Source organism: Choloepus didactylus, chromosome 2 (genome assembly GCF_015220235.1).
Source record: "Choloepus didactylus isolate mChoDid1 chromosome 2, mChoDid1.pri, whole genome shotgun sequence".
NCBI lineage: Eukaryota > Metazoa > Chordata > Mammalia > Pilosa > Megalonychidae > Choloepus > Choloepus didactylus.
The window spans coordinates 228053075-228197253 of NC_051308.1; the positions used below are offsets into that span (position 1 = coordinate 228053075).

Here is a 144179-nt window from a genome sequence, read left to right on the forward strand (position 1 = left end):
GAACAGTCTCCTTATTTACCCGTTCTGGCCAGTTAGGCTCAGAGCTGTAAGAGAATGTGGAAGTCATCTGGTCTAATGGTCCCATTGTGTGCCCTTAAAGGGGACTCTCTGTTTGCAAACATTCCAAGTAAAACAAACAATTCTCTATAGCCTTGAAATAAACCAATTCTTCCCAAGCCCCAGACCATACATTAGCTATGTCACTATTCCCCAACAGCCCAAATATGATGCTGCTGCTTGCAGGGACAGAACATATCTGTCTATAACAGATGAGCTGTCTTGGTCTACAAGCTCCTAAAGACAGAGTCTGCACCAAGGCTTGGTTCATGACCGAAAGGCAAAAAAAAGGGGGGGTGGGGGGTGGATGAAGACTAATGCTTGGCTAAAGGTTAACTGAAAGGCAGGCAATCCCCTGAGAATCAAGCAGACTAGAGTCTAGGGAATTAGCAATTATTTGGGAAATGGAAAACACGATCATTGGCTTTGCTGGGTAGCAGCAGTTCTCAGAATTGGAAGTGCAGGCTGCAGTTATGGGTGAGGGAGTCACCATGGGCAGTGGGCTCTTTACCCGGTAACTTGGGAGTTACTACTCTCCTCCCAGGGGCAATGAGAAATGCAAGAAACCTTGCTAAGTCCCAGGTGCGCAACCAGTGAGGCTTTTCCTGGTGTTTCTCTGCCATCTAGTGGATACTCTGGATGATTACAAGTCTACCTCAGGGCCATTTTCCTTGGCCCCTCCAGTATCTTCCTAAATAATGGAACCACTTAGACAGTCAGGCATTTATTCTGGGTGCTTTACCTATATTATTGCTAATCAGCACAATACTGAAAGATCAGTATTAATCCCATTTTTCAAATGGGATAAACAAAGCTTAAGTCACTTGTGTTCATTAAAGTTACATAGGGTCAGAAGAAAACAAATACCTAAGTCCATCCTCATGCCATTGTATCACTCCTCCAGAAGGAACAGGGGGTCCCAAAACTAAAGGTAATGACAATTCTTCCATAAATCCCTACATGCTCCTAGTTCTAGTGGATTGTGGCCCCACAATCCACTGGAAACAGCACAGTGAATCAGGCAAACCACCCTCTTCAATTTCTCCATCTGAAAAGAGATAGGCTACACAAAAATTTGTACACCAATGTTCACAGCAGCACTATTCCTGATAGCCAAATGGTGGAAACAACCCAAGTGTCCATCAACTGATGAATGGATAAACAAAATGTGGTATATCCATACAATGGAGTATTATTCAGCCATAAAGGAATGAAGTGCTGATACAAGTTATAGTATGGACGAACCTTGAAAACCATGCTAAGTTAAAGAAGCCAGTCACAAAAGACCAGATATTATACAATTCCATTTATATGAAGTGTCCAGAAAAGGCAAACCCATAGAGACACAAAGTGATCAGAAGTTGGAAGGAGCTGGGGGAAGTGGGGAGATTGGGAGGACGATAGCTAAAGGGTATTAGGTTTCTTTCTGAAGTGATGAAAATGTTCAAAAATTGATTACAGTGATGGTTTCACAACCCTGTGAATATACTAAAAACCAGTGAATTGTTTACCATTAAGTGGGTGAATTGCATGAATTGTATAGTATGTGAACTGCATTTCAATAAAGCTGTTACCACAACCACCAAAACAAAAATAAAAACAAAGTGAGGAAATTGGTCCAGTAACTTTTAAAAGATCCCTCTAGCTGTGTGTTTACTGACTGCAGTTGTCGTCTAGCGTTGTCATTCCCAGCACTAACAACTTGGCTTGAACTAACTCAAACTGGTATTAAGACCTGTCCCATCAAAGGCCATCGTTTGAATAACCTTGCCACATGCCCTCCCTCCAAGCCCTGAGCAACTTATCTGCATGCAAGAGGTGGATGCCCTCTCTCCCTACCTTAAAGAACCCAAACTTCAGACCTTCTCCTAGAGCATGGATCCAGCTTGAGCTCAATCCTGCCATATTCATTCATACTTTGGGAGGCAGCACATATTGTGGGAAACAGACTGACTTCAGAATCAGAAAGATCTGGATTTGAACCATGGTTTCACCATTTAGAAGCTGCATCTTGGGCAGGGTACTTAGCTACTGTGGGCCTAAATTTCCTGTAAAATGGTTATGAATAGCTCCCACTACTGGAAATACCATATATCATTTGGGGATAACATTGAACAAGACAGGCTCACTGTGCAAGGCATCAGGAACACATCCTCTCCTTTAAGCCCTGGCTGGAAGAATTTCTGTTCTCTGAGAAGTCCTACCTGACAGTTCTACCTCAATGATTATGCCCTCACTTCCAGTCTTCTCAGCAATTCAACAGTCTGATCGCCCACGACATCTGGGGGAAAAGTCCCCCATGTCTGTAGATTTCCTGTTTTTTTTCCTATAATTTATTAAATACTAAGTTTTGCTACCCTTCACTAGCAAGAAATTCGCTAGTCTTTTAAAAAGGGAGTAGCTTCTGCTGTGTAACAGTGACAACACCCTAGATCCAGGTCAGTTCAGCCATGAAATGTGACTTTAAGCAACTACCTTCCCTTTTCCATGTCTCAAATAAGAGACTGAAGATAATTTTAGACCTCTTCTAGGTGTAAAAGACCCTCCCTAAAATCTGGAGCTTCTAATATTGATTTGTTTAAACATACACACACTTAAGGTGAGGCAAAAAAGATACCTATAAAGGGAGAACAGGGATATACTATTTGGGCCAGATTAGCCACTTGCTAAATTTTTAACTTTACCACTAGTGCCATGCTACCAGACCCTCTCCAACTGTGTGCTCTAACTTTTCACTTTCTATAGGATTGGGCAGAGATTTGTTATCCTAGTTTTTTAAAACCCCTGAAGGTCTTAAATATCTAAGAATATATCGTCAAGACAATTAAAATCCAGTGGGGAGGTACGTCGACGTGTAACGGCGGTTGCGTGTGAGGTCATCGCGCGGGAGGGCGAGCGGGGTCGGACGGTTTGAACGAGACGGAGACGGAACCGGAGCCGGGCAGAGGTAGTGGACGCGGTCCCGCCGAGAGCCGAAGATGGCAGTGAATGTATACTCGACATCAGTGACCAGTGATAACTTAAGTCGACATGACATGCTGGCTTGGATCAACGAGTCTCTGCAGTTGAATTTGACAAAAATCGAACAGTTGTGCTCAGCTCCTGGCACTGAAGGAAATCTCTGTTGTATCACTAGCTGGGTACAGATTTAAGGAACAGATAGTGCGGGGACTAAATCCCAGAGCCAACGCATTAAAATATTAAAATGTGCAGTGTGCAGCAAAAGGTTACAAGACAAAAGATGAAACAAGAAATGATGGCCCATCCAAAGGAGCAAAATAAAGATTCAGAAACCATCAACAAAGACGACCAGACTTTGGACATATCAGATGAGGACTTAAAAAAATTGCTCGTCAATATGCTCAAAGTGATTAAGGGAAACAGGGAAAGAACTAAAGGTTATCAGGAAAATGGTGAACAATGTGAGAATCCAAATAGAAATTTTTAAAAGGAACCAAACTTGAAAATCACAATAACTGAAAGGAAAATTTCCCTGGAGGTTTTATTCAGCAGATTAGAGCTGGCAGAAGAAACAGTGAACTCCAAGACAAGGCAATTGAGATGATTCAGGCTGAGGAGCAGAAAGAAAAAGGAATGAAAAATAGTCAACAGAGCCTAAGAGGTTTGTGGGACACAGTCGTGTACTAGTATATACATTATGGGAGACCCAGAAGGAGAAGAAAGAGAGAAAGGGGCAGAAGGAGTAGTCAAAGAAATAATGGCAGAAAATATCCCAAATTTAGTGGAAGATGTGAATATATACATTTAGGAAGCCCACTGAGCCCCAAACAGGAAAAACCCAGAGAACCATGCCCAGACACTTGTAGTCAAACTGTTGTATGCTGAGGTTAAAAAAAAAAATCTCAAATCAGAGACCTAACCTCACAACTGGAGAAACTAGAAAAACAAGAGCAAAATAAACCCAAAGCAAGAAAATAAAGATTAGAGCAAAGATAACTGAAATAACGAATAATAAGAAAACAATAGAATCAATGAAACTAAAAGCGGATTCTTTGAAAAAATCAACAAATTGACAAATCTTTAGCTAAACTGAGAAAGAAAAAAAGAGAGGACACAAATAACTAAAATCAGACCCACAGAAATAAAAAAGATTACAAGAGGATACTATGAACAGCTGTTTGCCAGCAAATTAGATAACCTAAATGAAATGAACAAATTTCTGGAAACACAAAAAATACCTACACTGACTCAAGAAGAACTAGATCTCACCAGACCAATACCAAGAGAGTGGATCAGTAACCAAAAACCTCCCAATAAAGAAAAGTCTAGGACCAGATAGCTTCATAGGTGAATTTTACCAAACGTTCCAAGAAGAATTAACACCAGTCTTATTCAAACTCTTGCCAAAAATTAGAGAAGGGAACACTCTCTAATTCGTTCTGGGAGGCCAGCATCACCCTTAATACAAAGCCAGATAAGGACATCACAAGAAAACTACAGACCAGTATCCCTTGTGAATATAAATGCAAATATCCTCCACAAAGTCCAAGCAAAGTGAATCCAGCAGTACGTTAAGACAGTTATGCACCATGATCAAGTAGGATTTATCCCAGGTCTGCAAAGGTAGTTCAGCGTAAGAAAATCACGTTAATAAAATGAAGGAAAAAAACACAACAGTCACCACAATTGATGCCGAAAAGACATTTGATGAAATCCAGCATCCCTTGATAAAAACACTTGGAAAACTAAGAATGGAAGGAGTCTTCTTCAAAATGATAAAGGGCATCTATGAAAAACTTAGAGCTGATGTCATACTCAATGATACAAGACTGAGTCTTCCTTCTCAGATCAGGAACAAGACAAGGATGCCACCACTTTTATTCAACATTGTACTCAAAGTTCTAGCCAGAACAGTTAGGCAAGAAAAAGAAATAAAAGGCATCTCTGATGGTTTGGAACTGTATGTACCCCAGAAAATCATGTTGTTGAAGCTGATCCATTCCTATGAATGTGAACCTGTTGTGAGTGAGATGATGAGGTTGCTTCGGTTGGGGCATGGCCCAGGGTGGGTGTTAATTCTCTTACTGGAGTTCTTCATAAATGGTATGAATACAGAGAGAGAGAAAGCCACGAAAGCAAGAAACTGAAAGCGAGACCCAGAGGAAAAGGGAGAGACCAGCAGACACCACCACGTGCTTTGCCATGTGGTAGAGGACCCAAGGATCACCAGCAGCATGTCTTTAGAAAGAAAGCATTGCCATGATTTGGACATTCTTGGATTTTTTTCTCAGCCTAATAAATTCCCATTGTTAAACCAAAAAAAAAAAAAAAAAAAAAAAAAAAAAAAAAAAAAATCCAGTGGGGAAATAAACATGTTTTCCTCTAGCTCTTTAAAATGCTTCTAGTTCCATGACACATATAAAACTTAGATTTTTGAGAAGCAATTTGTTTCTCTTTAGGGCCTTTAAGACCTTCAAGGAACTCCTTTTAAAAACTCCAGAAGTCTAAGGAATTAGATTTGGTGGGACTGTGACATTCCTTACTTTATTCTTCTCCAGAGCACTTCAAACAATCTCCAGCATGCCGGATATTTTACTTATTTGTTTACCTCCCTCTACTAGAATGTTAGAATTTTGTCTTGATCACCTTGCATGTGGTAGGCACTAAAAGTAAGCATTTGTTAAACGAACAGATGCACTGCAGTTAAGTCAGTATTAAGCAGGCAAAGGGACTGTACAATATACTTACACTGGCACCAAAATGTACAGGCATGCCACAAAGAAACACATAACGGTAAGAAAGGTAGCTGGAAATCACTGCAGGCAGTGACTAAACATGGTTGAATAAGAATATATCTGTACTGACAAACGATTGGATGTGTTCCCAAAGTCACCTTCAGCCACTTTCAATCATGTAAACCACACTTCGCTGCTTCTTCCTACTATTACCATTATTGTTCACAGAAGGGCACGAGACCCACCACTGGACCCCGTGGGCAAGCACCATCAGCTCCTCTGGCAGCTCAAAGAGCTGGAAAGGCACTGGTCACCACCACTCTCCCACCCCACAGTAATGATCCCTACCCTTTTCCCCAGCCCCCATTGAAGTAGAATAGGACAAGGTTGGCATAGATAACACTGGCCTAAAAACCAAGAATCCTGGATTTTAGTCACCAACTAGTTGTCTAAATAGTAAGCAAAACATTTCCCTTCCTGGAGCCTCTTCTTTTATTTTAAAATGTAATAAATTACCATTCTTGGCCTGTCTATCCCACAGAGACAGTGGGAATAAAGCAGAAGAATGTAGAACACTGTGCAAATGTAAAATACTGATCATTATTTCACAGGAACTCAGAACATTTCACCACTAGCTGCATTCTTACCCAGGGGGACTTGGTGTAGTCCATTATAAGCATGCTGGGATTAACTTAACAGATTTCTGAAAAGTGTTCCCAGCTCATCTGAACAGGAAATGCTTGATTTCAACATATCTGCAATTCAGGGTATCTTCATACATCTCAGTTTCTCTAAGCAGCAAGCTCCCCTCAAGATAATCATACAACAGCTAACCATTAACAATAGCCAAACACAGTGCTAAATAATTTACACATATTAACTCATCTAATCCTCACAGCAACCCTATGAAGTAGGTATTATCATCACCTCCACAAGATGAACACCAAAGCAAAGTAACTTGTCCAAGTTCATACAACCGGTAAACAGTGGAACCAAGATCTGGCTCTAGAGTCCATGTTCTTAATCACTACTCTATATTCTCTTGCAAAGTGGATAAGAAAGAGACAAGTCCACCCTGAAATGAACAAGAGTAAATCACAGTAGGTGATTTACTGTTTTGTATCTACTAATGTTATATAACTAGATAGTCTTCTATGAGAAGAATTCCCTAATGGATAAATCCTTGCCCTTTTGTCTTACTGAGGGCTTAGTGGGGGAAATGAGGAAGAGAGAATGTATTATCCTTAATCCTCATGACAATTCTGTAAAAGGTTAGCGGGTATTGTTGGCTCAGTTTTACAAATATGAAATCAAGACTCAAAAACTACAGCGATTTGCTACAACACCGCTACTTATTGGCAAAGCCAGATTCAAATTTAGGTCTCTCTGCTCCAAAGGACCTTGAATCCTGGTAAATATACTGTGGTTAATTGAGTCCTGCTTTTGCTTTTAGTTTGCCTTGTGGTTTTTTATGTTATCTCTTCATTTCTCCCATGGTAGCGATATTACTACTGGTAAAAGCTCTGGACTGGAGCTGGAGAAGTAGGCTCTAATTGGGGTATCAGAGTTTCCTTGGGCAAGTTTCTATACATCTCTGGGCCTCAGTTTCCTCAAAAAATGGTTTTCTATTTCTTTGTGTGATGTGAATATGTGTCTTTTTGCATTAAGTCTCTTTTCCAAACAAAATCTTACATTGAGCCCCATTATATAAATAGAGAAGGTATTATATGAAACAGAGTTGCTGCGGTTGAAGCAGGCCCAGCAGTTCTGCTCACCCCATTCCCTCCTTGGTGTACTCCTGTGGGACCTCTATGTCTCTGCCAAGGCTGATCATCACTAGGTGAGGATCATCTCTACAACCTCCTACAGCTCTAAGAGTCTGTTTGCTAGCTCTCGATAGGTAGTTAATAAAAATCTGTAAAACCCGTAAACCAAAATATACAAGTAGACTGTTGAGTCTTTAAGACTTTGTGATTATTTTTCATTTAGGGATCTTCTTTGATGAGTTTAGATGTTCACTGACATATTTGAGAGGTTCTAAAGCTTGGTTCAATCTATAGTGTTTTGTACATTTGCGGTGTTCAGTAAAGACTGACTTGGTTTTTGTTTGCGTATAAATAAGTTTTCTGAACAGTGACAGACACAAAATTTCCCTATATGTATCCTAGCATTCTCCATTACAGTTTATATAAAATAGCACATTTGCTGTTGTTATTCATGCTTCAAGAATCATTCTAATGCCAGTTCTATGCAGAACTTTTTATTTTAAAGAGAAATGGCATTGAATAGGATGAAAAGCTATATTCTCTCTATATTTTAATATGTATCTCCCTCTATTTTGATCAGGCTTAGGAGACTTCATACCTAAATACAGGGTTCCTTTCTCATGATCAGGCCCATACTGGATAAATGGAAAACAACGGTGCTGTTCTAACGCTCATTCTATAGGGTAGTAAAGAGAAAAGAGAAAGGGAGCCAGGTTTCAGAGGTAGCACATCCACCATCCACCAAGCCTTGGGATACTCTCTAAGGCCCAGCTTTCTTGCCAAAGGCACTGCTCTGCCCAATTCACAGGGCTGCTATAATGAAAAAAGTAAAGGTCAGACTCTAGGGCAGACCACCCAAATTCAAATCCTAGTTCCCTCACTTACTAGCTCTGAAACCTCAGAAAACTTACTTAACCTATCTACATCTGAAAAATGGGAAATGCTATCAGGACTAAATGAGTTAATTCACATAAGGGCTTAGAAGAATACCTAGTACAGAAAAAACACTCAAATGTTTAAAAAGGAAGGGAGGGAGGAAAAAGACCAAATGACACAATGGGCAAAGACACCTCAAGATCCCCTAGAAGTATACAAAGAAAAGGACATCATTCTGGCATGCTATGATTGATCCTAAATCCACCATCCCCCGAAAGCTCCTCCCCAATAAACCTACCATTATAGATGATGCCTTTACATTGCTAGGCTTGTCCTGGGCATTATATGATGCTCAAACTACAATTTTCTACTGGTCACATTTTTTCACAAGATACATAATGGTTAAGCACACAGGTTCCAGAATCAGACAGACCTGAGTTCCAACCCTGGCTGCACATATTATGTCATTATGGAGTCTTGGAGACTCAAGCCCTTATCTATAAAATGAAGACTCCTGTTCAACCTCACAGTGGTGTTTTGAGGATTAAATGTAATAATATGTGTGTTTAGCACAGTGCAAAGCACACAGTGTCAAGGAATTTAACTATTATTTCACCCAAGAAACGCATATTCCATTTCTTTTATGATCCTCAGTTCCTAGGCAGAGCCCTCCCTGAGTGTGATCAGTATTTCCTCTTCAACTCATTTGTTTATGGGGGCTTTGAAAGCTAGCTTTCCTCCCACTACACCTACCTTATGCTGTGGCTAAATAGAGCCTCTGGCAACTCCCCAAACATGTCAGGGCTATTCCATCTTTCTTCATATTCCTTCTACCCAGAAAATCCACATTCATCCCCGACACTACCCGGCCCCCCAACCCCTACATACCACTGCATGTTCAAATCATACCCATCTTTCAAGGTACAACTAAAATGTCACCTCCTTCAAGCAGTCTTTTCTGATTTCACCCCTCTTGCTCTCACCCTACACGGATATTCACACACAACTAAATGTGACCTCTCTTCCTCCTGATGTATTCAGTTACCCCCCACACACACACTGTTTCATTCTTACTAGAACCATCCTCACCCAATTGCTATCTAACACAGGGCCTTGTATGGTTTCAATAAGAAACATCTAGTAAGTAGCCATTGTACAAAACAAAATATTGGGGAGTTTTTTGGTTCTTAATATAATAATGTATTCCGGACATTTGTTTTGCCTTGATGTTCATCAGCAACTGGCTGGGACCAGCAGGATCTCCATGCTGGCTTCAGATATTTGGCCAACCTAAGACAACCAGTTCTGGTAATTCTGGCACACAGGAAACTACACAGCTGAACTATTCTTCAGAGGTTTCTTGTTTCTCTGCCTCCCAGGGGTCCTAAAAAGACACAAGCAATTTAGGAGGTGGAGTATCTAAAGCTCTTTAGAAACAATGTACTGTACATATGAAATTAAAGCACTTGGGAGAAACCCCTTCATTGCTTCTTAAAGAAAGTACTGAACTACCTTGAGTGCTAACATCTCAGTTCTGTAAAAACTGAATCTGTAGTCTGTAATCACTAAAACACAAAATCTCACACCAGGTACATGTCACAGCGTATCAGTAAATACTTCCTCATTCATTATCTGAATTCTTCCCATTGTAATATAAATCTGGTAACTTCTAACATTTGCTTAACACTTGTATTTATAAAAAGTTTCTCATCTGTAATCTCATTTAATCCTCATACTCACCCCTGAGATGTAGACATTATCATTACTCCTAATTTACAGATGAAGCAAATGGATCTTAGGGACATTCATAGACATCCAACATTACACAGCTAGTAAGGACAGAGTTGAGGCTCTGGGCAACTATTTCCCTATAGTAGGCAAAATTTGATTTAACTATGAATTCTCAGACCGACTCTTAGCAACTTCTCCTAAATAATTCAGAAGTCTCCCCAGCCCACCAAGATGTTGCCTCTATTCCCTTCTGCCTCACCACCTTCTGCTCACACTTCTGGCATCCATCAAGATTCTGTCTAGATGTTTGGTCAAGTGCACCCTGGATGCAACTTCCAGAGTTTCAAACTCACCACTAGGAGGCGCTAATCTAAACAATCCAAGAAGCACATAGGCGACCTCACTGGTCAAGAGAGCACACAGGGGCCAGAGTCCAAAGTAGCTCAAATAGTTTAAAGAAGCAGGAAAATAGATGGCATGGCACTAACACAAGCTTCTCCACCATCGTGTGGCTATGCCCCAATGGGCCATGATTAGGGAGTTAAAAGAAAGCTGCTTTCAGTTCAAGTCTTGTGGCTCAAAAGCACTGCATATTTGTAAACCCTCCCAAGTACTCTTCTCCAAAGTCATGTGACTTTGCACCAACTTACAGCTAAAGCACAAACCAAAACACAGGAACTAAAACCTTATCCAAGCAAATATTAATTCATCAGTAGAGACTAATACACAAAGGAACAAGTTACATGTTTAAATCACTCAGACTTAATACAATCCACCTTGAACTATACAGGCACAACACTGGCCTAAATGAACATCCTATCCAAAGGTCTAGCAAATCATAAAATCAAATGGGGGGGGAGGGGGGAGTTGCAGCAGTTTTTAAGTTAGCAAGAGAAGTCCCATTTAGTCTTCTGGAATAGCTTCAATTTCATATTCATTTCTAGCACTAATTTACACCATTTGGAATGTGATCCTGTCTGTGTTCCCTCTGCAGAGGAATCAGAATATTCCTAAGAGGAGTGGAAAGGAGATCTCTAGTGAAAGATGCGTGGTACACTTGGCTCAAAGTTATCAGGGAAACACATCCTTCATCGACATTCTAGCTTTGACTTAGAAAACCTTAACCAATCTCTGCAATTCAAAAAAAACTATCCTCTCTCAAATTGCTGCCTAAGTGACTTAATTACTTAGGAGTCTGCTCAAACTGTCAGTATTGATTCACCAAAAAGATTATCTGACTATGAACTTTATATACCCTCTTTCCAATTAAAGAGTCAAGAACCAAATGCTGGTTTGGGACCACAAGTTAAGAAAACTTTTTTCTCAAAGAAAATAAAGCTGTAAAGACCTGTAGCCTAGAACTACTCAAAAATTCATGTTAGATTTAAATGAAGCTTTAACAGGTCATCTAGAGTCGAGGTACCTCTTGCTGGCTCGCTCGCCCGCCCTTAGTCAGACCAGCCACCCCAAAAGAGTCTGAACCCATGCCCCTGCCTTGCAGGGGAAAGGGACCCCGCCTGGATGGCAGCCAAGCGGTGAGCAATAGCCTCCCGCGGCGAGAGCCCGCTCCCCAAGACATGCTGGACGCAGGACCCGTCATCAAGCCATGCGCAACACCTCACCCAGCGGCGCCATTCCTCCGAGCAGTTCCCACCAGGGCCTGAGCTGCAGGCTGACTTCCGCTAGGAAAAGTGGCTCCAAGAGCACGCCAGAGGAGACGTCAGGGACTAGCGGCACACATGCCGGGATGGGATCTAGGCATAGGATCTGTGGTTAGGAAGTAGTGACCCCTTATGCATCTGACAATGACTCAGGAAGTGTGGATTTGCAGCTGAGCAACTTAGAGGCTATTAAAAAAGGCCCAAGTAGTCTTGAACTTACAGACTCGCACATCTCTGACATCCCTGGACTCCCTCAGGAATCCCTCACAGATAGCTTCAGACACCCGACCTACCAGGGGCCCCTCAGCGAGGTCATCACTGAGAGGTTGATCAAATCCATCCAGGAGTTTTTTAACGGTGATATAAAGGGTGAATTTAAGAAGATGACATTCCTAAGATCTTTGTCTTCTCTCAGCCAAACTTTACCTTATGATGAAACCACAGAATCATTTGTTCACAGCCACATAGCAGATGTTGTGCATATCCTAAATCCACACTCTGCCATCAGCTCATCCATTCATTTCCTTATTAAGTGTCTGACCATTCCAGGCACTGCCCTAGGAGTTGGAACTACAAAGACAAAGAAGACACAGTCTCTGTTCCTGTAGCCAAGTAAGAGTATTCGGCAGTGATGGAATGCTACGCTGCAAAGAACATGAAAACACTTTGGCTACATCCAACAACATAATATCTGCAACATACTGTCAAAAAGAAAAAGCAAGTTGCATAATGGTAAATAAAATGTTATGTCCATTGAAGTTTTCAAAAAAAATAAAAATGAACTATTGTTACACATTACAACTTAGATGGATCTCAAAGTAATTATGCTAAGTGAAAGAAGCCAGGCGAAAAAGAGGATATACTTTGTGATTTCATTTATATAAAATTCTAAAAAATTAATCTCTAGTGGTAGCAGATAAACGGTTGCCTAGAGATAGGAGTGGTACAAGGTAGAGAAAGGCGGGAGGGAGAAATTACAAAGGGACACAAGGAAACTTGGGGATGACAGATATGTTCATTATCTCGATTGTGGTGATGTTTTCATGGATGTATACGTATGTCAAAAGTCAAACTCTACACTTTATGTACAGTTCATTTTGTGTCTGTTATGCAAGTTATAAAAAATATGTTGAGAACTTTTAATAAAACAGAATAAAGCTTAAAGAAAAATGAATGTCAATGGCAATTGGGATAGAGAGGCCAGTAATGACAGGATTGGGGTGAAATTACCCTAATCCTCTCCTGATCTATGCCTCGAAGGATGTGATGGCTAGGGTTGACAGAAGAGATCACTGGGTGGAGATCTTGAATGGTACGCAGGATATTCCTTCCTGGCTATGCCAAGGCCAGGATTCTGTGTCCTGCAATATGGCGCCATAGCCAGGGGGATGGTTTTTAGTGACTTAACAGCAGACATGAGCACCAAGACCCGCTGTAAGAGAATGTTAATGAAACCAGACTTGTACTTAGTGCCTCCTAACTCTCCTCTTCCAGCTTAAAGCTTGTGCTGGTTTGTATATATTGTGTACCCCAGAAAAAGCCATATTCTTTAATGCAATCTTGTGGGGGCAGATGTATTAGAGTTGATTAGATTGTAATTCTTTGAGTGTTTCCATGGAGATGTGACCCACCCAACTGTAGGTGATTACTAGGATTAGATAATTTCCATGAAGGTGTGGACCTGCCCATTCAGCATGGGCCTTGATTAGTTTACTAGAGCACTTCATAAGCTCAGACAGAAGGAACAAGCTTGCTACAGCCAAGAGGGACAATTTGAAGAATGCACAGGAGCTGAGAGAAGAGCTGCAGCTTACAGAGACATTTTGGAGACAGTCTTTAAAAGCAGACTCTTGCTCCAGAGATACTAAGAGAGGACAAACGCCCCAAGAGCAACTGAGATGACATTTTGGAGAGAAGCTGAAGACTAGAGAGGAACGTCTCGGGAGAAAGCCATTTTGAAACCAGAACTCTAGAGCAGACGCCAGCCACGTGCCTTCCCAGCTAACAGAGGTTTTCTGGACGCCATTGGCCATCCTCCAGTGAAGGTACCCTATTGTTGATGCATTACCTTGGACACTTTATGGCCTTAAGACTGTAACTGTGTACCAAATAAACCCCCTTTATAAAAGCCAAAAAAAAAATAAAAGGCTCATCTAGTACCATGGTTCTCAAACCTGGTAGCACATTAAAATAAATTGGTGAAGAAGGAAAGTTGAGGTTAAAACATGGTAATGAATAAAACAGTGAATCTTGTGGTGGACAGTGCCTGTGATTAACTTTATAAATATTAAAAAAGCTCTTCCATGAACTAGAACAAATGTACTATTCGCTCTATTACAAGGAGTTAATAATAGAGGGATTGTGGGGGGAAATGTACCTACTGCAAACTACGGACTACAGTTAACAGTAATATGTTAATATTCTTTCATCAACAGTAACAAATGTACCACACCAATACTATGGGTCAATAATGGGGGAGGGGGGGCAAGAATTTGGTTTGGGTTTTATTTCTTATTTTTCTTTCTTTTCTGGAGTAATGAAAATGTTTTAAAATTGATCATGAGGATATATGCACAACTGTGTGACAATACTGTGAGTCAGTGATTGTATACTTCAGATGGGTTATAAGGTGTGTGAATATATCTCAGTAAAATTGCATTAAAAAATAATAATCTGGTGTGCTTTAAAAAAAGTAATGCCCCTCAAAGAATAATTTAAAAACACACACAAACATTTTTAAGATACCCCAACCCTATTTCCAGAGACATTTTTAAGAGATACCCCAACCCTATTTCCAGAGACTGATTAAAACGGCCTCACTTTTTCTTTTTTAATAAGCTCCCTGGTGACACTCTGGTGTCACTAGGTGACAACCAGAGAGCTAAGAACCACTGAGGAGTGCACTGGTCCCTGAACATGGTTAATCAAAGTTATAACTGGAAACCTTTTTAAATCTAGATTTTCTGGTCCTACCCTATACCAACAGATTCAGAATCTTCGGTAGGTTTTTTGTTTTGTTTTGTTTTGTTTTTTCAAACATTTCCCAGTAATTTAATTGTTGCCTAACCAGGCATCTGACTTGAATTTTGAGACCTCAATGATGACTAAGTACACAATTATTTTACAGATAGAGAGGCCAGGAAAGTAGAAGCTACCCCAAAGGTATGTTGACTTAGAGGCAGCACAGCAAGAATTCCTGGCAGTGGGTCCCAAACTTCATCACAATAAAGAGACATTTCTTTTAAATAAAAGCAGCTGGACTCAACCCCCAGAGGTTCAAATTCAATGAGTCCTGTGGGGCCAAGGAATTTCAGTGACTGAGGCAGGTGGTCTGTAGCTCACACTGAGAAAAGCACTGCCCTGCAGGATGCCTCAGAGCAAACAGAGCTGGTTGTGATCCTGTATTCTACGTTAATAGGACTAAGAAAATGTTATGCTTACTTTAGATTTGAAAGCCTGTCACTCCTATCTTAGAAGAGAACGCAATGATGAACCCAAAGTCCAGTGAGTATATGCTTTTTGTGAAGTCGCCTATACAACTACGGCAAAGTGTTTTTAAACGTCCCACTTAACTCATTCTACCCTTTATTAAACATACTTTACATTTTTCTGCAACTCAGGGCTTTAATGACTCAGTGGATATGCCTCAATAGGCAAGGCTCTAATTTCACAAAACTTTAAGGTTTCTGTCACAAGCTAATTCTAATGCCCAAATTACCAGAAGACAGCAAGACAAGTATGGACACATTCTGGGAGAAACTAACTAGGACAGGAAGGGAGCCCTCAGCTATGAGAGGGAGATCAAGGTGTCTTTGGAAGGGCCTCTTCTAAACCATGCAAAAGGCTCCATGTGGGATAGTAGAGGTCTAGATATCCACAATCGGTTCCAGCTGACCCTCAGCACAGTAGCACATGTACACAGAACAGAGTGGACTGAACACAGAACACTCAGTGGAAGCTCTTAACTGTACCTGCTTACATTTGCACTGCCTGGGATTGTCATTTCTGAGTCGTCAGTGCCCAGCATGGAACAGGTAATCAATAAGCATTGGCAAATGAGTATGTGCCATGGGCATGCATACACAGACAAGACATTTACTCTCGAGAGCAATTCAAAGTGGGAGAACCTGCGGGTTACTGAGCATATACCTCGACTTACCAGGTCTGGGCTAGGGGACCTGCGCAACCCCTAGGGAGGGTAGTGGGTACGGGCGGTCAGTGTCCTCCACAGCCCCCCGGACCTAAGGAAGCGAGGTCGAAGGCAGGCCCCATTTCCTCACCCAAAATACCACCGGTGGGGGAGGCTTGCCGGAGGAAACCGCCCTTCCCCCAACCGCCCTTTCCCCCACTTCCTTATCTTGCCCGTACACTCCCCGTTGCCAATGCAACTCCCATCACCACCAGTGCGCATACATTGTTGCCAGACACCGTTGCCAGAGCAACTCCTGCACCTTTTAGAACAACCTCCGTGCCCTCTTAGAACCAATCCTAACCTCCGCACTCTCTCAGAACCAATCCTAGCCTTTATCCCCTCAGCATTGGCTTGTAACAACCCCCGCCCTCTATGCCAGCCCATATAACCTGTGCTCACCCCGGAATAAAGGTCCTTTTGTTCTACCCTTACTGGAGGAAGAGTGTCTTATCTTTCCCTTCTCGCCGCCCTCCACACCTTGCACGCCTCCCGCCGGGGACCTGGCCAAGTCCCCCGCCTCGCCCTCGCCTCCGGGAAAGAGCCCCCGCCGCCGGTACCCTCCAAGCAACGCCGATAGCCGAGGGTTCAGCAACCGGCCGCCCCCCCCCCCTCAGACGAATCAACTGCGACCGCAAGAACCCACGGTTATTCAAGAGTAGGCAGCTATCAAAATTATAAGGGAAAAACCATATTCATTTACTCCTCTGCTATATCCTTAGTGTCTCGGGTGCTAAATTAAAAACAGATGAATGAATGACTTGGCCATATGGTATGCTCAGGTTAATGAAATCTGAGAAGTTTTAAATGTGCTTAACCTTGCATCCCCTGTGGCTCACCAGGCTCACCCTGAGAAGTCAATTCTCACATAGCCACTGCTCTCTGGAGCTGGGCTACAGAATGAGAAACTTGGAGCCCACCTGGTAGCCTAGAGGCAAGCCCAACTGACCAAGCAGTGAGAAAAGTAAATGCTTATTATCGCAAGCCACTGGGTTTCAACATGGTTGATAATGCAACATCAATGTGACAATAGCTAAAACAATGATGGAAAAAAAAAGGGTTGGGGCACCTCGGAAAAAAACTAAAAACAGTGTATAAATTTAGGTATTCAAGTAGCCCTTGAAAGAAAATAACATGGTTAGGTTTTCTGTTCTGTGTAGTTAAACTGTCATGCTCTGAGAAACTGGGTGAACCTAGGGTAAGGCATACAGAGAACAAGGAAAGCTAATAAAGCAGTGTGATCTAAAGCCACTTCTCTCATATATCATTCCCATGAAGAGCTGAGCCCTTCCTAAAAGATAAGGCAGTTGCTACTTCTGGGTGAAATGCTGTCCCTTCCCCACAGTTATATAACAAATTTCCAATATATGTTAGCTTTACCCAGAAGGGACTGAATCCTAATCCTTCTTGAGCAGAGCCCTTTAACCCCAAACAACCACTACTAACCTCAAAATGGAAAGAGAAAAAAAGAAAATAGTCCAAACTAAATAATGAAGAAAAAGAAATGTCATTCTATAAAGGTAACAATTATGACATCCTTGATTCAACGAAGGCTTTTCAGACCAAAAAAGGAATAAGTAGTACTACATTAAATGTACACAAATTTTAACATGTATCCTGACTGTAGTACTAAAATGTGAGGAAAAATACACATTTTTATACCAAAAAAAATAAAGGGAATATCGCCAACTGTTCCTTTCATACCACGATTGTCTTCCCCTTAGAATAAACTCCCCTACCGGCATAAAACCCAGCATTTAGGATTCAGCTTTAAACTACAGAACCGATTTCCAAAACCTTCAGTGAAACACTGATATTTTAGAATACAAGGGATGTATCAGTGTCCTATTAGACTAAATATTGTAAACTTTGCTATAAATCAAAAGTCTGCTATGGACTGTTTTTGGTAAACCTTTTCCAACCTCCCTGGGTAGTATCACTCACTAAGTCAAGATGATAAAAAAAAGTGTGTTAAGTCAAACAGAAAACAAAATTTAAATTAAAAATGTTAGCTTCATCCATCTGCCATCATGTATGTTCTAATGTGCAGAAATCAAACTGGAAATATTTAACAGAAAACAGTGTCAGCTTCAGTGAACCCCCTTGTTCTTCTGACGTGTAGATAACTGACAGGCAACCATGTGACCTTTATTTCATTTTTTTTTTCTTGGAATCACGTATCCATCCAACGACTCTCTTTAGAGGTATCTTTTCTGTGCCAAGTACTGCTTTAGGCCTGGGATACAGCAATAAACCAGATGGACAAACCTACTCTCACAAGGCTTATATTCTACAGGATAAGGCAGACATACAAACAAAGCTGCTCAGACTGTTGTCCCCTCATCCACGCATAAGGATCTACAGCAACACCCAACGTCCCCCTTATGTCAGAAGTCTCTAATCAATGACTGGTCATCTACAGGCAAAAGTAATCATACCTGCCACATCACTAAGTAACTAGTGTGGCCACATCCCCTACCAATTCTGGGTTTCCCAGCATTCTCGGTGGGAGAACTGGCACAGCAGTTATTTCCTCACAAAAAGACTGAGGGCCTCTTACCTACTTGCTCACTACTGCCTAACTTTTCCTAACCTCCTTATCTTCCCTCTCATACTGCACTCATCAAACTTCACATTTTTTACGTGGTCCCCCCATATTCTCTAAATGTCCAATTTTATCCCCATTTCACCTCCTGGTACTTTTTTGCCTCCTTTCTGCAAAACCCTGTGTCTCTTAGGATGGAGGACAGTATCTAGAACACACAGTCCTTTTCCTCCCATATAAAGGCAATAGCTGCATCATGTAGAAATATGATGAAAGTAGAATTCACACCCAAACACAACTATTTGTATCCTTACTGAAGAAATCTTCATCTCTTCTGAAACCAGAGCTTGAATAATGTATATGTTCTAAGACATGAATATCTACCTAAACATGTATAAATATGTTAAACATGTACAAACAAGAGTACTGATCCTATCCCATAGAATGTGCAGGAAAGTAAAACGTGTCACTATCAGATGAGGGCTAGAAAAAGTTAGTCAGTAGATCACTGTTGATGACTGACAATTCTGCTTCAACTGCTGAAAAGGGTTAAGTTCTTTCTTTGCACTTCCAGCTACCAGACATAGGTGGAAATATGAAAACACAGTATAAAAACAAATGAATGGGACATTCTATGTTGTGTATGTGTTACCACAGTAAAAATTAGAATTAAAAAAAACCCACAATAACACTAAAGAATCATACATGACCAAGAATAAACTCTAATGTAAACTATGGACTTTAGTTAATAAAAATTCTAATAATATTGGTTCATCAATTGTAACAAATGTACCACACTAAAGCAAAATGTTAACAACAGGAAAAATGGGGGAGGGGGAGCGGCTCTGTATTTTCTGCATAATTTTTCTGTAAAACTACAACTCACAACTGTTCTAAAAAAATAAAATCTATGGGGAGTTAATGCTTAAACTGTACAGAGTGTCTATTTGGGGTGATGGGAAAGTTTTGGTAGTGGAGAGTGGTGATATATGTAGAGCACAACATTGTGAATGTAATTAACAGCACTGAATTATATATTTGAAAGTAAAAGGGGAAATTTTAGGTCACATATGTGTTACTAGAATAAAAAAAAGACAGGACTATACTACACAAACAGGGAACTCTAATGTAAACTATGGACTAGAGTTAATAGTAGAGTAGTATGATAATAGTATAACAGCACAAATAGTCTTTCATCCTTTGCAACAAATGTACTATATTAAAGCAAACTATTAATAATAGGGGTTATATGGGACTCTATTTTCTGCATACTATATCTGCAAACCTCCAACTTCTCTAATAAAAAAAAATTTTTTAAGTCAAGTGGTGGTAAAAGATTTCAAACAACAAAAATGCTGTTTCTAAGGTAGTACATACTTATAAATACGATTACTCTCTTATCTTGATTACCAATGTTAAACATTATCAATTAAAAATAAAGTCTATTAAAAAATAAGTAGGTAAAAGCTAAGTTCAGTCTTGATTCATATTTTAACAATTAGAAATTCCTTTAGGAAGAAGGAAAATGAGGGACTAGCTCTATATTGCTATATAAGGATCCTACAGTGCACATCAGCACTTGAAAAGTAAGTCTTCAAAAAATGCCACATACAATGGCACAAAAATTTTCATGACAAATAAGACTATTTATAATGTACTCATTTTAGACTAAAGATGATTTAACTTCAACTAAGCAATCACTCTTCACTAAGGAGAGAATTGAATCTTTCTATATCTATCACATCCAAATACTCATGACAAAATAAATTTCTACTGGTTGTTTCTTGCCTCCTTATCAAAAGGACTTGCCATCTTCTTAGATATTCAAGAATTCCTTCATTTCTCAGAAATTACAATGGTTCTGTACCTTCCCTGACCAATACTACCTCCCCCACCCAGTATGCATTATGAAGTAGGGAGGCTGTTAAAAATTACTTCAAATATGCTAACTAAGAGATTATAGAAAAGTTAACACTGGAGAGATAAGGAGCAAAATGTACACGGGTACTGATTTTATTGTTGGCAGATCATCTTCAACTACAGCAAGTATATAATGCAAAAATACAACTGATAAAGGCCAATACTGTTAAATGTGAAAACGTATACCATCAACACCCACCCCCACCCCGGAATTACACTGCTTGGCAAGTCACTAAAGTCTCTAATTGCACCTCTTTCTACCCACACCCATGTCCAGAAAAATGTTCCTACAAGGGAAAGAAATACACTGTTGTGAAATTCTGAAAACAGAATCAAGATGGCACTTAAAGGTTCAAATGTACAATCAAGTGCTATATAAATTGGGCAGCAGTAAGACTTACTTATTACTTACCCCAAATTCTCTGCTAGTTTGGTTATTCAACCTCATCCAAAAGAATCATGGTGTGCTATCAGGAATTACATACACGATTTTAAAATAAGAAAAGTGAAGCCATGTAGTCTCAACAGGGACAATATCATGCCTCCAAAGGGACAAGAACTAGTTCCTAGGGGCAAAAATATTCCCATATATATATTACAATGGTTTGCGGCCCTCCAAAGCTCAACCCTACCTGACAAAATCTTATTCCTTAGATTTAATTTCATGGGGAGAAGAGAATGGTGATTAAGGAGAAAAAATGTCTTAAAAAGGATCCTTATGGGGCAACAATGAAAAAAGGATGGGAAACACTAAGCTAAGCTATTACTTTCCATTTGTTTTACCTACTCATTTAGTCAATGTCTTGCATCTTTAGGAAGCTTCCTTTAAGAAATCACTGGTGTTAATTTTTTAAATTGCAAACTTTAAGTAGTACATAAAATAGATTAAATTTTATTACTAGCAAGCTTCCTGCAATTTCTGAAATTTTAATTAAGATGACAAAAATTTTATAGAGCATTTATGAACTCTACACAAGGATTAGCCTGAAAATAAATATTTCAGAAAGGAGGAGAAAACAGAATAGCAAACCTTCTACTAGAAAGAAGCAAATGAGAATACATACGTATATAAAAAAGCAAATTTAGAAGTGGAATGTGGTCAGTAAGCATGGAAAAAATGGCCAGTGTTTATTGAAACATATATTAAGGATCCATATGCCACTGTGCTAAGTATTAGGGATACACAATCTCTGCTTTCAAGGATTTCACAGCATGAGCCAGCTATCTCTCTCCAGTATGGTCAACAAGGAACATATAAAACAGATCAGGTAAAGCTCAGATCTTCCTTCACTTCTTCTCAACCCAGCTTAATTCTAGCAAACAGTAGGGAATCCAGCCAAGCTTGACTCCTTGTAGACAACTATCAAAACAAGGCTATACTGTATCAACTTGACTGGAATAATGGTCTTCAGTTTCTAAGATTCTCATACTGAATAGTGTAATGCCCTTCAGCTAAATAGATCAATCTTGCCACCTAAAGAAAATGCATCCCATATTCAGAGTCACACACAGAATCTGGAAGCTGATGGAAATAGTTTAGGATAACAACCTCAGAGCAGTAGTTTCCAAACATGGCTGCATTTTGAAAGCACCTGGAAAACTTTTAAAAATCCTGTTGCCCAGGCTGCACTCCAGTAAGGAGCCAAGTTTGAGAATCACTGATATAGAAATCTTGGGGGGGGGGGGGGGGGGGGGGGACTGGCTGTTTTCCAACTAATCTATGGATTAGAGGTCTGCTGATATTTCCTTCCAACATGAACAGAGAGCTTCCTAAACATTTCTTCACTAAAACCTGCCCACTTAGTATTTAAGAAAAGGCGTTTCTGCGCTGCCTGCCAAACTTAGGAGAAAAGGCGCAAACCTGAAGATCCAGAGAGAAAAGTGTTATCTCAAACTGAATCCCAAAAAGGAAATAAATAAAAATAATAAAGCTTTAAAGTTTTACCCCCAAATTTGCTGGAAATTCATGTTAACAGTCAAGTTCCCACTCCTAAATACCTGAAAATAGGAGGCGGAGGGAAAATAACAACCCTCAGGCTGGCTTGTGAAGGGTTTTTGTTTGTTTGTTTAATACATCTGGAAAGAATGCATATACAAAGAATTGAGACATGAGAAAGCATTGGTTCAAGACTAATGAATCTACAAGAATTAGGATTTAGGAAAGGTGGAAAAGATTACCTAAACATTAAAAAAAAAAAAAAAAGAAAAGAAAAACTGCAACCAAAATAAGCTGATATTATCCCTATTAACACTTATGAAGAGTCTTCTTAAGACTCTCTCCGTGATTTTTTTACACTAGAGTGCCTCAACTGGCTGCTCTAGGGTTCCTCAGATGCAAAACAGAAATAAGGGGATCCCCCTGACTGGTCCCCATGTTGTTAAATATTCTCCCCACCCCCACTCCCACCCCAGCTTCTTAATGAAGCCGGCCTCCATCCCCAACACTTGCACGAGGATGTGAATCATTCCATGGCCATCTGTCTTGTAGCACCACTCCCCATATTTCCTCCATAGACCAGGCTTTCAGTTGTGTTCTAGGAACACCTTATCATATACTATTAAGCTGCACATCTATGCTAAGCATATAAGACAATGACTGACAGGGAAAATTTTTTTTTAAATTATGAACTCAATCCATTTGGTGTATTTCAAAAGGTGCAATACTTTGCTTCATTTATCAGTAAAAGTTGTTAGAAATTAACTTCAAAAAAAAAAAAATCAGCAAATGGCAAACAAATTTCCTTGAAAGTCACAGTCACATATATAGTGCATCCCAGAAAAGAGGAGGGGCAAGACAGGTTCCACCCACTTTCATGAGTTTTATCAAATACTGAACCTACTCAAGGGTGGAGAGAAAAGGCAACTTTCAAAAAGGAGTATGTTATTAAATGAGGCATCTATTATACTCCTTTCTAAGAGCACCAGGTGGGGAACATGTTTTCTAAACTAGATCTAGGAAGTGGAACGTGGAATCAATCCATCCTCCTCCCCTCCAGGGCTATCCACCACTAGTTAATGAATTAAAAAACAAGACTAAATAAAAACAAAACCCCCGCAAACTCCCCCCTCCCCCCCCCCAAAAAAAGGGAAAGAAGGAAAACAAAACAAAACAAAACACTAGGATGTCCCAGATTACTCTCCAGAGTGGAACCAGGGAGCAGCTTCCGCAATACAAATTAGTCTGTTACAGAGTCATCACAAGCATGCCTTGCTTTTAACCAAAAAAGAAAAATTTTTTTGAAACAACAAAACAAAAACTAGTACTGATCACTTTTCTGACAATACACAATTATTCAAAATTAACTAGTATTGGGAGGGGGCAGGAGGGCCATACCTATGGGCCTTGTCTCACACGAGTGCATGTGGGTAGGTGCAGGGCATTTGTCATTATTGCAAAAACGAATTTTAATTTTTAATCTTTAGTTTGATTTAAACATTGCTTTTAGTATGAGGCCGACACCAGTTGTGCAGAAAGGGCTCTGGAGAGATGTTCATAGCAGCACACACCTGCGGCTCTTCTTCGGTTCTGGAGGCTCCAGGGCAGCCAATATTGCTTCATCAAATACATTCTTCAGGCCTTTCTGAAAAGGGGTAGAAAGAAAAAATGGGCAGTCTGATTTTCAGTATAATCAAGTTGAAGATCAAAAAAAAACATTCAAATCCCCAAGAGATGGCAAACAATCAAACATTAAAAACAACTCTGAATCTCAACACAGTAATCTCACTTCACCAAGTTCTGTCCAGACAAGGTACTGGAAGGATCCAGGAGCAGAGAAGCAGATATTCATGAGTGTGACAGTGGTCCTTTTGAGAAAGCTTTTTGCAGACCAATGTATGTCACAAGAAGCAAACAAGCACGTGTCATTTGCCCATTCATTATGAGTTTTGTAATGTGCTGCTGAAACATTTCACATAAAAACAAGTGAAGCAGCTCTGAATTCAAATGAAACAGCTGGATATGGAGCACGACTGAAGACAGGCACGGATCAGTGGCATCCTTATTATGTGGGAGGCGCAGGCAAAGATGGAGAGAGCAATCATGGTGGCTATATCAAAGATATTCACTTTGAACTCCCTTTATCCCACCAATGAGACAGAGTCAAGGGGATTCAAGGAAGCAAAAATGTGGGTACATATGTAAAACTAGAGCCAGTTAAGTACAACAGGAATAAAGCTTCATCAGGCATTTATATAAACAATTGTAGTTTTTTAATTTCAAAACCTTAAGATTACCACAGTTGTATGCAGTTGTATATTTCCCCCACAACATTAAATCAGAAGCAGGAAAATATAAAGGTGGCAGCTTTACATCTCAACATTAACAAACCTTAAGTCAACTGTTTAAAATGGATGCTAATCTTAAAAGATAATGTAACAAATGATCTCATAAAGCAGTAGCAAATACATCAATATCTTCCCACCCCAGACTGACAAATACTGCACTACAGTACAGACAGCCAAAGCAATAGCAACACAAAGTTTCACTGCACAAAGGAAAATCAGAAATGAATCCTCCCTTCCCCGTTACAGCTCTACTAGAAGGTCATCTTTTTCCATGAAGGTTTGTCATGCAATTACAATTAACAATTGATCTTAAGAGTAAAATGATGTTGGTGTTATTTTCTCCATCTAGAACTAAGATCTAGAAGTGTTAAAAAAAAACAAACAAAACAAAACTCTTCTTATTTTCTCCAAAAGGACATTCTTAACGCCAGATCAAATTCCCTTTTGCAATAGTAACCCAAACCAAAAGCTCTGAGCATCAGGCAACTCAAGCAGCAGAAAGTTAAGTAAGTCCAATTTGACTAATGATCACAAAAAATATTCTATAAGATACTGCATTCTTGACCAAAAACTAATACAGTGATTATTCTAAGATGTTGAGTAAAAAGACGCAGAGGCTTTCAAACAGGATGGTTTTATTCCTTTGTTTTTTAACGAACTTTCTACAGTAGTGGGACAGGAAGCAGCAGCAAAGAGGGAAAGGAGAAAACAGTTTAGAATATACAGCACTTCCTTTTGGGTTGAGTTTCCGGAGGCTCGAGGGCAGCTAGGATAGCCTCATCAAACACATTCTTCAGACCTCTCTACAAGACAGAGGGGAAGAGAGAGAATAGCAGCCAGGTTAGAGGATTAGAAAGACTAGCAGATACAAATAGCAATTCGGATTAAATGGGCTGAATTCACAGAAGGAACATGCCTTAAGAAAAATAAATGCCAAGAGAGCTGGATCTTAAACCTATTACTGGGAAGTAAATTGAACAGAAACTTCCTACTCAAAACAGGTTAACTGATCAAGAAAGCACTTTCTACAAAAATGCAGTATGTTGACTTCTGAAATAATCACACATTGAAATTTAATATTATAACAATTTAATGAAAATAATGCCATGATATACAAACAAAATTGCATTGAATAATTTAAATCTTGTGGAATTCGCCAATATTTCTCCTATGAACAGCATATACATTCTGGAAATAAATCTATTACAATTTCAGGCTTATGTGAATTCAGCCCCTGAATAACTGAAGGACACAAATAGCGGACTAACAGGCATGCTACATGTTTCTAGGTTCAATGACATATCTGGATGGGATTAAATCAGGATTTCAGAGTAAACTATGCCCAGAACAAAAAAGTTCCAACATTTAGAAAGAGTGTTAATTGTTCAACAATATCAACTGAGAGGAGTTTAAAGAAAAGACTCTAGAAACAGCATATGCTTCAGTTATTCAGTAATGTTATTAGAGCAAGTAACTACCACCCAAATCATGGGAAAACAAAGAATGGGGTCCTAGAATGAATTTTAGCAAGCAGTCCAATGCTTTAAGATGTCCACATGGGTATCAGAGCATAAAGCATGGAGAGAAAACAAAGAATACTCTCAGATCTACAGGAGTTAAGATGCAGAAATACACTTACACCTCAGCCAGAAACTCCACTGTGACAATGTGACTCAGTAGTAGTGGTATCTTGGGCCCACGTCTACAGACTCACCTACACTCACCTAATCTGAAACCAGAGGTTTACCACCCAAAGAAGTTCTACATATTCTTTAGGTCAATTTGATCCCAAGTAAAAAATTTCCTGGAAGTCCCAGAACACAGCTCCAGTAACAAGTGCCAGGCCTACGTTACCCAGGTGTTCCCAACCCCACCCTATCCCCACAAGGATATCCCAGAGGATCAGTACCCACACATTCCATTAGGTACAAAATGAATGAGAAATAACAATAAGTACTTATAACAAACCAAAGGGGTCAAAAAGTTTTCTTCTTTCTATATCATTTACAAAGTAGAAAAGCTTATAAACAAAAGAATTTCCTCTGAGGATTCTTTCTTCACATCTAGCAACAAACTCTGGTAGCCAAATATAAAAGGAAGGTGGAAGGATACAAAGTGAAATATATTTTCTAAGAAAAAAAGAGAGGGAAGACCATTAGAAAGTAGTGTATCTCTTACCAAGAAGCAAATTCTTTCTTGCTTATTGTGGACAAAGGTCAACAAATACTTCACAAAACAAAACTAATCTTTGCTTTATCCACTTTCTATTTATATAGAGTTTGGTTTTACAGAAGCCAACAAACAGAATCTGGAGTCCTAAAAGTTTAGCTCCCAAACACAACTACAAACCCTGTTTTTTATCTTCTCCTCTTTTGCCTTCTCCAAACTTCAAAATCTGGTAAGAAAATTATGCCTGCCAAGAACTTTTAAACTTCTTATTCTCTGTAAAGTGTCTGTAAAAATATTACATAGAAGCATGCAATTATTTAAAATAACTTTCACCAGTGACCTTAAATTGAGTCTCCATGGCCTACTTGCCTCCATTTCCTGAAAGGCACTCAACATTTAGAGAACAGGGGTATTCAACAGTACATACAATATCCTATTCTGGCATGTTGCTCCACACATTTCCTTCTCCCCTCCCTCAGCACACACACTTTTCTGGGGATGGTACCAAAACACCAAAGAGAAGCACCAGGAATTATTTTCAAAACTTCAGTCAGTGTTGTGCGTAAGAAAATATAAATTCTCTTGAACTTTTAAATATCTGTTTTTACAATGGCATTAAACTGCCAAGAAAATCTGGGTTTGAGAAGAATGTGTTTAAATCATCGGCTATTAGGCCTTGAAGTTATCCTGTGGCTAAGTTTTTATCTTTAAATATCCAACAAAACACTAAGTTGGAAGTTATTAAATTATGTACTGTCCTATATACTAAATACCTAATGCATACATAATAGTAGTTATATATGCCATTTGCCCTAGTATACACATAATCAAGAATCCAATAATATACCAAAAAATGATTTTTAAAAAACATGATAAACATGGGTGGATTTAATATAATTATTATAAACCTCTACCCACCAGTCCTGTCCTATTCTAATTAAGTATATTTGCTCATTGTTAAAGCACCAGTAGCATGTAAGAGATCTATGTTAATAATTTCCATATGTTTTTTCTTTGCCCAGAGAACAGGACTCAAAGGAAGGAATCAGTAATACCATGAAGGTAAAGAAGATTAAACACACAAGTCAGTCACAACACTCACTTTAAATACTCTAAACATTACTCCCCTGTCCTCACAATGTGGTATTTCCAATCACACTAAGAGAGGAGTTCCACTTAAATCATTCAGAAATGATTTAAGAGAAAAGAGGGGACACATATGAAGGAATACCTCCAAAAACATAGGAATACAGACACCATACAAATAATGCTTGATAACTGTGACAGGAACAGCCAAGACAGCCTTTCCTTGACATAAAAGTCTCAATTATTATGACTAATTCCCTGTCCCAGCTGAATTACCCCCAAAACAGTATAGTATCAATTGTCAGAACTGGCAAGAAAAGATCACATATATTTGTACAAAAATTTAAGTTTCTCAGGGAGGGGAAAAAAACCACACACATCCTCTCTTGCAACCTTGCACTGATCTAGACTCCCCTCATGAATATTTGTTACCCAATCCCTAATCCCTACAAATCATTCAGACCAACATGGGGCGCTTATAAACCAAGGGCTTTACTTAGAGACTAATAATTCTCTCCATAAATACACTACAAAAGAATATACAATATGAAACTGGTCATATTCCTCTTGGGTATCTTTTTGAGCACTACTGACCACTCTTAGAAATAATCTTCTACCCTAATGTTCTAAGAAACTATTAAACAATAAAAAACAAATGGAGTTTCAAAGTCCTCACCTGTGTGAGAGCAGAACACTCCACATATTTGACAGCCTTCAGGTCACGGGCCAGCTTTTCAGCAGTCTCCGGAGTGATAGGCTTCTGTTTGTTCTTGGCAAGTTTCTCAATAGTAGAGGGGTCATCTCTGAGATCAATTTGGGTCCCAACAAGCAAGAAAGGAGTCTTTGGACAGTGGTGAGTTATCTCAGGTACCCACTAAAGAAAAGGTATTTAAAAATACATTTTTGTTAATCCACATCTTTAAAGCATTTTATAATGGTCAATAAAAGTTCTATGACAACCTTTGTCCAGGTAAGAACATCTGATTAACTCACCTTTTCTTTCACATTTTCAAATGAGGATGGAGATACCACTGAAAAACAGACTAGAAATACATCTGTTTGTGGATAACTCAGCGGTCGTAATCTGTCATAATCCTCTTGCCCTAGAAAAATAATTTGGAAAGAAGTCAGCAACCGAATCTTGTCCTCATAGCATTGAAGGTACAAGTCAGTCAACAGATTAAGCATATAGCTTAACAGCACACTGATAATTAACCAGAATGAAAGCAACTTAGCTATCTAATAAAATGTACAGCTTTGTAATATACAATTAAAGCAATAATCTTACCCAGCTAATTCTATTTAATATGTCAAGCATTTAGAAAAGCAATGACTTTGCTATTACATTATTTGCTTTTAATGCCAGTTTGTGTCCATTAGCAGAATAATTTAATAAAAATTAACTTGCTATAGAAATTATTGATCTATAATCAATCCTAGTCAGATATTGTTAAGAAACAATCACAATGAACATAATTTGTGTATACTACTGAAGTTAAGTTGTATCACAGCAAACAAGATAGTTACAAATTTAGGTTGTTAAATTCACACCCCAAGGTAACTACAAAGAAAATATCAGAGGATACATAAGTTCACAGAGAAAGAAATTAGAGGACAGGTTGCCAGAGGTGGGAGTAGGAGGAGTGGGGAATTAATACCTAATAGGCATAGGGTTTCTGTTTGGGGAAACGGGAAAGTTTTAGTAACGAAGGTAGTGAGATACCACCATATAGTGAATGTGATTGAGATGGTTGAGATGGGAAAGTTTATGTAATATATATGTTTCCCCCCCCCCAAAAAAAAAAAAAATTAAAAGAAAGGGAAAGGGAGGGAGGGGGAGAAACGGAGAGGGAGAGGGAGCCATAACATGCAACTAAAGAGACAATGACAATTAAAGGCAATACATGAAATGAACAGGATCTAACAAGGGAGGACAGAAGATTCAAGAGGACAGTATTGGGACTGTAAGAAGATGGCAGAGATAGAGTGCTCCAGGATTCAGTCTTTCCACCACAACATTTATTAAATAGGCAGGAACTGTGTGAACAACTATTTTGAAACACCAGAGGCCAACAGACCACTGCACGGCATCCAGGAAAGAGTGACAGGAAGAACCTGGCAAATCAGTAAGACTAGTCAATTGCTTTCCCCTATGCAGCAGTTACCAGAGCCCATTCACCACTCTCATGGAAGGCCCCTCCTTGGTTAGCATGCTGGTAACAGAAAGGGAAATAGAAGTCCTCTTCCCCTATGGAGAAATTGGAACTCTTCATTGTTGGTGGGACTGTATAATGGTTCAGCCACTTTGGAAGTCAGTCTGGCAGTTCCTTAGAAAACTAGATATAGTGTTACCCTTTGATCCAGTGATTGCACTTCTCAGTATATATCCGGAAGATCAGAAAGTAGTGACACGAACAGATATCTCCATGCCAATGTTCACAGCAGCATTATTCACAATTGCCAAGAGACGGAAACAACCCAATGTCCTTCAACAGATGAGTGGATAAATAAAATTTGGTATAGACACACGATGGAATACTATGCAGCAGTAAGAAGGAACGATGTCATGAAACATATGACAACATGGATGAACCTTGAAGACATAATGCTGAGCGAAATAAGCCAGGCACAAAAAGAGAAATACTATATGCTACCACTAATGTGAACTTTGAAAAATATAAAACAAATGGTTTATAATGTAGAATGTAGGGGAACTAGCGATAGAGAGCAATTAAGGAAGGGGGAACGATAATTCAGTAAGAACAGATAAGCTATCGTGGGTAAATTTAACGTTCTGGGAATGCCCAGGAATGACTATGGTCTGTTAATGTCTGATGGGTATAGCAGGAACAAGTTCACAGAAATGTTGCTATATTAGGTTACTTTCTTGGGGTAGAGTAGGAACATGTTGGAAGTAAAGTAGTTATCCTAGGTTAGTTGTCTTTTTCTTACTCCCTTGTTATGGTCTCTTTGAAATGTTCTTTTATTGTATGTTTTTTTAATTTTTTTTATTTTTTATACAGTTGATTTAAAAAAAACAATTAAAAAAAAAAAAGGAAAAAAATATGCAGAGCCCCCTTGAGGAGCTAGTGGAGAATGCAGGGGTATTGGCCTGCCCCACCTCAATGGTTGCTAATGCACTCACAGACATAGGGGACTGGTGGTTGGATGGATTGAGTCCTCTACCACAGGATTTACCCTTGAGAAGACTGTTGCTGCAAAGGAGAGGCTAGGCCTCCCTATAATTGTGCCTAAGAGCCTCCTCCCGAATGCCTCTTTGTTGCTCAGATGTGGCCCTCTCTCTCTAGCTAAGCCAACTTGAAAGGTGAAATCACTGCCCTCCCCCCGCAACGTGGGATCAGACACCCAGGGGAGTGAATCTCCCTGGCCACATGGAATATGACTCCCGGGGAGGAATGCAGACCTGGCATCGTGGGATGAAGAACATCTTCTTGACCAAAAGGGGCAAATGAAAGGAAATGAAATAAGCTTCAGTGGCAGAGAGATTCCAAAAGGAGCCGAGAGGTCACTGTGTGGGCACTCTTACGCACAATATAGACAACCCTTTTTAGGTTCTAATGAATTGGGGTAGCTGGCGGTAGATACCTGAAACTATCAACCTATAACCCAGAACCAATGAATCTGGAAGACAATTGTATAAAAATGTAGCTTATGAGGGGTGACAATGGGATTGGGAAAGCCATAAGGACCACACTTCCCTTTGTCTCGTTTATGGATGGATAAGTAGAAAAATGGTGGAAGGAAACAAACAAACAAACACAGTGTTCTTTTTTACTTTAATTGCTTTTTTTTTCACTTTAATTATTATTCTTGTTGTTTTGTCTGTGTGGTAATCAAGGTGTCAGGGATTGATTTTGGTAATGAATGTACAACTATGTAATGGTACTGTGAACAATCAAATGTACGATTTGTTTTGTATGACTGCATGGTATGTGAATATATCTCAATAAAATGAATATTAAAAAAAAAAAAAGGCCTCTTCCCCAAGACAAGGGGGTGGGTATAAGCAATCAGTGATCACAGCTTCTGATTAGCGTCTTTGGATCAACTGGGGCCCAGTTCTGAGGGTGGCCACTATTCCAACCAACCCCAGACAAAGGATGGAAAAGAATGACTCAGAAAACTCCTCTCCAGTGTGCCCCCTCCCAGAATTTGCCCTCCAGGCAAAAGCAGCTTGAGACAACATAGTATAAGAAACTATGGAGGCAGACAGTCTAGGAGAAAGACTTGAGTGCTTTAAACTCCCAGAAGAGGGAGATCTGTCTCCTGGAAAAAAGAAGGGGCATTCAAACTCCTATAAACAGGCGAACTCCAAAACAATTTTCAAGCTAAGCCCAGGGAAAGACATAGGCCCGGAAAAGACAGGGAGGACCCTGCACACTGCATTCACCTTGGGAAGACCTTCCTGACAGGAGGGCTGAAGCTCAAGAAAATCTCTGTCTTGTCACCAGCTGGTTTCAAAATCAAGAAACAGAAACCACAGGGAATAAATCCCAGAGTTAACATTTTAAATATTAAAATGTACAGTGTACAACAAAAGAGTACAAGACAAACAAACAGGAAATGATGGTCCATCCAAAGGAAGAAAATAAAAATCCAAAAAACACCAATGAAGAAGACAAGAATGTAGACATACCAAAGACTTTTAAAAATGGTCTTAAAAATGTTCAAGGAGAGGAAGGAAAATACAGAGAAAGAACTAAAGCATATCAGGAAAACAAAGAATGAGCAATATGAGAACTTCAGTAAAGAGAAATTTTAAAAGGCAACCGAGAGGCGGGGCAAGATGGCAGACTGGTGAGCTGTATGTTTCAGTTACTCCTCCAGGAAAGTAGGTAGAAAGCCAGGAACTGCATGGACTGGACACCACAGAGCAATCTGATTTTGGGCATACTTCATACAACACTCATGAAAACGTGGAACTGCTGAGACCAGCGAAATCTGTAAGCTTTTGCGGCCAGGGGACCCGCGCCCCTCCCTGCCAGGCTCAGTCCCGGGGGAGGAGGGGCTGTCAGCTCCGGGAAGGAGAAGGGAGAACTGCAGTGGCAGCCCTTATCGGAAACTCATTCTGCTGATCCAAACTCCTACAAATAGATAGACGGAGACCAGACACCAGAGAATCTGAGAGCAGCCAGCCCAGCAGAGAGGAGACAGGCATAGAAAAAAAAACAACACGAAAAACTCCAAAATAAAAGAGGAGGATTTTTGGAGTTCTGGTGAACATAGAAGGGGGAAGGGCAGAGCTCAGGCCGGAGCCCAGGCCCTGAGGCACATATGCAAATCCCGAAGAAAAGCTGATCTCTCTGCCCTGTGGACCTTTCCTTAATGGCCCTGGTTGCTTTGTCTCTTAGCATTTCAATAACCCATTAGATCTCTGAGGAGGGCCCTTTTATTTTTTTTTTTTTTAATCCTTTTTTCTTTTTCTAAAACAATTACTCTAAGAAGCCCAATACAGAAAGCTTCAAAGACCTGCAATTTGGGCAGGTCAAGTCAAGAGCAGAACTAGGAGAGCTCTGAGACAAAACGCAATAATCCAGTGGCTGAGAAAATTCACTAAACACCACAACTTCCCAACAAAAGGGGGGTGTCCGCTCACACCCATCATCCTGGTGGACAGGAAACACTCCTGCCCGTCGCCAGCCCCATAGCCCAGAGCTGCCCCAGACAACCCAGTGTGACGGAAGTGCTTCAAATAACAGGCACACACCACAAAACTGGGCGTGGACATTAGCCTTCCCTGCAACCTCAGCTGATTGTCCCAGAGTTGGGAAGGCGGAGCAGTGTGAATTAACAAAGCCCCATTCAGCCATCATTTCAGCAGACTGGGAGCCTCCCTACACAGCCCAGCAGCCCAGAACCGCTCTGGGGGGACGGCACTCACCTGTGACATAGCACAGTCATCCCTCAACAGAGGACCAGGGGGTGCACAGCCTGGAAGAGGGGCCCACTTGCAAGTCTCAGGAGCCATACGCCAATACCAAGGACTTGTGGGTCAGTGGCAGAGACAAACTGTGGCAGGACTGAACTGAAGGATTAGACTATTGCAGCAGCCTTAAAATTCTAGGATCACCAGGGAGATTTGATTGTTAGAGCCACCCCCCATCCCTGACTGCCCAGAAACACGCCCCATATACAGGGCAGGCAACACCAACTACACACGCAAGCTTGGTACACCAATTGGCCCCACAAGACTCACTCCCCCACTCACCAAAAAGGCTAAGCAGGGGAGAACTGGCTTGTGGAGAACAGGTGGCTCATGGACACCACCTGCTGGTTAGTTAGAGAAAGTGTACTCCACGAAGCTGTAGATCTGATAAATTAGAGATAAGGACTTCAATTGGTCTACAAATCCTAAAAGAACCCTATCAAGTTCAGCAAATGCCACGAGGCCAAAAACAACAGAAAATTATAAAGCATATGAAAAAACCAGACAATATGGATAACCCAAGCCCAAGCACCCAAATAAAAAGACCAGAAGAGACACAGCATCTAGAGCAGCTACTCAAAGAACTAAAGATGAACAATGAGACCATAGTACGGGAGATAAAGGAAATCAAGAAGACCCTAGAAGAGCATAAAGAAGACATTGCAAGACCAAATAAAAAAATGGATGATCTTATGGAAATTAAAGAAACTGTTGACCAAATTAAAAAGATTCTGGACACTCATAGTACAAGACTAGAGGAAGTTGAACAACGAATCAGTGACCTCGAAGATGACAGAATGGAAAATGAAAGCATAAAAGAAAGAATGGGGAAAAAAATTGAAAAAATCGAAATGGACCTCAGGGATATGATAGATAACATGAAACATCCAAATATAAGACTCATTGGTGTCCCAGAAGGGGAAGAAAAGGGTAAAGGTCTAGGAAGAGTATTCAAAGAAATTGTTGGGGAAAACTTCCCAAATCTTCTAAACAACATAAATACACAAATCATAAATGCTCAGCGAACCCCAAATAGAATAAATCCAAATAAACCCACTCCGAGACATATACTGATCACACTGTCAAACACAGAAGAGAAGGAGCAAGTTCTGAAAGCAGCAAGAGAAAAGCAATTCACCACATACAAAGGAAACAGCATAAGACTAAGTAGTGACTACTCAGCAGCCACCATGGAGGCCAGAAGGCAGTGGCACGATATATTTAAAATTCTGAGTGAGAAAAATTTCCAGCCAAGAATACTTTATCCAGCAAAGCTCTCCTTCAAATTTGAGGGAGAGCTTAAATTTTTCACAGACAAACAAATGCTGAGAGAATTTGCTAACAAGAGACCTGCCCTACTGGAGATACTAAAGGGAGCCCTACAGACAGAGAAACAAAGAAAGGACAGAGAGACTTGGAGAAAGGTTCAGTACTAAAGAGATTCGGTATGGGTACAATAAAGGATATTAATAGAGAGAGGGAAAAATATGACAAACATAAACCAAAGGATAAGATGGCTGATTCAAGAAATGCATTCACGGTTATAACGTTGAATGTAAATGGATTAAACTCCCCAATTAAAAGATATAGATTCGCAGAATGGATCAAAAAAAAATGAACCATCAATATGTTGCATACAAGACACTCATCTTAGACACAGGGACACAAAGAAACTGAAAGTGAAAGGATGGAAAAAAATATTTCATGCAAGCTACAGCCAAAAGAAAGCAGGTGTAGCAATATTAATCTCAGATAAAATAGACTTCAAATGCAGGGATGTTTTCAGAGACAAAGAAGGCCACTACATACTAATAAAAGGGGCAATTCAGCAAGAAGAAATAACAATCGTAAATGTCTATGCACCCAATCAAGGTGCCACAAAATACATGAGAGAAACACTGGCAAAACTAAAGGAAGCAACTGATGTTTCCACAATAATTGTGGGAGACTTCAACACATCACTCTCTCCTATAGATAGATCAACCAGACAGAAGACCAATAAGGAAATTGAAAACCTAAACAATCTGATAAATGAATTAGATTTAACAGACATATACAGGACATTACATCCCAAATCACCAGGATACACATACTTTTCTAGTGCTCATGGAACTTTCTCCAGAATAGATCATATGCTGGGACATAAAACAAGCCTCAATAAATTTAAAAAGATCGAAATTATTCAAAGCACATTCTCTGACCACAATGGAATACAATTAGAAGTCAATAACCATCAGAGACTTAGAAAATTCACAAATACCTGGAGGTTAAACAACACACTCCTAAACAATCAGTGGGTTAAAGAAGAAATAGCAAGAGAAATTGCTAAATATATAGAGACAAATGAAAATGAGAACACAACATACCAAAACCTATGGGATGCAGCAAAAGCAGTGCTGAGGGGGAAATTTATAGCACTAAATGCATATATTAAAAAGGAAGAGAGAGCCAAAATCAAAGAACTAATGGATCAACTGAAGAAGCTAGAAAATGAACAGCAAACCAATCCTAAACCAAGTAGAAGGAAAGAAATAACAAGGATTAAAGCAGAAATAAATGACATAGAGAACAAAAAAACAATAGAGAGGATAAATATCACCAAAAGTTGGTTCTTTGAGAAGATCAACAAGATTGACAAGCCCCTAGCTAGACTGACAAAATCAAAAAGAGAGAAGACCCATATAAACAAAATAATGAATGAAAAAGGTGACATAACTGCAGATCCTGAAGAAATTAAATAAATTATAAGAGGATACTATGAACAACTGTATGGCAACAAACTGGATAATGTAGAGGAAATGGACAATTTCCTGGAAACATATGAACAACCTAGACTGACCAGAGAAGAAATAGAAGACCTCAACCAACCTATCACAAGCAAAGAGATCCAATCAGTCATCAAAAATCTTCCCACAAATAAATGCCCAGGGCCAGATGGCTTCACAGGGGAATTCTACCAAACTTTCCAGAAAGAACTGACACCAATCTTACTCAAACTCTTTCAAAACATCGAAGAAAATGGGACACTACCTAACTCATTTTATGAAGTTAACATCAATCTAATACCAAAACCAGGCAAAGATGCTACAAAAAAGGAAAACTACCGGCCAATCTCCCTAATGAATATAGATGCAAAAATCCTCAACAAAATACTTGCAAATCGAATCCAAAGACACATTAAAAAAATCATACACCATGACCAAGTGGGGTTTATTCCAGGCATGCAAGGATGGTTCAACATAAGAAAATCAATCAATGTATTACAACACATTAACAAGTCAAAAGGGAAAAATCAATTGATCATCTCAATAGATGCTGAAAAAGCATTTGACAAAATCCAACATCCGTTTTTGATAAAAACACTTCAAAAGGTAGGAATTGAAGGAAATTTCCTCAACATGATAAAGAGCATATATGAAAAACCCACAGCCAGCATAGTACTCAATGGTGAGAGACTGAAAGCCTTCCCTCTAAGATCGGGAACAAGACAAGGATGCCCGCTGTCACCACTGTTATTCAACATTGTGCTGGAAGTGCTAGCCAGGGCAATCCGGCAAGACAAAGAAATAAAAGGCATGCAAATTGGAAAAGAAGAAGTAAAACTGTCATTGTTTGCAGATGATATGATCTTATATCTAGAAAACCCTGAGAAATCAACGATACACCTACTAGAGCTAATAAACAAATTTAGCAAAGTAGCGGGATACAAGGTTAATGCACATAAGTCAGTAATGTTTCTATATGCTAGAAATGAACAAACTGAAGAGACACTCAAGAAAAAGATACCATTCTAAATAGCAACTAAAAAAATCAAGTACCTAGGAATAAACTTAACCAAAGATGTAAAAGACCTATACAAAGAAAACTACATAACTCTACTAAAAGAAATAGAAGGGGACCTTAAAAGATGGAAAAATATTCCATGTTCATGGATAGGAAGGCTAAATGTCATTAAGATGTCAATTCTACCCAAACTCATCTACAGATTCAATGCAATCCCAATCAAAATGCCAACAACCTACTTTGCAGACTTGGAAAAGCTAGTTATCAAATTTATTTGGAAAGGGAAGATGCCTCGAATTGCTAAAGACACTCTAAAAAAGAAAAACGAAGTGGGAGGACTTACACTCCCTGACTTTGAAGCTTATTATAAAGCCACAGTTGCCAAAACAGCATGGTACTGGCACAAAGATAGACATATAGATCAATGGAATCGAATTGAGAATTCGGAGATAGACCCTCAGATCTATGGCCGACTGATCTTTGATAAGGCCCCCAAAGTCACTGAACTGAGCCATAATGGTCTTTTCAACAAATGGGGCTGGGAGAGTTGGATATCCATATCCAAAAGAATGAAAGAGGACCCCTACCTCACCCCCTACACAAAAATTAACTCAAAATGGACCAAAGATCTCAATATAAAAGAAAGTACCATAAAACTCCTAGAAGATAATGTAGGAAAACATCTTCAAGACCTTGTATTAGGCGGCCACTTCCTAGACTTTACACCCAAAGCACAAGCAACAAAAGAGAAAATAGATAAATGGGAACTCCTCAAGCTTAGAAGTTTCTGCACCTCAAAGGAATTTCTCAAAAAGGTAAAGAGGCAGCCAACTCAATGGGAAAAAATTTTTGGAAACCATGTATCTGACAAAAGACTGATATCTTGCATATACAAAGAAATCCTACAACTCAATGACAATAGTACAGACAGCCCAATTATAAAATGGGCAAAAGATATGAAAAGACAGTTCTCTGAAGAGGAAATACAAATGGCCAAGAAACACATGAAAAAATGTTCAGCTTCACTAGCTATTAGAGAGATGCAAATTAAGACCACAATGAGATACCATCTAACACCGGTTAGAATGGCTGCCATTAAAAAAACAGGAAACTACAAATGCTGGAGGGGATGTGGAGAAATTGGAACTCTTATTCATTGTTGGTGGGACTGTATAATGGTTCAGCCACTCTGGAAGTCAGTCTGGCAGTTCCTTAGAAAACTAGATATAGAGTTACCATTCGATCCAGCGATTGCACTTCTCGGTATATACCCGGAAGATCGGAAAGCAGTGACACGAACAGATATCTGCACGCCAATGTTCATAGCAGCATTATTCACAATTGCCAAGAGATGGAAACAACCCAAATGTCCTAAAACAGATGAGTGGATAAATAAAATGTGGTATATACACACGATGGAATACTACGCGGCAGTAAGAAGGAACGATCTGGTGAAACATATGACAACATGGATGAACCTTGAAGACATAATGCTGAGCGAAATAAGCCAGGCACAAAAAGAGAAATACTATATGCTACCACTAATGTGAACTTTGAAAAATGTAAAACAAATGGTTTATAATGTAGAATGTAGGGGAATTAGCAATAGAGAGCAATTAAGGAAGGGGGAACAATAATGCAAGAAGAACAGATAAGCTATTTAACGTTCTGGGGATGCCCAGGAATGACTATGGTCTGTTAATTTCTGATGGATATAGTAGGAGCAAGTTCACAGAAATGTTGCTATATTAGGTAACTTTCTTGGGGTAAAGTAGGAACATGTTGGAAGTTAAGCAGTTATCTTAGGTTAGTTGTCTTTTTCTTACTCCCATGTTATGGTCTCTTTGAAATGTTCTTTTATTGTATGTTTGTTTTCTTTTTAACTTTTTTTTTCATACAGTTGATTTAAAAAAGAAGGGAAAGTTAAAAAAAAAAAAAAAGAAAAAGAAAAACAAGGGGAAAAAAAAAAAGGATGTAGTGCCCCCTTGAGGAGCCTGTGGAGAATGCAGGGGTATTCGCCTACCCCACCTCCATGGTTGCTAACATGACCACAGACATAGGGGACTGGTGGTTTGATGGGTTGAGCCCTCTACCACAGGTTTTACCCTTGGGAAGACGGTTGCTGCAAAGGAGAGGCTAGGCCTCCCTATGGTTGTGCCTAAGAGCCTCCTCCCGAATGCCTCTTTGTTGCTCAGATGTGGCCCTGTCTCTCTAGCTAAGCCAACTTGAAAGGTGAAATCACTGCCCTCCCCCCGCAACGTGGGATCAGACACCCAGGGGAGTGAATCTCCCTGGCAACGTGGAATACGACTCCCGGGGAGGAATGCAGACCCGGCATCGTGGGACGGAGAACATCTTCTTGACCAAAAGGGGGATGTGAAAGGAAATGAAATAAGCTTCAGTGGCAGAGAGATTCCAAAAGGAGCCGAGAGGTCACTCTGGTGGGCACTCTTACACACACTTTAGACAACCCTTTTTAGGTTCTAAAGAATTGGGGTAGCTGGTGGTGGATACCTGAAACTATCAAACTACAACCCAGAACCCATGAATCTCGAAGACAGTTGTATCAAAATGTAGCTTATGAGGGGTGACAATGGGATTGGGAAAGCCATAAGGACCACACTCCACTTTGTCTAGTTTATGGATGGATGAGTAGAAAAATAGGGGAAGGAAACAAACAGACAAAGGTACCCAGTATTCTTTTTTACTCCAATTGCTCTTTTTCACTCTAATTATTATTCTTGTTATTTTTGTGTGTGGGCTAATGAAGGTGCCAGGGATTGATTTGGGTGATGAATGTACCACTATGTAATGGTACTGTAAACAATCGAAAGTACGATTTGTTTTGTATGACTGCATGGTATGTGAATATATCTCAATAAAATGAAGATTAAAAAAAAAAAAAAATCTATTAAGACTTGTCTCATGGCCCAGCATAGGTCTGTTTTGGTGAATGTGCCATGCACAATTGAAAAGAATGTTTATTCTGCAGCTGTTTGGTAAAGTGTTGCTCACATCTATATCTTTATTGATTTTTTTTTTCCAATTGTTCTATTAGTTGCTAAGAGAGGGATTTTAACTCTCCAACTATGACTGTGGGTTTGTCTTGTCTTGTTTAAATCTGTCAATTTCTACTTTGTGCAGTTTGAAGCTCTATTATTAGGCACATACACATTTACTGTCTGCCTATATCTTCCAGAATTGATCTCTGTATCACTGGGAACTGTTGCCCTTTATCTGTGGTAATACTTTATGTTGAAGTTTACTTCCTATGATTACTGATTATAAGAGATACTTCGTTCCATCCATTTACTTTCCATATATCTGTTCTTTATATTTGTACAACTTGTAAAGGGCATTTATTTGGCTCTTCTTTTTTTAAAATCCATCCCTCCACCAATGCTGTGCCTCATTCTTCCAGCATTTCCTGAGTTCTCATTCTATCTCACTGGTTCTGAAACTTGAACATGCATCAGAATCATGTGGAAGGTTTGTTAAAACACAGATTGCCAGGACCCTAGAATTTGCATTGCTAACAAGTCTCCAGGTGATACTGACACTGCTGGTGTGGGGACCTCACTGTGAGAAGCACTGCTCGGGACCAACCCGAGGGATGCGGAGATAAACAGCTCTGCCCTCATCAAGTCCACGACCTGGCTTGGAGATATGTAATATGTAATAAACATTTTTTGTTTATATTAATAAACAAAAATGCCTTTTGTTTATTAATATAGTTGAATTTAGGTCTTCCATTTTACTATTTATTTTCTGTTCTCTACCCTCTCCCCAAACCCATGCCCAATATTTTTTGTTGCTCTTTCTCCTTTCTCTTGTTTTTGGATTAAAGATACTAAATGGATAAAAAAAAAAAAAAAAGGGGGGAACCGAAGAGAACTACTGAGTTGAAGACTACAATAACTGAAATGAAAAATTCCCAGGAGGGTTTCAACAGCAGACTGGAGCTGACAGCAGAAAGAATCAGCAAACTCAAAGACAAGACAATTTATATGAGTCAGGCTGAGGAGCAAAAAGAAAAAAGAATTATAAAAAGCAAAAATAGCCTAAGAGACCTCTGGGATACCTTCGAGCGTTCCATATACACACTATGGGATTCCCAGAAACAGAAGAGAGAAAGGGGCAGAAGGAACATTCAAAGAAATAATGATGAAGAACTTAGCAAAAGACATGAATATGCACATCCAAGAAGCCCGGGAACACCTAACAGGATATACATGAAGAAAAAGCACACTGTCATATATTGAACACACTATCAAATATAAAGGACATGGGGAGAGTTCTGAAAGCTGCAAGAAAAAAAGTCAAGTGTTAATATACAAGGGGGCCTTGATTAGATTAAGTGTGGATTTCTCATCAGAAACCATGGAGGAAGGCAAGTAGTGGATTGAAATACTTGGAAGTATTCTTGCCAACCAAGAATTTTGTATCTGGCAATACTTTCTTTCAAAAATGAGGTAGAGATTTAAACATTCCCAGATATACGAAAGCTGAGTTCATCACCCCTAGACCAGTCCTACAAGCAATGGTAAAGAGTTCTACGGACTAAAAGGAAAGGACACTAGACAGTGATTCAAAGCAGCATAAAGGAGAAAAAAAAAAAAAAACCTCCAGTAAAGGTATTCATTTGGATAATTATAAATACCAATACTATTGTATTGTATTGTTTGTTATAACTCCACTTCTTACTTCCTACAGGTGCTAAAATGCAGAAGAATAAAAAGCAAATGTTAACTCTATGGTTTTGCACATACAACAAAGAAAGATGTAAGTGGTAACAAGTACAAGGTAGGAGACAAAGAAGTAAAGGAAAAGTATGTGTATGCTATTGAAGCTAAGTTGGTATCAAACCAAATATGACTGTTACATATTTAGGATATTAAATTTTAACCCCATGGTAACCACAAGGAAAATATATGGAAAATATCTCCAGTCAAAAGACAAAGATTGGCAGAATGGATAAAACAGCATGACTTTCCAAGAGACTCACCTTAAATTCAAAGATACAAGTAGGCTGAAAGTGAAAGGATGGAAAAGAATATACCACTCAAGTAGTAACCAAAAGAGAGCTTGGATAGCTATACTACTATGAGATAAAATAGATTTTAAGTCAAAAAAGTTATGATGGACAAAAACGGCCATTATATACTGATAAAGGAGTCAATTTGGCAAGAAGATGTAATAATTATAAATATATATGTGCCTAACAGCAGAACCCCAAAATATATGAAGTAAATATTGACAGATTTAAAAGGAGAAATAGATGGTTCTACATTAACTGTCGGAGATTTTAATACACCACTTTCAATAACAGATAGAACATTTAGTCAGATGTTCTTGTATAAGAAGACTTGAACAACACTCTAAACCAACTATACCTAACAGGCATATATAGAACACTTCACCCAACAACAGAATATACATTCTTCTGGAGGGCATACAGATCATTCTTCAGTATGAACCATGCCAGATAACTAAATAAGTCTCAATAAATTCAAAAATACTGAAATTGTATCTTCTATGCCCACAACGGAATGAAGCTAGAAATCAATAAAAGGGAGAAAGGGAAAGTTTACAAATATGTGGAAATGAAACAACATACTCTTAAACAACCAATAGGTTAAAGAAGAAATCACAAGGCAAATTAGGAAATACCTTGAGACAAATGAAAATGAAAATACAACATACCAAAACTTATGGGATGCAGCAAAGGCAGTGCTGAGAGGGCAATTTATAGCTCTAAATGCCTATATTAAAAAGGAAGAAAAGACTTTAAATCAGAGATCTAACCTCAAAACTGGAAGAATTAGAAAAAGAACAGCAAACTATAAACCATAAGGGAGCAGAAGGAAGTAAATAAAGATTAGAGGGGAGACAAATGAAATATAGAACAAAACAAAAGAGACAGCGAATCAACAAAACCACGTTGGTTATTTGAAAAGATCAATAAAACAGTCAACCCTATAGCTAGAAAGAGAGAAAGAAAAAGAGGATACAAATAACAAAAATCAGAAATGAAAAGGAGGACATTACTGTAACCCCTTCGAAAGAAAAAGGACTATAAAGATACTATGGACTAAAAGCCAAAATGGCTGCCCCAAGGAAGCCCGCACAGCGAAGCTAACGAGGATTGGGGAGCAATCTTCTGAGGGAAAGGAGGAGGGGGTCCCCAGGAGAGCCGCCGCCAGGACAGCTGCCCGTGGAGCCGCACAGGTTCCACCACCCTTGCCATAAATTTTGAGTTGTATTTGGAAAAATACTGGCCAGAAAGAAAAAAAATGATAAAGTTTTTCCTCATGGTGAATAAACAAGGGCAGACCCGACTTTCTAAGTACTATGAACACATGGAGATTAACAAGCGGACACTTCTGGAAACCGAAGTCATAAAGAGCTGTCTCTCTCGATCCAGTGAACAATGCTCTTTCATTGAATATAAGGATTTTAAGCTGATATATCGTCAGTATGCAGCGCTCTTCATTGTGGTTGGAGTTAATGACACTGAGAATGAGATGGCTATTTATGAATTCATTCATAATTTTGTGGAAGTTTTAGATGAGTACTTCAGCCGAGTGAGTGAATTGGATATAATGTTTAATTTGGATAAAGTACACATCATTTTGGATGAGATGGTGTTAAATGGCTGCATCGTGGAAACTAACCGGGCAAGAATTCTTGCCCCTCTACTAATTTTTGATAAGATGTCAGAAAGCTGAACAGTGGAAGGCCTGGCCAGACAACACTGATTTCTAGAAATGCAAATGCCATGAAATACCTCTCAACATCTGTAGCCCATAAGAATCTGGAAGACCACACATTGCAAAACGGGGTATCCTTCCAAAAACATTATAAATAGGCATTTTCCACATTTCCTAAATAGAAAACAAAAGTATATTTTAAAATCTGATGTACAAAGGAAATTTTTATCTAAATTGTCAGAAGTTTTATTGTCTAACTGTAGGCATTTTTCCCCCACTATAAAATTTGGGAAAAGAAAAAAAAAAAGATACTATGAACAATTGTACACCAATAAATTAGATAACCTAGATTAAATGGACAAATTCTTAGAAACACACAAACTACCTATACTGACTCAAGAAGAAATAGAAGATCTCAACAAATCAAATAGTAGTATAGAGATTGAATCAGTAATCAAAAACCTCCCAACAAAGAAAAGCCCAGAACCAGATGGCTTCACAGGGGAATTTTACCAAACATTCCAAGAAGACAATGCAAATTCTGCTCAAACTCATCCAAAAAAATTAAAGAGGAGGGAACACTCCTGTGCCAATTTGAATGTACTATGTCCCCCAGAAAAAGCCGTATTATTTGATGCACTCTTGTGTGGGCAGACATATCAGTGTTGATTAGATTGTAATTCTCTGAGTGTTTCCATGGAGATGTGCCCCACCGAACCGTGGGTGATGACTCTGATTGGATAATTTCCATGGAGGTGTTACCCCATCCATTCAGGGCGGTTCTAAATTAAATCACTGGAGCCATATAAATGAGCTGACAAACAGAGGGAACTCAGTGCAGCTGTGAGTGACATTTTGAAGAGGAGCTACAGCCAAGAGGGACACTTTGAAGAATGCACAGAAACTTGGAGAGGAGCTGCAGATGACACTCTGAAGATGGTCACTGAAAGCAGACTCTTGCTCCAGAGAAGCTAAGAGAGGACAAGCACCCCAAGAGCAACTAGGAGTGACATTTTTGAGAAACTGCAGCCTAGAGAGGAACGTCCTCGGCAAAAGCCATTTTGAAACCAGAACTTTGGAGCAGACGCCAGCCACATGCCTTCCCAGCTAACAGAGGTTTTCCAGACACCATCGGCCATCCTTCAGTGAAGGTACCGATTGTTGATGCCTTATCTGGGACACTTTATGGCCTTAAGACTGTAACGGTGTAACCAAATAAACCCCCTTTTATAAAAGCCAATCCATCTCTGGTGTTTTGCATTCTGGCAGCATTAGCAAACTAGAACTCCCTAATTCATTCTAATCACCCCCATACTAGAGCCAGATAAAGAAACCACAAGAAAAGAGAATTACAGACCAATATCTCTTATGAATATAGATACAAAAATCCTAAACAAAATGATAGCACACTGAATCCAACAGCATATTAAAATTATACACAATGATCACGTGGGATTTATCCCTGGTATGCAAGGGTAAGTTCAATATAAGAAAATCAATTAATGTAATACATCACATTAACAGAATGAAGCAAAAAATCCTGACATGATCATCTCCATTGACGTAGAAAAGACATTTGACAAAATCCAGCACCTGACCCGTGTCACAACCTACACAAAAATTAATTCAAAATGGATTACAGACCTCAATATAGAAGATAATACCATAAAACTCCTAGAACATAATGTAGGGAAACACCTTCAAGACCTTGTATTAGGAGGTCACTTCTTAGACCTTACACCCAAAGCATAAGCAACAAAAGAAAAAATAGATAAATGGGAACTACTCAAACTTAAAAGCTTCTGTACCTCAAAGGAGTTTGTCAAAAAGGTGAAGAGGTAGCCAACTCAATGGGAAAAAATATTTGGAAGCCATATATCTGACAAAAGACTGGTATCTTTTACATATATAAAGAAATCCTACAACTCAATGACAATAGCACAGACAGTCCAATTATAAAACGGACAAAAGATATGAAAAGATATTTCTCTGAAGAGGAAATACAAATGTCCGAAAAACACATGAAAAAATGTTCTTCTTCTCTAGCTATAGGGAGATGCAAATTAAGACCACACTGAGATGATATCTCACACCAATTAGATTGGCTGCCATTAAACAAACAGGAAACTACAAATGCTGGAGAGGATGTGGAGAAATTGGAACTCTTTATTCATTGTTGGTGGGACTGTATAATGGTACAGCCTTTCTGGAAGACAGTCTGGTGGTTCCTCAGAAAACTAGATATAGAGTTAACCTTTGATCCAGCAATTTCACTCCTCAGTATATACCCAGAAGATCTGAAAGCAGTAACACAAACAGGTATTTGCACACCGATGTTCATAGCAGCATTATTCACAATTGTCAAGAGATGGAAACAATCCAAATGTCCTTCAACAAATGAGTGGATAAACAAACTGTGGTACACACACACGATGGAATACTACCCGGCAGTAAGAAGGAACAAGGTCGAGAAACATACGACAACATGGACGAACCCTGAAGGCATAATGCTGAGCAAAATAAGCCAGGCACAGAAAGCAAGATATTTTACGTGACCACTAACGTGAGCTCTGAAAAATGTAAAATAAATGGTTTATATTGTAGAATGTAGGAGACCTAGCAATAGACAGCAACTAGTGAAGGGGGAACGATAATCTAGTAAGAACACGTAAGTTATGGAGGGTAAACTTAATGTTACGGGAATGCTCAGGAACGTCTATGGTTTGTTAATTTCTGAGGGGGTATGGTAGGAACAAGTTCGCAGAAATGTGGTTATTTGTTTTTCTCATTCCTTTGTTGAGTCATAGTCTGTGTATTTTCTTGGGGTAGGGTAGGAACATGTTGGAAGCAATGTAGTTATTTTAGGTTACTTGTTTTTTCTTATTTCTTAGTTTTAGTTTTGCTTGAAATGTTTTTTTAATTGTTTTTTAATTTTTTGATCAAGTTAAAAAAAAAAAAATTCAGCACCCCTTCGTGATAAAAACACTTAGAACACTAGGAATAGAAGAACACTTCCTCAACATGATAAAGGGGATATACGAAAAACCCACAGCTAACATCATATTCAATGGTGAAAGACTGAAAGCCTTCCCTGTAAGACCTGAACAAGACCAGGATGCACACTGTCACCTCTGTTGTTCAACATTGTATTAGAAGTTCTTGCCAGAGCAACCAGGCAAGAAAAACAAATAAAAGGCATCCAAATTGGAAAGGAAGAAGTAAAACTTTCCATATTTGCAGATGACATGATCCTATATTCAGAAATTCCTGAAAAGTCCACCTCAAAGCTCCTACAGCTAATAACAAATTCAGCAAAATGGCAGGGTACAATATCAACATCCAAAAAACCATAGTTTCTATACATTAGTAATGAGCAATCTGAGGAGAAAATCAAGAAAATAAAATCCATTTACAACAGCAACTAAAAGAATGAAATATCTAGGAATAAACTTAACCAAAGATGTAAAGGACCTATACACAGAAAACTATAAAACACTGCTGAAAGAAATCAAAGACCTAAATAAAAGGACATTTCTGTGCTCATAGATTAGAAGACTAAATACCATTAAGATGTCAATTCTACCCAAGCTGATTTACAGATTCAACACAATCCCAATCAAAATTCCAACAGCCTACTCTGCAGAAATGGAAAAGCCAATTACAAATTTACTTGGAAAGGTAAGGGGCCCGGAATAACCAAAAACATCTTGAAAAAGAACAATAAAGTTGGAGCACTCACTCTTCCTAATTTTAAAGCATGGTACAAAGCTACAGTGGTCAAAACACAGTATGATACTGTCATAAAGACAGACATATTGATCAATGGAATCAAAATGAGAGTTCAGAAATAGACCCTCACATCTACAGTCAATTGATTTTTGACAAGGCTGCCAAGTCCACGCAACTGGAACAGAACAGTCTCTTCAACAAATGGTGCTGGAAGAACTGGATATCCATATCTAAAAGAATGAAAGAGAACCACTATCTTACACGATATACACAAATTACTTCAATCTGGATCAAAGACCTAAATATAAGAGCCAAGACTATAAAACTCCTAGAAGAAAATGTAGGGAAGCATCTTCAAGATCTTATAGTAGGTGATGGTTTCTTAGACCTTACAACCAAAGCAAAAGCAACGAGAGAAAAAAACAGATAAATGGGACTTCCTCAAAACTGAATAATTTTGTACTTCAAAGGACTTTGTCAAGAAGCTGAAAAGGCAGGCTACTCAATGGGAGAAAATATTTGGAAACCATATATCCAACAAAGGTTTAATATCCAGAATATATAAAGAGATACTACAACTCAACAATAAAAAGACAAACAACCCCATTTAAAAATGGGCAAAAGACTTGAATAGACGTTTTTCTAAAGAGGAAATACAAATGGCTAAAAAGCACAAGAAAAGATGCCCAACATCACCAGCTATTAGGGAAACGCAAATCAAAACCAAAATGAGATATCATGTCACACCTACTAGAATGGCCACTATTTAAAAAAAAAAAAAAACAGAAAACTACAAGTTTTTTGGAAAGGATGTGGAGAAACAAGAACACTTACTCACCGCTGGTGGGAATGCAGAATGGCACAGCCGCTGTGGAAGACACTTTGACACTTCCTCAGGAAGCTAAGTATAGAAGTGCCTTATGATCCAGAATCCCACTACTAGGTATATATCAGGTATATACTCAGAAGAACTCAGAAGAACTGAAAGCAGGGATGCAGACCGACATTTGCACACCAATGTTTATAGCTGCATTATTCACAATCGCCAAAAGACAGAAACAACCCAAGTGTCCATCAACTGATGAATATATAAACAAAATGCAGTATATACATATGATGGAATTATTATTCAGCTGTAAGAAGTGAAGTCCTGATGCATGTGACAACATGGATGAACCTTGAGGACACTGTGTGAGTGAAATAAGACACAAAAGGACAGATATTATAGATCTCACTGATTTCAAACAATCGGAATAAGCAAACTCATAAAGGCAGAAATCTAGAATATAGGTTACAGGGAATAGGGTGGGGATACAGAATGGGAAATTAGGGCTTAAAATGTACAAGGTTCCTATTTAGATCAACGGAAATGTTTTGGTAATAGAGGGTGGTGACGGTACTACACTACATAGTGAACCCTAAGTAAACCATGGACTATAGTCAATAGTACAATTATAAAAATGTGATTTCATCAATTGTAACAAATGCTCCACACTAGTAGAAGATGTTACTATTAGGATGGTATATGGCAATCATGTATTTTATGCATGATTGTTCTGAAAACCCACAACTTCTCTACTAAAGAAAAAAAAAGTATATTATTGGGACATACAAAAAAATAGAATATATATTATAGGCTTTATACCAATGTTAAATAGTTTGAGCATGATAACTGCACTTAAGGTGGACACATGAGTGAATATACTTGTTCTGAGGAAATGTATATGCGCAGTATTAAGGGTTCGAGGAGCATGATGTATAAGATCCACAGTCAAGTGTTCAGAAAATAGATTAATAGACAAGCACACACACACAGAGACAGATGGAAAGATAGATGCAATCATAGAATGATATAGCAAATGTGACCAAACTTTAAACCTGGTGGATTTGGATATCCGGGGGATAGGGGTGTGCTGGAGTTCTCCCTATGGGGTTTGAAAGTATTTCAAAAAATAAGTTAAAGTTTAATGAGGAGCAGAATATTCGTATGATCTCAAAAGTGCTTCCCTACAGATTGTAAGCTTCAAGGAGAAAAATATAAGTACATGTGAAGAAACAGGCAAGACCTTGACTAAGTGATCAAAATTATCATCCCACCAATGAGTGGAAGATAAACATCATGTACTTCCAGATTTACATTCTGAGAAAGACACATCACTAATGTAATATTCCAATCCAAAATGCCTAACTTGAATCTAATCAAGAAACAGTGGCCAAACCCAAAATGAAGAAAACCCTATAAAGGAGAAGGGCGAGGAGAGAGAGCCTGTATTCTACAAAAATAATGACATGAAAGACAAAGACAGACTGAAGAACTGATTATCAATTAGAGACTAAAGAGACATGACAACTAAATGCAATACATGATTTTGTACTGAAGAAGGAAAAGACAGAACTCTATTGGGCCAAATGACAAAACTGGAATATGGTTGTTAGATTAAAGTATTGTATCAGTGTTAGATTTCCTGAAGTTGGTAACCATACTGTAAATATGTTAAAAAATGGCCCTGTTCTCAGGAAATACATACTTATTCAAGGATAAGGGGCATGATATATGCAACTTACTCTCAAATAGTTAGGTAAAAAAATAATATTAATGTGTACGTATGTAAAAAGAATAATAAAGCAAGTAAGGCAAATCGTTAACAACTGGTAAATCTGATTAAAGGGTGCATGGGGACTCCTCGTACTATTCTAGCAACTGTTGTGCAAGCTTGAAATTTTATTTCCAGATTAAGTTTTTTAAAATACCCATACATATTTCCAAAAGTGGGAAAGGGGGAGCTCAGAAGTGGGATTTATCACTCCAATTTCAAAACTGAGCTATAGAAATCTTATGCTTTCCAGGAATAATTAAATATTTTGTATGCCAATGATTTTTCTTAAGCCAACATTGAGGGAAATTGTAACTTCAGGGAGCTATCGAAACATGATAATGTAAGATGTTACTATTACTACCACTCAAATAAGTACTATACCATAAGTAGACAATAAAGGTATCCTCAGAACAATACCTTACAAAAATTAAAGGTAAAAGGAGAAGTTAAAATGAAGAAGGTAGTAATAAAACAATAGAAGTAAATGTATACCTTTCACTTCTTAAATTATAATTCCAGAAACCTAAGGAATTACAAATTAAAGAATGGGCTTAAAGGAAACAAAATCAGCCAAACAGTTAATAGTTCTCTAAATCAAAACCACCTGAGCTCTGATACTACCTGGAGCTTTGAAGCATCCCATACTGAAGCTCCAATAAAAAACAAACTTAAGAGGACAAAACAGTTAACCAGGACTTGTAAAAAAAAAAAAAAAAAAAAAAAAAAAGTAAAGAAGGCTCACATTCCTTTTCTTAGCCCTACTCAAATGGAATATACTTCAAAAAAACCTAACTTGGTGTAAACTAGAAATGGCTTCATTTTGGTCACTGTGTCCATGTAATCAATGTAACTGAAGGTGAAAACTGGAACCTAGACCACATTCCTGACCCTATCACTAGAGAGCATCTAAATGAGTGTCCAATCTTATATGCACCCAATTTTCTACTCAAATGAATTGTAACAAAACAAACAGAGCCTTTCTTTTTAAATATTAGAATACCAGGTCTAAAGCACTATCGGTCAGTCCATTTATTTGTAATGAACAAGCCCTGAAAAGCATAAAAAAAAATCTTTCTCAAAGAGAGGAAAAAAGAAGTAAAACTATTCAATAAAAAAAACTAGGCTACCTCTACTTCTGCTACAAGTGCTATATTTAAAGATAATAATAGTAAGCTCCCACAGATAAATAATAAAAAATTCTTCAATATCCAATCATAATGACCCAGCTAAAATTTATCCTCTAAGAATGTTACAAGTAACCATTATTCACTCCAGACAGAGCTATCACTTAGCATTGTTTAAGGTACACAGCATGATCAAGAAAATTTCACGCTACTATGTGACACAGGCTTTGACTGCAACTCTTAAATTAAACCTACTCTAACAGCACACCAGCTCACCTCTGAACTTCTAATGCTCGCAAAAGGCAGAGATCTGTATCACCGGCTGCTGATCTTTTGCTTGCTCAGTCTCTTACTTAAAATTCAAATTCACCAGGAACCCTTCAGTGTGAGCTGAAGACAATGACCTATATGAAGTCTATAAGGATTTCATGGCACGAAAAAAATACTGCCAAAAACTAATATCCTTAGAGAATTCCACTTGAACATTATAATTACAAGAAAACAAATTAAAATTTTCATAATATTTACCAAAAAACCATGGTAACCCCAGAAATGACCGAGTGATTATGACTACCACGATTAAAAATCAAAAAATAAAGAAAGCTTTTCAAAATGTAACCTAAGGAAACAATTAAGAATGTATACAAATAAAATCAGTGAGATTGGGGGGGAAAAACCCAACCCTAAAACTGAATGCTAATATAAACAAATGAACCCAATTGTGTTTCAAATGAATAAGATAACCACACTGCTTGGCGAAAAAAAAAAAAAAATTCCAAGTAACTTTTGAACACTGAATTTCGTATACTATCAATCTAAAGAAATTAAAAGAATTGCAAACAAATTCTTAAACTCTTATTAGTATGATGTAACCATCGGAAACTATTTAAGATACTGTAGGACTGAGCATATAAATGTATCTATACATTGATCTTTTGGGGAACCAAGTTTCTTCTAACTGAAGAAGAATGAGAAGAGAGATAAAAATATGAAATGGATGAAGGCAAGAAACAATCTTGTGGTTGGATGAATTAGAGTGTCACTAAAAACTCATTATCCAGGTTATACTTACTAATGTTATTTTCTTCCTTAAGTGGATGAATAATATTTAGAACAACTCACTGTGGTACAGTTTACCCTGATTTAGCTGTCTGATCTGTCCAGACCTCAGTAGCAATGAGCACATCCAGCACCCAGATTCCCATTTTGCAACCATGAAAGGAAAAACTGATTCGAGGTAAGAATTGTCAATAGATATTAAATCTAGACAAAGGGCTGTTTAATGAGAAAAAGAATATTTACATGGTCTTAATAGATCTCCCCACAAATTAATTATGAAGGAAAAATTATAACCATACTATAGAAAAACTGGACACGACCTTAACCAAATGTTACTAAAAGGTGACACCCTGAGATGGATACGTCAACTTTAATGTGGTATTCCATTCAAAAATGCATAATTTCAATCTATTCATGAAGAAATGGACAAATCCAAATTGAGAAACACTCCATAAAATAACCAGTGTGTTTTCTTAAACTACACCAATGGCATGAAAAGCTGAGAACTGCTCCATATTAAAGGCGACTAAAGACACATCACAACTAAAATGTAATGTTAGGATCCTGAATGGGAACCAGAAAAACTTGCTATAAGGGTCATTACCGGGACAACTGACAAAATTAGAAAACAGTCTGTAGATAAAAGTTTAAAATATAATATAAAATGTTAATTTCCTGAATTTGATAACTGCATTGTGGTTACCTAAGATATCATCGTTCTTAAGAAATACACACAAAAGGGCATTATATATGCAACCACTCTCAAATGGTTAAGATATAATACGCATATAGAATGGGACAAAATGTTAAAAACTGGTGACTCTTTGTACTAGCAACTTTTCTCTAAGTTTCAAATTAAATCAAGATAAAATGTGGTAAGAAAGATTGTGTGTCAAAATATTTGTACAGGTAAAGATCATACTATAAAAGAAAACTGCAAATGGATCCCAAAATGTTTAACAGAAGAAATGAAATAAACCGTGGTGTGATTTGCTACACAGTGGACCACTAAATGACCATGAGTAACGGTGACATACAACATTGGGAAATGTCACCACATACTTTATAGGGGAAAAGTCAGGTGCGTGGGGGGAGGGGAAGAAGTCCCATCTACAAACACAATGAATGCATAGGAAGAGTTGTATTAGGATATACAGTAAGATGTGATTGTCTTTCAACAGATGCTTTTTGTTTTCTCCTTTTTCTTATCTGTATTTTAACTTTTTCCTATAATAAGTAAAACTGCACTTTTGTAATAAGTAATAACATTAAAACTTTTGACAAAAAGAGGAACTGATGATAGGGTAATGATTATACAACATGGGAAAGGGCCTATGATAAACATGTTAAATTTAAAAAGCTAATCAAAAAACTATATACACAATATTAAAACATGAAGGAAAAAAAGAATAAAATAACTCCGGAGACAAGTTGGCAAGAATTTATTTAAAATTTTATTTTATTTATGACCATAAAAGCAATAATAAAGCCATGAGAGAGACAGAGCCCAATCAATCTCTGGTCTTCAATGATATTATTTAAATATATGTAAGAGTTGCAACCAGAGGCAAACTGAAACACTATAAAAAGAATTCAGAATAAAATCTGGCAGTGAACAGGTCTACAATCTAGAAGTGAAGGAAATCAGAAGACATCTCAGTGGGGAAGAAAGCTTTAGCAAAAAGAAAATTGAGTTAATGGCATGACTTAATGATAGGGACCGAGAGATTAAGGCCTTTGCAGAAGGATATGGAGTCTCCTGTTATATGTCTTAAAAGTAGAAGACACGTTCTGGATGCCTACAGCCTCACGTCTCCAAGTGCCTACCAAAAAAGATCTCTGACCCTCAGTGACCTTAGCCAGCTGAGACAGACACCCCCAACTTGCTTGGGATAGTAAATTATTTCCTTAGTGAATGGAACCTTAACTTCCTTATAACCCTAGGAAGATTCAGAATCTAATGAAGAGATGAAATAAACTACATCCTATATTGCTAATAATATTCAGTTACATTTAGGAATAATCTATCCTAATTTTACCCTTAGTGTCTATAATATTTAAAATAATCTACTGTATTAAAGAATGTGATATATTCTCTGAATCCTACTTAAAATGTGTAATTCAGAAACCAATCTTAAACTTGAGGGTTTGGGATTGAAAAAGGTTAAGAATTTTATGAAATTTGTAAACAAACTTTTTAAGATAAATTAAAACATAAATACAGGGAATCACAAGTTAGCAAATTTACTAAAGTTATATAACTTGGGAATGTTTCACTTAGCAGACAAAGAAACTGAATTGCTTACAAGAGAAAACTGAATATACTAAATTTGTAAATACAGTTTGAAATGTTGGAGGGAATTTAACAAAGTTGAAAAATGAAGCTGAATGAGAGTAAAGTCTTATCAACCTAAGTTGAATAAACCAATATTAACCAAAGAACCATTAGCCACCTTTAAGAATGATTGCTAAAATGGATTATTTTAGTAAAAAAAAATTAAAGTAACTTTAAAAGTTTATCCACTCCAAGCTATTTACTGAAGGGAAATAAAAGCATATGTCCACACAAAATCTTGTACACAGATGTTCATAACTGCATTATTCATAAGGCTTAAAACTGGAACCCAACCATCTATCAACTCGTAATGGATAAACATATTGTGCTATATTCACTGAACAGAATCCTACTCAGTAATAAAAATGGGCAAACTGTTGATACAACACAGATGAACCTCAAAACCCATTATGCTAACTCAAAGAGGTCAAACACAAAAGATCACAAATTGTACAATTCCATTTATGTGAAACTGTAGAAAAGGCAAAACTGTAGTAACAAAACACAGATCGGTGGTTGCCTGGGGCCAGGTGTCAAGCAAAGAGACTAACTGGAAAAGGGAACAAAGAAGAAACTTTTTAGGGTAATAGAAATCTTCTACGTCTTGATTATGGTAGAGGTTACAAGACTACACAGTCAGCAAAATTCAACAAGCTTAACAGGTAACCTGAAAAGCAGAAAGTTTAAGTTAACAGGGCAACTTAAAAAGCAGAAAATTCCTGCATCTTAAAAGACACCTTTCTAAAATTTTCCTGTGGATAACTGAGCTGATAATAACAGAGACTACAGAGCAAGAAGACAGAAGTTAAGATGTGCAGCACTGTTAAAACAAGAAAGAAATAACAGAGAAAGTAGCACATTTAGGAAGAAAATAATTTGTTCTTATAATTTGGAAAGTTTATTGCCTTCATAATATCTTCAGATGTAGTATAAAACCACAGGCTGTTTACACATACATTGTAAGAAGCTATCTATACATATATTCCACAGAAGCATATACTAAATTAAAGTCTTCCAATTTAAAATTTGAAAATAATAAGTACTGTATACAGTTTATGTACTTACAACCTACTTGGATATTTAAGAAACACTGGTCTTAAAAAAAATGGGGTGAAGGGAGATAATCAGTAGGCATTTTCATATGCATTGTTACTAAGTCTCTCCCCAACCATTAATATAATCCCCAATTCTTTGCAAGGAGCACATATAAGGGATTTTGTTCAATTTGGAGTTTGTGTGACATACTATGCTCTCACCCTAGTTTATCCTACCACACCATCGACCCAGAGTACTCCAAACTCCTACTGACAGGTCTGCAATTGCTCCTTGGCCAAGCATCAACCAGCATGATATACAAGCATGCTAACTACTAACAAAAAGCAAGTGGTCTGCTAATATGTTAACTTCCCAAAGTGTCCAAAAAAGACAGACAACCAGCAACTGTTTTTTAACTGGAGACCAAAACATTATAAAAGACATTAAGTTTTCACCTGCGGTATCGAAAAGTCCGAGAGTATATGGCTCTCCACCAATCATAACTGTGACTGCATAGTTGTCAAAAACCTAAAAACACAAAAATGCATTGTTAGTGTACGAGGAAATGGTCAAAATGGGACAGGGCAACTCAAGCTAAGGTGATGTTTCCTTCCTAAGACTTAATCCTCTTTGATTTTGTATACTTCCTTACATAAGCAACCTTGCCAATGAAGTGGTTCTTGGAAAAAGTGACAGGAGATGTGTTCTAGAACATCTGCTCTACTCCAGCAGCCTGGATAAAGAGCTACAGAAAGTTCAGAGGCATTATAGGAGCAGAGTCGCCTAGCTACACAAATAATACTGCTCAAGTTTGAAACTTTTGAGACAGTGGTTTACCTCAATGTTCAATTTGATTTCTCAGAAATCGTTTCTTCTTCAAAGAACATTTCCTTTGAATCCAGAATTAAAATCTCCTTGATCTGTGCTAATCTAACTTTTTCCTATCAGAGCCAAGATAAGAGCCTTGTTGCAAACAAATCCATTTGAGAGAGATGAAGATCCCCTAAGGTATTCAAAACAGTGTCAAGAAAACACTGGCTGATTTGTTGGGGGTTTTATAAGCAAAATTCATGTTACTGGGTATAGAGCTGTACCAAGTGACCTAATAATATGCCTTCTTTGACTAGCTGCTTTATTTGCAAATAGAACATAAAACCCATAACAAATTCAGTAGATACTAACATTGTTTGACCAATTATTCTTGAAAATGGGACGTAGTGGTGCCAAATCTGCAGAACTTGGCAAAGACTAATTCATTGTTTCCTTAACTTCGTTAAATTAATTTATAATTAAAAAGTGATACTGATTTTCAACGGATGGAGGTGGCCTAAGGGTATATCAAATGATAAACGGAATGGTGAACTGTGGTGTATACATACAACGGAATACTGAGAGGCGGCAAGAAATGAAGTTGTGAGGTATGCAACTAAGTATGCAACTGACCTTGAGGACAGTAAGTTGAGTGAAATAAGTCAGAATCGAAAAGACAAACATTAGAACGCCTCACTTATATGGACTAACCATAATGTGCAAACTCTGGTAACTGAATCTGACAGCATAGGTTATCAGGGGAAGGCTTATGATAAAGGTACCTAGATTGTAAGCTCTTTCTGCAGTCACATCTATTCAGGAGTTGTAACAGCTGTCCCTAAATTCTGAGATGCTGAGCTGTTTCTGTATAAACTTGGTCAGTCCCTGGAACTTCAGGTATCTGCATGACACCTGAGACTCAGAGCCAGAGTTCAGCAGCTATGAATGTGAGCATTACCCCATACAGCAAATTTAAAGAAGCTGAAAAAGAGATCAGACTTCAGTAAGAGATATGTACGAAACGGACTTGATTAGAGCTAAGATAAACCAGACTAAAGGGAAAAGGATACTGGCAGTGTTTTAAAACCTCAACTTCTGTGTGAAACCAAAGGAAGAGATGTTTATTTGGTGCAAAATCTGTATTTTCCGTAGCACACTATAAGTTAACTTGAATGGTCAGTTTATTCAAACAATATAATCACATGGAACCTTGAATAGGGGGTGAGAGCCAGTTGATTTGTACAGGTTAGTGTGAAACCCCGATACATCCCAGAGTAATTTGGGCAGAGAATAAAAAGTATTTACAAAATCCCCTTGAGGGCCTGAGGGGAAATGTGGAAACATTAAACTTCCCCACCTGGGGAATTCCTGATATTCTTGGAAGCAATGGGGACCACCACTGTAATAGGCCGAGTCATCCATCTTGGAGCTTGCCCTTATGAAGCTTGTTACAGCAAAGGAGAGGCTATAAGCCTATTAATAATCGTGCTTAAGAGTTACCCCCAGAGACATCTTTTGCTGCCCAGATGTGGCCTGTCTCTCTCTAAGCCCACTCAGCAGGTAAACTCACTGCCTTCCTCCTTACATGGGACATGACCCCCTGCAGTGTAAATCTCCCTGGTAACACGGGACATGACTCCCAGGGATGAGCCTGGATCCAGCATCACAGGATTGAAAAAGCCTTCCTGACCAAAAGGAGGAAGAGAAAATAAACAAATAAAGTTTCAGTGGATGAGAGACTTCAAATGGAGTCGAGAGATCATTCTGGAGGTTATTCTTATGCATTATATAGATATCCCTTTTTACTTTTAAGTGTATTAGAACAGCTAGAAGGAAATACCTGAAACTGCTGAACTGCAATCCAGTATCCCTGATTCTTGAAGATGATCATATAACTGTATAGCTTATACAGTGTGACTGTGTGATTGTGAAAACTTGGCAGCTCACACTTCTTTTATCCAGTGTATGGACAGATGAGTAGAAAACAAGAGGACAAGAAGTAAGTGAATAATGGGGGGAAGGAGTATGAAATGTTTGAGGTATTCTTTTTTACTTTTATTTTTATTCTTATTATTAGTTTTATTTTTTGGAGTAATGAAAATATTCAAAAAATGATTGTGGTGATGAATGCACAACTATATGATGATACTGTGAAAAACTGATTGTACACTTTGGATGACTGAATGGTGTGTGATTATATCTCAATAAAATTGCATTTAAAAAAACCTGATCCTTTCCAACTAGAAGGATGCTGCATTTTAAGACGAGTCTTACTTAACCTTTTAGTTATCTAACTCTAATTTTCTGGTTCACATTTTACAGGGTTGTTACGGTGCTTGCTTGAACTAAAGAAGAGTGGAAGTAAGGGTGAGGGGGATAGGGTGGTTAAAAGAAACTCAGTTACTGATAACAAGAACAAAGAAATGTAATAAATTTGGTTATGCTCCCAAACAACAAATTATTTTCTCAAGCCACACTTAAGAAAAGGGACTTAAAAACAGTCCTCCTTTATTGGACTGTTCATATAGAGGACTGGAGTAAGAATCACAAAAGTTGGCTGCCATTCCAGACTGCACAGAAAACTAACATTTGAATACTTAGACATCTAAGTGTCATCCCTAAATTGGACCTAAATTCCCTCATCCATAAGAAATGGGTAAGAAAATATATGAGTCCTTCCAGCTCTAAATTGCTGTTATTCTAGAGATGTTAAAAAAACAGTTCACATGTAGGTACAAAGAAGCATTTTAGACAAATCCATTTCCATAACAGCTTAAACAGGTACCTTGGATACATAATTTGTGCTTCATGGTCCGTTTATTTACCTAACTAGGCTCATTTAAGAATATTTTCTACTACTACTTTCCCCTCACCCTATCCCTCTTCCAGAGATCCACATACAAACACCCACTATCTCACCTGAGGACCAAAAGAACTCAGAAACCATGTTTATAGGTAGGTAAGTAGCATTAACAGAGACTGAAACATAAAAATTCTCATAGTTGTCCTCACTCTAAAATAAAATGCTTGGTACCTCTAAAAGTCCCCTAAAAGTCCCTTTCAACCTCAGAACTTCTTCCACCTTACACTGTCCCTCCAAATGGACTAACTCAAAAATGTAATTTTGTATTTAATTATACCTGCTCCAGGAAACCTCATCTTCTTTCTCCCAATATCCTGGGCCTTCCTCAATCACTTTTCTTGCTTTGGGATATTACAGACTGTCAATTCCAACTGAATGTAGTACCAAACTTTTCACCCTATGTATACCTTCCTAATAATGCTCATGTCTCTGAAAATCGACCTAAATTACTCATACATTTTCTTTTCACTTCCAAAGAATACTGGTCCCATATTAATAACACATTGATTCTTAATAATCCATAAAAGAGCTCGCTTTAACAGATGTAGTTTTTGGCAACGTCAGGTCAACCCCAACTCCCCTTTTGCCAATGAATGAACACCTATGTTAAACATAATTATAGCACTGGTCAACCAACCTGGGACAAACACTAGATCCCCAAACACATTCTTTAACAAATGAGTATTACTCTAAACAATCCCATCTCTCTTCTCTCACTTCAATATCTCTGCTATTCCCATTTTCTCTCTGTCCTTCCAGGAAACAAATAAAAAGCAACTGTGGAACCAAAGGCTTCTGTTGGTGTTTTCATGACAAACCAGGTCTTTTCTGCCCCCCCTGAGACCATTCTGGAGCTCCATTATTGTTAAGGAACTAGCTCTACAAGATTCTCTCCTATTCCCTCTAAGTGGAGACACCTGCTATTATCTTTGAAAGTACAAAACTCCAAAAAGCATCCCAGGGAACCTTCAAGCACTGATCAATTATTGGCCAAGATATCAAAAAAAAAAAAAAAAAAAAAAAAAAAGTCACCTCACTCCAAGATGTAGGGCATACTTCTCCAAACTGCAACCACCACTCTTTAGAATCTTGTCTACTGGAGTTTTGCCTCCCAGCAATTCTTGCAAACCCTTGTGTCACCCCTTTTGACTTTCCACTGATTTTTCAGCTGTTTAATTTTAAAGTGTATATAATTTACCCATGGGAAGTCAAGATCTTTAAAAACAGGAAACAAAGGCAGACAAAAATTTCAGTACACACAGAGGAAGAGTGTTCAAGAGGGTATCAAATTATCATACATTTCACCAACACACGATAGCCTTTATACTTACAGTCGGTACATATTCAGATGGAAATTTGTTTGTTGTGTAGGATATCAGGAGACATGTTTTACCAACGGCACCATCACCCACAACAACGCACTTAATTGTCTGCATTGCTGAAACAGTTTTGTATCCACTTTAAATATTTCAAATTCGATGCTGACCTACAAAAAATTAAAGAAACTTGTTTTATTTCTTTTTACTTATTTTTATTTCCCTCAACTAACAGGTTCATTCTTTCAGAGCAAGAACAGAATTAGCACAACTATTACAGCTGAAGGTACTTAAAAAAGAGAAATAGTGAAATGCTCAAAATCACAACAAGCATCAATTTTCCAAGTTTCTGTTATTTAAAAAGATTAGAATGTCCAAAGTGGTGTAATGATCAGCATATTTCTTTTTGTAGTGAAAAGGAACAGGCTACGTCAGAATGAGTCCCATAGTGTGCCTAGAATTATTTTGTGAAATCCTTTAAATGTATGTAAACATGCACATGCATGAGTAAATGTGTGTGTGCAAGGCTGCACTACAAAGGCCACTGCTTTAACAAAGGATAAATCTGCCCAGCCTTAAAGCTGTAGTTACTCAGGCTATGACCAACAAGCAGCGAGCAACACCACTACCTCCCTATAATATGCAAGCAGCATGAGGACCTGGAAAAGATCAGGGTGATCCTGTCTCAGCAGCTGTTTTAGCACTAGGTTGCCTAGCAACTAATTCAATATTCATGGCACAAAAAGGTCAAAACCTACATTTCTATAATGACAAAGTCAGAGCACTCTAAATCATATTGACTTATAAACAGATGTTACTTTAGTTTCTCTTACTATATTCCTCCATTCTAAGAAGCTGTTGATTACAAATGCACCAAGGATTTATTACATTCATCAATTCAGAGATATTTTTCACATTTAAACATCTCTAAAATCACAATGTGTCTTTATTCAAGGGGACTTATAGTCTTTATCAGTCATTTTTCCCCACATTTTGACATTATTGGAATAAGTGGCATTTTAGATTCAATGAAATGCTGTGAGTTTTTCTGGAGGAATAAAAAAAGACCATTCCATGCTTACCAAGATTTTAAGATAAATTCCTATTTCAATTATAATCTTGAAGGGGTTACAATTTCTTGTTGGCTAGAACTGCCACTTTATGAAAGCCTCTTCAAGAACATCAACCAGAAGCATCCCCCTTCCCCATAATGTCGATGCCACTTTTCAATATGAAGAAGTTAGAGTGGTCACTGCCCAGATATCCCTAAAGATTGAGAAAGTGATTAAACAAGAGAGAGGGCAGCAACAGACAAGATTTAACAAAGGATTACGAATACTGAATCTTTATATAAATATTTTTTTAGTTTCTGTGGTTCTCGAATAGCTAGAAGGAAATAACTGAAATTGTGGAACTGCAACCCATAATATTCTTTGAAATTTGCTCTACTTGTTAAATCACACTATGAAAATTACCAATTTTCTGCATATATTTCACAACAAAAGATGTAAAAAGATAAAAATAAGTAAGATTTTTAAAAATCACAGAACCACCTAATTCTGTGCTGGATTCCATGCCTATGTGATCCTATAGCATGCTTCACTACATTTGATAATATTGATTTATAAATGCCTGTTAATGTCTCTGGATTCTTAAAACTATACACACCATCTTAGTCACCACTGTACTTCTTACACTTAGCACAAAGACTGGCACCAAGTAAGCTGTTAAATGGATGGAAAATCACATAACAAAAGAATATAAAACTAAATTAATGGTAAGTAACTTACATGAAATTTACACTCTCCCATTCCTCATCAAAACCATCTTGATATTTTTCTTTTTACAGCCTCCTTTCATCTCTCCCTTTTTCCTTCTCTTTTATTATGCACTAGAGAAGTATGTACACTGACATAGCACTAAAGGTTAAAGATCTCAATCCTGAAGTTAAATCAAAATTATTTATCAAAATAACAAACCAAGCACACTAAACTGAGTGCTATATTAATTCTAGAGAACTATTCTAGACAAATATCCTTTACTTAATAAAAGATGTGGGAAAAGTCCAATGATAATCAGAGTACTGTCTTTGGGTACTGTGCTTTGACAAGCCCAACCCTATAAAAATTGCCAGCGTGCTCTCTTGCCATTCCAGGATGGGTAAGAGGAGGAAACAGGAATAGTTGTTCTCTCATGGTTCCTATGAGTCCACCTCTTGGGAACAAAATAACGTTCTGCTAAGAAATAAGGTCTTCGATAAAATTTCTTTTCAACTCAGAGTGAGGGAAAGAAAGGCAAGCAAGAACAGCTCTGATCATCCTAAAGAATATTTTCCCATTGCCTACAAACCTATTTCAAGTTCAGTTCTCTGACCTTCTACTTCTCCTGACCAGCATAACCAGATGATTTCTTATGTCAAGCTAATCATAAGCACTGGACAAAAATTAGTATTTGATCATGGTGGCAGAGTCTGCAAGCTGTCTGCCAATTCTTCTCTTCTTCTTCAGTAATATGATTTTTAGCTAAGCATATGGCCCCTAGTAAGGACTACATTTCCCAGATTTCACTGTAGCTAAAAGTGACCACCACTGACCATGTTCTGCCAAATTTAGTAGAAGTGATAGATGCAACTTCCTGGACTAGCCTTAAAAGCATACATGGTAAATAGAAATTACATGTTAAGGATAAGCAATACAGTAGAAGGGGTCAGCCCTGGATTGCCCTCCAGGACTTTTACATGAGAAAGAGATGAATTTCTGTCTCATCAAGTATTTTGGGCTTCTCTACTATAGCAGCAGAACTGAAATCTAATTATTGCATTTCACAGACTCTTAAAAAAAATTTTTTTTAATGCATTCTAAATCTGGAGGTATTAAATGGGAAAAAAAGTCTTAGAATCAATAAAATATAGTTAATATTTGGGTTTATCAAGTAACTTTACAGTGAAACTTGACCACTGATTTAATAGCTCAAAATGTCTACGATAAATGCAGTTTTCAAGTTTGAATTGTGGTTGAAATCACATGAATTGTCATCCCTAAAGCTGAAGTTCCTTTTCTTAATTCTATATCTGGTATATTCACTTTTAGGAATTAAAGTCGACACCAACAAGCAAATACAAAAACAAGAGGCCATCTATAAACTTGCAACTTCTAGTGAAGCAAGAATTATCATTTCTTGAAACTTTCATTAATATTCCCTACAAAATAAGGAAGAAAAAATTGGGAATAAAAGGTTTCCACAACTAAAGCAACAAATGTGACTTGGCTGCATGGCTAAATCACAAACTATAACATAACAGCATTGATGGAAAAGGTTAGACCTGGTCTGTAACATTTCAAAAAAAGTAAAAAAAAAAAAAAAAAAAAAAGTAAAAGCTATCATTAATTACTGTATAAAGGAGAATAATTTAAATCTGATTCAAATTGAATTCCTTTTTTATATTATAACTATATTTGGAGATTCCATTAAAATGAACTATCTTCAGAAGACTGTACACAAATAAGCAGTCTTCAATACACTATCTCTCTCTGAGACAAAGAACCAGTAATTAATTATAAGAAAACATTAGATAAGAGGAGATCATTCTGGCCACCAAGAAACTCAAAATCACAGTAAAACATACACCTACAATACAACTTGTATTAGAAGAAATCTGCAATGTACACTTAGGGACAAAGGTAACAATATTTCAAACTGGCTTATCAGTTTTATCCTTTAAATGTGTAATTTAGAAAATATCTCTTCAGTCTCAAGCATGAATTCATTACAACTAAATACCAAATATTCTGAGGGGGATTTTACTGGGTTGAACAGTGTCCCTCAAAATTCATGTCTACCCAGAACCTCAGAATGTGACTTTATTTGGAAAGAGGGTCTTTGCAGGTATACTGGATTAGGGTGGGCCCTAAATCCAATGACTAGTATCTTCACAAGAGAAAGGAGAAGGAGATTTAGACATACACACGCAGAGGGAAGAAAAGAAGGCCATGTGACAGCAAAAGCAAAGATTAGGGGGATGCAGCTACAAGCAAAAAAAGCCAAGGAATACCAGGAGCCAACAGACGCTGGAAGAAGCAAGGAAGGATTCTTCCCTAGAGCCTTTGAAGAAGCAAGGTTCTGATGACACCTTGTTTTTCAACTTCTAGCTTCCAGAACTGAGAAAATAAATTTCTACTGTTTTAAGCCACTGAGTTTATGGTAATTTCTTTCAGCAGTTCTAGGAAACTATTATAGACACCTTTAAGATTTCCCAATAGGAAAGATAATAGGTAAATAGAATTCATATAACAGAAATGTACTCTACAGACAATTTGGCTACATCATTAAACAAACATTACTACATTGGGAACTTGGTAGGAGTCTGTATCTTTTTTTCTTCTCTGCAGCAGAAACAGTCCCTAAGCCAATCAGGTCCCTCCTGTATGTTCTGCCTAACAGCTGGGAAGAATATCCAAAATACACCAACTTGCCATTTTTAATAATAATTAAAAGGGCAATCGTAGTTTCTGTTCTCCTATTACAGTACAAAATTATCCTTTAATTACCTGTTGCTTTTCTTAAAGGAAATAAAACTTCGTAATTACAACAAACCTCTAGTTTTAAAAGTTCACTGTTTTCTTATAGTTGTAAAACTGAAAACATACAAATTAATTACAAATTAATCCCCTTTCTGAACTGTATAATGTCTAAATTAATTCCTAAACTCATAAAGTTGAGAAAAATATGGGTAGCATTTTTAAAGCAGAAAAAATTAAATATAACAAATGATATGGTAAATTGTGTTTTAATCAAATCTTAAGTGAAATCAAATAAGCATGTCAACAAGGCAAAGATGAGAGGTCCAAAGAAAATGACATAAGCTCCAAAAAGTCTCAAGGTTCCATGAGACTAACATAAGATTCTATTTTTGAGTAGCTTCGAAGTCAGGAAAACCCTAGGTTTTAATCTCTGCTCAGGTACTTACTCAGTAAGTGACTCTGGACAAGTTTCTTAATCTCTTTTTAACTCAGTTTTCTCATTTGCAAAATAATCAGTGCCTTGCACAGTTGTTACGAATATTAAGTAATATTCAATATACATGAATTCCCTCTACCAAGTCTGGCAGTCAAAGTCAATCCAACCACACTCCAGTGGGTCAAAACTTACACTGTACTATTCTCCCTGCTTGGCGGACTGCCATCTTAATCATAACTTTTAATGCTTTGTACATAGCAGGCACACTAAAAACAAAGGTTAAAAATAATTAAATACGACTGCATGGTAGAGCCTGGTTCCAACACCGACTATTCCTCTGCCACCGCCTCGCGATGACCACCACCGCCCCCTAACCTGCAGCCATTGCCATCACTGCCACCTGTTTCGCTGCCGCCTCAGGACTGGCTGCATTAGGCCACAATCTTCAATGAGTAAACAGATTCCTCAGCTCTGTTGTGTTCTTGGTCACACGTTTATGGAGTTTCTGAAGGGCAGTGGAGATTACTGCCAGGTACAGCATGACCTCCATACAGACAAGTGAACTACAGAAAGTCGTTACTGCTCCACCAAGAGACCCCCGTAAGAGTGGTTAACCTGGACACAGAAGTGCTGAACTGAAATCCGCAAAACATTTTACAAGAGTTCTGACCTGGATGGGGTAAACCTCAGTGCACTTCTTTATATTGCCTCAGTATTACTGGATTGAAGAATCGCTGCTTCTTGTTAGGAGGTTCATTTCATTGCCCATTACTCCCAATTTCATACTCAAAGCACAGAGAACTTCAAGTGGAATATATTGAAGTAGACTTCAGTTTCTTTACATCATTTCTGTATTCAATTTTTTAAATTCTTTCATAACCCTTTTGAGCGTTTTTTAACTAAGTTAACATGGCTCGAATGAACCGCCCAGCTCCTGTGGAAGTCAATACAAGAACATGCTATTTCTTATTACACACAATCCAACCAATGCAACCTTAAGCAAATTTATAGAGGAACTTAAGAAGTATGGAGTTACCACAATAGTAAGAGTATGCGAAGCAACTTATGACACTGCTCTTGTGGAGAAAGAAGGCATCCATGTTTTTGATTGGCCTTTTGATGATAGTGCACCACCATTCAACCAGACTGTTGATGATTCATTAAGTCTTGTAAAAATTAAGTCTTGTAAAAATTAACTTTCGTGAACAACCTGGTTGCTGCATTGCTGTTCATTGTGTTGCAGGTCTTGGGAGCGTTCCAGTGCTTGTTGCCCTAGCATTGATAGAAGGTGGAATGAAATATGAAGATGCAGTACAGTTCATAAGACAAAAGCGGCGTGGGGTTTTTAACAGCAAGCAACTTTTGTATTTGGAGAAGTACCGTTCCTAAAATGTGGCTGCGCTTCAAAGATTCCAAGGGTCATTTTATTGAATGTTGCATTCAATAAAACTGGGGTGCCTGATGCTATTGCCTTGGAAGTGGAACTTGAGAGAGGAAGGATCTAATTTGACCTACATATTAGCCAACGTGTTGGTAAGTCTAATGAAGCTTCCACAGGAATATTGAAAAGCAGTTTTACCACGCTATGAGTTTGACAGAATTGCAACCTCTATCTCTGGGTTACAATCAGCCTATTTGGACATTTAACAAAAGATTCTTGCTGGTTAGCTTTTAAAAAGGGTTTATCATTTGTAACAACTGACCTTTCCTGAAATCATGTAGTATTGAGTTATAAGTCTTCTTTAAATCTTTTCCCATGCCAGAATTTTATCAATACATAAAAAATTTAAAGAGATTAGGTACCAAAATACCCAGTACAATACTTTGTATTATATTTTTAGTATCATACAGAACTTTAAGTCCCAGGAACTATGAACATTCTAGACTTTATGTGGTTTATTCCTTCAGTCATTTCAAACATTGAAACTAGGGCCTGTGTAGTTATTTGCCTGTTCACTTTGTTTGCATCTCCCACATTCGTACCAGTACACATCAGGTTTGCTCAGCCATGGAATTTTGTTGGATTTTAATGTCTTCTCTATAAATCTCATTTTGTGACGTTAGAGAAAAACCTCCATTTTGAAAATCTACATTGTACAGAAGCACATGTCTTCAATGTCTCCAGACAAAAAAGCTTTACAGTTAATTTAATGTTTGCACTTTGGGGTGCAACTTAACAGGGAGGGCCTGACAAATGAATGGGAGGGGGCCTATTAAATATTTTAGTAAAATGTTGCTTTTGTCTTGCGCAGAACGTGTAGAATATGCTCTTTAATTTAGTAAATATTTTTTTAAAAGGTAGAGATTCTTTGTTAGGGTAGCTACAATAATTCTTAATCAAAATTTCCAAAATTCTTGTAATTTTTTTCCCGTATCTATCGGAAGTTGTTTACCAACCATTACTTTTGTTCAAAGTGTGATTTCTTTTCTTCCCAACCTCTCTTGCAAAAAAAGATAGTAGGTTTCTGCTAAGGATTCAGCAGACATCTAATATTTTATATGCTTTTTGAGCTGTGTAACTTAATATCTGGATACCTGATAATCTGTTTTATTATGTAATTGATAAAACGGTGACGTGTATTAATGTTACTTCAACCATATATTTATACTGTCTGGTACTGTGTAGTTACAGTTCTGTGGGAGAAATAATTTTTCAGTGTTCACCAGCTTGTAAAAACCTAGTGCGAGAGCTTAAACATCTAAATAAATAATGAACTGCAAAAAAATTAAAAAATAATTAAATACATGTGCTGCCATTTAGCTGACGAAAAAACAAGTCCGCCCAAATATTTCTTCTTCACCTCAAGAGTCCTATACTATTTCTTTTGGTATTTACAGAATTGTCCCCAAAATAAAATTATCTAACAGATTTTTTAAAAATAATAGGTATATGAGAACAGATCCTATCACTATCTTTAAACAAATTAAATGATTTTTTAGTTTACAAATCATCCTTGCCTACCCGCAAACTAACAGATAAATATATAAGTTATTACCTCTTATAATCTCCTTTTCCTGTTATGTTTGAATTCGGCCTCTAAATCATCGATTCCCAAATTATCATCTCAGACTACAGGCGTCAGATTACCTAGAATGGGTTTAACAATTCAGATTCCTAGGAACTCACCCCAAGTCTACCAAATCAGAACTCAACTATTCCTATGTAATTCTAACACACTGTTAAGTTTGAGAACCACTGCCCTATACCTGACTGCAAGACAAGGAAAACCACCAGCACAAGAATCTAAGACAATCATTACTGGCACTCTGGCTCACCTAGAAGTGACTTTTTAAAAATAGAATCCGGATAATTGGGTAAGTAGTGATGCTCTTAACTGCCATGGGGAAGCCCTGGGAAGGAGGAGACCTGGGAGAACAGGGAAATCTAAACAGGATTTGCCATGTTACTTCTGAACTGGGGCATCTCCACGTGAATATCAAAAGGCAACTCATGGGACTGGAGTTAGTATAGACAGTGGCCACTGAAGTTGGAGGGAAACCAGGAAAGTGGTCTTCCTGAAGCCAAGGGGAAGAAAGTGTTCCAAGAAAGAAGAAAGGACTCACCGGGTGAAATGCCACTGAGAGGTCAAGGAAGAGGACAATAAAAAAGTGGCCACTGGATTTAGTAACATGGATGACCTTGGTGACCTTAGCAAAAGCAGTTTCGGAGAAGTAACAGAGCTGGAAGCCAAACCAGAGAAAGTGTTCACAGCATCTTCACCAGGAGTAGATGCCATCTCAAAAAATCACTTTCTTTGCTCATCCAGAAGTAACTCATCATCCATTAAAGTTTTATCATGAGATTGCAGCAATTCAGTCACATCTTCAGGTTCCACTTATAATTCTAGTTCTCTTGCTATTTCTCCCACATCTGCAGTTACTTCTTCCACTGAAGTCATGAATCCTTCAAAGTCATCCACGAGGATTGGAATCAACTTCTTCCAAACTCCTGTAAATGTTGATATCTTGACCTCCTCCCATGAATCATGAATGTTCTTCATGCCATCTAGAATGGTCAACCTTTTCTGGAAGGTATTCAATTGACTTTACCCACATCCATCAGAAATTCACTATCTATGCCAGCTATAGCCTTCCAAAATCTATTTCTTAAATAATAAGGCTTGAAAGTTGAAATTACTCCTTGATCTATGGGCTGCAGAAGGGATGTTGTGTTATCAGGCATGAAAAAAGCATTAATCTTCTTGTACATCTCCATCAGAGCTCTTGGGTGACCAGGTGCATTGTCAATGAGCAGCAGTATTTTGAAAGGAATCTTTTTCTGAACAGTAGGTCTCAGTAGTGGGCTTAAAATATTTAGTAAACCATGTTGTAAACAGATGTGCTCTCTTCCAGGCTTTGTTTTGCCGGGTCATTTATAGAGCACAGGTGGAGTAGATTTATTAAAATTCTTAAGGGCCTTAGGATTTTCAGAATGGTAAATGAACACTGGTTTCAACTTAAAGTCACCAGCTGCATTAGCCCCTAACAAGAGACTCAGATGTCTTTTGAAGCTTTGAAGCCAGGCATTGACTTCTATTCTCCAGCTATTAAAGTCCTAGATGGCATTTTCTTCCAATATCAAGCTGTTTCTTCTACACTGAAAATCTGTTGTTTAATGAAGCTACCTTCATCAATTATTGTTAACTAGATCTTCTGGATAACTCACTGCAGCTTCTAATCAGCACTTGCTGCTTCACCTTGCACTTTTATGTTATGCAGATGGCTTCTTTCCTTAAACTTCATGGACCAACCTCTGCTAGCTTCAAACTTTTTACAGTTTCCTCATCTTTCTCAACCTTCATAGGATTGAAGAAAGTAGGATCTTGCCCTGGATTAGGTTTTGGCTTCAGGGAATATTGTGGCTGGTTTGATCTTCTATCTAGACCACTAATCCTTTCTCCATAACAGCAATAAGGCTTTTTCTCTTTCTTATCATTCATGTTTTCACTGGAGTAGCACTTTTAATTTCCTCCAAGAACTTTTCCTTTGCAGTCACAACCCGGCTAACTGTTTAGCGCAAGAGGTCTTGCCCTTGGCTTACCTTCACTTTTGACATGCCTTCCTCACTAAGCTTAATCATGTCTAGCTTTTGATTTCAAGTGGCAGATATGCAACTCTTCTTTTCATTTAAAGACTTAGAAGCCATTGTAGGGTTATTAACTGGCCTAATTTCAATACTGTTATGTCTCGGGGAAGAGAGAGCCCTGAGGAAAGGAAGAGAGATGGGGAACAACTGGTGGGTGGAGCAGTCAGAACCCACACGACATTTATACATTTAGTGTACCATCTTTTATGGGTGCAGTTTGTGGCACCTTAAAACAATTACAATAGTAATATCAAAGATCACTAATCACAGATCACCATAACAGGTATAATGCTGCTAAAAAAGTTTGAAATATTGCAAGAACTACAAAATGTGACACAGAGACACAAAGTGAGCACATGCTGTTGGAAAAATGACATCAAAAGACTAGCTCCATGCAGTGTTGCCACAAACCCTCAATTCGTAAAAAACATAATATCCAAGGAGCACAATAATGTGCAATTAAAAAAAAAATAGAATCCAAATTATCAATATGAATCAGTGGTATCAACCAGATATTTTACATAATATTTAGTAATGAAAAATTCACTTTGGATATTGAGAGATCACGGACCAAGATTTCAGGGGTGCTTCAATTACTGGTTAGCACAAGTTCATACTAAAAGTGTTTGCGAATAATAGTAATAGCAGCAAACACTTCAAAAGCACATAGTGGAGGCGGGGCAAGATGGCAGACTGGTGAGCTGTAAGTTTTAGTTACTCCTCCAGGAAAGTAGGTAAAAAGCCAGGAACTGCGTGGACTGGACACCACAGAGCAATCTGTCTTTGGGCAAACTTCATACAACACTCATGAAAACGTGGAACTGCTGAGATCAGCGAAATCTGTTAAGTTTTTGCGGCCAGGGGACCCACGCCCCTCCCTGCCAGGCTCAGTCCCGGGGGAGGAGGGGCTGTCAGCTCCGGGAAGGAGAAGGGAGAACTGCAGTGGCTGCTCTTATCGAAAACTCATTCTACTGATTCAAACTCCAACCATAGATAGACTGAGACCAGACACCAGAGACTCTGAGAGCAGCCAGCCCAGCAGAGAGGAGACAGGCATAGAAAAAAAACAACATGAAAAACTCCAAAATAAAAGCAGAGGATTTTTGGAGTTCTGGTGAACATAGAAAGGGGAAGGGCGGAGCTCAGGCCTTGAGGCGCATATGCAAATCCCGAAGCAAAGCTGATCTCTCTGCCCTGTGCACCTTTCCTTAATGGCCCTGGTTCCTTTGTCTATTAGCATTTCAATAACCCATTAGATCTCTGAGGAGGGCCGTTTTTTTTTTTTGTTTTTTTTTTTTTTTTTAAATCCTTTTTGCTTTTTCTAAAACAATTACTCTAAGAAGCTCAATACAGAAAGCTTCAAAGAATTGCAATTTGGGCACGTCAAGTCAAGAGCAGAACTAAGAGAGCTCTGAGACAAAAGGCAATAATCCAGTGGCTGAGAAAATTCACTAAACACCACAACTTCCCAAGAAAAGGGGGGTGTCCGCTCACAGCCACCATCCTGGTGGACAGGAAACACTCCTGCCCATCGCCAGCCCCATAGCCCAGAGCTGCCCCAGACAACCCAGTGTGACGGAAGTGCTTCAAATAACAGGCACACACCACAAAACTGGGCGTGGACATTAGCCTTCCCTGCAACCTCAGCTGAATGTCCCAGAGCTGGGAAGGTGGAGCAGTGTGAATTAACAAAGCCCCATTCAGCCATCATTTAAGCAGACTGGGAGCCTCCCTACACAGCCCAGCAGCCCAGAACTGCCCTGGTGGGACGGCACTCACCTGTGACATAGCACAGTCATCCCTCAACAGAGGACCCGGGGTGCACAGCCTGGAAGAGGGGCCCACTTGCAAGTCTCAGGAGCCATAGGCCAATACCAAAGACTTGTGGGTCAGTGGCAGAGACAAACTGTGGCAGGACTGAACTGAAGGATTAGACTATTGCAGCAGCTTTAAAACTCTAGGATCATCATGGAGATTTGATTGTTAGGGCCACCCACCGCCCAGAAACACGCCCCACATACAGGGCAGGCAACACCAACTACACACGCAAGCTTGGTACACCAATTGGGCCCCACAAGACTCACTCCCCCACTCACCAAAAAGGCTAAGCAGGGGAGATCTGGCTTGTGGAGAACAGGTGGCTCGTGGACGCCACCTGCTGGTTAGTTAGAGAAAGTGTACTCCACGAAGCTGCAGATCTGATAAATTAGAGATAAGGACTTCAATAGGTCTACAAACCCTAAAAGAACCCTATCAAGTTCAGCAAATGCCACGAGGCCAAAAGCAACAGAAAATTATAAAGCATATGAAAAAACCAGACGATATGGATAACCCAAGCCCAAGCACCCAAATCAAAAGACCAGAAGAGACACAGCACCTAGAGCAGCTACTCAAAGAACTAAAGATGAACAATGAGACCATAGTACGGGATATGAAGGAAATCAAGAAGACCCTAGAAGAGCATAAAGAAGACATTGCAAGACTAAATAAAAAAATGGATGATCTTATGGAAATTAAAGAAACTGTTGACCAAATTAAAAAGATTCTGGACACTCATAGTACAAGACTAGAGGAAGTTGAACAACGAATCAGTGACCTGGAAGATGACAGAATGGAAAATGAAAGCATAAAAGAAAGAATGGGGAAAAAAATTGAAAAACTCGAAATGGACCTCAGGGATATGATAGATAATATGAAACGTCCGAATATAAAACTCATTGGTGTCCCAGAAGGGGAAGAAAAGGGTAAAGGTCTAGGAAGAGTATTCAAAGAAATTGTTGGGGAAAACTTCCCAAATCTTCTAAACAACATAAATACACAAATCATAAATGCTCAGCGAACTCCAAATAGAATAAATCCAAAAAAACCCACTCCGAGACATATACTGATCACACTGTCAAACATAGAAGAGAAGGAGCAAGTTCTGAAAGCAGCAAGAGAAAAGCAATCCACCACATACAAAGGAAACAGCATAAGACTAAGTAGTGACTACTCAGCAGCCACCATGGAGGTGAGAAGGCAGTGGCACGATATATTTAAAATTCTGAGTGAGAGGAATTTCCAGCCAAGAATACTTTATCCAGCAAAGCTCTCCTTCAAATTTGAGGGAGAGCTTAAATTTTTCACAGACAAAGAAATGCTGAGAGAATTTGCTAACAAGAGACCTGCCCTACTGGAGATACTAAAGGGAGCCCTACAGACAGAGAAACAAAGACAGGACAGAGAGACTTGGAGAAAGGTTCAGTACTAAAGAGATTCGGTATGGGTACAATAAAGGATATTAATAGAGAAAGGGAAAAATATGGCAAACATAATCCAAAGGATAAGATGGACGATTCAAGAAATGCCTTCACGGTTTTAACATTGAATGTAAATGGATTAAACTCCCCAATTAAAAGATATAGATTCGCAGAATGGATCAAAAAAAATGAACCATCAATATGTTGCATACAAGAGACTCATCTTAGACACAGGGACACAAAGAAACTGAAAGTGAAAGGATGGAAAAAAATATTTCATGCAAGCTACAGCCAAAAGAAAGCAGGTGTAGCAATATTAATCTCAGATAAAATAGACTTCAAATGCAGGGATGTTTTGAGAGACAAAGAAGGCCACTACATACTAATAAAAGGGGCAATTCAGCAAGAAGAAATAACAATCGTAAATGTCTATGCACCCAATCAAGGTGCCACAAAATACATGAGAGAAACACTGGCAAAACTAAAGGAAGCAATTGATGTTTCCACAATAATTGTGGGAGACTTCAACACATCACTCTCTCCTATACATAGATCAACCAGACAGAAGACCAATAAGGAAACTGAAAACCTAAACAATCTGATAAATGAATTAGATTTAACAGACATATACAGGACATTACATCCCAAATCACCAGGATACACATACTTTTCTAGTGCTCACGGAACTTTCTCCAGAATAGATCATATGCTGGGACATAAAACAAGCCTCAATAAATTTAAAAAGATTGAAATTATTCAAAGCACATTCTCTGACCACAAAGGAATACAATTAGAAGTCAATAACCATCAGAGACTTAGAAAATTCACAAATACCTGGAGGTTAAACAACACACTCCTAAACAATCAGTGGGTTAAAGAAGAAATAGCAAGAGAAATTGCTAAATATATAGAGACGAATGAAAATGAGAACACAACATACCAAAACCTATGGGATGCAGCAAAAGCAGTGCTAAGGGGGAAATTTATAGCACTAAACGCATATATTAAAAAGGAAGAAAGAGCCAAAATCAAAGAACTAATGGATCAACTGAAGAAGCTAGAAAATGAACAGCAAACCAATCCTCAACCAAGTACAAGAAAAGAAATAACAAGGATTAAAGCAGAAATAAATGACATAGAGAACAAAAAAACAATAGAGAGGATAAATATCACCAAAAGTTGGTTCTTTGAGAAGATCAACAAGATTGACAAGCCCCTAGCTAGACTGACAAAATCAAAAAGAGAGAAGACCCATATAAACAAAATAATGAATGAAAAAGGTGACATAACTGCAGATCCTGAAGAAATTAAAAAAATTATAAGAGGATATTATGAACAACTGTATGGCAACAAACTGGATAATGTAGAAGAAATGGACAATTTCCTGGAAACATATGAACAACCTAGACTGACCAGAGAAGAAATAGAAGACCTCAACCAACCCATCACAAGCAAAGAGATCCAATCAGTCATCAAAAATCTTCCCACAAATAAATAGCCAGGGCCAGATGGCTTCACAGGGGAATTCTACCAAACTTTCCAGAAAGAACTGACACCAATCTTACTCAAACTCTTTCAAAACATTGAAGAAAATGGAACACTACCTAACTCATTTTATGAAGCTAACATCAATCTAATACCAAAACCAGGCAAAGATGCTACAAAAAAGGAAAACTACCGGCCAATCTCCCTAATGAATATAGATGCAAAAATCCTCAACAAAATACTTGCAAATCGAATCCAAAGACACATTAAAAAAATCATACACCATGACCAAGTGGAGTTCATTCCAGGCATGCAAGGATGGTTCAACATAAGAAAAACAATCAATGTATTACAACACATTAAAAACTCGAAAGGGAAAAATCAATTGATCATCTCAATAGATGCTGAAAAAGCATTTGACAAAATCCAACATCCCTTTTTGATAAAAACACTTCAAAAGGTAGGAATTGAAGGAAACTTCCTCAACATGATAAAGAGCATATATGAAAAACCCACAGCCAGCATAGTACTCAATGGTGAAAGACTGAAAGCCTTCCCTCTAAGATCAGGAACAAGACAAGGATACCCGCTGTCACCACTGTTATTCAACATTGTGCTGGAAGTGCTAGCCAGGGCAATCCGGCAAGACAAAGAAATAAAAGGCGTGCAAATTGGAAAAGAAGAAGTAAAACTGTCATTGTTTGCAGATGATATGATCTTATATCTAGAAAACCCTGAGAAATCAACGATACACCTACTAGAGCATAATAAACAAATTTAGCAAAGTAGCGGGATACAAGATTAATGCACATAAGTCAGTAATGTTTCTATATGCTAGAAATGAACAAACTGAAGAGACACTCAAGAAAAAGATACCATTTTCAATACCAACTAAAAAAATCAAGTACCTAGGAATAAACTTAACCAAAGATGTAAAAGACCTATACAAAGAAAACTACATAACTCTACTAAAAGAAATAGAAGGGGACCTTAAAAGATGGAAAAATATTCCATGTTCATGGATAGGAAGGCTAAATGTCATTAAGATGGCAATTCTACCCAAACTCATCTACAGATTCAATGCTATCCCAATCAAAATTCCAACAACCTACTTTGCAGACTTGGAAAAGCTAGTTATCAAATTTATTTGGAAAGGGAAGATGCCTCGAATTGCTAAAGACACTCTAAAAAAGAAAAACGAAGTGGGAGGACTTACACTCCCTGACTTTGAAGCTTATTATAAAGCCACAGTTGCCAAAACAGCATGGTACTGGCACAAAGATAGACATATAGATCAATGGAATCGAATTGAGAATTCAGAGATAGACCCTCAGATCTATGGCCGACTGATCTTTGATAAGGCCCCCAAAGTCACCGAACTGAGCCATAATGGTCTTTTCAACAAATGGGGCTGGGAGAGTTGGATATCCATATCCAAAAGAATGAAAGAGGACCCCTACCTCACCCCCTACACAAAAATTAACTCAAAATGGACCAAAGATCTCAATATAAAAGAAAGTACCATAAAACTCCTAGAAGATAATGTAGGAAAACATCTTCAAGACCTTGTATTAGGCGGCCACTTCCTAGACTTTACACCCAAAGCACAAGCAACAAAAGAGAAAATAGATAAATGGGAACTCCTCAAGCTTAGAAGTTTCTGCACCTCAAAGGAATTTCTCAAAAAGGTAAAGAGGCAGCCAACTCAATGGGAAAAAATTTTTGGAAACCATGTATCTGACAAAAGACTGATATCTTGCATATACAAAGAAATCCTACAACTCAATGACAATAGTACAGACAGCCCAATTATAAAATGGGCAAAAGATATGAAAAGACAGTTCTCTGAAGAGGAAATACAAATGGCCAAGAAACACATGAAAAAATGTTCAGCTTCACTAGCTATTAGAGAGATGCAAATTAAGACCACAATGAGATACCATCTAACACCGGTTAGAATGGCTGCCATTAAACAAACAGGAAACTACAAATGCTGGAGGGGATGTGGAGAAATTGGAACTCTTATTCATTGTTGGTGGGACTGTATAATGGTTCAGCCACTCTGGAAGTCAGTCTGGCAGTTCCTTAGAAAACTAGATATAGAGCTACCATTCGATCCAGCGATTGCACTTCTCGGTATATACCCGGAAGATCGGAAAGCAGTGACACGAGCAGATATCTGCACACCAATGTTCATAGCAGCATTATTCACAATTGCCAAGAGATGGAAACAACCCAAATATCCTTCAACAGATGAGTGGATAAATAAAATGTGGTATATACACATGATGGAATACTACGCGGCACTAAGAAGGAACGATCTGGTGAAACATATGACAACATGGATGAACCTTGAAGACATAATGCTGAGCGAAATAAGCCAGGCACAAAAAGAGAAATATTATATGCTACCACTAATGTGAACTTTGAAAAATGTAAAACAAATGGTTTATAATGTAGAATGTAGGGGAACTAGCAGTAGAGAGCAATTAAGGAAGGGGGAACAATAATCCAAGAAGAACAGATAAGCTATTTAACGTTCTGGGGATGCCCAGAAATGACTATGGTCTGTTAATTTCTGATGGATGTAGTAGGAACAAGTTCACTGAAATGTTGCTATATTATGTAACTTTCTTGGGGTAAAGTAGGAACATGTTGGAAGTTAAGCAGTTATCTTAGGTTAGTTGTCTTTTTCTTACTCCCTTGTTATGGTCTCTTTGAAATGTTCTTTTATTGTATGTTTGTTTTCTTTTTAACTTTTTTTTTCATACAGTTGATTTAAAAAAGAAGGGAAAGTTAAAAAAAAAAAAAAGAAAAGAAAAAAGACAAACAAGGAAAAAAAAAAAAAAAGATGTAGTGCCCCCTTGAGGAGCCTGTGGAGAATGCAGGGGTATTCGCCTACCCCACCTCCATGGTTGCTAACATGACCACAGACATAGGGGACTGGTGGTTTGATGGGTTGAGCCCTCTACCATAAGTTTTACCCTTGGGAAGACGGTTGCTGCAAAGGAGAGGCTAGGCCTCCCTGTATTTGTGCCTAAGAGTCTCCTCCTGAATGCCTCTTTGTTGCTCAGATGTGGCCCTCTCTCTCTGGCTAAGCCAACTTGAAAGGTGAAATCACTGCCCTCCCCCCTACGTGGGATCAGACACCCAGGGAAGTGAATCTCCCTGGCAACGTGGAATATGACTCCCGGGGAGGAATGTAGACCCGGCATCGTGGGATGGAGAACATCTTCTTGACCAAAAGGGGGATGTGAAAGGAAATGAAATAAGCTTCAGTGGCAGAGAGATTCCAAAACGAGCCGAGAGATCACTCTGGTGGGCACTCTTACGCACACTTTAGACAACCTTTTTTAGGTTCTAAAGAATTGGGGTAGCTGGTGGTGGATACCTGAAACTATTAAACTACAACCCAGAACCCATGAATCTCGAAGACAGTTGTATAAAAATGTCGCTTATGAGGGGTGACAGTGGGATTGGGAATGCCATAAGGACCACACTCCACTTTGTCTAGTTTATGGATGGATGTGTAGAAAAGTAGGGGAAGGAAACAAACAGACAAAGGTACCCAGTGTTCTTTTTTACTTCAATTGCTCTTTTTCACTCTAATTATTATTCTTGTTATTTTTGTGTGTGTGCTAATGAAGGTGTCAGGGATTGATTTAGGTGATGAATGTACAACTATGTAATGGTACTGTAAACAATCGAAAGTACAATTTGTTTTGTATGACTGCGTGGTATGTGAATATATCTCAATAAAATGATAATTAAAAAAATAAAAAAATAAAAAAATAAAAAAAAAATAAATTAATTAAAAAAAAAAAAAGCACATAGTGTGTTGCTAAGTATTGTTCTAAATATATTATACATATTCACACATTTCATCCTCCCAACAACCCTATGAGGTATGTTCTATATTATCCCCATTTTACAGCCAAGAAAAGTGAGCAGCTCAGTAAAGTAACTAGGCCAAGGGTAATCAGCCAGTAAGTGGCAGAACTGGGATTTAACCCAAGCAATCTGTCTCTCAAGTCCCTGCTCTTAAACATTACATAAACTACCTCTCCTGGTAACTGACATTAGTAAAGACAAACAATATCACTGCTATAGGAGTGGTATGCATATACCTGTGACAGATGCCAGCAATGGGAAGAGGAAACTAGAAGCAGGAGTTAAAAGTTCTCTCCTATTTCTTCACCCTGCTGACAACTACTGAATTTCATTGGGGAAACAGGAGGCAAGAAGAGAGTATTAGTAAGATACAGAGTTGGCTCTTCCTCTTTCTATTTATCCACAAATTTCTTAGGCTTCCTGACCTGACAGCCCGGCAATTCGTTGGAAATGTGTTGCAGATCCCCAGTTAAAAGCACGGGTTCTGAGGTCACACTGGCTCCACCATTCTAGCTATGTGACCTTGGATAAGTTATTTAACCTTTCTGTTTTACCCTCCTCTAAAAATAAAGATAGTACGACCTTCCTCATAGGTTCAATTGGTTGAATAAGATTAACACATATAAAGAACTTAAAGCCATGCCTCGCATACAGTAAATGCTCAAAAAATGTTAGTCATTACCCTTTAAAGAATACAGGGACTTCCAAATAAATACAAGAAGTTTTAAAATAGCAACAATTTCAACCCCAAAGTCAGGCATTTAGTACCCAAGTATTCTGGCAGAATGTTGCAACTCTTTCAGACTTCAGGCAAATACAGAATAAGCCACATAAAGAAAGCTTTTTTTTTTAACGTTATAATTCATTTTCAGAGTTCTTAGTAAACAGGAAATAATCTTTAAAAACTTTTGGCACACATTCAAAAAGTCAAAGCAATACAACCATTGCTCAAAATATTTGCCCAAAAAAATTTCAAAACAAAAATCTACTGGCAATTTGCCTTCAGTTTTCAAACTAAGTGTATCCATTCCAATTTGAAAAATAAAATCAAAATTGGAGTTCTGTAAAATATCTTTCAATTAGTGAAAAGCAGAATACATCTCTGTGTTGGGAGGAACAGTCCTCCATGTGTCTCCTGTGCTCCTACACATCTTGCTGGATATACTAAGTACACAAGACTTGACTTCTTTTTACCCAAGTCATTCCTTGGGGTTGTGTTTGCAGCAAACAACCTTAAAGGATGCAGCAACATCTCCCTCTGGGACAAAAAGCAGGCTTGCTTACTGCTTGCTATTAAATGATGAGTTCCCCAAGCTCAGTGTTCCTCAGCTGTGATGCAAATTCACTGTGCGTGCAGCATCAATCTGGGCCTCGGCAACTCTCCCATGGGTCTTAGGGATAAGGGGAAATGTCACACACACCGATGCTCGCTCGTGCTGCTTGTACTTTAAGTAGTTAACTTCTTTGTCTCTGACCCAGCAATCTCATGTCTTCTGCCAATAACCATAAAACAGTATCAGGCTAAGATTAGCTCGTAAGTATGATAAAATAAAATCCCTACACCTATACCCTGTTTAGTTGATGGACTTAACTTCATGAGAGATAATAATTTTACTGTGAATTTATAAGTTTTGTATATAAATAATATGGCAATTAGCTTCTCAGAAGAGATTAGAGTAACACCTAGGTAGAATACAAGAATATCTGATCTTAGATATTTTATTCATATCCCAATTTTTCCTTTATAGAAGTAGTTTCCATCACTTTAAAATGCTTTTGCACTTTCACTCCCCCACTCCCAGGCCAGCCAGCACTTTTCTTTAGGAGGTCATCAGTTGTTTTCATTTGTTTATGATCCCTCTTCTGGATGTATCTATTCTAACAGGAAGAAATCAAAAAGAAAGTAAGCAAGGTGGGTCCTCACAGTGAACACTTAAAAATTGAGAGAAATTATTTACTATTAGCTCCTTTTGCTTTAGATTAGCAAGACTAATAAGATTTTATTTAACAAAAAAATCTTACTTTGTTCTCTCCTATTCTGGAACAAGTTGTACACCTCATTTCCCCCCCAAAATTTCATTTATTCACCTCTAGTATCAAGACATTATAGAAATTTAAAGGAAAAGGTCTCATGGTCATGGCAGACAGTCCCATTGTTGCCTTCCTCTTATTGATGTTTGATGTGAAATTTGTGAATGTGAATATTTACCAAAAAAATAGTAAAAGAAATCAAAAGCAGACTCATGCAGAAATCTAAGTGATAACAGCACTACTACAGCTCTGATTATTGAGAAAGATTCTGGGCTTTCCCCTCCTCCTCCCTAAATGTACTTTTTAGATGTTGCATGAAATTAAGAAGTTTCTTTGGATTTTGGGCAAATATGCATCATCTGGGATTCAAGCAAATCTCTCCCACAAAAAGGCTGCAAAACTCCTAATACGCAAACCGATATATGTTGTAAAATCACAACACACATGGAAGAGTAGAGAAGCAGGTCTCAAATCAAAGTTCTATGGGTTCTTGAGATGGCAATAGTGAAGCAACTGTCAGGGGCAAAAAACGGTGACAGTGTTCATAAAACAAAAAATTGTGGTTCTATGTGGTAACAGATGTTTTCAGCAGTGCTAGAGGTTTGTCTCAGCTTCATTTCTGAAAATAGCTTCATACTGCAATGTCTAATACAATGAAAACTAGAGACCTTACTTTTACTATAGCGTTGAGTTTTCCTTCCTCAAATTGGCAAAAGCTAAAGGATGGTAGCCAGTTTTCACATTATATTCTATTTGTGATCAAGAAACATTTTAATTAAATTAGTAAGTATTTAAATAAGCTACATAATTTTAGTATTTCAAAACAAATTCGGAAAAAACAGAGTGTGTAATAATGTATAAGAGCACTAATAAAGTATTTAATTAGAAGAGAATGAAGATTGCAATGAGATTTTCTCTCAAAACAGCCAAGACTTGTAGACGTATTCATTCATTCAACAAATCTTTATTAAGCATTTACTACGTGCCAAGTATCATCCTGTACACAGCAATATCCCCCAATGCCTGGAACAAAGTTTATGCCCTAACGGGAAACTATCCTAGTGGGGCAGACAGACAAGCAAATAAATATCAACCCTTTCTAACTCACATATTCTTCCTTCATAAAATTACTGATGCTGTCACTCCGGAGTGCAATTTCCCCATAATTCTTGTCTCTTAAGAAAGACCAAGGAGATATTAAACAAACAAACAAACAAAAAACTCCCCTCGGTTTCATAGAAAAAAATTTTGAACATTTAGCTTATCCCAAATCTCAAATCTGATTTTATCACAGCTATTAGATCTCATCAACCTGGGGAAAAATAGGCCTGAAATTACTTAACCTGCTACTATGCATCTTACTCTACCCATCTAACCAATTGCTAATTGTCTGATACTGTTTAAATTATCCGAATGCTATCTAAATTATCCAATATGATTTGGAGTTAAAAGTCTATACCTTTATTCACATCATCCTTCCCCCTCAAACCTTCTTGGATGTCTGACCTTATAACTCTTACTATTTCTATTCTAACTTTCTACCCCTATCTTATCTGAGAAGCCTTCTCTAACACTACAGCTCTCAAAAGCTGCCCCAAGTCTCCTGTGACCTCCCATGGCAAGGTCCTTCTTACCTCTTAAATTTCAAACGCAATTTCATTCTCTATGTTCTAATTACACAGTCCTCTTTATCTTCCTCAACATGCCAAACCCTGCCCTGCCTTCGGATCATTAAGCTTGCCAACCACACCCTTTCCCTGCGCTCTTAACAAAACTGTTGGCTTCCTATCCTTCAGATCTCATCTCAAATCCTCCTCACCACAGAAAGCCCTCCCCTGACCACACTATTCCAGAATAACACCCCCCCCATCCTCCTCACTCTCATATTACCTTCCTAATGTTATCGTGTTTATTTCCTATATAGCATACTCACTGTACTGGTTTGGATGTATTATGTCCCCCAAAACACCATTATCTTTGATGCAATTTTGTGTGGACAGAGGTATTAGTGTTGATTAGATTGTAATTCTTTGAGTGTTTCCATGGAGACGCAACCCACCCAACTGTAGGTGATGACTCTGATTGGATAATTTCCACAGAGACATGGCCCCACCCATTCAGCATGGGCCTTGATTAATTTACTAGAGCGCTATATAAGCTCAGGCCGAAGGAGCAAGCTTGATACAGCCAAGAGGGACACTGCGAAGAACGCACAGGAGCTGAAAGAGGAACTGCAACTTACAGAGACATTTTGAAACAGCCGTTAGAAGCTGGTGCAGACGTTTTGGAGAACGCCATTTTGAAACACAACCTGGGAGAGCAAGCAGACGCCAGCCACGCGCCTTCCCATCTAACAGGTTTTCCAGGCACCACTGGCCATCCTCCAGTGAAGGCACCCAACTGTCAATGCATTACCTTGGACATTTTATGGCTTTAAGACTGTAACTGTGTAACCAAATAAACCCCCTTTTATAACAGCCAACCATTTCTGGTGTTTTGCATTCCGGCAGCATTAGCAAACTAGAACACTCACAATCTATAATTATTTTATTTATTTGTTATATAGCAGTAAAAGAGACAGATAATAAATAAGGGAATCTCCATAAAGGCAGGGACTTTAGTCTCTCCTGTATTCCCAGAAGACAGTTGCAATGTCTGGCACACAGTAGGTACTCACTCACTCACTGAATAAATACATCACACAACTGAGTACTTAGTCTTAAACTGTTTTTATTCACATTTATGCTTGTGTTTATTCTAACTGATTTTAAGCTTTCTGAGGGAATAACTAGGCTTACACTTCTTTATCCCATTCCCAAAACACATGCTACAATACCAAGTATTTATTAAAGGCAAGAAAAAAATTTTAATGTTTCTTAAAACCTTCTGGCTAAAATAATAATATGAAAAAAGCACGGAATTTTGGAAAACAAGCTCCAATCTCAGCTCCTCCACTCCAATGTGAGTGATCCTGGCAAGCTGCTTCACTTCTATACCTTAATTTCCTCATATATAAAATAACATCTAACTCACAAAACTGCTATAAATAGAAAAGACGTAATGTATATAAAGCAACCAGCACAATGCCTGGCACAGGGTAAACACCTCATATGGCACCTTATCATCCCCAATTACACCTTGCAGAAACCTAAATGGCTCTATGGTAAAGATCAGAACTACTGCTATTAAGTGAAAGCATCTAAACACTGTAAGTAAGAGAAACAAAGAAAAATCCTTGCTTCTACTTGACAGGGTTATTTGCAAACCAATCAAACATTTCTGAAATCCCCTAACTCTGATCTCAAAAAATGGTTTAAACTAAATGTCACAGTTGTAGCCAGGGAATTTTGAATGTTACAGAGGACTGTAACTCATCTCTATTTTAAGAAGAGACAAAATAACATTACTCAATCATCCAACAAGTATTTCTCAAGTCGAGAATATGCCCAAGAAAGACAATACAGAGCAGCATTAAAGAGCATGGCATTTCACATCGAGCAGTCCCAAGCGCTTATCTCCACTCTTGTGTGACTCTAGGCAAACTACATGAACTCTTTAAACCTTTGTTTCTCCATCTGTAAGACAGACATAATACATGGGCCAATATCATAGGTGGATTATGAGAACTAATTGAGTTAATCTGTATACAGCACCTGTCACTCAAATACGAGCTCCTGTCATCATGTTTCACACTCCCTCAAAGTGCTAAGTGAAAGCCAGTCATGTACCCCTGAAGACAAAATGTGGTTTTAGATTAGGACATAGTAAAAAAGGCAAAATTTTGTTCTCAAAACTATCAGGAAGAAACAGGGCTCCGTGTTTCCAACTTTAATTTGTATACATTCTCTTTGCAGCAACTGTTAAAAGGAATGGGCTGCAGGTGGTGGTAGAAAAGAAAGCCTGATTGGAATGGGTTTAAGAGAGGCTGGGAAGAATTAAGTTAGTGAGATTAGACAACTTTCTTCAGTAGTTTTACTGTAAAAGGGAACAGAATAATGGGCTGTTGCTGAAAGGCGAGAAAGGTTATGGATTTTGTTTTGTCTACCTTTAAAATGGGAGAGAGAGGCGGGGCAAGATGGAGGACTGGTGAGCTGTATGTTTTAGTTACTCCTCCAGGAAAGTAGGTAGAAAGCCAGGAACTGCGTGGACTGGACACCACAGAGCAATCTGACTTTGGGCATACTTCATACAACACTCATGAAAATGTGGAACTGCTGAGATCAGCGAAATCTGTAAGTTTTTGCAGCCAGGGGACCCGCGCCCCTCCCTGCCAGGCTCAGTCCTGTGGGAGGAGGGGCTGTCAGCTCCAGGAAGGAGAAGGGAGAACTGCAGTGGCAGCCCTTATTGGAAACTCATTCTACTGATCCAAACTCCAACCATAGATAGACTGAGACCAGACATCAGAGAATCTGAGAGCAGCCAGCCCAGCAGAGAGGAGACAGGCATAGAAAAAAACAGCACGAAAAACTCCAAAATAAAAGTGGAGGATTTTGGGAGTTCTGGTGAACATAGAAAGGGGAAGAGCAGAGCTCAGGCCCTCAGGCTCATATGCAAATCCCGAAGAAAAGCTGATCTCTCTGCCCTGTGGACCTTTCCTTAATGGCCCTAATTGCTTTGTCTCTTAGCATTTCAATAACCCATCAGATCTGTGAGGAGGGCCCTTTTTTTTTTTTTAATCCTTTTTTCTTTTTCTAAAACAATTACTCTAAGAAGCCCAATACAGAAAGCTTCAAAGACTTGCAATTTGGGCAGTTCAAGACAAGAGCAGAACTAAGAGAGCTCTGAGACAAAAGGCAATAATCCAGTGGCTGAGAAATTTTACTAAACACCACAACTTCCCAAGAAAAGGGGGGTGTCCGCTCACACCCATCATCCTGGTGGACAGGAAACACTCCTGCCCATCGCCAGCCCCATAGCCCAGACCTGCCCCACACAACCCAGTGTGACGGAAGTGCTTCAAATAACAGGCACACTCCACAAAACTGGGCGTGGACATTAGCCTTCCCTGCAACCTCAGCTGATTGTCCCAGAGTTGGGAAGGCGGAGCAGTGTGAATTAACAAAGCCCCATTCAGCCATCATTGCAGCAGACTGGGAGCCTCCCTACACAGCCCAGCAGCCCAGAACCGCCCTGGGGGGACGGCACTCACCTGTGACATAGCACAGTCATCCTTCAACAGAGGACCAGGGGGTGCACAGCCTGGAAGAGGGGCCCACTTGCAAGTCTCAGGAGCCATACGCCAATACCAAGGACTTGTGGGTCAGTGGCAGAGACAAACTGTGGCAGGACTGAACTGAAGGATTAGACTATTGCAGCAGCTTTAAAACTCCAGGATCACCAGGGAGATTTGATTGTTAGAGCCACCCCCACTCCCTGACTGCCCAGAAACACGCCCCATATACAGGGCGGGCAACACCAACTACACACGCAAGCTTGGTACACCGATTGGACCCCACAAGACTCACTCCCCCACTCACCAAAAAGGCTAAGCAGGGGAGAACTGGCTTGTGGAGAACAGGTGGCTCGTGGACGCCACCTGCTGGTTAGTTAGAGAAAGTGTACTCCACGAAGCTGTAGATCTGACAAATTAGAGATAAGGACTTCAATTGGTCTACACATCCTAAAAGAACCCTATCAAGTTCAGCAAATGCCAAGAGGCCAAAAACAACAGAAAATTATAAAGCATATGAAAAAACCAGACGATATGGATAACCCAAGCCCAAGCACCCAAATAAAAAGACCAGAAGAGACACAGCACCTAGAGCAGCTACTCAAAGAACTAAAGATGAACAATGAAACCATAGTACGGGATACAAAGGATATCAAGAAGACCCTAGAATAGCATAAAGACGACACTGCAAGACTAAATAAAAAATAGATGATCTTATGGAAATTAAAGAAACTGTTGACCAAATTAAAAAGATTCTGGACACTCATAGTACAAGACTAGAGGAAGTTGAACAAAGAATCAGTGACCTGGAAGATGACAGAATGGAAAATGAAAGCATAAAAGAAAGAATGGGGAAAAAAATTGAAAAAATCGAAACGGACCTCAGGGATATGATAGATAATATAAAACGTCCTAATATAAGACTCATTGGTGTTCCAGAAGGGGAAGAAAAGGGTAAAGGTCTAGGAAGAGTATTCAAAGAAATTGTTGGGGAAAACTTCCCAAATCTTCTAAACAACATAAATACACAAATCATAAATGCTCAGTGAACTCCAAATAGAATAAATCCGAATAAACCCACTCCGAGACACATTCTGATCACACTGTCAAACACAGAAGAGAAGAAGCAGCAAGAGAAAAGCAATTCACCACATACAAAGGAAACAGCATAAGACTAAGTAGTGACTACTCAGCAGCCACCATGGAGGCAAGAAGGCAGTGGCACGATATATTTAAAATTCTGAGTGAGAAAAATTTCCAGCCAAGAATACTTTATCCAGCAAAGCTCTCCTTCAAATTTGAGGGAGAGCTTAAATTTTTCACAGACAAACAAATGCTGAGAGAATTTGCTAACAAGAGACCTGCCCTACTGGAGATACTAAAGGAGCCCTACAGACAGAGAAACAAAGAAAGGACAGAGAGACTTGGAGAAAGGTTCAGTACTAAAGAGATGCGGTATGGGTACAATAAAGGATATTAATAGAGAGAGGGGAAAAATATACATGACAAACATAAACCAAAGAATAAGATGGCTGATTCAAGAAATGCTTTCACGGTTATAACGTTGAATGTAAATGGATTAAACTCCCCAATTAAAAGATACAGATTCGCAGAATGGATCAAAAAAAATGAACCATCAATATGTTGCATACAAGAGACTCATCTTAGACACAGGGATACAAAGAAATTGAAAGTGAAAGGATGGGAAAAAATACTTCATGCAAGCTACAGCCAAAAGAAAGCAGGTGTAGCAATATTAATCTCAGATAAAATAGACTTTAAATGCAGGGATGTTTTCAGGGACAAAGAAGGCCACTACATACTAATAAAAGGGGCAATTCAACAAGAAGAAATAACAATCGTAAATGTCTATGTACCCAATCAAGGTGCCACAAAATACATGAGAGAAACACTGGCAAAACTAAAGGAAGCAATTGATGTTTCCACAATAATTGTGGGAGACTTCAACACAGCACTCTCTCCTATAGATAGATCAACCAGACAGAGGACCAATAAGGAAATTGAAAACCTAAACAATCTGATAAATGAATTAGATTTAACAGACATATACAGTACATTACATCCCAAATCACCAGGATACACATACTTTTCTAGTGCTCACGGAACTTTCTCCAGAATAGATCATATGTTGGGACATAAAACAAGCCTCAGTAAATTTAAAAAGATTGAAATTATTCAAAGCACATTCTCTGACCACAATGGAATACAATTAGAAGTCAATAACCATCAGAGACTTAGAAAATTCACAAATACCTGGAGGTTAAACAATACACTCCTAAACAATCAGTGGGTTAAAGAAGAAATAGCAAGAGAAATTGCTAAATATATAGAGATGAATGAAAATGAGAACACAACATACCAAAACCTATGGGATGCAGCAAAAGCAGTGCTGAGGGGGAAATTTATAGCACTAAACGCATATATTAAAAAGGAAGAAAGAGCCAAAATCAAAGAACTAATGGATCAACTGAAGAAGCTAGAAAATGAACAGCAAACCAATCCTAAACCAAGTAGAAGAAAAGAAATAATAAGGATTAAAGCAGAAATAAATGACAAACAAAAAAACAATAGAGAGGATAAATATCACCAAAAGTTGGTTCTTTGAGAAGATCAACAAGATTGACAAGCCCCTAGCTAGACTGACAAAATCAAAAAGAGAGAAGACCCATATAAACAAAATAATGAATAAAATGGGAGAAAACAGCATTATTATTGACTAATGGGAATAATCTGGTAGAGTAGAAAAATAAATGTCTAGAGGGGAGGGGAGATTTGCTGGAGCAATTTTCTTAGGTTGAGAGAAGAATGGACTCTAGTGTATAGTATGCAGAGAGGTCACCTTAAATGTTAAGGTGAGCTGTGGTGGGGAGAATGAATGTGCTCTCTGCGGTAGTGGAGGTCAGGACAGACCTTCTTGAACTAGGTGCAAGGCTTTTGCCCTTCTCTATCAGCTGATGTTCAACCCCTTGGACATCTCGCCCCTGACGCGAGAGAGGCAATCAAGCAGGTCTTGCAACCACTGATAGGTGCTTCCTTGCCTGAAATTAGGGAACATTACTGTGAGAATATTTCAGGATTGGAAGACTTGTCAGAGAAACAATGCAAGGAATGCAAGTGAATTTGTGTGCACGTGTGTATGTGTGTAAGTGGGTAGTGGGAAGGCCCCATAGGCTATAAAATGCAAGAAACTAGATACCTGCATGTGCGAGTCCATTCTAGGGGTTTTCTGTTGACTAAAGCTAAGAAAGGATCTCTATTTTCTATGGTGGAGTATCTGGCCACTTTAGAAAAACTGTATCCAAGTACAGAGGGTTGTGGGAATTTTTCCATCAAATTTAAAAGAACAAGAGAAAGGTGAGACATATTTTCCACATATATTTAAACTTACTCTACTTCTTTAGTTGGTCAAAAGGTGCAATGGAGCACAACTCAAAACTCGGACATTACCTGGATCAGTTCATTGCAGTAAGAGTTGCTGAACAAACTTAAATTCTAGCAGGAAGTTAACGGGACACCTGCAATAGTTTTGCATCAACACAATCAACGCTGCCGTAATGTAAGAGAATGTCCTTTTTCTCAGGAAATACCACAATATTTAGGGGTGCAGGGTCATGAAGTCTCCAACTTACAGAGACATAATAGACACATAAAGAAAATTGGGTGAAATGTAATAATTGTTGAATCAGGGTAAAGGGTGTATGGGAAACTTCTGTAATATTCTTGAAAACTTTCTCTAAGTCTGAAATTATATCAAAATCACTATTTAAAAAAAAAAAAAATGGGCTGTAGTTGCCAATATGGAAAATCTCCAAGATAGAGTGTTTTTAATAATCAAGGTGCAGAATATTTATACCAGCCAACCTAGGTATGTGAGCTTTTTTAATGAAGAGAACATGCTTACATACTTACAGATGGAAAGACCATCTGCAAAGACACCTAAGAAATGAATAATAGTGACTGCCTCCAAGAAAGGGATATTAGAGTTTGGGATGAGTGGGAGACTTATTTTTCATATTCCCCCTCTGTACTGAAGTTTTCACCAAGTACATGTAATATTTTCTTTAATTTTATAAAACAAAACTGTCAAATAAAATGAAAAGTCTCTGTGCTGGTTTGAATCTTTCATGTACCCCAGAAACAATCATGTTCTTTTAATCCATTCTTGTAGGGGTAGACCTATTGTGTATGGGACCTTTTGGTTAGGCTATTTCAATTGAGATGTGACCCAGTCCAATCAAGGTGGGTCTTAATCCTTTAATGGAGTCCTCTGTGGTGAGGATAAAAGACAGTAAAAGCCCAGGGAGCACAGAGAGAAATGCCCACAGACATTCTGGAGAGAGCCACTGAAACTAGATCCCAGGAGAGAAGGACCAGCAGACATCAATATGTGCCTTCCCATGTGACAGAGGAATCCCAAATGCCAAAAACCTTTCTTCAAAGAAGGTATCCTCTTGTTGATGCCTTAATTTGGACATTTTCACAGCCTTAGAATTCTAACTTGTAACATGATAAATCCCCATTTCTGGTATATTGCATTCTGGCAGCTTTAGCAAACCAAAACGGCCTCCAAGACATTCAATAATTAAGAAAAACACCATCAGCAAAACTGAGGTCTAGCAGCCTAGCAAGTCCCAATAAATCACCAACATTTTTGTTCTATTTCATGACCATCTAGTGTTTTTTAAGAGCCATAAAAATATTCACACCCTTTGACTCAGTAATTCCACTTCAGATTATTTATCCAAAGGAAAATACTTTAACAAGTGTTTTAGTTTCCCAGATGCTAAAACAAATATCATAGACTAGGTTGGCTTAATTACAAGAATTCACAGGCTCATGGTTTCAAAGGCTAGAAGAGAAAGCCTGCTTTCTCATGGGGTTAGTATCTTGTGGCTGGTCAGCAATCTTTGGGGTTCTTGGGTTTTCTGTCACATGGCAACGCACATGGCAGCGTCTTCTCCTTTCTCTTTCAGGTTCTGTTGACTTCCAGCTTCTGGCTGCTCCCCATGGCTTCTTTTTCCATGTCCAATTTTCTTTGCTTATAAGGACTTCAGCCATGTTGAATTAAGGCCTAGCCTCACTCAGTTTGAGAACACCTTAACTAATAACATCCTCAAAGATCCTATTTACAAACAGGTTCACACCCACAGGACCAGGGGTTGGGACCCAAACATGCCTTTTGTAGGGGACATAATTCAATCCCCAACATCAAGAAACACTGGAGTGGTGATGAAAGCATAACTATGTTATCATACTGTGGAGAGTGGATTGTATACCATGGATGATTGTATGGTGTGTGAATGTATTTCAATAAAACTGAATTTAATTTTAAAAAAAAAAAAGAAAGAAAGAAACATTGGAATGCTTTAACACTGAAACAGTGCAATAGCAAAATGATTAACAAAACATCACAGGATGGAATGCTATACTTATGAAAAACAGTTGTAAAGTCTACCAAAATGGTAACACAATGCTACTAAGAACACATACTGTCACTGTTTAAAAAAAAAAAATTGTTTTTGTTCTAACGGGGGGAAAATAGACAGGCACAGAGTTTAATAGTAGCTTTGCTGATGTGTGTATGTTGGCTAAGGAACCAGGCCTAAGGCCTATCAATCTTCACTGCATCAGGACAAAAGTTAGGACCTAAAACATCTGTCTCAGTAGGCTTCTGTTCTTCCAAGAAACAACTCTATTAACTATAAAAGTTAGCAAAATTTTTAAGTGCCTATTACAGCACCATACTAAGATAGGAACAGTGCCTTCAAAGGCCTTCAAAACATTTCAGTAAGTTACTTAAATGTCTGCTCTGTACCAAACATTATGCTACACAGCCTGACATACATCACCTCATAATCTTTACTGGTTATAAACAGAAGAGGCCAACACAATTGTAGTAGTCCCAGATAGCTACAAAATTACACCATAAACTATTAGTACCATAGGTTTTCAAAAGAGTAATAAATAGGGGAGAGTGATCTGGGAAAATGTGAAAATAAATCTCTACTTAGAAGGAATATGAGAAGAAAGCATACAAGTAATGCCAGGTTGTGAAGTAGAAGAACAAACAAAAAAACAAAAACTAAAAAAAGTGGATGGATCCAAGTCATACAGACTGAGGGCTAGGCAGAGGAGTTTTCATTTAACCTGGGCAGGGAATAGGAAGCTACTGTTTATTTCTTATCCATGAACAACAGTTTTTTAGGGATATCAATCTTGTACCTATTTACTACTGTGGACCATCAAAGGTGCTACATATAAAAGAGAAATCAGCTAAGAATCTACTGCAAAATCCAAGACTTTACTAAGACCTACAAGACCTACACTAGGGTAGTGGCATGAAAGAGAGAAGAAACAGACGACAGGTTTTGGAGGGTTTGTTTGTTTAAAGAGGGAGTGAACTATGAGTTTTGTTTTGTTTTGTTTTTTTTAGTTTGGGAAATTAGAGAATAGGTTTGTACCACTCACAAATGAAGAAGTAGAAGAAATCTTAAGAACAGGCTGTTATGTTCTTAAAGCACCCATTAGAAAACACGCAAAAGAAAGTCTTTTCATCTGGCCATAAGTCTGTTAAGGATGAAATCATGTGGCAGCCTATATTAGAAATCCTACATACAAGCATACATTTGCAACATAAAATAAGTCACTATACTGTACTACCTAGGCAACACATACTGTAAAATGAGAGACAAACTAAGAATCAACTGAGGGACACTAACACTAGCACTTTGAAAGTTTACCAGGTTAGGTGTCAACTATAAAGCAAGCCATGATTATTTAGACTTTCTTTGTCATACCTGGTAAGTCAGAGGTACCTGCATTCAGAGTCTCATACAATCTTAGTCTTATAAACCACAAGTCACTTTTTAAAACAGCAAGACAAGACTACCAAGATTCTGAATCAAGGCAGTCTAACTATTTTGATGTAAAGTCTTCTACAGAAGTATTCAACCACATACTTCATGAAATAATTCCAGAAAGAGTAATGAGATGCTATAATATTTGTACCAAAGTCTACGGCAATGCAGTACAGCTGGCATGACAGCAGATGTTTCAGCTTGAATGCACAGCAATTAACAGTACAGCTCTACCCACTAAAAGCCCTATTCATTAAAAGAAATCAAGAGAAAAACAACGAAGGCAGATGCGAAGAGTCTGAAAAATAACCAGTATTATGTTGGCAACAAATCTGCCCTTTCAAGCACACTTTGACACCAAGACCACCACCATCAAGGTACAAATTTCTACCTTGACTATCAATTATTCCTATGGGAATTACAAACATTCCCCATACTTTGGACAACAAATCTCCTATGACGGTATTCCAAATGCATTTTGGAATTACTTGTTTAATGTCAATTTTTAAAGATTTCGTAAAAAATTAAGTCTAATAATACCTGTCACTGATTAAAAGTCATTACAGTTATTGCTCCCTCTACCTAGAACTGGAATGCCCTTGCCTGCACGGCTCACTCACTCATCCCCCCTACAAGGGTCTTCACTCAAATGTCATTTTCTCAGCAAGACCTGCTCTGACAACCCTTCTTTAAACTGCAACCCAAATTCTACCAGGCTCTGAAGCACTCCACTCTACCTCACCCACAGCCCTCCCTTATCTTTCTCACCTTCATCTTTCTCCACTTATCTCCAAGAATGTAAACTTCATTGAGGGCAGAGATTCCTTTGGTCTATTTTATTTACTGCTATATCCCCGAAGCACCCAGAACAGTGACTATCACAAAACAGGCACTCAAAAGAGTTTCTGGATTAATGTCAGTAAGATAGCATCATTAAGAGAAACAGGAAGTCATCAAACTTGTTGGCTGGGCTCAGAAAATACCCATCAATGTGTACTCTTGGCTCTTAAATCCTCTCCTATTACTTGGTGGATAAAGAATAAAAAAGGAAATTAACTGCTAATCTTCTGAAAAGAAAAATCTTATTCCTAAAATGTAAGTCAAATCTACAATCTAAACTAGACAGAGTAGCCACCCTGTATCATTTTCAGAGGATAAATAAAAACTCATTCTGTTTTCAACTGTATAAGAGTGAAACAGTTAATGTAAAACCAATCTTATACTCAGTAGATTTATAAATAAAACATGTCTCCAATTTTGGATCAATTCACTTAGATTTAAATCAATTAAAGTCTGTGTAACAAATTTAAGGAATCACATAATTGCCATAGAATTAGCTCCAGAATTCATCTTCACAAAATTCTTTGCCACTGATTAGCTCTATTTTAAAAAGCTCCTTCTACGTATTCAGTTATAAACTTGTCTTTTTATTATTTGCAAAGAATTATCTCATCTCACCTTCAGACAAAACAGAGAGACAGAGACAAGAGAGAGAGGGAGGAAGAGAGAAAAAGGAGAGAGACAGGTTTATATATTATTTATAAGTAGTGAAGAAATGATCACGGTATCTCCAACTGAAAATAACAGAAGTTAAAAATAAAATTAACTTTTGTCACATCCAAGATATGACAACCTTGATCCGAAAGAAAATTCACTCAATTACCAAAAAACTGTAATGATTTTGAAGACTTCAGCCGCATCTGGGTTCCTAACCCGAACTGTGATACACAAATTTATGTCTTTCCCACTCCTCCATGTCCCTTGAGTAACATATAACATACAGATAACATAGATGGAATACAAGTGAAATATTACCAGTTCTGACTTATACAAAGAATTTTAAAACTACTGCCACAAGCTTCTAAAAAAACTTCTCATGTATGTGAACAATCTTTAAGAAAAAAACTTCATACCAATCCCAAGAAGGAACTATAATTAATAAGGGTCCCAATTTATTTGACAGCCAGCCCCCCATGAAAACATCTTGCAGGTACTCTAAAACGCACAACAGAGGCATTACTCTAAAAATGAGTATTACAATGATCTAACATTCTCTTTGGCCCTATTGATGAACAGAGCAAATAAATAACATGACCTAAAATAAGTCAAACATTCCCATTAAGCTTATATTTTAGGAACACTCTTTGAACACTTTCTGAAACAAATGAGAGTATCAGATATTCATTTAAACCCTACTGATATTCATAGGAACTATTCAATTTTTTTCTACTACTGATAAATGAAAACTTACATTTTAAAATCTAATAACCCATTAAATAATATTACTGTTAATCTTAAACCCCATGATAAAAATACGGTTTACTGGGAAGGTAATAAGTAACATAGGTGGTTTAATTCCATTTCAGAAGGAATTCTAAAATTAAGCTCCTCTTATATAGCATTCAGCTCGTGACACAAATACCAACAGCTATAGTGAAGGCGTATTATAATCCCTAGAACCACATATAACAATAATTCTTTGTAAAGAAACATTTTCCTTTTACTTCCCACTCTTCATCTGCTTTTCAACTTTTAAAAACAAACAAACAGGGGAGGAAAAAAAAAAAAAACATGTATCTAACTCCTGAACTGCCTACCAACCAAATAGACTGTAGCTGAAATCTTGTATATGCCTCTCTGAAATTTATCCTCTTTTCCCATACTCTTTAACACTAATAAACACAGTATCCTCTATGCCACCTCTGGTTTCATCCCCTCCTCACTGGATCTGTTTTCAGGCAACCTCTTCTTTTCCACAAGGAGTAACAAACGGGTGGTAATTCTTTTAGCTAAAAAGAATAGCTATGGCTTCACATTCAACAGTATAGAGGGCTTCATATTGCCCCATGGGACACAAGGAATGGGACACAGGTGGGCCTGAGACATTACTCCCCCATTCCCCCTCCTGGTACCTGGGGTCTGTAGTGCCTCCAGGCAGCCAAAAACAGTCTTATCCATATACCCGAGGTAGCACACAAGTATTTTCTATGTCTGCCTTAATTTGAAAAGGGTTAGGAAGTATGTTCTAGAGTATATATAATGCACCGGGGTATTGTTGGTGAATTCCTCCTACACCAAACAGTTTAAGAAAAAAGGAAAAGGATGAGAAATAAATTCAATCTAGTCTTTTAAAAATAGCAATAATTTGTTTCAGGATGGCAGCTAAATGAGACTAGATTTTAGTTATTAACATTTCCCCTTGAGAATGGAGGTATGGTTCATTTTAGCAAAGAAAGGAGAAAACTTTTTTTACATTTAACCAGCTAAACGCCAACTTTATATTTCACCTAAGTTTTCATTAACAACTGTATGAACTATCCTGATTATGGACTTAGACCATTCCTGTTCACAACAATTAGTTTTCAAGAAAATGCCATTTGAGTTCAAACATATAATTCATATACTAAATTACAATTTAAGATTATTTAGTTATTACTAAGTAGGCAGTGGTACTTGAATAACTAAAGTTCCTGATAAGAACCACAGATATGAGGCAATGCAACACAGCAGGTAAGAAACATGCTCAATCAAGCAACTATAACTAATTCCTTTAAAAGCTTCAGATTCATTCACAGATTATGATCCTTGCAATAAGTGCTGACACACAGTCCAAAAGAAACCAGGTTATTCTTAGGCAGGCGGAGAAAAGAAATAAAATAACAATAATATAAGCAGTCAATATGGATACTGAAATTCCTTAAGACATCACCAGCAGCCCCTAAGGGGGTGCATCAAATGCCAAGATGCATAAAAATCACAGGTGGATCTTGTCAAAATGCAGATTCTGATTCAGTAAGGCTGGGATGGGGCCTGAGCGTTCTAATGAGCCCCTAGGTGATGCTTATGCTGCTGGTCCAGAGACCACACATTGCATACTTGATACCTTTCAACCCTGCTTCTGACACTGGTAAAAAAAAAAAAAAAAAAAAAAAAAAAGGTAACAATCCCCACTTCATTTAAAAAATTTTATGGTTTAATAATGAGATTTAGTCTGGAGAGGGATGGTTAATAAAATATTAGTGTTCTGGGGGAAACAGAAATAGCTTCTCAAAGATGGGGATCTAAAGGAGGCTGTGATAACAAGAGCAAACACCTATCTGGCACTTAACTTTGTGCCAGTGAGTTGTCTTAAGCTCATCACTTCACACATACTGATTAAATTCTCATTAACACTCTGCAGTAGCAACTACTGCTATCCTTATTTTACAGAAGTGAAATCTGTAGTCACAGAGAGTTACTTAAATTGAGTTACTTAAAATGCCCAAGATCACAAAGCTAATAAATGGCAGAGCCAGAATCTGAACTGAGGTGATCAAGTTCCAGAGTCTACACTTGTAACAATTATAGTAAGCAATACCTCTCTCAAGAACACACAGAAGCAGAGATGCTCAACATCACTAGTTCTAAGGGAAATGCAAATCAACACCAAAATGAGGTATCATGTCAACCTACTAGAATGGCCATTATTTAAAAAAAAAAAAAAAAAAAAAAAACAGAAAATGACAAGAGTTGGAGAGGATGTGGAGAAAACGGAACACTCACTCACTGCTGGTAGGAATGTAAAATGGTGCAGCCACTGTGGAAGACAGTTTGGCGGTTCCTCAGGAAGCTAAGGATAGAATTGCCTTATGATCTAGCAATCCCACTACTAGACATATACCTAGAGAACTGAAAACAGGGATGCAGACATTTGCACACGAATATTCACAGCAGAATTATCCACAATTGCCAAAAGACGGAAGCAACCCAAGTGTCCACCAACTGAAGAATGGATAAACAAAATGTGATATATACATACCATGGAATATTATTCAGCTGTAAGAAGGAATGAAGTCCTGAAGCATGTGACAACATGGATAAACCCTGAGCACATTATGTTGAGTGAAATAAGCCAGACACAAAAGGACAAATATTGTATGATCTCACTAATATGAAGTATAAGCAAACACAGAGTTAAAATCTAGGATACAGGTTACCAAGGGATAGAATGAGGGTAGACAAAGGGGAGCTGATGCTAAAGCTGTGCACAATTTTTAATCAGGTTGATTGTAAACATTTGGAAACGGATAGAAGTGATTGTAGCACACTGCTGTAAGTATAATTAACAGCGGTGAATTATGGGTGTGGTTGAAAGGGGAAGTTTAGGTTCATGTATGTCACTAGAAGGAAAGCTAAAGGATAAAACACAGGACGGTAAAACACAGTGAACCTTGTTGTGCCCATGACTGTGGTTAATAGTACAAATATAAGAATGTTCTTTCATGAACTGAACAAACGTATGCCACTATTACAAGGTGTTAACAATATGGGGAAAAATACACCTAATGCAAACTATGGACTATAGTTAACAGTAATACTTTAACATTCTTTCATCAATAGTAACAAAGGTACCACACCAATGTTAAGGGTCAATAATGGGGGGGGATAGGTTTTTTCTTTTTGGAATAATGAAAATGTTCTAAAATTAATTGTGGTACTGAATGCACAACTTGTGATTACACTGCAACTCACTGATTGTACACTTTGGATGGTCTGTATGGTGTGTGAATATAACTTAATAAAACTGCTTTTTAGGAAAAAAGGAACATATCAGAAGAATTAAAACAGCAAACAGAAATAAATGGCTTACTTCTGGAGAAAGCGATGCAAGTGTTAAAATGAAGAACAGAGAAAGCAACAAAATCTACTCAAGTTCTCTTGGTAACAGAGCACCTAGAAACTCTGATGCTTAGTGAATATCATGCCTTAACAATACACCATTTTTTGCTATATGGGAAACTTCTGAATTTTAGCATAATAGCTAATACCAAGTATTTGAGAAAAAAAAATATTTTTCTAAAATTGAAAGGAGGGACACCTGGTTTCAGTTCATGGAATAAGCAATTTGAGAACCAGTGTCCCAGGGTAACAAGTAAAGAGATTTCACATCCAAGACTTATAATAGCAGCAGTGGCAAACAAAGCTGAAATGGCAAGTAATGATAATCACTTTAGCAAAAATATTCTGGACAGAAGAGATGAGTAACTAAAAGTAGAAACTGGTAAGAGACAAAGCATAATATGCTAGGAATTTGATACTGTAGATTAGAAGGGAAGAAGTGGCAAAAATAAATAAGTTGCTGTTTGCAAACACAGAACTATAGGAAGCAAACACATAAAATTGGAATAACTTGGGGGAGAAAGAAACACTAGTCATTAGAAAAGATTTTCTAAGTGATGGTAAATTGTCCAGAGGGCAAAGCTACAGGAGATACTGCACTTAAAAAACTTTTAAGGTCAAGCAAGGATAGATTAGTAACCAAAATGAGCCCAAGTATCAGTATGACCGATTAAGTCCAAAAGTCATCTCAGGAAACACTACAAAGGCCTATCGAATATACAGAAAGGGAAAAAATATTAACCCTCAGACAACATCAAATCCATTCATTTGAGAAATACTTCAGACCTACCATGTGTTTGGCACTATTCTAGATGCTAGGGATACAGGGGTGACCACACCAGGCCCAAGCCCCTGCCCTCATGGAACTAACATTCTACTGGGGGAAACCGACAAAAAAATATATATAAATATATATATTTGGAAGAGAATAGTGAGCAAGGCATTATCATAAAGCCTAGATGGAGCCCTTTACAATAACATGGATATAGAGATCCATATATGGGAGATACATTAACACAATATAAACTCCCCTCCCCTGTCTGGGGAGTCCAATAGCCTTAAGTATCCTCAACACTTAAAAATTAATTAATTAATTAAATACATAAATAAATAGCAATGCATTTAGAAATGTATTCATAAACAAAAGTATAACTTTACTTTTACTTCCAAGAATGCCTGTCAAGACTTCTCCCCGACAGGCATAGTAAATCATATTTCAAAGTTTTCCAAAATTGATAGTTCTTGGATCAAAGCATTTTTAGTGTAACTATTTTTTTTTGAATTAGAAATGTTTTTCTAATAGCCCATAAAATTACAAATGGAAAAAGCATTCTCATAAAGGAAAACAAACCTTGAAGTTACAAAAAAACTTGGTCTTGGAGGGCTTAAGAATCTTACTGATGTTTGTTTTAAGCTCCCTACAACCTATAACCCCTGCCTTGAATTCCTAAAAAATGAAATCTGAGCACAGGTGTTGGTTATTATATGAAAACATTTTAAATATAAAAAGATGTGCCACTTTTGGGGTCTTGAAGAAACTACTAGAAAAGAGCTCCTTTTAAGTACTCAATTACCAACCTCGTCTCAGTCTAAAAACTGTAAATTCAAATCATTCTGCTATATTTTAAAAGGAACAATGTAAACTGATATGTATTTTTTTAATTTCTTAAATAAGTTAGACTGAAGAAGTAAGGCAGTATTTAAGTGTTCCATTTTGATATTCCAAAAACAAGATACCACTTTACAACAAACAAATGTATTTCAAGAAGATATAAGCTCCACATCTATCCAATATCTACAATACCCACATACCACAGCAAGTTGATTTAAACCTACCAATTCTTTAAAGCGTTCCTTAACAAGCAATCTGCTCTCTATACAAATGAGAAACAATGGAAAAGTACTTGTTCCAACATGAACTACCCTTATAACAATGCATTACACAACTGGATCTCATTGGCTTCACAATGCTTACATTTTTCTGTGCTACTGTGCTCTACAGTCAAGGCAGAATATAAAATTTAGATATGGTACCTAACATTCTGGAGAACAAAAATTGTGATTCCAAAAGTCTGAATGTATCATTTAAGTTTTTCTGTTCAAAATTCAAAACTCGGTTTTAATTACAAAACTTAAGTGCCCAGAAAGAAAGATTAGGTGCAAAATGAAATTATTCTCTTTTCACCTTGCCACAAAAAGTGCACGTGAGTCAACTTGGGTAGGTACTCTTCAGATAAATCCTAGGGGATAAGTCAATCATCTGGGAGTCATTTTTGGACCAAAATAATGCTCCCACAAATAAGTTCACTTCCTCCAGGTACTGTCAAGGGGACTTTTAAAGTTATTGTCTAAGAAACTGGCTGTAGCAGGTGAGGTTTTAAACCTTCCTGGAGTTGCATCTGAGGCAGCCGTGAACCCGAGTAACAGGATTTCAAATTACCATCTCTGAATAAGATGCGTTGGGAAGCGGGCAGTATAAGCCACTGGGTGACCGACTGAAGCTGCAAAATGCTGTCTTAATTTGGTGAATCGCTGACTTGTAGGAGTTAAAACTCTCACCCCTTACACTGCGATGACGTAATCTTCCACAGTGCATTTCTCTTAGACTTAAAGGGGAGGAAAAAACAAACGAACAAAGAAAATTTCCCCCTAGTAAGAGAAATTAAGCAAGCCGCTGAACGACAGTTTCGGAAGGTGGTTAGGTAACTCCCTAAAAGGGAAGCTTCAGCTGATTAAGCGGGGAGAGGGTGGGATGTTGGAGAAGCAAACGTAAATGATAATAGGAAGTCAACTTAAAGCAGGAAAAAGGAGACTGGAGAAAAGGGGATGAGACCCACCCTGATCGGAAGAACCGTCGGGCTGGGAGGCTGCGGAGGGAACCGCGTCGCAGGCAAAGACCGTAACAGTCAGCAGATTACCCCCTCCCCGGCTACCACTTCCCTGCCGCGGTTGCAATTCCGCTCCCCTCCCCCCGCCCGCCGCAAAATGTCGGCGGCGGCGCCGGGCGAAGCAGGAAGTCGAAGCCGGAGTTCGGTGAGCAGCGTCCAACCTTCGAGTCCCAGCGATTGACACCCCCGCCCATCTCGGACGACTACGAGCAGCCCCGCGGCCCAGAGCCTAAGGCGCCCAGGCCGCCCGCCCACCCGCCGTCGGGGGCCCACGGGGCCGGGCCGGAGGGGGAGGGGAGCCTGGGCGGCCGGGATGGGTGTGACCCCTTCCTTCCGCCGCTGCCCGGTGACAGCCCACCCCGCTCGCGCCCTTGGACTGGCACCCGGAGCCCCGACCACACGCCTCTCAGCTGGAGGGTACCCCAGTCTTTCCCCCACAGCGACCCCCTCCCTACGGTTCCCCCACAGAACACGAACCCGCGCTAGCCCGGAGGACGCAGCGCGGGCCGGCCACTCCCCCGCACTCCGCGCACCCAGGCTCCCCTGGATTCCAGAGACTGGGTGTCCCCGAAAAAGAGAAGAGGCCCGACATTGGACAGCGCGAGCGGGACGAGTGGAAACCCGTTCCCGCGGGGAGCCTCAACTCCCGCACTCACCTCAGCTCCTCCGCCGGGGCGTTGGCAGCAGTGCGCGGGGTCTCCTCTGCTGCCGGACAGGGGCACGTACCAGACGTCAGCACGCAGTCGACGCACGGTTTGAAGCCCGCGGAAGTGGGAGGAACGAAAAGACGGGGAGAGGCTGGGCAATTTCAGGCGGTGCTTGAATTCCTTCCCCGCCCCGACTCCGCCCATCCACCGCGCACGCGCAAATCCGGAACGCGAGCGTGTTCGGTGCTCTGGTCTGCAGCTCTTTTCCCAGTTGTTGTATTGGTATTAATACTATAAACAGTAGTTTGCACAGCGCTTCCATTCACATTCCTTTTGATCCTCGCATCCCCGTGAAGCAAAGTACCATCTGAATTTTGCAGAGAAGACAAGAGGCTTCTCAGAGAGGGGACTAGCCTGAGATCTCTGCAAGCGGCGTCCTAACTCCCCCAGCGCTGTGTTCAGTGCACTGATGTGACCTGAGACCTCTTCTCATCTCTGCCTATACCCTATTGTCCCTCACGCGGGCCACTGCTGTCTTGGTTCAGAGTCTTCCTCCCCACCGTAGGGCCTTGCATTTACTGTTCCCTCTACCTGCCTCACTGTTCCCCAGATCTTCGGTTGCCTCTCAACCTTCAAATGTCACCTTCCCTGATCATCCTTTTCCTCACAGCACCTGTCTGCACTGCTAGGGTGCAGGCTCCAGGAGAATAGGAACCTTCTCTGTCTTATTCTCAGATGCATCCCAGTGTTCAGAGAAAAATAGTTAATGTTAATAATAGTTAACATATTGGTTACTACCACAGCTATTTGGCCAAGAAAGATATCTAATTCCAATATTTTTTATCTAGTTGTACTATTATCTCTAGGACTTTTTGATTACAAAAGAAAAATAATCACATTTTTTTCTTTTCTTTTTTTTTTAATTAGACAAGTTGTAGATTTACAGAACAAGCATACGTAATATACAGGATTCCTATATAGCACCTATTATTAACACCTCACATTGATGTCATATATTTGTTACAATTGATGAAAGCACATTTTTATAATTGTACTATTAACTATAGTCCATGGTTTAACTTAGGGTTCACTGATGATGTTGTACAGTTCCATGGATTTTAAAAATTTTTATTCTAGTAACATATATACAACCTAAATTTTCTCCTTTAAACCATGTTCAAATATATAATTCAGTGCTGTTAATTACGTTCACAATGTTCTTCTACCATCACCACCATCCATTACCAAAACTTTCCCGTCATCCCAAATAGATCTCTACTGCCACTTTGCCCCCTGGTAACCTATATTCTAGATTCTGACTATGAGTTTGCTTATTCTATTATTTCATATCAGTGAGATCATACAATATTTGTCCTTTTGTGTCTGGCTTATTTCACTCAAAATAATGTCTTCAAGCTTTTTCCATGTTATCACAAGAAATAACCAGTTTTGAGAGTTTACAATAGGCGTGATGCTGACAGCTCTGCATGTAGTAGTAACAAATTTAATACAACCACCCTATGAAGAACTATTATCCCCATTTTATGAATGCATGAACTGAGGCTTGGAGGTATCACGGGACTTGTCCAAGGTCACTCAGCCAGGCAGAGGCAGACTTGGACCCAGGAACCTGGCTCTAATTGGCCACTGCACTATCCTACTACTTAGCAGGTTTACTACAGAGGAATCAGAAAATACCCTTGAGCTGTAGTCCTACTCCCAGTGATACAACCATTAACATGTGTTGGTGTATATCTTTCCAGACTTTTTGCTATGTACATTTACATTTATTGTGCAAAAATAAGGTTGTAACCTGCTTTTCTTTTTCACAACTACATCATTAACACTTTCCATGTCAAATAAAGCATCATTTTTAAAGCTGCATTCTACCAAATGGGCATTACAATATTTATCCTATTGTTTGAGATTTACGTTGCTTTTGGCTATTGTAATTTCTTTACTATTATAAGAATGCATAAGCTTAGTTTGTTAAACTTGGGGGGAAACTAGTTGTGTTTTCGCCTCTGCAAAGCCAGCTTGCAGTGACCTTTCCTTCATCCCATCTCACAATCCCATGACAAAGCCAGACAATGTCTGCCCTTTCCATCAGCAGCAATATCTTGATGGGGTGTCACCCAACTGCTGGGCTTTTCCTGCCTTTATCCTGAGGCCAAGGACTCACTTAGCACTGTCTATTATATTGTCAGGTTTCTGTCAGAAGGGCCCTCGCTGGCCTTTCCACAGCCCCAAATAGCAGTGATGTCACAACTTGACCCCTTCCCCCACTGCCTCACTAGCTACAGTTGCCTCATCTTAACAAAAGGGACAGCCAATGGCTCTCCAGCCCTCCCTCCCCTACCCTGGGGGTGCCAGCCTAGTGTCCACTTCTCCTTCCTCTGCCAATTCCATTTCTCCTGGAGAAGTCCCTTCCCCAATTCTCAATCCAGGTAGCTCTAGAGGAGATGGCTCCATGGACACGTAACCCAGGCTTGGCCAATCAGAGCATCATAGAGAGCCCTCTTGCCACAACACTCCAGCAATGGCCATGTGACCCAATGAGAACCCATGAGATTAAATTCTGGGATTTTAGTCAGAGTTGTCCGGTTAAGTGAATCTGTTTATCTGCTGAGGGCAGGATGTAACTGTGACACAGCTGGCCACCCTTTTCCCAGTGCAAGGAGAGAGACTGGCTGAGAATGAGACCAAGACTGAGGGGAGTGTGGTAGACTGAATCTTGCCCCAAAGACATGTTCAAGTCCTAACCCCTGGTCCTATGGATTAGACTCATTTGTAAATAGGATCTTCAAATATACTATTAAAATGAGTCCCAACTGAATCAGGGTGGGCCTTAATCTGGCAATCCTTGGCATTGTTTGGCTTGTAGATGCACCTCTACCTCCGTCACGTGGCAATCTGTCTTCTGCCTCCTACCCAGGCTTCTACCGACTTTCCTCTGCTGATTGAGTGCCATTCTGTTACTTGGAACTGCAAAAAGACTCCTGATGAATCACTGCCATCTCCAGTCCCCAGGTCTGCCCCTGTGTGGTACTTGCCACTACCCTCTATGTAGACGACTCCCAAATCTCTTCCTCTTCCAGCCTCTATTCCCACTCCCATTTCCAAATATCCACTACTCAGAAGTCCCACCATCACCTCAGAAATCATCCTCCAGCTCCCACCTACTTCAGGTTCTGTGGTTCTTAGATCTGCTCTTGGCCCCTGCAGCTTTGTACATCCAGGGGTTCCCAACCTTTTCTACATCATAGATCCTATACCCGCAAAATTAATATCCAATCTCTAGAGGCTTCCTTTAAGAATCTCTATTTTACAAAGCTCAAGATTCATCTTCTCAGGTCTCACATCTGATTAAGTCACTCTCCTGTTTAGAAACCCTCAGTATCGTCCCCTCTGTCTTCAAAATAGAATTCAAGGTCCTTTAGCCAGGCATTCGGGATCCTCTGTGATCTAGAACCAGCTTGCTTTTCCAACCTTACTCCCCTTTTCCTTCCATCCCATGCCTTATGCTGCGACTAGACTGAATTACATGCATACAGGTGTTACCGGACCAAGGCAGTGGATTCTCTTGCCCAATGTGTTTAAATGACCAATTCCTGAGACACTGGGGTTTCAAAGAGAGAAAGAGTTTTATTGCTAGGCATGAAGCAGGAGAACAGATGGCTTATCAGTCCAAAATCTGTCTCCCCGAACAGCAGAAATTCTGATAGTTTTAAAGCATCAAAGATGGGCAGGTTTTAGGATAATCAGTACAATGGCCTCAGATGATGTAATTAGAAGTGATCTAATTGTTGAGCATGCACAGACTGATTACATGCTTAGTCAGAAAACATATGTAAGAAAACGGCAGCCTTAATATGATGATGGGTGTGATTTTTAGTATTATAATGAGATATAGGTGACTTGTAGGTTAAAGTCTGAGCTACTGCACATGTCAGGCAGGCCCATTTTGATTAGATCCAGCTTCAGTTATCAAGATAACTTTAGGCTTGGGGTGGGTTAGTTCTGGGCTGACCCAAGACCCTTCATTAACAAACATTAGGGGCTGTCTTTAGTGATCATAAGACTTTGAAGTCAAAAAACTGGATAAATGGGTACAAGTGAAGATTAGTCACAAGGTTTTTATAATAACAAGGGCACAAGGTAAAGGCTATACAATCATTATCAGAGATCAAGGCAGCTGGATTACAATTCAGGTTTCAGGTATTTCCCTCTGTCTACTCTAACATCCCAGAAAGTAAAAAGGAATATCTATATAATGATTCAGTAATCATCAGTCTTTAAATCCTAACTTCTTGGTTACACAGGTACCATGACTTCTTGCCTCATGCTCATGCTGTTTTTCTTGTCTTTCCCGCTCACCCATCTTATTAGCCAAGTCCCACTCTCCTTCCCACCATGAACTGTACTTTCTACCAACATTGACCTTGCTCTTGTCCCAGGTGGGCTGCATCCTTTCCCACCTCCATGCCCCTGGAATATCTGGTGGTTCCCTTCTGTCTGCCAAACTCCTATACTCTCCTTCAAAAAGCAGCATACACCTCGGCTCTCCAGCCTTCCCTGACAACTCCAGGCAACCAATCACTCCTCTAATAAGTTGCATTTAAAAGCATACCATATTGGAATCATTTGTATTTGTACTAACTAACCCATTTGGCCATAAACAGGCAGGGATCTTATCTTCTTCATTTTTGCATTCTTTTACCTAATTTCCTGGCACACAGCCTGTCCTCAAACATGTTGATAAATTATGTACAAATGAATGTAATGTCACGTCTTCCAAAAAGCCTGCTTTGCTTTCTGCTGCCAAAAGTGATCTCTGTCTCTTTTAAACTCCCATAGCACTCATCTGACTCCTTTAGGCCCTGGACCTGTTCTATCATGTCTATCCGAGCTTTATCTGCCCTACTGTAAGCTCCCAAGGGCAGGCTCTGTTTCTGATGCTTCTGTGTGCCCTTCACAGTGCTCTTCAAGTGCCTTGACCACAGAGAGCTCTTTAACACTGACTGGATGCGAGAAGCCTCAACCTGAGGCATTCCCTGCCAAGTGCCAAAGAACTGCAAATCCACCACCATCTCCCCAGGGCCTGCCAAGCTTTAACAAAAGAGGAGGATCTACATTAAAAAGGTTATCTTTTCTGGTCTCCTGTTTTAGGATTTATGTGAGAAAATCCTAATGTAAGACTTCCCTGTGATACATTGGTGATAAAACTGCAAAGAAAAGCAAGAAAGTAATTACCATATAAATCCAGCTACTGCTGGCTGCCTCTAAAGGGGTGAGAAGGTGTTGTAATTGGGGGAGGGCTGGAGGTGCTGGGAAGGGACGGTGTTGGAAGTTCTGTCTCATGACCTGGTGGTGATTACATGGATGTTTGTTTTATATTCATTCCACCAAACGTTTACGCACTTTTCTCAAGAACAATATTCCATAATAATGAAGGTTCGAAATGAAAAAAAATAAAATTAAAATAAAGCCTCTCTGTTGTTACTGAAAGGTTGACTTGGTTTTGTAGACTCTTGTCACATAGATTCAAGCCCACCCCTCCATCCTGACATTGATGCTGGTCTTTCCCATCTCCGGCTGGTCACCAAGCAGGCCTTGCCAGCGGCCCCATTCTGCTGTTGGGACAACAGATGTGCTCCTGGTGTCTGCAGCCTACAGCTGCCAAAGATGCAGCCTGCTCCACAAGGCTTGGGCTGAGGCCCCTACTCCATCTGCAGCCCTGCCTGCCCCTCCTCAGCTTTATGGCCACATCCGTAAGCTTGTTCCGAAACCTGGGCTGTTCTTAGAGTCAGAGAAACAAAAGGAACTGACCCAACCTGTTTCCCACTTGCTTTTTCTCTAACTGGCCCAGGCCTGCTTCCTTCATCTCTGTTACACATCTCTGGTGGAGATAATCTAGGTCACTAAACAAGGGTGGATGAGATGGGATAGAGAAAAGTCTGGAAATAACTGAGCAACGCCATCCCCATCCCACAGGGTTTACCTGTTCTTACCTGTAGGCATATGGCACAATGATAAGGTTTTAACTTGAAAATGATATGAGAATCGTTCATGTGGGTGAATGAGTCATGGCATGTGGTGACTAATACCCAGCAGTTAGTGAGTGCCCATCAGGTGCTCCACGTGGTGAATGCAAAGATGAATGATATCCCCCTGCTTAACCTCTTCAAGGGCTTCTTCTGGGCCTCGGAATGAAATCCAAACCCATAACCTTAGCTAGCTGGCCCTTGTCCATCTCCCCAACCTCACCTGGACCAGGAACTCACTCACTGGGTCCCACCTCGCTGCCCTCTTTGATGTTCCTCAGATATATTGAGCCTATTATGCCCACCTCAGGACTTTTGCACTTGTTATTCCCTCACCTGCACATGCCTGACTCCTTTTCATCCTGCAGGTCTTTGCTCAAATGTCACCTCCTGAAGAAGCTCTCTCTCCCCAACACCCCAGCTTATGTAGCACCCCAACCCATTCTCACATCACACTGCTTTATTTCCTTCATAGCTCTTATCACTACCCAAATGACCTTACCTATTTATTTTTTCTGTCTTCATTCACCACTGTACTCTCAGTGCATACTCAGTGCATATTCATTTCTTTTACTGAAGAAAGGAAATGAATGAAGACACAATCCCTTCTTTCCAGGAGCTAAAGTCTCAGAGTGGGACAAATTATAATTAAAATACATTGTGAGATTTTGTTGGTAGAAGCAGAAGGGGTCAGCAGACACTGGGGTGGTCAGCAGACATTTCATTGGTGTTCTTAGGCTTTGTTCATTCTGTGCCTCATCTCTCCCTGGAATGGGAGGGAGGCTTCAACGTTGAGTAGGATCCACTGCTGTCGCAGTTCCAAGCTTGAAGTCACTAGGATTTCTCTCAAACTTCTGTGCTGAGGACACTCAGATGTTGGCCTCAGCTCCTAGGCTGAACTCAGATCAGCCCATGAAAACTCTTGTATTCAGACAAAGAAAAGGATCTGTCTGAAAGTAACATCTATTTTCCCGGGCTTGGCAGCAAGGAAGAGGACAGGTAGTAGAAATCCTGCAATCTGAAAAGCAGACTGAAAGGTGACAAAGAACCTGAAGATGGGTGGTGGAGAGAGGTATCACATTCCATTGCCCCAATCTAGAAATGTTAGTAAGAACCAACAACAGCTTAATAGACAGATCAAGAACCAGAATTTCTAGGCGAAGAATTGTTCATAAGAAAAAAGAAAGAGGAAACGGTTATACTCAGCAGCAGCTGCACGGCAGGCCATGCAAAATGGGGGGAAGAACAAGGTACATTTTTCAAATAATCAAAATTGGAACTCTAGCTTCTCAAGTTCCAGCTTACTTCTTAAGTCTCAAATCAGAACTATGCTGGAGCCAAATTTAGTGAGCCACCATCACCAAGTGTTCTTCCTAAACCACCAAGCCACTGGGTTCCTGTTTCCTTTAATCCTTCTGATAAGGAAATAATGCCATTTCAATTAAAACCTTACTTTAAAAGTACAGGTATAAAATAAGAAAGTACTAATGTTTAAATGTAGGCATCACAGTTAAGATCTAGTTGTCAATTGGTCTGAAAATATTCATTAGAGAATTAATCTATTTGTGTAAAACTGCTAATATAGGAAATATGATTAGACTTCATCTCACTTGCTTTGTGTGTTGTGGGCACTATGAGGTAATGGTAGTATCCATGCAACTTAAAATAACTAAAATATCAATGATTGTACTTGATCTTAACTGTTCTTAATTGAATAATCCAAGAGAAACCATTCAAGTCTAGATTTGGAGAATGACAAAGGAATCTTTTTCTAATGCTTTTTGGGGGAAACTACTCATTTAAAATAATTATTCATGGATCAGATTTACTTGTTGAAAGCTAATGAATCAGGTTACAAACATCTAGCTAAGACACAGAGGGACTGAAAACTAGTTGAACATTTGAAAGTTGAATGTCCTACAAACACCTGAACAAGTAATATGCCAACAACCTGATGCACTGCCAAGAGAAAATGTGAATTTTCCTTAATGAATAGTTAAGTACATTTTAATAAGTTTTACAGTGGTTCATATGGAAATGGCATTAGGGGCTTATTAGAATGAGGCACAGTTCACCCCAATGGCCCTGTTCTTACAAATAGTGAATAGGTGTCTACCAATTCATGCTCCAAAACCATTTTTTCTATAAAAAGTATTTGGTGGTCACTGAGTAGCTTTCAAAACACGTTTGCTGTATTCTAGCACTGCACAAGCTATTGACAGTGATCTAGCCTCAAATGAGGTTGGCATTAAGTGGGGAATTGTATAATGTGAAAGTTTTATGTACCTAGGGAAGAAAGAACCATGTAAATACATGTAATAAACTTGTAGCTTATGTCAAGTTTTGTTGGCCTTTATCCTACAAATAGAATACTTACGTACGAATTTGCTGAATGTAAGACCATGGACTGTTTTTTAATACTATAACCTAATTTTAAAAGTTCAGATTAATTTGTTTTTAAAATTTGCCCTTGGGCTAAAATATCACTGTATATATGTTATAATTGGTTCGGTTGTAACTATTTTTCAAAGTAAAGTCTAGTATAAGAAGTTTTATATTGTAACTGAAAAGATTTAATTTGCTAAAACATTTCCTATTTTTAAGAGATATTAAATGCAGTACAGGACTGTTTTCTTCCCTTGAGTCCAGAGATGAATATTAAATGGTCCCTCCAACCTTAGAGACCCATTTTGACTTTCAGCAATTTTTGTAACCTGTTATACTAGTATAGTATATTGTATGATGCCAATGTATTTTCTTTTTTGTTGTTAAGTGCAAACCAGGGGACCACTTATACAAAATAGTAACATGTTTAACCTATCTTAAGGGTAAATGTCAAACAACAGTTAACCCAATAGTGAGTTAAAAAAGTGAGAGGGGGTTTAGATTAAAAACGATCATAAATGCCCTATTTTCTAACTTTGCAGATCTTTTCAATATTTATAGGCAGAATGGCTAAATTGTATTTCTCCAAATAAATTCAGATGATATAATTTTGTCCTAAGTCTATTATTGATCTCCTAAAGACTAGTTTATATAGTATTTAATGTACATATAAGAATTTGAAGCACAAAATTAAAAATAAATCCATACCCCACCTCCAAAATACATTGTGATAAGTGCTAGGACAAGGATATGTACAAGATCTGGGAGAATAAGAAAAGCAGAATGTTCATAATAGGTATAACTAATATTTATCAAGTACTTCCTATGTTCCAGCCACTGTTCTAAGTTCTTAATATGCATTATCTCACTTGAAATTCACAAGAACGTAGACACTATTATCTTCAAGAAAAATCAGGTATGGAGACATCAGTAACAGTTGCCCAAAGTCACGTGGCTGGTAGGTAGAGGAGCTGGGATTCAAACCCAGAACTAATCAGGGAAGGTTTTCCAAAGGAGGGATCCCAAAGATCCTCTGAATCTAGAGGATCCGTAGTGACTGGCCAGGCCAGGGCAGGGCATGCTGAGTCCTGGCAAAAAAGAACAGACATGTCCAGGTGCATAGTGCAGAAAAGCAGAAAGCTTAGGCATGGATGAATCTCCCAAACATAATGTTGAACACAAGAAGCCAATCACAAAAAGGTATATGCTGTATGATTCCATTTGGTTCAGAAATAAGCAACACTACTCCAGGGCAATGGAAGTCATAATAGCAGTTACTTTTTGGGCAGTTACTGGCAGGGGGCATCAGGGAGGCTTTTGGGTGCTGGTAATATTGTCTTTTGATCTGGAGGTGGTTTTAGGGGTGTGTTCACTTTGTACCAATTCATCAAGCCATATGATTAAGACTGTGCACTTTACAGGATGCATGTTATAGTTACTTTTTAAAAAAGTAAATATCACTACAGCAAGAATATATTCCTAAAAGACAAAGCACTTGCCATTTTTCAAAAGGAGTAGAATTTTTGCGAGTTTTGATGATGAAATTTAACGGCTGTGGAAAAGACAAGCAAAGGGGAGGGATAATGAAGGATGGGAAGGCGAGAAGGGGATTTTATGTATAGAAATAAAACATGAGAAGACAGAGTTGGCTCATAAGAGGGGGCTCAAAAAGAAAAGAACAAAGTCAAAGGGACAGCTGAGAAAAAATCACTACCTATATCTGCCCCGAACTAATCACTTTCATGCACACCAGAGCATCTGAGTGTTTCTGTGCTCTGCGTGCTGTGCTAGGGTAACTAGCTGGGAACAAGACAGGAACAAGACAAGTGTAAGAGCTCAGGCTCAGAGAGTGGCATGACTAGTCTGAGATCACACACCTTGATGAGAGAAACCTCCCAGCTGTGCTAAGACAGGGCTTCAAAACACCAAAGTATTGGCCCCAGTTGGAAGCACAGAGTTTGGGCTTAGAGGAAGTGAAGGGAGGCCCTGGCAGCTCTGCTGGTGTTGGTGGCTTCCTGCCCAGGAGACACACCCAACTTCAAAATCAGCATTCTGGGCAGTCAGGTTGTTGCTAGGCACCAAGGGGGCTCTTGAGCTTTCAAGCACAACGAGCCAAGAGCAGTTAACTTCGTCTCATTGCAAGGTCAGGTACAGAACAGAGGGGAGCCAGCTAAACATCATACCTGAATAAAGCCTCCCCCAGCCCCCACTGGTGTATTTTCACATCTACCCCCAGCCCTTCCACAGGAATTAATCATCTCACTCTCCCCTCCTCCAAAGTAGCACCTAATGTTCTCCCAGGAACGGTAGTTATTTGTGCTCACTAAAAGGAAAGGCCTGAAATCAGGAGCAACCATGTGTCTCCCACAAAAGACAAAATATTTCTTGAGGTTCAACAGTGTGCAAGCCCGGTGCTAGGTGCCAAGAACAGAGAGATTCCCTCTTCATGGAGGGACACAAATTAGACATCACACTAGTGTGCTACTTAGAACAGTGCATAGTGCATTAGGTACACAACACGTATTTGCTGAATGAACAGGGTTTTAGAGAGACCTAAAGCTAAGGCATTACAGGAGCTCACAGGAAGGCTTCAAATGCCAGCTCAAGGCAGAAATCAAAGAAAGCCTCATGGAGGTGACCACGCCTATGTGAGTCATAAAGAATGAATAGGAGTAGGCTGGCAAAGGGGGAGATGTGGAGGAGGGGCAACGTGAGCCAAGGGAAAATGTCCAATAAATGCATGGTAGTGGGTGGAAAGAAAATGCTTAGCAAAATATCAACATGCATTGTACTGAGCTGCCTGTGGAAACTAACCACACACGATATTCCTGAGAGGGCCAGCTGTGCTTGAATCCTCTGGCCACCACCACCGTCATGGAGAACTCCTCATGGCCCCTACACACCCCTGGAGCTGACCTCCTCTCCAGCGGCCAGAGCCTGGCACCCACTCACTGCTCAGGGAGTGGCTGCCCAACAGATGCCATATTTTTTCCATGGCACCAGCCAGTTGCTAAGAATCTCATATTACCTTGTGGTTTCAACACAGGTTTTCACTAGCAGCCATCTGGCAGGAGCATTTTTGAGTAACTAGGTGAAATTATTCTTTTGTGGAACTTGGAGTCAAAACAATCACAAAGGGAAACTAGATATGAGACATTTGAGAACTATTTCCCTCTATTTCCTCCACATTGCCCTCCTATTCCTCATCACTCACGAGACAGTTTTTACGGTTCTTTATAAGTGCGGTCTAGATTGACTCAAGAAATGATGGACTCAGGTGGTAACTGTGGGTGGTGCTGACTGAAAGCAGAGAAAGCCCAGGAACCATCTCAAGGAGTGGCAATAGAGATGGGAAGCTACTGTGCTTCCAAATCCCCACCCAGCCCTCAAAACACTGGAGCTGTACTCCTCTTGGTATCCAGGCACTGTGACCTCGTGGCAAGAACATGGGGCTAGAGCCAGATAAACTGGAGATGAACTCCAGCTTCTTCACTTACTGGGTTTGTTTGGGGCAAGGAATCTCATCTGGATGAAATCTCATTCATTTCCACAGAGAAGAGCGTGTACTGTAGGGTTGTTGGGAGACAGTACTGGGCCCTAGAGAATTGTACCAGTTCTGATTTCAGAATGCTGGGGCTGAGTCCTGGCCCTGTCATTTTAGTCACTTACTTCTTTAAACCTCACTTATCCTTTTAGGTTTGGCTTCAGACTTAAATCCCCTACCTTATCCTTCTTTCTGGAAAATGTGCAACTCATTATTTATAAACATACAAAAGACAGCTGCTAAAAGATTTAAAAATAAATCTCTATATATTGATAGCAAAATAACCCTAAGATTTACTTGCTAAGGAAAAATATATATTAAACTAGTATTTTATATATTTTGTAAAAATGTAAAAGGTATATGTATGTATATGAATGTACATCTGCTTACATGTTTAATTCTTATTTTCTGGAAGAAAACATAACAAACAATTAACAATAGGAGAGCCTTTAATTTTTCCTTTTATACCCTTTTATACCGTTGGGCTGTCTATCCATTGTAAATTTTTTTTTACCTTAAAAAATGTCAGTAAGAGTTATAGGCAGTGAGATTATAGACCTTTTTTTTCATATTTTTTCTGTATTTAATGAATCTAAGAAATGTAATTTTAAACTGTAAGATGGACAGCTAATGAAGAGAAATATTTTGCATATAGGAGATTCTCAAAGACATTTGTTAAATTAACATTCCCATACATAATGGAAAAGCCAGGGATCTGAGGGTAAAATCCATGTCAATTTACCTAAGCTCCAAGACCCTCTTGAGTATCTATGATGCTGTCTCCTTCAGCTAGATCAGTGGTTCACAACTGGGGGCAATTTTGCCCCCCAGGGGACATTTGACATTTTTGATTGTCACATCTGGGGGGTGGGGAGTGTGCTACTGGCATTTAGTGGGTAGAGGCCAGGAATGCTGCTAAACATCCTACAATGCATAGGACAGCCCTTCACAACAAATTATCTGGCCCAAAATATCAACAGTGCCAAGGTTGAGAAACCCCATACTAGGTTCACTCAATTCAGGAAACTTCAACCATCTTGCCATAGAATTACTAAGGGAAAAGCTTCTTGGTCAACCTGGAAATTCCTGAACACCAAGAGTTCCTGAGCCCTGAAGCCTAAGGGAAATTCCTTCAGAACGTTCCAAACCAAAGTACTGAGGATAGTATAACGCTATCAGGATTACTAACTTCTTTGCTAATTTTAAATTAAGAGTAACAAGGCTTAACCTAGTCAATAAAAGCTGTATTTCACTTATCTGTATGATCACTATTAGCCAAACACTGTATGACTTTGCATGCCACATCCATACTTTTGCCCAAGGTGTTCCTTATTCAAAACAGCCTTCTGTCCAGTGATCAACTACTACTCTTCTTCTCAAGTTCAACTAAAACATCACTTCCCCAACTTGGCTATTTCCTCTCTTCTCCGCTTTTAACATTTTTTTAAAAATAGGAAATGTTTTTTCTTAATGCTACCTCAAAACCAGATACCAGAAGGCTGGTTTTATTCTTTTATTCTAACATTTTAAACAATACATTTTGAAGGTTTCTTCCTCTTTCCTCAAAACTAATAATAAATTTATATTTGTATTCTATCACCTAGACAAGTCGTGAAGGCACTGAAAATACTAAATGAACATCACCAGAATTAAATATGAGTTCTGGCATAGAGCTAACTAGTCCCTATCCCAAAAGCTTAGTTTCCAAATTGACACCAAGTTTGTTGCAGGAGCAGATCTACAAGTTCAAAAGCCAGGCCAGAGAAAAGAAAGGTTCCTCAGGACTGGGTCACGCTGGGGAATCAGCTGCTCTTTGTTCTCTGCTTGTCTTAACTTCAGCTACCACTCTGTCAGCTGTCATCCAAAATATAGTTCTAAACACACGGGAAAAGCAGGATCGCATACTGTCAGACAGCTTTAGAGAAAATTCTCTTGCAGGAAGACAAGCTGTAGAACAAAGATGACAGAAATGAAGAAAGGGCAAAGCTAATAGCTCTGCACAATTACTTACCTCTTTGACTCCATTTTATCCCTTTCTGAGTTTTGTCCAATTTACATTCTGATTCTGAAAACAAAGGCCAGACTTGTTCCTACTTCTCAGCTCAGTGACATCACAATAGTTATTATCACTAGCTCACCCCTACTCCTTATAATTATCTCACCTCTCTTAAATGCTGACTACTAAGAGCTAAACTGGTCAATCACCACAGAATATGTTTATTAAGGACCAAACTTTAGTATTTCAAGGGTGTCTCAAATGAGTTACTAGCAGGGGTACAGAGGTTTCCATTCATGCCACCACATTAAGAATCATGAATTCTGAAAGTTAAAGCTTTTTACATCTTTGGCTACATAAAAGCAACATATTAAAAGCCTATCACAAAGTGCAACCAAGGAAGCATTCAGCAGAGCAAAAACAAGCTCTTAGAGCCTGAAGCAGCAGGCTGATTGTCCCAACAAGAGTGCAGAGAAATTCCTGGAGTTCAGTGTCCCAGAAAATAAAGCTGCCTCAGTCAACAAGAGGTCCAGATACAGGTTTTGATTGATTCCTATTACAAAAAGAAAAAACAAAAACAAGAACAAAACAAAACACAAAACCAAAATAGGTTCAGATTTCCCATGGCTACAGTTGGATCCGGCAATAAAGAGAATTTTTGGTTTACTCCTCACATGTAGGCTGAGGAAGAAGCAAGCAGGGAGACTTAGCCAGTGATTCTGACCCCAGGCTGACATCTCTGCACCCGAGCTCTGAGCTCCTCTGGCAGGACAGCCTGGAATTGCTCCTGCACCAGCACTTCTACAATCTGCTCCTTTGTGTGAATGTCAGGTCTCAGCCACTGTCTTGCAAGCTCCTGGAGATGTCTTAGGACATCCCTTGGCCCAGCTGCATCTTCATAGCGGAACTGCCTGAACCTCTGCTGGGAGGCCGCAGGATTGGGGGGATTCCTTTGGGGGATGAACTCGAGGTCCTCGAGTGCACATTCATGGAGGCTCTCAGGTGGGAGCTCAGCAGACTCTACTGGAACCTGGACCCGGGGAGCTGGTATTAGGACTACTTCTGGTTTCCCAGCCATCATTTCATCGGGTAGTGACCTTATTTGAATATTCTTGACTTCCTCCCTATTTTCTTCTGTCTCTGGGTACCCTTCAGTCTCCATTCTGGAACTCTGTGTCTCCTAGGCATAAGGAGATAAATCAGAGTCAGCAAAATTAGATCACAAAGGTTGTTAAAACCACCCTGGGCTTCTCAATAAAGTTACTGGAAATTCTATTTTTGCTTTCTTCTTGCTGTAGCAAAGCTTCAGAAAATTGAGAAAATGTGTCAATGGTTTACCAAAATGGAAAATGTAGATTCCCAAAGCAGAAAGAATGAACACTGGCCTTGCTAACGGAAGAATTTTATCCATTTTTTCCCATTATGAAGTACTTTACATAATGCTAAAACAAAAAGAACTATATATGCACATGATTTGGGAGACACAAGGCAATATGAAGAAGTACCGAAATAGAAGAGAAAAAGCTCTGTTCATTTATTTCTACCCTGCTGTCTTTTCTACCTCCCCCTACACCTTCAAGCAACTATGAAAAGTACCACTTCAGGAGCTTCAGGAGCTATTACAAAAGTGGAGCCTAAGGCTCAAAAAAAAAAAAAAAAAATAGCCTCTTTTAAGATCAAGATGAGAAGCTCCTACATTCAGTGTATGGGAACTTGTCAGAATCCTAGTAGCATTGACTCCTAACCCTTTGTGAGTAACAAAGGATTCTGAAACAATCTGCAACGGGAAAAACGGGAGGGGGGGGCAATTTAAACACTTCCAGGAAAATAAAATAAAAACCTTTGCTTCAACTGAATAATGGACCCAGAGTCCAAAAGAGGGATTATTTACAGAAAAATCACATCCTAGTATTAGTTAAAAAATAAAATAAAAAAAGACCACCTATTTCTTCAAATGACAGAACAGAAACAAATAAATTAATTCTTATTCAGGGTATGTCTTTTCACCTTATCAAAAGGTATAACCCCTATGATGCCATAATTTTTTTTTCCCTGAAAATCATCTTTTGTCAGTAACACTCTCCCCCCTTCCTACCCAAAGAATTAATCTCTCCTTAATCTATCTCACAGGAGTATTCATGTTTAAAATCACTTCCAGCTGAGATTCTTTCAATCTGTTCCCAGGCAAAAGATGACAGAGGCACCAACAATCGCCAACACTGACTAGCTGCCCTGTGTTAACTAGTTTCATGTGCCTTGCTAAAGGCTCCCTGATCCATTTCCTAGGAGCCATGATTTGATTCTAGACCCTGCAGTTTGGACATTCTTGGGGTATACTAGTTCTTTTATTTCTATCTGGACATTTGCTCAGTCAATAGGGTGTACTCATCCCCAAAAGTAAGTGGTTACCAATCTAGGGTGATAAGAACAAAAACAGAATATCCCCACAGCTCAGGGATGCCTTGGATAAAATGGAAATATTTAGTCAAAGAAAGGTTAGATGAAGCATTATGGGAAAGCAAAACCTTGAGAACAACCTAAGTGACCATCAATAGGGAAATGATTTTTAAAAGGTATGGTCTAGCCATTAAGTGGAATATTATACAGCCTTGTAAAGAATGAAGTAGGCCTAGGTGTGCTGATTAGTATGATCCCATCAGAGGAAATTAAAAATTCATACACATAAGTATATAAGACGTGATATAGCCACAAACAATGCCTGGAAGATTATCCAAGAAATTAATTGTATTTACATCTGAAAGGCAGGAACAGCAAAGAGGGAGATATTTTTCATTTTATATCTTTCAGTATTACTTGATTTTTTTTTCCACTACAAACAAGCATTACTTTCATGACAACTCAAGAGGAAGAAAATTTTTCAGGCATTCCCCTCCAGTTCAAAACCTTTCAGAGTGAAAATCCCTAAAACACCAGGAAACACACTTTTGTTAATTCCTCTAGTTTCTAACATCAGAGATCTTTATAACCCCAGCTTCTAGGAATAGACTCAATTTGCCAGTGAGCCCGTGCTCCAGGTTTGCTCTGTAAGCGGGACCAGCTCCACAATTTACCCAGCTAATAAACCCTATAACTTTTAGAAGACCATTCGCCAAACATAAAGCTTACGCCCACCACGTAACAACCTCAATTTACTGAGCATTTAATTCCTATCTGACATTGTGCTCTGTGTCTTACATCCTCTGTGATCCTCTTAGCCACTCAGGTTAAACTCAATATGACTCTCTACTGCCCCAGTCGTCTCTATTAGTAGCAGCAGCTGCTGCTACCATTCGTTTAATTTTATGGGTCAGACACCTTGCAGCTTTCCCTCAGCCAACCCTCCCGGATAACCAAGTAGGGCAGCTAGTGTCATTTTCGTTCACGGATAAGCAAACTGAGGCTTGGAGAGAAGGAACTTACACAAGGTCACAAGGCTGGGACATGGGAACCGAGTCAGCCGAGTAAAGGAATCCCCGGCGTCTGAACAGGGAGCTGAGGCCGACTCCTCCCACTAGAGAGGCGCGGTTCAGGGGTCCCAGGAAGGGCCGGAAAATGGACCTCCAGGGCTCCAGAACTGGGATACGCGCTTCCTGAGCTGAAGAGAGGTTCAAAGCCACGCCAGCCCAAGGAGCCCGCAAGGCCCACGGGCACGGCCTCCCCATTCCCAGAGCCGGCCCAGCCGGAGGCGCCTATTCGCAACGAGCGACAAGGCGGGAAAGCGGAGGACAAGGGGTACATTCGCCTGCGCGAGGGCTACCTGGAAAGGCGGGGGAACAGGAGGATGGGGAGTATCAAGAGAAAACGCAAAGTACAAAGTTTGAATTTTACCCTGAATAATACAATAATAATACGACCGGCACTGGATTCCGGAAAAGGGATACCACTCCCCGGCGCAGAGGTTTGTAGCGCACCATCGGAACCGGAAGGCACGCCTCCCCGCCCGGAAGTTGGGCGTGGAAAGGAAATAAGTTAGCCGGGAGGGATGGGTGCGGATCTTTTTGGGCCTCAGCGGTGCCCTGCAGCTTGGTGATCTTAACCCTTGGTAGTCTTTTGGCCTGTGCTGTCCCTCGTTCCTCAGTCCTTCTTCCAACTTTGCGGAGCCTTGGGCACAGCCTGGGCAGATTTTTTGCTTTGGGGACGTTCTCTCTCTTTGCCCAGTTGCAAAACGGAAAGAGGGTGAAGCAGGAGTTGAGATACTCTAAGAACGTACCGGCGGCTGAGTCAGTGTCCCATCCTGAGGTTACACCCTTAAGCCTTTGCATCACCCAAAGGAGTGAAACCGAAATAGATGGCTGGGTGCTGTTTGGAGGCAATGGTCCTCTCTGGAACCCGGTGAAATCACCCCAGATGAGGCAGTGGGCACGGTCTACTGAGTAGGACCTAACTCATTGTACCCAAAACAGGGGACATGTACCCATCGGGGTTCGACACAGTCTGTCCAGGGAGAGACCCTATGTGTATGGGAGGCTAAATCTCTGTGTGCCTTTCCGGCGACACTTTTCCAGTTGCCACCAGACAGGGCACGGTAGCCTGACGGTTAAGAACTGAAGCTTTGAAGTTGTACTGACTCGGTTTGAATATTCGATTTAGTCTGAACAGATACACTAAGTGGCACAGTGAGTAAAAGCAAGTGCAGGGATGGAACCCGGCTCCACCACCACCCACCTCGCTCTTTTAACCCTGAAGGGGAAAGGACTTGGCTGTTAGGGAGAGGCCCTGAGGAGGGTTAACCCACTCCCCTTCCAACAGCCTATCCAAAGAGCTGGAGTAGGGGATTAGGAGAGGAACCTAGGCCCCTTTGCTGGGCTATCACCCCAGAGCCAGTGTTCCTGGAGCAGGAAAGATACACCCTTTGTTTGCTCTTCCTTGATGGTCTGTAAATTCCTAGAGTCTAGGAACTCTCAGGATTCCTTGTTCTGGCCGGTGGACCCTTTCCCCATCACTCTCCTCCACCCATGTTTCCACCTTTCCCCTCTTTTCTTAGCCTTGGTTTCCCCATTTGTAAAATGAGAGCATTTGACTGGATCAGTGGCTTCCAACTGTCCCAGAAACTCTAAGGTTCCTTGGGGAGTACTTCATAAAACTAGGAGGGTTTGGGGGTTGGACCCAAAAACACCTCCAATTTTACAGGTTTATAAATTTCTATGGAAGTGTATATGTTGTGGCTCTGCATAAGGTTATTGTATTATTCAGGGTAAAATTCAAACTTTGGACTTTGCCCCCTCCCCCTCATCTTTCCCCACTCTCCTGTTCGCTCATTCTGCTCCAGGCACACTGGCCTTCTAGTTATTTTACAAGCACGACAAGCTCAACTTCACTTCTTTTGCTGTTCTCTGCTCTTTCCTGAGATTTCTGCATCCAGGTTCCAACTCAAATGTTGCCTCTCCAGAGAGCAGCTTTCACTACCTACCCCCCCCATTCCCTTTCTAGTCTGCTACCCTGCTTTTGTGATTACCTGTTTATTTTCTATCTCATCCACTATAAACAGAGTCTGTTACCGAACAAGGCAGTGGATTCTTTTGCTCAATGTGTTCAAATGACCAATTCCTGAGACACCGGGTTTCAAAGAGAGAAAGAGTTTATTGCTAGGTGTGAAGCAGGAGAGCAGATGGCCTATCAGTCCAAAATCTGTCTCCCCGAACAGCAGAAATTCTGAGAGTTGTATAGCATTAAAAGATGGGCAGGTTTTAGCATAATGAGTACAATGGTGCCAGATGATGTAATTAGAAGTGATTTAATTGTTGAGCATGCGCAGATTGATTGCATGCTCAGTCATAGAACATATGTAAGAAAATGGCGGCCTTAATATGATGATGAGTGTGATTTTCAGTATTCTAATGATGTATAGGTGACTTGTGGGTTAAAGTCTAAGCTACTGCGCATGTCACACGGGCCCATTTTGGTTAGATCCAGCTTCAGTTATCAAGATAACTTTAGGCCTGGGGTGGGTTAGTTCTGGGCTGACTCAAAACCCTTCATTAATAAACATTAGGGGCCGTCTTCAGTGACCATAAGACTCTAAAGTAGAAAAACTGGATAAATGGGTATAGGTGAAGGTTAGTCATGGGGTTTTTACAATCACAAGGGCACAAGATAAAGGCTATACATTCATTATCAGAGATCAAGGCAGCTGGATTACAATTCAGGTTTCAGGCATTTCCCTCTGTCTGCTCTAATATCCCAGAAAGTAAAAAGGAATATCTATATAATGATTCAGTAATCATAAGCAGTCCTTAAATCCTAACTTCTCAGTTACAACTCCACAAAGCCAAGGACCTAAAAATGAGCAGACACTGTGTTTGTTGTATTTGTTGAATGAATTTGTTGAACAAAGAGAAGGCTTGAATTTTGTCATTCCAGGAAAGACCACCAGTGACATACCTGTAGTTTGACAAAAGTTAGGTTTACTAACTGAGTGCAGCTAGGGAGACAGCACAGCAGAGGAATCATGGGACATCTCACAAAACAAAGCAAAAAACAGGATTATCACAGGATTTGGGGGGAAGTGTGAATTGTAGTTGAAATTGAAATGAAGCAGTTGATAAGCTCAAAGCAAACCCGGCTGTGTGAAAGAGGTTAAATCTGCCTTAGCCTGAGAAGCCAGACTCAGGGTCCTGTTTTCCTGGGACACCATAAAGTTAAGATAAATATAGACTGCTGCATCCAAAGCCCCCTTATCTGAAGCTCTGCACCTGAGTTGGAAATCCAGGCTGCCTTCCTGTGTCAAATCTTGCCACAAGGCAAGAGAGGGATGTTCTGTTCTCAAGTGACATGATTTCAGAGTTTCTGACAGTCTCTGATTTTAGAGAGCGAGGTTTCTTGGCACTATGCCCTTGGGGTTAATCGACAAGAGAAGGTTTGACAGATTCATATTGGACATGAGTCCCTCGATGCCTCAATCATCTTGATCTGAGGACCATGGTGAGCTCCATCCAGTCTTCCTATGCCACTGAGAACCAGCTCCCTGGGCTCCACCTCACGCACTGAGGCAAGTTGGCATCACATGGTCACTACTTGGGCACCTCTGTTGGCATTCTAGATGGGCTGAGGGCTCCTTGAGGGCCTGGCCTAAGTGTGGGTCGTCTTCATCTGCCCCACACCTGGCACAGAATACCAGTAGGTGCTCAGTCAAAATGACATAGCAGTTGTGTTACAGAGGTGGGCGTGTGCATGACTTTTTAAAAATCTTTCCAAAGTGGAAGTTTCTAAAATGTGATTGATATTAATGTTTTAACAAAGAAAAGGGAATGAAATTGGTGAATTTTTAAGATTAAAAAACAAATGACTGACACTTTTAAAATGAGAACTAAATTGTTGATACCATGTCATTAAAAAGCATTGCAATGTTGGCCCTTTATCATTGTTTTAAATAATTAATTTATTTTTAATGTGTAAAACACCCATAACATAAAAATAATTTAAACCATTTAGGTGGACAATTATTTGACACTCAGTACATTGACAATACTGTGTAACCTTCACCACTATCTATTACCAGATTGTTTTTGTCACCCCAAACCAAAACTCATACTGATTTAGCAGTAACTCTCCATTACCCAATCCTCCCACCCCTGGTAACCACTGTTCTGCTTTCTGACTCTATGAATTTGCTTATTCTAAGTATTTCATACAAAAGCATTCATACAATATTTGTCCTTTTGTGGCTGGCTTATTTCACTCAACATGATATTGTACTATGAACCAGCACTTCACTTTTTTCTCATAATATCCCAGTGTATGGATGTACCACATTTTGTTCATCCATTCATCTGTTAATGGGCACTTGGGTTGCTTTTGGCTATTGTGAATAATGCTGCAATGAACATTGGTGCACAAGTATCTGTTCGAGATCCTGTTCTTAATTATTTGGAATATATACCTAGGCATGGGATTGCCAGGTCATATAGTAATTTTGTGTTTAACTTTGTGAAAAACAGCAAACCATTTTTCCCAGCGGATGCACCATTTTACATTCCCACAATGTACAAGGGTTTCTATTTCTCCACATCCTTGCCAATACTTATTTTCAGTTTTTTTTTTTCTAGTAATAGCCATCCTACTGAGTAGGAAGTGGTATCTCATAGTTTTAATTTGCATTTCTTTAATGGTTAATGACGTTGAGCATCTTTTCATATACTTATAGACCATTTGAATCTTCTTTGGAGAAATATCTATTCAAATCCTTGGGCCCATTTTTTAATTGGATTGTTTGTCTTTTTGTTGTTGAGTTGAAGGAGTTCTTTATATATTCTGGATGTTAAACCTTTATCAGCTATATGGTTTCCAAATATTTTCTCCCACTCAGGAGATTGCCTTTTCACTTAATTGATGATGTCCTTTGATGCACAAAGTTTTTAATTTTGATGAAATCCATTTTCTTTTTTTCTATATTTTCTTTCATTTCTTGTGATTTTGGTGTAAAATTTAAAAATCCATTGTAATTAGTCCATTACTGCCCCCTTTTTTGTAATTAGTTGCTTTTTTCTAGTGTAATGTTTTGATTGCCTTCTTTCTTTTTCTCTGTACTTTTTAGTTATTTTCTCATTGGTTACCTTTGTAATTACAATTAACATCTTAGACTAATTACAACCTAGTTCAACTAGTACCATCCTAGTTTCAGTAGTAGATAACTCTCTACCCCTATTATCTCTGTCCCTCCCCTTTTTCTATTGTTATTGTCTCAGATTACATCTTTATACATTATATGCCCCTTAATATAGATTTAAAATTTTATTTTACACATTTGCCTGTTAAGTCATATGGTATGTGTGTGTGTGGGGGGGGTTACAAACCAAAAGTACAATAATACAGGATTTTATATTTACCTATGTAGTTACCTTTACCACTGTTCTTTATTTCTTCTTATGGTTTCAGATTACTATCAAGTGTCCTTTTATTTCAGCCTGAAGGACTCCTTTTGGCATTTCTTATAATATAAGTCTTCTGGTAATGAACCATTTAAGCTTTTCTTTATCTGTAAATGTCTTAATTTCACCTTCATTTTTGAAAGAAGATAATTTTGTTGGGTATAGAATTCTTGGGTGACAGTTTTTTTTTTAAGGACTTTAAACTTGTCATTTCACTATCTTCTGGTCTCCATGATTTCTGATGAGAAATCCACTGTTAATCTTATTGGGATCCCTTGTGTGTGACAAGTCTCTTCTCTCTTGCTGCTTTCAGAATCCTCTTTGTCTTTGAATTTTGACAATTTCACTCTAATGTATCTTTTTTATGCAATTTTATTGAGATATATTCACATACCATACAATCACCCGAAATGTATAATCAGTTTTTCACAGTACCATCATATAGTTGTGCATTCATCACCACAATCAATTTTGAACATTTTCATTACTCAAAAAATAAAAATAAAAATAAAAAGTAAAAAGGAACATCCAAAACATTCCAAAGCCCTCCTCCCCCTGTATTATTCATTTACTTTTTGTCCCCATTTTTCTCATCTGTGCAGACACTGGATAAAGGAAGTGTGAGCCACAAGGTTTTCACAATCACATGGTCACACTGTATAAGCTATATAGTTATACAATTGTCTTCAAGAATAAAGGATACTGGATTGCAGTTCAACAGTGTCAGGTATTTCCTTCTGGCTATTATAATACACTAAAAACTAAAAGGGATATCTATATAATACATAAGAATTACCTCCAGAATGACCTCTCAACTCTAAATTTCAAATCTCTCAGCCACTGAAACTTTAGTTTGTTTCATTTCTCTTCCACGTTTTGGTCCAGAAGGTTTTCTCTATCTTACGATGGTGGGTCCAGGCTCATTCCCAGGAGTCATGCCCCACGTTGCCAGGAAGATTTACACCCCTGGGAGTCCTGTCCCACATAGCGGGGAGGAGAGCAAGTCTACCTGCTGAGTTGGCTTAGAGAGAGAGGCCACATCTGAGCTACAAGAGAGGTTCTCTGGGTGACTCTTAGGCACAATTACAAGTAGGCTTAGCTTCCCCTTTGCAGCAACAAGCCTCATAAGGGCAAGCCCCAAATTGAGGGCTCGGCCTACTAAACTCATAGTCATGAATGCTTGTGAGAATATCAGGAATTCCCCAGGTGAGGAAGTTTAATATTTCCACATTTTTCCCCAGTCCCTCAAGAGGATTTGCAAATACTTTTTATTCTCTGCCCAAATTACTCTGGGATGTATCAGGACTTCACGCCAACCTGTACAAAGCAACCAGATTTTACCCCCTATTCAAGGTTCCAGGTAATTATGGTGTTTGAATAAACTGACCATACAAGTTAAATTATATAGTGTGCTGCAGAAAATATAGATTTTGCACCAAATAAACATCTCTTCCTTTGGTCACACACAGAAGTTGAAGTTTTAAAACACAATCAATATCATCCTTTACCCTTTAGTCTGATTTACCTTAGTCCTAACCAAATCCATTTCCTTCTTATCTCTAATTGAAGTCTGATCTCTTTTTCAGCTTCTTTAACATTTGCTGTATGGGGTAATGCTGACATTCATAGCTGCTGAACTCTGGCTCGGAGTCTCAGGTGTCACTCAGATACCCAAAGTTCCAGGGACCGACTAGGTTATACACAAACAGCTCAGCATCTCAAAATTTAGAGACAACCATTATAACTCATGAATATATGTGACTGCTGTAAGAGATTACAATCTAGGAAACTTTACAATTAAGCCTAATAAAAACTTGATAGCCTATGCTCTCGGATTCAATTCTCAGAGTTTGCACATTATAGTTAGTTCATATTAGTGAGGCATTATGATGTTTGTTTTTTTGGTTTCTGGCTTATTTCACTCAACTATTCCATTTTATGTATACACCACAGTTCACCATTCCATTCATCGTTCAATGTATCCTTAGGCCACCTCCATCCATTGAAAATCATGAATACTGCTGCCATAAACGCCAGTGTGCAATGTCCACTCATGTCCCTGCTCTCAGTTCTTCCGAGTATATACTCAGTAACGGGTTTGCAGGACTGTATGGCAACCCCATAGTTAGCTTCCTGTGGAACCACCACACTGGCCCTCCAGGTGGGCTGCACCATTCTACTTCTCCACCAACAGCAAATAGGTACATCCCTCTCTCCACATTTTCTCCAGCACTTGGATCCCTCTGTTTACTTTTTTAATCAGTTTTATTCACACACCTTTTAATTCATCCTAAGTGCATTTGTTAGGGTCCTCTAGGGAAACAGAACCAACAAGAGGTATCTGTAAGTATAAGATTTTGTAAAAGTGTCTCATGCAATTGTGGGGATGCACGAGTCCAAATTCCGTAGGGCAGGCAGCAAACTGGCAACTCCAATGAAGGTGTTCAGTGAACTCCTCAGGAAACACTTTGCTGGCTAGCCAAAGAAGGGAAGGTCCTCTCTCTTTCTTCCTTAAAAGTCTTCAACTGATTGGGTTAAATCCAGCTGATTGTATTCTCTCGTTGCAGAAGACATGCCCTTTGTTGATGTAATCAGTCACAGCTGCAGCCAATTGACTGCTGATTTATTAAACCAGCCTTCTGGTTTATTAACCAGCTGCAGATGTCCTTGCAGTAACAGTTAGGCCAGTGCTTGCTTGACCAGACACCTGGACACCATCACCTGGCCAAGTTGACACATGAACCTAACCATCACAGTCCACCCCTTGTCAACTTGGCCGTTATACACATCACCTTAAACCATACATTATCTCTAAGTAGAGCACAATAACAGGCATATGTTTCACCTAACAGTACTCAGCTGTCCTGCATACAACCAGAAATGCATTAAATCTCTCCAGAATAGGGTGCAAGTCCTTGAGTGACATTGACCCTTAAACTTGATTTCCTTTAACTTAATTACTGAGAAATGAACAATACAGCTTATGTCATATGATAAGGTGATAAGATAGAGAAGGAAACAAAGATATTTGCTTTATGGACTGTTCTAGTTTGCTAATGCGGCCGGGATGCAAAATACCAGAAATGGATAGGCTTTTATAAAGGGGGTTTATTTGGTTACACAGTTACAGTCTTAAGGCCATAAAGTATCCAAGGTGAGTAATCAACAATTGGGTACCTTCACTGGAGGATGGCCAATGGTGTCCGGAAAACTTCTGTTAGCTGGGAAGGCACGTGGTTGGCGTCTACTCCAAAGTTCTAGTTTCAAAATGGCTTTCTCCCAGGACATTCCTCTGTAGGCTTCAGTTCCTTAAAAATGTCACTCTTAGTTGCTCTTGGGGTGTTTGTCCTCTCTTAGCTTCTCTGGAGCAAGAGTCTGCTTTCAACAGCTGTCTTCAAACTGTCTCTCACCTGCAGCTACTCTCTCAGCTTCTACGCATTCTTCATAGTGTCCCTCTTGGCTGTAGCAAGCCTGCTCCTTCTGTCTGAGCTTATATAGTGCTCCAGTAAACTAATCAAGGCCAATGCTGAATGGGCAGGGCCACGCCTCCATGGAAATTTTCCAGTGAAAGATCTTACCCACAGTTGAGTGATCACATCTCCTCGGAAACATCCAATCAAAAGTCTCCAGCCCAATCAATACCAATACTTTTCCTGCCCACACACGACTGCATCAAAGATAATGGCATTTTGGGGGGCATAATACATCCAAACCAGCACACGGACAAATACGAACATACTCATAACAAAACAAGGAGGGAATATGCATGACATCATAGTCCTCATTTCTGTAACTAGTCACATGGTCATAGTTCATATTTATCCCCACCTTCTTCCACTACCCATTCCATGTTCTCTTTACCCTAAGTAAGCACTTCAGCCAGTTGTGGTTCTTTGCCTGGGGGGGTTACCCAGACCTTCATTCCTGAATTTTCTTGGCCATTGGTAGTCCTGCCTGGATTGGGTTGTTGCAGTTTTCCATTGACTTTAATCACAGGGCATGATAGTACTAAGAGACGACTGTATTCCAGGAAAACTCTTCTTTACCTCCATTGTGTAGTTGCAGTGCTATCTCTCCTTGATAGTCAGGATCAAACACCCCAGCCAGAACAGTGATTCCCTTCCTTGCCTGTTGATTCAGAGGCATGATGTGCTGGTTTGAATGTATTATGTCCCCCAGAAAAAGCCATATTCTTTGATGCAATCTTGTGGGGCAGACATAATAGTGGGGATTAAGTCGGAACGTTTGGATTAGGTTGTTTGCATGGAGATGCGCCCCACCCAACTGTGGACGATAACTGATGGGATATTTCCATGGAGACATGGCCCCACCCATTCGGGGTGGGCCTTGATCAGTGGAGCCATATAAATGAGCTGGCTCAAGGAGAGGAAATTCAGTGCAGCTGTGAGTGACATTTTGAAGAGGAGCAAGCTTGCTAGAGAGGAACGTCCTGGGAGAAAGCCATTTTGAAACCAGAACTTTGGAGCAGACGCCAGCCACGTGCCTTCCCAGCTAACAGAGGTTTTCTGGACTCCATTGGCCATCCTCCAGTGAAGGTACCTGATTACTGATGTGTTACCTTGGACACTTTATGGCCTTAAGACTGTAACTGTGTAGCCAAATAAACCTCCTTTTTATAAAAGCCAATCCATCTCTGGTGTTTTGCATTCTGCAGCATTAGCAAACTAGAACACACGAGAAGACCAAAGTGGCCAGGTGGCAGTCTCAACTTCCAGTTCAATGGAATTATTGTTGTGTCTCTTTATGGAAGCATTTCTCTTTTTGGAACTAAGACTTGTAGACCAGCAGAGCCTAAGTTTGCAGGGAGAGGAAGCAAAAATTTTCCTAATGGATCACTAGGAGTGACAGTGAGTGGTGCCACTCCTGTTTCCACCCCTTGATTCCTGGACTCATGAATCCTGGCTATGGGAGAAATAGCCCCATAGAGTGGATGCTGATTCAGAGCATACACAGCCTCCTGGGGAACACTGCCCCAGCCCTGCAAGGTGTTGCCACCTAGTTGGTGCCATAATTGAGTCTTCAAAAGGCCATTCCACTGTTCTGTCAACCCAGCTGCCTCTGGATGTTGGGGAACATGGTAAGACCAGAGAATTCCATGAGCATGTGCCCATTCCCTCACTTCATTTGCTGTGAAGTGGGTTCCTTGGTTAGAAAGAATGCTGTGTGAAATACCGTGACGGTAGATAATGCATTCCATAAGTCCACAGATGGTAGTTTTGGCAGAAGCATTGTGTGCAGGGAAGGCAAACCCATATCCAGAGTATGTGTCTATTCTAGTAGGAACAAATCACTGCCATTTCCATGATGGAAGTGGTACAATGTAATCAACCTGCCATCAGGTAGCAGGCTGATCACCTCAGGGAATGGTGCCATATCGGGGACTGAGTGTGGGTCTCTGCTGCTAGCAGATTGGGCACGTGCCTTCCCAGCCAACAGAGGTTTTCTGGACGCCATTGGCCATCCTCCAGTGAAGGTACCCGATTACTGATGTGTTACCTTGGACACTTTATGGCCTTAAGACTGTAACTGTGGACCACAGCAGTGGCTGTGGCCAGGTCAGCCTTGGTGAGTGGAAGTCCATGTTGCTGAGCCCATGCATAACCTCCATCCCTGCCACCATGACCACTTTGTTCATGAGCCCATTGGGCAATGACAGGAGTGGTTGGGGAAAGAGGCTGACTGGTATCCACCAAATGGGTCTTCTTGATTATTAAAATCCTCCTCTGCTGAAGTCACCCTCTGGTGAGCATTCACATGGGATACAAATATCTTCATGTTTTTTTGCCCCCTCAGAAAGGTCTATCCTCATACCTCTTCCCCAGACTTCCTTGTCACAAATTTTCCAATCATGTTCTTTCCTAGTCCCTGACCATCCAGCCAAACCATTAGCAACAGCCCATGAATCGGTATACAAATGCACCTCTGGCCAGTTCTCCTTCCAAGCAAAATGAACAACCAGGTGCACCGCTCAAAGTTCCGCCCACTGGGAGGATTTCCCCTCACCACTATCCTTCAGGGACATCCCAGAAAAGCGCTGCAGTGTGGTAGCTGTCCACTTTCAGGTGGTGCCTGCATATCATGCAGAACCATCTATAAACCAGGCCTGAGTTTTCTCTTCCTCAGTCAGCTGATTGTAAGGAACTCCCCAAGAGGCTGTGGGCTGGGAAAGAGAAGGTAAGGTGGAAGGAGTGGGAGTCATAGGCATTTGGGCCACTTCCTCATGTAACTTGCTTGGGCATTCAGGACCCACTCGAGCCCTATCTCATATATACCTTTTCCTTTTTATGATAGAGTACTGCTGTGCATGCCCAACTTTAGGCTTGGTGGGTCGGACAACACTCAGCTCATGTTGAGTAATTAAGGTCTCATGGTATCTTGGTGGCCTGTGGTTAAGTATTCTGTCTCTGCTAAGGCCCAATAGCAGGCCAAAAGCTGTTTCTCAAAAGGAGAGTATTTATCTGCAGAGGATGGTAAGGCCTTACTCCAAAATCCTAAGGGCCAGAGGAGGGGAGCTAAATCCAACAAAAGGCTAAAGGCCTGCATTGTAATTCTTTTATAGGAACTTGCCAAAAGGCTCCAAACAGCATCTTTATTTGCCACTGACACTTCCAGCACCATTGGATCAGCTGGATCATACGGTCCAAGTGATAGAGCAGCTTGCCCAGCTGCCTGGACCTGTTGTGGAGCCTCATCTTGTTCTGGTCCCCTCTCAAAACTAGAAGCTTTTCTGGTCACTTGATAAATGGGCCAGAATAGCACACCAAAATGAGGACTATGTTGTCTCCAAAATCCAGAGAGGCCAACTATGCATTGTGCCTCTTTTTTGTTCATAGGAGGGGCCAGATGCAACAGCTTATCCTTCACCTTAGAAGGAATATCTCGACATGCCCCATACCACTGGACACCTAGAAATTTTATTGAGGCAGAAGGCCCCCGTATTTTTGTTGGATTTAGCTCCCATCCTCTGACATGCAAATACCTTACCAACAAATCTAGAGTAGTTGCTACTTCTTGCTCACTAGGTCCAATCAACATGATATCATCAATATAACGGACCAGTGTGATGTCTTGTGGGAGAGAGAAATGATAAAGGTCCCTGCAGACAATATTATGAAATAGGGCTGGAGGGATGATATACCCCTGACGTAGCACAGTGAAGGTATACTGCTGGCCTTGCCAGCTGAATGCAAACTGTTTCTGGTGGTCCTTACTAACAACTGTTGAGAAAAAAGCATTTGCCAGATCAATAGCTGCATATCAAGTACCAGAGAATGTGTTGATCTGCTCAAGCAATGATACCACATCTGGAAAAGCAGCTGCAATTGGAGTCGCCACCTGGTTAAGCTTATGATAATCCACTGTCATCCTCCAAGACCCACCTGTTTTCTGCACAGGCCAAATAGGAGAGTTGAATGGGGATGTGGTGGGAATCACCACCCCTGCATCCTTCAGGTCCTTAAGAGTGGCATTAATCTCTGCAATCCCTCCAGGAATCCAGTATTGCTTCTGGTTTACTATTTTGCTAGGCAGGGGCAGTTTTAGTGGCTTCAACTTGACCTTTCCTACCATAATAGCCCTCACTCCATGAGTCAGGGAACCAATGTGGGGATTCTGCCAGTTTTTGAGTATGTCTATTCCAAATATGCATTCCAGAACTGGGGAAATAACCACAGAATGGGTCCAGGGACCCACTGGACCCACTGTGAGACCAACCTGAGCTAAAACTCCATCGATCACCTGACCTCCACAAGCCCCAACTCTGACTGGTGGACCAGAGTGATATTGTGGGTCTCCTGGAATTAATGTCACTTCTGAACCTGTGTCTAATAATCCCCAAAATATCTGATCATTTTCTTTTCCCCAATGCACAGTTACCCTGGTAAAAGACTGTAGGTCCCCCTGGGGAAGGCTGGGAGGAAGATTAACAGTATAAATTTTTGGCAGTGTAACAGGGTCCTTCCCCAAGGGTACTTGGTCTTCCCCTCATTCAAGGGGCTCTGGATCTGTAAACTGTCTCAAGTCTAGGAATTGATTCAGGGGCCGTGACTCTCTGTTTTTGTAATTCAAGGTAGACTTTTGTTCACTTGACCTAGAATTCTTCTGCTTATACAGATCAAACAAGAATTTAGTAGCCTGCTCATCTATTTTACTTCTAGGTACTCCATAATCTACTAGCCAATGCCATAAGTCTCTGTAAGTCATATTATTTTGACTGCTGCTTTGAGCCTGTTTTCCATTATGGTAGCCATACCCACCTTGTCTTTTGAGATTAACTGCTGCCATGTGGCTTCTGCCGACTCCAGATCCAATTATCCCCTTTGCATTTAACGATTCCAGCTCAGTGACAGCAGTTCCCACAGTAATATCTGACCTACAGGGCTCTACAGGCATGATGGAGCTAGTCTCACAAATTAATTCCTCACAGTCCTGGTAAAAGTTCTGTCCTCTGGACATTCCAGGGGTGTGTGAGCAGGTCTTCCATGATAAATCCACTCTAACATTTCAATCTCTCTAAGCCTTTGAATCCGCTTCTCTACATTATACCAGGGCAGTTCTGGCATTTCAACCTCTGATAATGTTGGCCACTTTTTTTTTTTTCCAAGCATTCAGCATTCTTTATTTGGTTTTATGCATAAACCACACTGTTCTAGTTTGCTAATGCTGCCAGAATGCAAAACACCAGAAATGGATAGGCTTTTATAAAGGGGGGTTTATTTGGTTACAAAGTTACAGTCTTTAGGCCATAAAGTGTCCAAGGTAACGCATCAACAATCGAGTACCTTCACTGGAGGATGGCCAATGGTGTTCAGAAAACCTCTGTTAGCTGGGAAGACACGTGGCTGGCGTCTGCTTGAGTTCTGGTTTCAAAATGGCTTTCTCCCAGGGCATTCTTCTCTAGGCTTCAGCTTCTCTCCAAAATGTCGCTCTCAGTTGCTCTTGGGGCTTTTGTCCTCTCTTAGCTTCTCTGGAGCAAAAGTCTGCTTTCAAAGGCTGTCTCCAAAATGCCTCTGCAGTTCCTGTCTCAGCTCCTGTGCATACTTCTAAGTGTCCCTCTTGGCTGTAGCAAGCTTGCTTCTTCTCTCTGAGCTTATATAGTGCTCTAGTAAACTAATCAAGGCCCATGCTGAATGGATGGGGCCACACCTCCACGGAAACTATTTAATCAGAGTCATCACCCGCAGTTGGATGGGTCACATCTCCATGGAAACACTCAAAGAATTACAATCTAATCAACACTAATATGTCTGCCCACACAAAATTACATCAAAGATAATGGCCTTTTGGGGGACATAATACATCCAAACTGGCACACACACCAAAATACCTTTTGTTAATTAAAAGGCAACAGTTCAGATACAGGGAATTTTAATTAGATTTCAAAGTTAAGACCAGAAAAATAAGTGGACATAGCTAGCTTGTTTTCAGTACCTGCCTTTAAACAGGCTGATGAAGAACAACTGAAACCAAGTGAGTCTTGCTCTGTTCTATGAAACAGTGAAGGAATTTCCTTAGTATTTAAATATATTCATAAAATGAGTTATATAAATCTAAATATAAAACCAATCTCCTATAGGTTGTGAGTTGATATTCAGCATCTTTGTGAAAAGTTGGACATTACTAATTCAACCTAGCCTCAAGTCCAGTTAAACCTTTAGAAGGGGGAAATAGTGATAACACTTGCCAAACCAGAATTACTATCAACATTTGAAAAGCTTGATCATATTCATTTAACTATAAGTTAATCTTATTTAACTCAGGACTGTCCAACAAAAATGATGCCATTCATGATCTGAATTCTGGTGTACGAGATCAATTTAAATACGGTACATGTAAAAAAGTCACGAGTTATTTCTGTTTTGTGATAAATAACACAATGGCCAACTATTAATCATTAACAGCTTTTTTGAGATAAGCCATCAAGTCTTCCCTTTCTGTCTTCTTCTTAATGCCAGCAAAATTCATTTTTGTTCCAAGGGCGTACTTCTTGGGATTCTCCAAATACTCCATCAGTGTCTCATTGTCCCAAGCGATATCTTTGTTCTTGTTAGCATCTGTATAAGAGAATCCAGGGGCCTGACCTGTCTTCCACCCAAACAGGCTACGCAGATTTGGCCCAGTCTTGTGCTTGCCTCCCCTTTCCACCGTGTGGCACTGGGCACACTTCTGAACAAAAATCTTGCCCTTCTCAACATCACCCATTTTGAATTCACTCTCTCGTCGCACATGATACGAAGGTAACTGCTTGGAAGCTGGACGTCCCTCTCTCTAAGTCTGTCGGCCACCTTTTAATCCATGTTTCAGCCAACCACCCAAACAAACTGTTAAGGCCCTTTCTAACCTCTCAAGCTACAACATTGAATGCAGAATCCCTCCTTAGTGGGCCCATATCAATAAATTCAGCCTGATCCAACTTTATATTCCTTCCACCATTATCCCACACCCTTAATATCCTTTCCCACAGATATACAAATTGAAAAACTCATGCAGTTCTTTTGGAGTATAGTGTGCTTCCTCATGGGCCACACTTTGTTCCTCACCCTTCAGGGCTTGTTGGGACTCTAGTCTTGAAGCAAAGACTGGTGGTGAGGGTGGGTCATGAAAAGAATTAGAAGTATCCCTCAAGCCATTTACCTCAGGATGTTCTATTGAAGTTTCATCTTGTGAAGTTTCTATCTCCAGATAGAAGAGTGAGGGCTGATTCCTCAGGGGAGGTGATTATAGGTTTGGCAGGCACTGAAGGGTTAATCTCTTTAGGTGGAGGTTGGACGGCAGGCTCCTCAGGGCAGACTGGAGGTCTGGAAGCTGTTTCCTCAAAACAGGCTGGAGGTTGGGTAGCTGTCTCCTCAGGGCAGACTGGAGGTGGGAAGGCTGTTTCCTCAGGACAGACCGCTATACAGGTATATACAGCAAAGACTCAGCAGAATCCAGGGTTCCAATGTCCTCACTGCCATTGTTATCAATCCATATGTCCTCAACCCAAGTTTCAGGATCCCATTCTTTTCCAGTTAATGCCTTTACTTTAACAGCAGACACCCTGCGAGGTTGAGATTTTAGTTTACGTTGTCAATCTGCTACTCGCACAATGAGACTCTGGGTCTGATTTTCAGAAATCTCAAGTCTGCAGCCACAGGAAATAAGATTTTCTTACAGGGCACACATAGAAACCTTTACATCTGTCATATGGTGCTTAAGTTTCAAGTTTGAAGCCTTTAGCTCGTCTGTTTCTCTTATAGCTTTATCCAGCATATCTAAGAGCAACCAGCCAACATCGTTATATCTCTTAACTCCACAAAACTCTATTAAGGTGTCAAAAACACTGTCACCCAGAGCCTTGCTTCAGATAAGAGTATGATTAGGAGACGCAAACAATGATATTTTGAGTATCTCCATTGCCAACTCATGCCATGGACTGTCAGTGCCATCTTGATTATTGGAAATGGAGTCATTAGTGTCTTTGAATCTAATCAAAGTAGAAAACCAATTGTAAAAGTCCATTTTAATAGTGACACATCCCAAAGTAATTTGGGCAGAGAATAAAAAATATATTTGCAGCCCCCCACCCCCACCCCGCCCCGAGGAGCTGGGAGAAGGTGCAGAAATGTTGGACTTCCTCACCTGGAGTGGTGTTGATGTTGTCACAAACATTGGGACTGGCGGTTTGATATGCCGAGCTCTCGACCGTGGGACTTGCTCTTATGAAGCTCGTTACTGCAAAGGAGAGGCTAAACTTGCATATAATTGTGCCTAAGAGTCTCCCCCTGAGTACCTCTTTGTTGCTCAGATGTGGTCCTCTCTCTCTCTAACTGAGCCACCTCAGCAGGTGAACTCACTGCCCTCCCCCCTACGTGGGACCCGACTCCCAGGGGTGTAAATCTCCCTGACAACGCAGGATATGACTCCCAGGGATGAATCTGAACCTGGCATCGTGGGATTGAGAAAATCTTCTTGACCAAAAGGGGTATGCAAAATGAGACAAAACAGTTTCAGTGGCTGAGAGATTTCAAATGGAGTCGAGGGGTCACTCTGGTGGATATTCTTATGCACTATGTAGATAACACCTCTTAGGTTTTAATGTATTGGAATAGCTAGAAGTAAATACCTGAAACTACCAAACTCCAACCCAGTAGTCTGGATTCCTGAAGACAATTATATAATAATTTAGATTACAAGGGGTGACAGTGTGATTGTGAAAAGGATCACACCTCCTTTATCTAGTGTATGGATGGATGAGTAGAAAAATGGGGATAAAAACTAAATGACAAATAGGATGGGATGGGGGAGATGATTTGGGTGTTCTCTTTTTACTTTTAGTTTTTGTTCTTATTCTTATTCTTTCTGATGTAAGGAAAATGTTCAGAAATAGATTGTGGAGATGAATGCATAACTGTATGATCGTACTGTGAACAGTTGATTGTCTACCATGGATGATTGTATGGTATGTGAATATATTTCAATAAAACTGAATTTTAAAAAAAAAAGCCCATTTTAAGATTCTGTTTCTCAAGTCTCACTCCTGGTGCCAAGTTACATTAGTTAGAATTCTGTAGGGGAACAGAACCAGCAGGAAATATCTGTAAATATAAGATTTTATAAAAGTGTCTCACGCTACTGTGGGGATGCACAAGTCCAAATTCCATAGGGCAGGCAGCAAACTGGAAACTCCAATGAATGTGGTCAATGAACTCCTCAGGAAATGCTTCACTGGCTAGCCAAAGAAGAAGTGAAGGTCCTCTATCTGTTTCACTTAAAAGTCTTCAACTGATTAGATTAAATCCATCTGATTGAATTCTCTCATTGTGGAAGACACGCCCTTTATTGATGTAATCAGTCATAGGTGCAATTGACTGATGATTAAATAAACCAGCCTTTTGGTTTATTAACCAGCCACAAATGTCCTTGCAGTAAAGGTTAGGCCAGTGCTTGCTTGACCTGACACCTGGACATCATCACCTTGTGAAGTTGACACATGAACCTAACCATCACACTAAGTAAACAATCAGTGATTCCCAGTATAATCACATTGCTATGCATTCACCACCACAATCCATATGAGGACACTTCCATTTAATTCTCATGCTGAGAACTAGGCCAATCCACCCTTTCCAGACTGGTGTATGATGTGTGTCCCAGATGTCCCCCAAACAGTTGTTTCAGAGTATTTACTAGTTGTTCCTGGCTATTTACTAGTTGTTGTAGAGGACTAATTAAATTCCACACCTCCCTTCACTGCCATCTTGCCTCGCCTCTCTCTCTAATGTATCTTGATGTAAATCTTTTAGAGTTCATCCTACTTGGAGTTCATTGAGATTCCTGGATGTGTATATTCATGTTTTTCATTACAGTTGGGAAAATTTCAGCCATTATTTCTTCAAATACCTTTTCTGCCCTTTTTTCTCTCTCTCTTATCTTTCTGGGACTCCAATAATGCATATGTTGGTATGCTTGATGGTGTCCCACAGATCCTTCAGGCTCTGTTCATTTTTCTTCATTATTTTTTTATTTCTGCTCCACACACTGCATAATTTCAATTGTCTTCAAGTTCAGTGATACTTTCTTCTACTTCTTCAGATCTGTTGTTGAATCCATCTAATGAGTTTTTCATTTCAATTACTATACTTTGCAGCTCCAAAATTTCTGTGTGGTTCCTTTTTATAATTTCTATCTCTTTATTTTGTTCAGACTCCTTTTCCTAATTTCCTTTAGTTCTTCATGTATGGATTCCTTTAGCTCCTTGAATATATTTAAAACAATTGACTTAAAGTCTTTATAAATTCCAATGTATGAGCTTCCTCAGGAATGATTTCTGGCAAATTATTTTTTTCCTGTGAATGAGCCATATTCTCCTGTTTTGTTGTGTGTTTTGTAATTTTTTTTTGTTATGGACCTTCTGAGTATTATGTTTTTATGACTCTGGAAATCTAGTTCTCCCATTCCTCTAGGATTGCTGGGGTTTTTGTTGTTGTTGTTGAGGGATGGAGCCATCAATTTGTGACTTTTCCAAACTATTTTTGTCTACAATTGAGGAATGGAAAGGAAAAAAAAAAAAAAAAGAAAAGTACTGCCTCTTTAAGACTCCTCTGCCACTTTTGCCTGAGGGGGTTGGAACAGTGGCTGCTCTCAGAGCTATCCCCCTCCCACCCAGTGATCTGAAGTAGCTGATCAAAAGCAGTGATCAGTGATCCAACCACACACAACTCCCCACCCCCACCCCCGATTTTGGAGGCTGGGTCCTTATAGACCACCCTGGCACCAGCAATCTGTACCAGGAACCTGGGCTGCTGCTGGGGGATGGGGGATAGTAGCCACAACACAGAGGTGAAATTCACTGATATTTACCATGATTTACCAGCCTCTTCTTCCAGTTCGTCTCTGGATGCTGCATAGTATTCCACTCGAGAATTTCGAAATAGCTGATTCAGGCAGTGCCTGCCAATTCAATAGCTGTTTTGGTGGAGGGACTGATTCCTGGAGCTTCCAACTCCACCATCTTCCCACAACCCTCCCCTTTTATCATTTTTAAAAGGGAATTGAATAACTGACACTGTGCCTTTTAAAAAGTGGATTGTTGGTTCTTTATGATTTAGGAAAAAAATTGAATTATGCTCTAATAATTACTCAACAAATTAAATTATTGATTTATTGTTTTAAAAATATCTGAATCATTGAGATTTGGAGATTTTCTTTTAAAAGAAAGAAAATTGAATTGTTGATTGAATTGTTGGCACTTTTCAGCAAGATTTCCTGACTCTCCGCTGCCCGTGCATGGCAAGAAGGGGGTCATAGCAGTTCCCAGCCTCCCCTGCAAGGCTGCTGGAGGCCCATTGCCCAACCACAAGGTGGGATTTTGCAGGTCTGAATGCCCTTTGTCCCGTAACTATTTTGGGAAATTATCCAAGGGCCCTTCCCTGACCCACTGGGAGGAAGCCAACACAGCTTTGTAACACTGCTGTGACTCGGGAACACCTCAACAGTTACATATGTCATCTGAAATTGTGTGACTCAATGAAATGATTAATATGTGCATGGTTCCTGAGTTTCCTCCCATCCTCCCCCACTCCCCTATGATGAGGAGGTCTCCGTTCTGCTCGATTCAATCCCTATCTTGCTCCCACTGTGCAGGTGGCCTTGCTAGACCAGTTCTTGGGCTTTAGTAAGAGCCTGTCATGGAAATAAGGGCTGAAGGAGAGTTTTACGGAGGAGGGCAGGGATGACAGGAGTGGTTTTAGGAGGACAATGTGGGGTAGTTGTAATGTGTGGGGGCAGTGGATGGGAAAAGAAGAGCATGGAATTTTAAGAAGTGTTGATACAATGACTTTGGAGAACAACTTGGCAATTGGTAAAGTTGAAAATGAGTACACCCTCCCACTCAGAAATTCCATTTCTTAGAATATACCCCAGAGAAACTCTCACACATGTTCACCTGGAGATATGTCCAAGGACGTTCACTCAAGGACTGTTTGTAATCATAAAAAATTGGCACTGCTCTAAATGTCCTTCAGGATGAGGAAATGGATAAATAATTAGTGTGGTTGTGCAATAGGATACTCGACAAAATTAATAGCAATGAACTAAAGATATATAAATCAGCATGGATGGACCTCAAAAACATAATATTGAGTGAAAGAAGCAAGTTGCAGCACAATATATATAGCAGGGTGCCAGTGCCATGCAGGTACTTTTAAAAACTAAAACAATGTAATAGAGTGTTTATGGATATTTATACGTGTGATAAAAATGGAACAACATGGAGTGGAAGGATAAACACCAAACTCATTTTAGCAGTTTGAATAGGTTAGGTCCATGCCACTGTAACGAACAACACCCAAAATCTTAGTGGCTTGTAACAACAAAGTTTATTTCTTGCTTGTGTTACATGTCCATCAGGGGTCAGCTGAGGCTCTGATCCATGTCTCCTTACTCTGGGACCAGGCTGATCAGCAACCACCAGTTGAGAAACATGGTAGAAGGAAAAGAGCTTGGCAAATAGCACTATCTCTCAAAGCTTCACGTTGGCCAAACACAACTTCAATGGGGTGAGGGCTGTCCTACCTTCTGCCCCAAAGGAAAGGCAGCACTATTTGGTGGACAACCCCACACTCATGATGGTGATAACCTCTGTTGAGAAGGACTAAGGGACTGCTAATTAACTGTAATTGTTATTTTTAAAACTATAAAGAAAAACTGAAATTTGTTAGCTTTGGAGCAGGGACACATGAGAGCTTTCTATATTATTCTCCATATTGTATTTTTTAAGCTTTTCAAAATTAAAAAGGGAAGGTGCAATGGAACAACATTCAGATTAAAACATACATAAGTGTGTCTTTACTGGGGCCACGTTTTCTTTCATGACTGTGCAAGAGAAACATGAATAAAGGAATTCAGTTGTTTTCAGGTTGCTTCTGGCTGTGGTCATTTGACCTAAGCTCCCTGGGCTCCAACCCATCACCTGTAGATTTGTGTGTGTGTGTGTCCTTCCCTCTCCTGCAGCGAGGGCTCTCCCCAAAGGCAGGTCAGTGTCTTAGTGACCCCTCTCTACTCCCAACCCTGAACCCGCCACAAAGCAGGTGCCCGGTAACTGTTTAATGAATGACTCTGATATGCTCATTTCCTGCCTAACTCCTGATCCTTTTCAGTACAGGAATGATGTTTTCTCCACCCTCTGAACCCTCCTCTGGAACAAGGAATGTTTGTTGAATAACTGAATGACCGCAGCCCTCATTTCCCAGCCCATCAATGGAAGCAGAAAACGCATGATCCTTCCTACTCCATGATTAGCCTTCCTAGGGGCTGGCAAGGTCAGTTTTTTTGCAGATTCTACCATGTTTTAATGACTGTAGTGAAAGGCCCCTATTTTATGCGTGGGTATATGCTAGAGTGACCCACTTGTCTCAGTTTGCCCAGGACTTTCCTGGTCTTAGCAGTGATAGTCCTGCATCCTGGGAATGCCATGGTTGCATCCCTACATATCAGATGTAGGCTTTTAGGAGCTGGCTGGAGAAGAGGTGAGCCAATGGAGGAAGAAAGATGCAAGACAGACTCTTTGAAAGGTCTTTATTGTTTAGGAAAGGTGAATAGCACTGCCAGCCAGGCCTTGGTTCTAGTTGCTTGCTATGGTCTGGAAAAAGAAGGGGGGTGGGGGTGAAGCAGAATAGTCTAATTAGAGCACAGGATCCGGAGCCTGATGGAGTTGGGTTCAACTCCCAGCCATTGTATTTATGAGCTGTGTGACCCAAGGAAAGTAACTTCCCCTCTCTGAGCCTCAGTTTCCTCATCTGTACAATGAGGGTAATAATAGTCCTTATCTGATGGGGGTTCTTTTTCTGGTTTTTGTTTTTTTTTTAATTTGTATTGTAACACATATACAACATAACATTTCCCATGTGAACCACTTTCAAGTATACAATTCGGTGGTGTTAATGGCATCAACAATGTTGGGCCCCCATCACCACCATCCATTACCAAAATTTTTCCTTCACCCCAAACAGAAACCCTGCACCATCTCAAGGGGGTTCTTGATTACGGTAAACTATTAACCAGGGTACTGGTCACAGGGCCTGGCACATGTTTAGGGGTCTATTACTGTAATCAGGAACGATTTCAATCCCCCCGGGCCCTCAGCCCAGTTGAGATTTGCACTCTCCCTGGTGCCCAAGTTCTCCCATCACAGCTCTCTTCACAGGTCATCACTATTGCCATTTAAGGTTCTGTCTCCTACAAGGTGGCCCTTTGTCTCTCTATCCTTGATGCCAGGAAAGGACCCAGCCAGAGGAGGCACTTCACAACTACTCATTGAAAGGAGGACGTTTGGCAGTAGTTCAACCTCCACCCAGAAGCCATCCAGGTTCAGGGGCCACATGGTGGCGGAAACCAGCCCCAAACCCCTCTGGGGGCCCTCAAGGGCCCTTCCACCACTGACCGTCCAAGCCTGAGAGGCCTCCTCAGGATCTGCTCTTTCTCACCCGATGTCCCGGCCCCTCTCAGAAGTGGCGCCAGCCCCCAGGCCCCTCCCCAGCTCGCCCCGTCCTCCTCACCTCCTCGATCCAGTCAATGAAGGCCGAGACCCGAGTGAACACCGTAGGCTTCTTGATTGTGTTGCAACCCCAG

At 39.5% G+C, this 144179-nt stretch overlaps 5 protein-coding genes and 2 pseudogenes across 7 annotated transcripts in view; 3 read left to right on the top strand and 4 right to left on the bottom strand.

Annotated features, from left to right (window-relative positions):
- Nucleotides 1-22479: 22479 nt before the first annotated feature.
- Nucleotides 22480-103272, bottom strand: CDC42 (cell division cycle 42). 3 transcript variants are annotated; one of them, XM_037828245.1, is made up of 6 exons: nucleotides 103227-103272; nucleotides 61304-61458; nucleotides 56755-56827; nucleotides 28974-29083; nucleotides 28657-28854; nucleotides 22480-24022 (listed from the first exon to the last, which is right to left on the bottom strand). In XM_037828245.1, the coding sequence occupies exons 2-6, from the start codon at nucleotides 61406-61408 to the stop codon at nucleotides 23933-23935; spliced, it is 576 nt and encodes a 191-aa protein (XP_037684173.1). In that variant the 5' UTR covers nucleotides 61409-61458; nucleotides 103227-103272; the 3' UTR covers nucleotides 22480-23932. The 3 variants fall into 3 exon arrangements, with proteins under 3 accessions (XP_037684173.1, XP_037684172.1, XP_037684174.1); XM_037828244.1 differs by lacking the exon at nucleotides 103227-103272 and adding an exon at nucleotides 62371-62511; XM_037828246.1 differs by lacking the exons at nucleotides 22480-24022; nucleotides 103227-103272 and adding exons at nucleotides 25344-25528; nucleotides 62371-62514.
- On the top strand, nucleotides 43808-44710 carry LOC119527812 (AP-4 complex subunit sigma-1). Its single transcript, XM_037828247.1, has one exon. The coding sequence runs from the start codon at nucleotides 44004-44006 to the stop codon at nucleotides 44436-44438; it is 435 nt and encodes a 144-aa protein (XP_037684175.1). The 5' UTR covers nucleotides 43808-44003; the 3' UTR covers nucleotides 44439-44710.
- On the top strand, nucleotides 67154-67691 carry LOC119527811 (annotated as a pseudogene).
- A 7044-nt stretch (nucleotides 103273-110316) lies between the features above and the next one.
- Nucleotides 110317-110738, top strand: LOC119514516 (annotated as a pseudogene).
- A 6653-nt stretch (nucleotides 110739-117391) lies between these two features.
- LOC119520533 (SCAN domain-containing protein 1-like) lies at nucleotides 117392-121111 on the bottom strand. Its single transcript, XM_037818453.1, has 2 exons — nucleotides 121041-121111; nucleotides 117392-118366 (listed from the first exon to the last, which is right to left on the bottom strand). The coding sequence occupies exons 1-2, from the start codon at nucleotides 121098-121100 to the stop codon at nucleotides 117893-117895; spliced, it is 534 nt and encodes a 177-aa protein (XP_037674381.1). The 5' UTR covers nucleotides 121101-121111; the 3' UTR covers nucleotides 117392-117892.
- A 14848-nt stretch (nucleotides 121112-135959) lies between these two features.
- On the bottom strand, nucleotides 135960-136274 carry LOC119520538 (cytochrome c-like). The gene has a single exon (XM_037818468.1). It carries the CDS (start codon nucleotides 136272-136274, stop codon nucleotides 135960-135962), a length of 315 nt encoding a protein of 104 aa, XP_037674396.1.
- A 6848-nt stretch (nucleotides 136275-143122) lies between these two features.
- CELA3B (chymotrypsin like elastase 3B) overlaps nucleotides 143123-144179 on the bottom strand; it is a 6709-nt gene continuing 5652 nt past the window's right edge. The window contains exons 7-8 of the mRNA XM_037818477.1: nucleotides 144107-144179; nucleotides 143123-143190 (exon numbers count right to left, since the gene is read on the bottom strand). The exon at nucleotides 144107-144179 is cut by the window's right edge and continues 80 nt beyond it. Coding sequence (XP_037674405.1) covers nucleotides 143173-143190; nucleotides 144107-144179 — 91 coding nt within the window. The 3' untranslated portion in view covers nucleotides 143123-143172. The remainder of the gene's footprint in view (nucleotides 143191-144106) is intronic.

Excerpts from the sequence above, each read along its gene's own strand:
- LOC119520533 (XM_037818453.1), bottom strand. The coding sequence starts at position 121,100 with ATGGTGCGCTACAAACCTCTGCGCCGGGGAGTGGTATCCCTTTTCCGG. Across the intron at positions 118,367-121,040 it reads TTTTCCGGAATCCAGTGCCG|GAGACACAGAGTTCCAGAAT; the intron begins GTCGTATTATTA and ends CCTTATGCCTAG.
- LOC119527812 (XM_037828247.1), top strand. The coding sequence starts at position 44,004 with ATGATAAAGTTTTTCCTCATGGTGAATAAACAAGGGCAGACCCGACTT.
- LOC119520538 (XM_037818468.1), bottom strand. The coding sequence starts at position 136,274 with ATGGGTGATGTTGAGAAGGGCAAGATTTTTGTTCAGAAGTGTGCCCAG.
- CDC42 (XM_037828245.1), bottom strand. The coding sequence starts at position 61,408 with ATGCAGACAATTAAGTGCGTTGTTGTGGGTGATGGTGCCGTTGGTAAA. Across the intron at positions 56,828-61,303 it reads CATCTGAATATGTACCGACT|GTTTTTGACAACTATGCAGT; the intron begins GTAAGTATAAAG and ends TTGTGTTTTTAG. Across the intron at positions 24,023-28,656 it reads AGTGTTCTGCTCTCACACAG|AAAGGCCTGAAGAATGTATT; the intron begins GTGAGGACTTTG and ends ACCCCTTTTCAG.